The following is a 144,179-nucleotide window of genomic DNA, read 5'->3' on the forward strand; positions in this document are numbered from 1 at the left end:
TCTGTATTTAAAAATGTATTTAGTTTACCATAATACCGAAAGCGTTAACAACTATACACCAAAATTTTTTACCGTGTATTGTATTTATGTAGGTGTATAATACCCTACCTATTTCATGAAAGAAAGTGCTGTAATGTTGTGAAAACAGTATTGTTAATAGTCAAAATGCTTATTAGGAATGCAGAATAAAATTGGATGTCTTATACACCAAACAGCGTGAGGAACTTAAGTAAATAAAACGTTTATCGTTAAAGCTACTAGTTTTTCGCTAGCTTTATAACCCTTGGACGCAGAATTTTTATTAAGACAAATTTCATGTTTTTTTAAATATGTTAAATTAATTTAGGTAAGTAAGTGAACAATATTATATTAAGCATTTTTATAATTTATTGTAATGAAATACAGCATGAAACACCAGCGTCTTTTTCTGCGTTAAAAGCAATATCTTCCTGACACAACACACACTTTAAAACAATAATTTTTCAAATTCGTACTTATTTGCAATTATTTATGTCTAAAAGAAACAGTTATAGTATACAGCTATAACAGTTATTGAAATTTCTTAAATTCACAAAATCAATTATTGATAAATTTTTGATTATGAATGAAAAAAAAAAAATTCGAAGTACTTTTTCGGATTTTATATTTATGTGCTTATAAATTCCAAGACTCTAACATACTTTTTTTAGTAACTATCAGACAGATTTTTATAAGTTAAAAATACCAAAATGTTTTTCTGCTTGTAATTAGATCATTACAAAAAAATATATAAAAAGGGCATCGGCGTCCCATCTGCGTCAAAGGGATAAGAATTCAATCAAAATTATTTAGTTTCCTAGACTAATTCCTTTAAAATGTTGCTCTATTAAGTAACAGTCATAACAAATTTTACAATAGACATGTCATAATTTATAAGGTTTTCTTCTGTAAATTTAAACTACCATACTGTTTATAAAAAAGTTATATCTAAAATACAAACAATAGGAATTTTAATTAGTCACGTGGCAATTTTTATCTTAACTAACCAAAATTGTATTAACTAAAATTAGTTTTAAAGATAAAAAAAACACTGTATAAAAAACATTTAAATAATATAGAAAAGGTATATGTGCTCAGTTGTTTTTTTAAAATGACATATTCTCACAAAACAAACTTTATTTTTCTTTTTATCAATTTCCAGATGACGCAGAATTTTGAAAACTACACGTATGCATTTATTTATGAGATCACAGAATAGTTAAAAGTCATAGATTTTAGCGAGACGTGATGTTTTTTGGAAGGGGACAAATTTGTCTCACTTCATAGTTTTAATATTAACTCTTTGACGTAGATGTGACACCGGTGTCTCCTTTATATATATATGTATATTTTCTGATACTCCAATTACAAGCAAAGTCTATATTTTGGTATTTTTTAATCATAAAAAAACAGAGAAGTAGTTACTAAAAGAAATCTGTTATATTATCGAAATCATACTCATAATAAAATTACAAAATCTAAAAAAGTAAATTTTTTCCATCCATATTCAAACATTTATCAATAATTAATTTCGTAAATAAAGGAAATTTAAATTGTGAATATATGTTTCCCTTTGATCTAAATAACTGTAAATAAATTCCAATTTGAAGTGAGCCGTGTTTGAAAGATTTTACATTTAACGCAAGAAAAGATGCCGATGTTTCAAGCTGTATTTCATAAACATAAATTATCGAAATGTTGAATATTATATATTCTTATTATTATATATTATATATTATATTAATTATATTAATATTATGTATTAATTAATTATATTAATATTATATATTAATTAATTATATTAATATTATATATTATATATTTTTCACGTATTTTAAACTCTATTAATGCAAAAAGTATGAAATATATGCGTAACAAAACTTCTGCATGACAAAGCAAAAAAAAAAGTAAAATATTTGTAACAAAATAGAAGAACAGAAGAACATGCTGCGCATGTTCTGCTGAATGTGCCTGAAAATCGTATTATTGGCTAATTGCTGCACTGTAAAAAATGTAGCGTAATATTTCTCAAACCTTGATGTTGAATAATCCAAACAATTGCATGAATGAACACTTATTTTCAAATTAACACGAGATTAAGCTTTCATATGCAATTAAAAAGGTATATGAAAACTCTAACATGCACCTTCACACCATATGTTAAACATTTTTACTTCCGAACACTATAGTGTTGGTGAGCTTTTGAAACGTCTGCAACTATTTACAATTGTTTGGGTTCGATTACGAATTGGCGTGAAGATCTGTCTCGTCTTCGTGTCGGAGGAGATATGTGTCGAGTCTTTGTCAAGAAGACCTCGTATTGTCGGTCTTTTCTGGCGTGTTTTCAATTCTGCTTTTCATCTATAGAAACTTAAATGTGTAGGCAATTTTTCAGTTGTGTAATTTGGATATTTATATTTTATGCCTCTGTAAACTGCATTATGAGTTATGATTTATAATTTCTTTAATTCACAATATCAATTATAGATAAATTTTTGAATATGAGGGAAAAAATACATATTTGCAAGCAACTTTTTGGGGATTTTTTAGTGCAAATGTAATTCCGATAATCTAATAGATTTTCAGTAACTATGAGACTGTTTCTTTAATAATTAAAAAATACCAAAATATATTTTTGCTCGTAAATAAAGCGTCAGAAAAAAAATTAAGAGGGTCACCGATGTTCCACTTGCGTCAAAGGGTTAAAGATATTTAAATACATTGAGAATTCATCTCCTCTATCCCAAATTCAAGAATTTCTTCATTGGAAGGTCAACCCAAGGCGTTAAAAATATGCAGAGATATTAAAACATCTATTGACATAGATTGCTGTCTTTTTTGCGATGCACATCGTTTCATATTTCCTTAATCTCCATATTTAAGTTCTTAATAATTACTTTCCATCTTTAGTATTTTTATAACTGTCGTTGAACAGTCGACCCAATTTGCTTACGGCTACCAATAACTAGCTTAACCCCGCCCCCGCAAAGGGGCATCCGGGGACACACCGATAACTCGAAGTGCACGCAAAAGTTCAATCACATAAGCAAACATATTCAAAAAGTTTCGATTTAAAGTTTTAACAAATAGGGAGAACATTAAATATGAAATCCAGAAAACAACGTTACTTTGAAATGAACTAAATACAAACAAACATTACAATGAATCTAAACAATATCAATTAGAAGAGATATTGATGTCGCATCTTCAGTAAGGGTACAAAGTTAAATAAAAAGAAACAATCACACATGGTTGAATATAAGATGCTTGTAACTCAGAATACAATCACAGCTGACAGAACAGTATTTAAGGTATCAAGTTCTAGGAAAATATTTTTTTTTCAACACAGTAAATGTATGATCAAAAAGAACGTAAAAATGTACAAGTGATGTACAATGTACAATGCAAAAATGTACTATGTACAGTGAGTATGTACATTAAAAGTCAGGTGAATGATTTATGACGCATGGTGCAAAAGGCCAACAGTCTCTCCTTAACAGTCTTACGGCTACCAATGCTCAACTCCGTAGCCTTGTAATTTTAAACTGGATCCAGAAGACAAGGGGACTCCTTGATCACGTATTGGGGAAAATTCGCTTTTGTGGGGGTCTTTTTGATGGAACTAAACAGCATTTGCGTTACGTGGAGGAAAATATCCTCTAACCCATGATCAGTCTGCCACTGAAGATATTTTACGTCAGCACCGTGGTCGGTGCGAGCCGAATGCAGAATTCGAATCGACCAGGGAATCGAACCCGGGTACCTCATTCAGAGACGAGCGCTCTATCACCTGAGTCACCACGGCTCATTTTTGCCGACTGAATTGTCGGTTCGATTTTTTCGACTGACATTTTTGTTGATATTTGTCGACTGAAAACTCACATTTATAGGAAAAATATGGTAGTTTGGTTTAAAGCACAGCATTTTTTTATGACAAAACATTCTCGGTTACCCTAAATAATCGGTTGCCAATGGCGCATTGGAGGGAGAAAACTTAGCCCCCTGCCAAAGCTTATTTTTCAAAATTCACGAATTTTTCAGTTTAAAATGAAAAAAAAATCCATTAAATATTTTTCATAACTGCGTAATAAATAAATTTAAAGTAGTTAAAAATTTTAATCACATAAATTAACTATATTTTCCAGAATATTTCTTTAGTTTTATTTGACATATTCAATGTTTTATATTCAAAATATTTTAAGACGTTCATTAAAAAAATTTACATTCATGAAAAAAAATTCATCCTTTTGAATATGCAATAATTAAATTTTTTATTCACCATACATTTTATAGCACTGAAATCCATGGAAATTAATGATGTTTCTGAACGCTATAAGTAGTACATTTTTACTCTTTTTATATATCTCAAACTTTTATCTAATTATGATACTAGGGAAAAGAAGTTAATTAATTAGTATTTTTTATCAATCGTTTTATTATTTATTCCATATTTAAAACTTTAACACAGCCGCATTTTCTTCATAGGTAGTTAAAATAATTGTAAAATTTTTCTGCGAAATTGCATTGTGTCACAATTTAGAGCAATAAATATTTCATTTTAAATGAAAACTTTAAATTCATCCCTCCCTTAAAACAATGCTTAAACGAAGTCAATAAATTTTTACGACTTAAATAAGTTTAATTGTAAGTAGAAAGTATTTTCAATAACTATAAAAGTTTTCAAACTAGTTTTTTATTTATAGTGTTTTTAAACTATTAAGTGTTTTAAACTAGTATTTTTATATTTTACACTTTTTTTATATTTAACACTTTTTTAAAGTAAGGACGTGACGTTTTTTTTCTCTAACAATAAGCTTTAATTTTTTTAAACAAAACAAAATTAGTTAAAAAATACAGCTTAACAGTTTTGACTTAAAAACATTAATGTTTTTGTTTTAAAAAATTTTTTGATAAAAAAAAAATAAACACAGGGAAAATGTTAAGTAAGATTATTTCTTGGAATTATAAAAAAAAGCACCTTAAAAGATTTACTTTCAAAGGCTAATGTTTCAAGTTCATAGTTAAAGATTAAGATTAAAGTTTAGGGTTAAAGGTTAAGGATAATGTTTAAGGTTAAATATTAAGGTTAATGACAACTCATTGACTACTAACTGCTCTAAGTTAAAGCGCTTCGCTGTAATAAAGTGTGATCGGTAGAGAGAGAGTATTTTTTTCTATCAATATTGATCTCGTCATGGTTAATGGTTATTATTAAATGTTAATGGTTAAGTTTAAAGATTAAGGTTAAAGGTTAATGGTTGAGGCTAAAAGTTAAGGTTAAAGGTTAAGATTAAATGTTAAGGTTAAAGGTAATGGTTAAAGGTTAAGGTTAAAGGTTTAGGCAAAGGTTAAGGTTGAAAACTAAGGTTAAGGTTAAAGAATGAGGGTAGGATGAAAAGTTGAGGTTAAGGTTAAAGATTGAGGGTAGGGTTAAAAATTGAGGTTAAGGTTAAAGATTGAGGGTAGGGTTAAAAGTTGAGGTTAAGGTTAAAGATCGAAGTTAAACAATAATATTGAAGGTTGAGATTTGCCCTTTGACTTCTAATTGCTCTAAGTTGTATCCCGAATAACAAACATAAGTTCCGTATACAGTCTGTCATGACTTTTAAGGATTCTGATTTCTGACTCCCAAAATATAGGGAGTAGGCGCAATCTGGGAAGAATGATCCCCATAATTTGATCAGAAGAGCCATTCAAAGTTTGGACCCCTTAATGTTAATTTTACTTTTCACGTATTTCGCTATGCCTCAAAAACATTTTAAACGAATTGAAAAAAAATTTCACACAATTATAAAATTCGTTTGTTCAAAGATGATTTTATTATGTAAAATTATGTTCTTTAAAAAAAATTATATTAATGTAAAATTATGTTCTTTAAAAAGATACAAAAAATTGTACCTTACAATTCAAAATTTTTAGACCATTATCAAATAAAATAATAAAAAGTAATAAATATTTAATAAAGGCTATTTTTGCATGGAATTATATTTGGACAAATAATTTTTATAATTATGTGCAAAAAATTTTCAATTCGCTTAAAAAAAATTTGAGACATAGTTAAATACGCAAAACGTAAAATTAACATTAAGGGGTCAAAATTTTGAACCGCTCTCCTGATCAAACTATTGGAACCATATTTCCCAGATTGCAGCTGCTTTCTATATTTTGTGGGTCAGAAATCTGGATCCATCTAAAAAAGGTATGTTTAGTCATAGAAAATACGTTTGATATCGTCTGCATTTAATGATTAACATATTTTAGTTCACCCTTTCGAGCCATTAAGATTAAGTCCTGGAATGTGAAGATCCGATCATTAGACCAAAAATTATCCAACGTGGTTCGTTTTTTTTTATTATTATTATTTTTTCTCCTTTTTGCGCACTGTACTTAAAAATGCGCTTAATAAATTAATACAATTTATAATCGGCTATTTTACTACAGTACAGAAACCATTTTCCGGAAATCAGAAAACCGGAAAACCAAAAAACCGGAACGAAATTCGATAAATTTTCCCGCAATTTTTAAAAAAAAAATTTTTTTCCTCATAAGATTTTAGGATTTTTCTTTCTTTTTTGAAAGATGTTTACCTTACCATCATTTCAGAAATAATCATTAGTGTATTACCTCATCGTTTTTTCTTATTTTTAAGATCATTTCCAAATTTTTTTTTTTTTTAGTTGGGTTTAGCACTAAAAAAACGGCTTTTTGTAGCGATTCAGAAAACCGGAAAAATCAGTTATCCGGAATAGCGATAGTCCCGATCGTTCCGGATAATCGGTTCTCTACTGTAACTTAATTTTTTTTCTTAATCGGCTATTATATTTTTCAAATGCAATAAATCACATTTTTAATTAATTTTTTGGTAAGTCGATGGTATTGGAACCAGACCGCCCTGCCTGTTCACTCACACAGTCAGAGCTGTCGGCGTCCATAGTCTCCACCGATAGCTTGCATCGGACGCACATTTGCGGTCATAGGCCATACCGTTCCTTTTCGCTGAACGAGGCCAAAGAAATTAATGACTTGAAGGTATACCTTAAAAGATTAAAGATTTATGGTCATTATTACTTTCAATTATTTTTTTTTCTGTAGGCTCATGTAGATTTATATACATGATGTTTTATAATCACCACTCTTAATCTATATTATTAAAACCCCTGTTAATATATATATATATATATATATATATACATATATATATATATATATATATATATATATATATATATATATATATATATATATATATATATATATATATATATATATATATATATATATATATATATATATATATATATATACATATATATGATGTGCAAACAAAAATATGTATAAAAAACATATTAAAAGCCGTAATATAATATTCAAGCATGGAAACAAAAACGTTATCAGAATCTAACGAACCACTTTAGAGGAAAACCAGAGGTAAAAACATCAAGGCATGTTTAGATGTCACATGAAACCTGACAGCGTATCTAATAATCGCTTTTCACGGCGTATCTTTTTTCTATGGTACTCAATCATGTTTTAATACATTTAATAACGGTTGTAACGCTTTTAATCCTTTCTTCTTTTAGAGCAATTCGTCATATTTTGATTTTTTTTAGAGCTTAAATAATATTTTGCAACCCTTGCTTAACATACTTTTTGTTCTTTCGAAAAAATTTAGATTTTTATCTCTAAAAGTATTCATTAACGGCGATTATCACGAAAAATCCTATACAGGTTCTAAGAAGTCAAGAAGTAGTGAAGTATGTCGAGAAATATACATCGAATCAAAAAAAGCGAAAAAAGACGGGTTCATTATTTATTTTTTAAATAATTGAATGATACCAAACCCACTCCACCTTCACCAGCTGGATGGAAATGGGAAATTTTTAAATCTTAAAAATGAATCCCTATTTTTTTATTGCAGATTTGGATTTTCCAGAAATAAAAATAAAATGCTTCGATGCTGTTGTTGTTTTCTTCGAAAGAAGAAATTAAAAAAATTCGATTAAAGCCGTAATATAATATTTAAGCATGGAAAAAAAAACGTTATCAGAATCTAACGAACCACTTTAGAGGAAAACCAGAGGTAAAAACATCAAGGCATGTTTAGATGTCGCATGAAACCTGACAGCGTATCTAATAATCGCTTTTCACGGCGTATCTTTTTTCTATGGTACTCAATCATGTTTTAATACATTTAATAACGGTTGTAACGCTTTTAATCCTTTCTTCTTTTAGAGCAATTCGTCATATTTTGATTTTTTTTAGAGCTTAAATAATATTTTGCAACCCTTGCTTAACATACTTTTTGTTCTTTCGAAAAAATTTAGATTTTTATCTCTAAAAGTATTCATTAACGGCGATTATCACGAAAAATCCTATACAGGTTCTAAGAAGTCAAGAAGTAGTGAAGTATGTCGAGAAATATACATCGAATCAAAAAAAGCGAAAAAAGACGGGTTCATTATTTATTTTTTAAATAATTGAATGATACCAAACCCACTCCACCTTCACCAGCTGGATGGAAATAGGAAACTTTTAAATCTTAAAAATGAACCCCTATTTTTTTATTGCAGATTTGGATTTTCCAGAAATAAAAATAAAATGCTTCGATGCTGTTGTTGTTTTCTTCGAAAGAAGAAATTAAAAAAATTCGATTAAAGCCGTAATATAATATTTAAGCATGGAAAAAAAACGTTATCAGAATCTAACGAACCACTTTAGAGGAAAACCAGAGGTAAAAACATCAAGGCATGTTTAGATGTCGCATGAAACCTGACAGCGTATCTAATAATCGCTTTTCACGGAGTATCTTTTTTCTATGGTACTCAATCATGTTTTAATACATTTAATAACGGTTGTAACGCGTTTAATCCTTTCTTCTTTTAGAGCAATTCGTCATATTTTGATTTTTTTTTAGAGCTTAAATAATATTTTGCAACCCTTGCTTAACATACTTTTTGTTCTTTCGAAAAAATTTAGATTTTTATCTCTAAAAGTATTCATTAACGGCGATTATCACGAAAAATCCTATACAGGTTCTAAAAAGTCAAGAAGTAGTGAAGTATGTCGAGAAATATACATCGAATCAAAAAAAGCGAAAAAAGACGGGTTCATTATTTATTTTTTAAATAATTGAATGATACCAAACTCACTCCACCCTCACCAGCTGGATGGAAAGGGGAAACTTTTAAATCTTAAAAATGAACTCCTATTTTTTTATTGCAGATTTGGATTTTCCAGAAATAAAAATAAAATGCTTCGATGCTGTTGTTGTTTTTTTTCGAAAGAAGAAATTAAAAAAATTCGATTAAAAAAATTGAAACATATCTTTTTTTATGATCGTAATTTAGTGGGTCGCAAGATTGCCTTTTTAAGCCATTTGAACCCTATCTAAATTTTCTTGGTTACAGCGCCATCTGTGAAATGAAATACATAAACTTATAAGTCAAATAGTAGTAATTTTTTCTTAAGAATCCAAATCTGCAATTACAAATAGAGGTTCACTTTTTAAAATTTCAATATTGCTCCCACTTCACCTCCAAGGGGTAGGGGTGAAGATCGAATCGAATATCTTGGTTAATTATAAACTCGGTGGTTTATAATTAACCATGCGTTAATGCGTTTATTTTCACTTTTTCAAGCCGATGTATATTTCCTGGCATACTTGACGGTTTCCAAACTTTTCGTACACCCTGTATACACTTGAATTATTTATGGAAACAGAATTTGTGTTTGGTCAGCATAATAACAGAATTATATTCAAAACCAAAGTAAAATCAAAATCAATAATTGCTTTCTATCAAATTAAGTTGTTAAAATATTTATGAAAATTTAGTGTACACTTATTGTCGAGTGCCTTGTTTGAAAATTACTTTTAAAATAATGATACTTTTAAAGGAATCCTTCCGATCTTATATCATTTTCGGATCAAATGAAGAACTTTAATATATTCGAGCCTTTTCCTCATTAATATAACAATACTTAAATACATTTATGAAATATTTTCATATTTATTATTACATTTACATTTTATATTTATATATTATATTTTAATATATATTTTTCAATTAGTTTTTCCAACCAGACTGCTTAGTGGACAGGGAGCTGCGGCATCAGAAAGGTCCTGGGTTCGAATCCTGCACAAGGTATAGATGTTCTTTCACTCTTTGTACTATCTGTCCTTACTGTAAGAGCAACGTTGGCCTACCTGATATGGTGCCCCTTTAAAGTGGCCAACAAATCTGCCCAACTAATACCTGAATGATAAGTGTCAATTAGGCGAGCATTTGAAAAAATTTATATTTTAATAATTATTTATATTTCTGCACACTTTGCTTCATTGCGAAAGCTATCCAAGAATAGTATACTTATTTGCACTAACAATTTCTTCTTTTCTTTAAACCCAAATTTTTCTTTAACAAAAACTTCTGAGAAAAATGGCTTAACAAAAAATTCTGAGAAGTATTTCCTCTTTTAAATGAGGAAATATAGAACTCCCTACTAGACATTCTATACAAGAGATCAATAACTTATCCAAAATGATCCAACATTTATTACTTTGTTGCAAGATACATTTAAGTTTTCACGGAAATTTATTTATTAAAGTCTTCTACGTCGTAAAGACGTAGACTTGCTACTCAAATATTGGCTTTGCGTGCTGTTTTGTACAAATACAGCGGTCTTCTGAACGATTTTTATTGCAGCAGATAGGGCCTAATATTTAGCTTCAGATAAAGTTTCATTTTATCACCTATCTTAGTATAAAAATATTCCGAGATATATTTTGTGCTTCTATTTTCTGATCGCTTATAAAGGCATTAAATTGGAGATGTACCGTTTACTCGGCCTACCTAGTTAGATAATCATAACTTGGAACTGGCAAAAAAAATTACTACACAGTGCCGGTTTTTTAGTCCCAAAACCTTGTACTTCTCTACTACTTGTACCAAAACCTTGTATCCAGACCCGGCCAATTTCAACGAGTATTCAGTGATGGATAACACTTATGTATGTTTGGCATAACCACATTTAAAACCTTAGCCTTACAATTATTCATAAACTAACTGAGACGCCGCAGTGAGCGTCCGCCTCCCATTGAGGTGACCCAAGTTCGAATCCCAGCGTTGGCTGGCTGATATGAATGATGCTCCTGGCTCTCCCCAACCGCAGTGCTGACGTTAAATATACCAAGTGATTTACAGATTATGGTTAAAATCCAGTTGCGTTGACCTATCCAATGAAAGTTTTCTTTGTTTTCCAATCCATGTAACGTAAATGTGAGTTAGTTCCATCAAAAAAGTCCTCCACGAAGACTAGTTTGTCCCAATGCTTGATCTCTGAGTTCCCTTGTCTGCTGGGCTGTGTTCAAAAATACAAAGCTACGGATCAGAACAGTGACATTCGTAAACTAAGAATTGGGTCGGCTGTAAAATAAAATGAAATATACTCGCTGAATTCTCGTTTTTCGTACGGGGAGGGGGAAAAAAAAGCCGACGCAATGAATAAAGGTTAAGTAATTTAAATTTTTGTCTTAATTTTTTTTTCCTTATTGTTCCTTCCTGTGGCTTAAGTAATTAGATTAAACAATGCACTTTTTTGATACGTAAAATAAAAATAAAATAAAAATTAAAATAAAAATAAAAATAAAAATTAAAATTAAAAATTAAATAAAAATTAAAAAATTAAAATAAAAATTAAAATTAAAAATTAAATAAAAATTAAAAAATTAAAATAAAAATAAAAATTAACTGTATTCAGTACAATTTATGATTACGCTGTTACTCGACCCTATTTCATGATAGTCAAAATTATCAAATTCGAGCAATTTTCTTTTGTACTTCACCCTTTCGAGGGCTGTAAAAAATCTATCTAGTACTTATACTCAAAATGCCCAGTATTGGTACAGTTTTAATAGGTATCAATTATTATTATTAAATACCATTAATTAAGGTACCAATTAACTAATATAATATTTCGTACCAACATTAGTACATTTTGTACTAATTAAAACTGGGCCAATTATATTAATACCCGTTAAGGGCATTAACAAAATTAATAAAGCGTTATTGGCCTCAATAGTTGTAAGAAATTTTTACGTTTCTCCAAAATGAAATAGAACAATTTATCTATTAAATATGCCACTTACTACACAGCTTATTTTTATTCTAATGAGCTTATATATTCTTGTTTATTCTGTACTAAACTAAATTCTTTCATGAACAAAAAAAAAATAAAAAAAGGCTACTTTTATAACGCTTTTCGGAAAATTGTTCTTTAGTTTAAAAGTTGTAATGATGTATGCTATTCATATAACTATGTATTTTATTTAAAGGAAGAGAGAAATTTAGTTGCTAGAAATAAAAATAATTAAAATAAATCATAATATATTTATCTTCATTAACACGTGATATCCTTAAAGAATGGAATACAAGCGACATAGTATGGGTATTTCGATCCTGATTGGTTGTAGAAACGTGTCATTTGCTTACGTTAGCAACTGTTCTTTCCATTCCATTTCGAGTAAGCCAAGCATATCAAGCATCAATTCTTAAATGACTCATTCTATATTCTTTCGCAAAGATTCTTTCACAAAGATTTCAATTCTTTCACGATGTATTTCTTACTTAACACAAAAACAGGCACGAAGCCATGTCGAACATAAACAAACTAATTATTTATAGAAGTTGCCAGGTACAGAGAACAAAAATATGTTATGGTTACTATAAAATACATAAACAAATAATAAATCTAAGTTATGTAAACGTTGTAGACGAGAAAGAATTACATTTCAACTAATTTGGTGTTCGACGCGGAGCTGCATTTAATCAACTTCTCGTTAATTAACATTCTAACTAACGTGGAGAAACTTAGCACAAATTTACGTTATTATGCTTACAAACAATCAGTTAAGGTTTACGTCATAAGTCACATGTGTAGGTATCTGTGATTCTCTTCCTCTTGAAGTGCAAGTACCCAATTAACTTATATGCATAAATAGCATATATGCTTGTTTTATATATAAAAATAAAACAAGTAACCAAACAATTACAAAGAACTTTATAAATTTAAATTAAAATAGTTTAAGAAAACAATTAACCCATCAATTTAAATAATAGTTAACTTATTTCAGTGACGTGGCGCTGAAAACGTCATTTCCGGAGTGTTGCCATTTTGTTGCGCATTGATAAAAGTCGTCTTTTGATCTGTTCTATAATTAAAGTGAAAATTCTTCATACATTTCTGTATAAATTTTACTGAAGTAAAAAAAAAATTTCACCAATTTGCACACTTATAAGTGCTTTTTTTGAACTATTGTACTTCTAAAAAATAAGAATCCCGAGACTCACTTCATTTTTCGAAATGTCTGAAATAAGTGTAAATTACTCTTATAACCATAACTGTAACTATATTAAGCCCAAAGCAATTAAAATTACACCACCTCCTGAATGACATGATGTCATTAATCTAAATTTCAATGTACAAGAATAGATATCGAGCGATCTTCCAATTAAAATTAACCTCGGAGAGAGGAATTAAAAGTGTGCTTAACTTCAATCGAGAATTAAATCCAATTGACCTTCGCTAAGATTCAGAATCAATCTAAATGTCTGAAATCCGGATTTTCTTAATATAAGACGGAATTTTGATTAAAAGTTTAACACTGACTGCGGGAAATAATCAAATTCAAATTACGCCCCACCAGATTTTAAGTCCAAATTACTAGGACATAGTTAAATTAGTTTCCCAGAATAAGTATATCTTATCTCCGACTCGTTGGAGCTCTTAAAATATTACAACTTGGATGTCGAATCAGATTAATGAGTTTCAGTACCATAAAATCTACATATCCAAGGATTAATGAAATTATAATTTTAAAACAATTAGTACCGGCACTCTTCTTAATTTGTCAACATAATGCTGTGAAAATTAAAACATTTTATCCTCTAAACTCCATGCAAATAACTTATAATGTCTTTATACTAATCTTCCAGTTCATAGGATAACATTCAGTACAACTTTACTCCTTAAAAATAATATTTTGAAAGTTTTTTTTTGTCTGCACTGTTCGAATTTCCATTCTAAAAATATCTTAAGAGAACCGGCAGCAGTCTGTCCATCCAATTAACCTTAAGATTGAGAAAAACATGAAAACAAAATTATTCGGTTTTTTAACCATTTACAACATATGGTTTCAAAACCAAAAAAAACTAACGGTGAGATTGCTTCAGCAAAACGATTGTCTACATAAAAATATAATTGGACATGTCCTCGCTATTTCAGGATTTTAATTACAATGTAAAAATTTTAAGAAAGAAAGGATTCGATTTAAGTAAACTTTTGAACAGTTTTACGTCATATATCATTTTATTTGAGTCTGGTTAAAAAATTTTCATCACCCAAATGCACTAAAAAATATTTTAAAAAATTCAAACAAATGCTAAAAAATAAAATTCTTATTTTTAAGCAATTAAAAATATTTTAAAAAATGTAAACAAATGCTAAAAAAATAAAATTCTTATTTTTAAGCAATTAAAAATATTTTAAAAGCTGACATTTGTGAGTCGACATATTTTTAAGTAAAAATGGCAATTTTCTGTCTGGTGTCATGAGGTTATGTTTATAATAATGCAAGAAACTTGAAATTTCATAAATAAAGATAATTTAAGTATTATTTTCAAAAGGAATTTTAAGACCACAAGAAAAGGTTTGCTAGTCTAAATTGATCAGTAAGTTATTAAAAATTGCTGATACTTGAGGAGTCCTTTATTAAATTTAAAATTTTTATTATATTTTCGAAAGATAATATTTGAATTAAATTTTTTGCTGAATTTGAATCCTGAACAGTTTGGCGTAAAAAGTGCTGCATTTCGGAAAAAGTATAGCATATTAAAGATAATATTTTTATTACTCTAACTAGTCGATATATTTTACTATTTTTAGAAACACGGCGAATATAAAATAATGGATAACTGCTAAAAAATATCAGCTTTTAACCACTTAACATCCGCATAAAGTTTAACGATAATAAAAGAATTTTTTTTTTCTCTGAAAACTTATTTGCTCTAGAAATGGTCGCCACGTTCGCAGCTAACGATTAAAATTACATTAACGGTTCTACGTATAAAACAATTTTTTCGCCATTAGTTTCTACTTAAAGTGTGTTTCCTTGCAATTTAGAGCCACGAAGAAATACCTTCATTTTAACATCATAAAACTATTACACAAGCCTGAAACAATATCTGCACCTAAGCAAAAATAGGTAGATTAAAAAAAACACATGCGATTACGTCGAACAAGTAAAAACTCCATAAATAATATATAAAATTCGAGCATTTAAGTACAGCTGTCACCTTTAGTAAGATTTAATTATTAACATTTTGTTTTTAACTTCAAATGTTTTTTTAGTTAAAGTGACTTCAAATAAGTACTTTACCTACGAAACATAAAATTCTCTGTTTAAATTTCTGAAACTTTTTACCTTTTAACGCAGAATTTTTATTAAACACATTTTTCATACTATTTTTTTACTATTTAGTATCAATTTAGGTAGAAATATGTGAAAAATTTGAAACATCAGTGTTTTTCTCTGCGTTAAAGGTGAAAATCTTCCAAACAAAGCTCTCCTCAAAACAATAACTTTTCAAATTTGCACTTATTTGTAGTTATTTAGATCTAAGAGTAAACACTTTTCTTTGTTGAAATTTCTTTAATTTACGAAATCAATTATTGATAAATTTTTGAATACAAATGAAAAGAAATAATCACAAACCTTTTTTTTTTTGGATTTTATATTTAAGTAAAAATGTAATTCCGATTATCTAACAGATTTTTTAGTAACTATTAGACTGTTTTTTTATAATTTAGAAATACCTATATATATTTTTACTTGTAATTAGAGCGTCAAAAAAAATACATTTGTATATGGGACACCAGGGTCTTATTTGCGTCAAAGGGTTAAGGGCATCTGAAATATAAGCTAAAATAATTAATTTTTCAATAAGTTATGATTTTAATATAATTTTATTATGATTTACGATTTTTATATAATCTTATTGGTTTTCACTCTCTAATGAATTTTGTTTTTTCTTTAATAAAAGGGTGGGAGTACACTTTTTGTATGCATTATAACATTTGAAACAAATTTTCGATTTTGATGAAACCTTTTATAAACGTAAGTGCAACGCAGCAATATAGTAAAAAACTTATTCATTTTGATGACACTTAAATTTTACACATTTCAGATTTGCTATAGTCATCCCTGCTTATAATCTACTAAAACGCACGTAAAATACCACAAAAATAAAAAATAAACGAAACAGTTGTAAAATCATTGCAATGGATTAAATTCGTAATACAAATTATTGGATTTTAAAAAATCGTTGTGTCACCTCTTTGGATTATATATTCTAAATCCGTTGGATAGAGTGCGAATAAAATTAATAGCTTCTCGTTTCTTTACAGTCGCCCTAAAAAGGTGTAAATCTTGGAAGTATTTATGCTCTGAGAAAAAAAAATATGGAGAAACTTCGAGAAAATGGTTAAAACTACCGTGTTTCTACCTCTATGGAAACACCAAAAAGCTGGGTAATTTTAGCAGAAGCACTTTTTGATTTTGGTAAAATTAACAATAAAATAAGATCGTATAATTTGTGATAAAAATTAGTAAATGTGGTAAAAATTAGTAATTTTATCATGATACCTTAGAGCATGGAATAAAAACCATTCATTCGGTTAAATTTACTTTTAAGTTACATTATTATTATATTATTATATAATAATTAATATGTTTACATAAAAAAGGGAAATTTATTTCTGGATTTAATTAGTTTAGGGAGGGAGATAATCCCCAGCTCCCTCTACGGTTAAGCCATTGATAAAATGGGGGAAATTTTCTCCTTTCTACACTTCAATTTTTAAATACTTGAAATCCCCGGTTTTCTGTGACTGTAAGTAATAAATAAATTATTTATTAAGTTAAAAAAATTATATTTCGGAGTATTGTAGCATAATCACTGCAATAAAGAAAAGAAATTTAATTATCGGTGAGAAGGAATTAGTAATTAGGCTGAAATTTCATGCACCGTTACACAGCCCCTGCTGAAATTTGAGATCTCTAACCAATCAGAAAGTAATTGAAGCTGATCGATTCAATTATCACAAACATGAAATAAAAACGTAAAAAAATTTATTTATGAAGACATAGCATAATTATTAAGAACTAGAAAAATGATTAACATTTTACAAGACTGTCTCTCAATGTATTTATTAAACATTTCCTACATAACTAAAATATTACCGTATTTATTGACTTCATATTCGCGCATTAAAATACATATAATTCAGTCAGTAGAAAATTCAGAGTCTTCCTAAATGACTATTTCCTACATTCTAAGTTAAGATATCAATAATATGCCCTTTCTGACGTTTCATTAAGGCAGAAATAGCTTGTCCCGATAAAGCTGAAATATCTCTGTGAATTATTAAAGATAAAACTACTTCTGTCGCGTTAAGGTCACAAGATTCCCGTAATCTTAGAATATTAGGGAATTAGTAACGCCAATCATGTAAATACATAGGATTATTGTTGCAGATTATAATTATTATAGATCAATAAAGTGTGTTTAAGTAAATGATGATACTTAAAACTACAAGTTTTTTTCAAGTTTACACTAATAAATGCAGAATTTTTTTGTTGACAAAACCTGCTTTATTGTAATTATATCATAGAAGTTTATTGTTACAATTTGTTTTTTAAAACGTAATAAATCAGTTTTTAGAAATGGTAATAAATGTTGCGTATTTCTTGAGATTAATTTCTTGCATTTATATTTGATTACAATCTTTTCTCAGTGAATATATTTAAGCGAACTTTTTGATCACTAAATAAACGAAAATTGTGCCGGATTAGTCTGGTTGGTAGGACGTCGGACTCGTGTTCGTGAGAACGGGAATTCAAACCCTTCCAACCGTATAAACCCCGTGTGTTAAGTGGTAACTGGTGCAGGTTATATCCGTTGGAGTATCAAAGTCCTCCAAGTTTCTATAAATCAATACCTCTAGGGGTGCTGAATTGCAGATTGGTCGCTCTCTGGTTCAGGTCAAAATTACGATCCGTAGATGAATTAATGTGGTAGCGCTTCGTGCTGCCGTGCCACAGATCCTTGGTTCGATCCTTGGGCCGGGCAAGGCCGACTCAGCCTTTCATCCCTTCAGTGGGTCGATAAAATGAGTACCAAGCATGCTTGGGAACTAACACTGGGGGTTCCGCGTTCGGCTGACCACCCGACCGGAACATATGCTCCTGCACCCCAGAGCCCAAGGTCAAGAAAACTGAGATGGGCACAGTCGGCCTTGGCCCTCTTAATGGGCTGTCGCGCCACTGAGTTAGTTTAGTTAGATGAATTAATAGTTGTATGAATGATTCCGCCATGTAAAACGGGCTGCAACGGGTGTGTGTGGTTCAAATTATATTCTTAGATGGAGCCACTGAATAACAAGAAAAGCACCCTATGCCTTAAATTCGCTTTGTTTCCCAAGCAAGCTTGCTGGCATGGCAAGTAGGCAATCGAAACAACAAAAACGAAAATCGTTTAGTATGAAGACCACATTATTAAGCTATTTAATGAGAAGCTTTAAATTTTTACTGTCAAAAGGTCTCACACAAAAAAAGTTTTATAACTGAACTTGAAGAAGATAATAACAAAGTACCGCCACTTTTTCGTGCTTCCACTAACATATTTAACATATTTATTAATTAAAAAATGTAATCAATCGACGGTCAACGTTCGGAGTGAGTTTTAACTAATTAACGAAGTATAAAGAAATAAATAGCATTTTTTTTTTAAAAAATGCCCTTTTTATATTTTTTTTTTAAATTTTAGTTTAAAGTAAAACGTGCTTTTGTGCTCCTTTAGACCATTAACTTATTTAAATGGAAATTAAACACAACTCACATGTTGGACTATAGTAACCCTTTGCACAAAAATCTGCCAATGCAAAAACACTGAACCGTGATGACTCAGGGGATAGAGCGTTCGCCTTCCAATGAGGTGAACCGGGGTTCGATTCCGACGATGGTTAAGATACGAATTCCGCATCCGGCTTGCACCAACCACAGTGCTGACGTGAATTGTCCCCAGTGGCAGATGGATCATGGGTTAAAGTCCCCTTGCCGTCAGGCTAACCGTGGGAGGGTCTCGTGGTGTTCCTCTCCATTTAACGCAAATGCGGGTTAGTTCCATCAAACAGTCCTCCACGAAGGCAAATTTCTCCCAATACTTGATCCAAGAGTTCCCTTGTCTTCTGGATTGGGTTCAAAATTACAAGGCAATGGAGTTGAACATTGGTAGTCGTTAAGTCAAAATTGCGTCTGCTGTTCATCGACGGCTATGAAATGAAATGAGATTAAATAACTCTGCAAATTAGATTAAAAATAGTATTTTACATATTTAAACATAATAAGCAAATGTTTAGATTTGAAAAACGTAAGAAAAACTTAATTTCTGTTTGTATGACTTTTGAATGCTAAAAAGTTTTTATTCTAATTCGTGATATATCATCTCAGAAACGTACAAGTATCATTTCATCAGTTTGGGTTGGTTAATTTTTATTCAAGGATTAATTTTTCATTTTTATTCATTATATATAAAAATGAAAATATAAGTTATTGAATATGGTCCATTTTTTTGCGCAATTAACAATTAACTTTGACTTTTTATTTGAATATTTTAACTTTTTACTACCCCACCACCAACTAACATATGAATTGAAATTTACTACTGCAAAAAAACTTAAGCCAACATAAATTTTTTTTCTTTGACATTTCGTATGTTTTAACAGAACTATAACTGTAGACCCGAAATTTAGGACAATTAATAAATATCTCAAACGAATTCTCCTCAATTTGAAGCTGATAAAAACAACCCCAAATAAAGGTATGCATTTTGCTAGAAAACTTAATTTTTTTAAAAATAACATTATACTGATTAAACAATCGTAGTGATATTTCTCTTGTTACTATGTTTCTATTGACTGAATTTTTGTGTCTATGAAGGTGGAATATTGCATTCATCTTGACCACTCTGATCTCTTGACCACTAAAAAGAAAAACGCAGAATAGAAAAAAAGTATTCATAATAAACTTATATGACAACTGAAAACTACACCTGCGTTTTTCAAAATCAATGTACCTACGTTTTTCATTTTATATCTAACAAAAATTAAACGTTTTCCTTAAGTTTATTAACTTAAAAATGCAATTTTTTAATAAAAAATATTTCAAATAAATGCATTTTTTCCAAAAAAATCTATCAGAAAACATAAATATTTTTTAAAAAAAACGAAAAAAATTTTTTATTAAATGTTATTCTAATTTTCAGTACTTTTTCACACCAGTGCATAAATAGAAATAATTCATCAAGAATTAAAAAAAAATATTAATAGGACGAGTTAATCAAAATCTAATTTCAGAGTTTCGAACATAAAATTGCGAAATTTCCCCTAAACTCATAACCCTTTGTTTAGTCACAGCAAAGTAAATGTGGTGCTTTTAGTAAGAAAGAAAAGTTTGTTTATGGTAATGTCTAATAAATTATACAGTATTTCGCTTAAAATGACATTCTTTTTGTCATGCATAGATAAAAGAAATAAATTGTTATTTCAAGAGAGAAGGCCTATAAATCAAAATGCATTGTTGCATACACGAAATTTAAGTTGCTTTTCCGAAATTTAAAGAGAGATTAAACGAAATGATGATACGGCCGTCCATCAAATTTATGAGATGAATAATATTTATTGATCTTATTTATTTACCTACTCTAAGTGTACTGAAACCAAAATTTATAGATATCTGCACTTAAAGGGGATTTTGAAAGCAAATACTATTTTCAAATATTATTTCTGAAACATTATACATTTTTCGAGCTTTTCTTCTGTATTTAAAATTTATAACATGCATAAAGCACTTTTATTTAATAAAATTCAGATATTAAATGGAAAATAAATTTAAATAAGAATGCTCAAAGGCATTAAAATTTGCTATATATTCAAAATTAATTTCATATTTTTGAAAGACGAGATTTTTTTTGAAAGCTTCTTTACGCCTAAAATAAACACTCCTCTATTCTATGATAAGGTTTTTATTTTTCCCCCATATATTTCATTTTCAAAATGCGAGAAAACTCTTAATGATATTTTTTTTATTGATGTATTCTTTACACGAAGAATACTTCGGTTTTCGATATATATACTAAAACATTAAAATATAGAATTTAATATAAATGAAAGTATTTTAGTGAAAAATTAGAGCAACAATTAAATTATTCCACCAGTTTAATAAATATGAAACATTAAAAATGAGTTAATTGGAATTTTAAAGAGCTTTAAAATTAACAAAATCTTTACGAATTATGAAAAAGATTTAGAAAGATTTTTATAAAGCGGTGATTATAAGATGTTCTGCGCTCATGCTATATTTTTCACTACATTAATCTACAGAAAGAGACATTAGGATTGTTTATAATTTACAGTATTTAAAAAAAAATTCTATGAACTAGATAATTGTTCGAAATGGAGCACCATGCAAATCTTTTTAAAGATAGGTTGTTATTATTTTTTAGTAATTCATTTTTCACACAATTTTACAGTTTCCGCATTTCAAAAAATTGCTCTAGCGTTATAAAAGTGTAATCGTGGTTTATCATACTAATTTGTTTAATCTTTGCCTTTTCTTAGTTAAGTTTTATATCTAATAAATAGATGACAGCACAATATTTTCAAACATAGGGGATTTTTTTTTTTTTTTTCGTTTTAGTGATTCATTTTTTACGTTATTTCACAGCTTTCACGTTTTAAAAAATTGATTTAAGGATATAACATGCAAAAGGGGTTTATCATACTAATTTGTTTTATCTTTGCTCTCTAATAGTTAAGTTTCATATCCAATAAATAGATGGCAGCACAATATTTTTAAAGATCAGTTGATATTTCTTTTCTTTTTAGTTATTCATTTTTTATATAATTGCACAGCTTCCAAATTTCCAAAAATTGCCCTTAGGATATAAAAATGTAATTGTTGTTTATCATACTAATTTGTTTAATCTTTGCTTTTTAATAGTTAAGTTTTATATTAAATAAATAGATGGCAGTACAATCTTTCTAAATATGGGCTGTTATTACTTTTTAGTCATTCATTTTTTACATTATTTTATAGTTTCCACATTTAAAAAAATTACCCTATAAAAATGTAATCTAGGGCTATAAGAATGTAATCGTGATTTATCATACTATTGTGTTTAATGTTTGCTTTCTAGTAGTTAAGCTTTATATCTAATGAATAGATGGTCGATTAGAATAGAATTTTAACATCGATTGTTATTTTTCTTCTTTTTGGTTATTCATTTCTTACATAATTTTACAGCTTCCATACTTTAAAAAATTGCCACAGGATAAAAAAAAATGCAATCATGGTTTTATCTTGCAAATTCATTCAACCTTTGATCTCTAATAGTTAAGTTTATATCTAAATATAAATGGCAGCACACTCTTTTCTGCTGCATATCAGATAAAAATATTTATAACGCCATAGTGTTCTTTCAGAAACGTAAATTTAATTTTCTCCGTTGTTGTTGCAGAAAAGTTTCTGGAAACCAAACTTGGAAGAATTATGAAATAAATATAAATATTAATGAAAATTGTTTAAGCCTTTTTTGCATTACAATTGTTGTATAATGTTTTACGTACCTGAGAACATCTGTAATGTGCGGGTAAATATATAAGAAACAATAATTTAAAGGAAACCAATTTGGAGAAAACATTTTATACTATGATTCTATTTATAATAAGAAAATATTTCGAAGCTATATTTTCTAAATAGTTTGGAAACATATAGCAAGTAAAAAAGTGTTTCATTCAATAAAATTTGAGTCGTAAAAAGCAAATATGAAAGTATAAGTTCATATTATTTACTTATTGCCTTCTATCCCGTTTCACTTCCAATAAAACTGCGAATTTTGAGTAGCATAGGTATTTTTATGTATTACAAACAAATATTTTCTTAAGATTTGAGTACCTTCCTCACGAGTAAATATTATTATATATTTTTCAACGATGAATTTATGATAAATAAGAAAGGCATAAAATTTCCCTGCAACAGTTTCTGTTAAATTTGTTTCTTATACTACAGTTGTGATAGGGTTTTAGAAAACGCCAAATTTAATTTTAGTTTAGATATTTGGCATTCAATTTAATGCGTGTTTCGAAGCGATAGAAGAAATATTTCGGAAGTTTTATTTCTAAGGCAAAATTACAGCGAGGGAAAACTTTTATCCTTTACTAAAGTAATTCACGAGTATATCATGAATTTTAAATTTATACTTTTGTTAGCAGAGGCTTACATAGACTTAGGTGCGCCCAATTGCAAGAATTATAAATGCGCCCTATTTCAAACTTAACACAATATTTTTGAAATTGCAATGTGAGACAAGAGCACTATAGAGAGACATTCGGATTTGTCGAGATGTCAAAATTGTTGAAATTTTTAAAACTATGGAAATTCATAGTGATAACTACCGAAAGAAGGCGATCAAAAGATTACATTGATTTAGATTTGGAGCGTTGACAAACTTTTTTTGAATCTTATTTATTTGCACAAAAAAAACTATAAAAGTATTTTTTTCTTTTGTTTTAGTTTTAGGTGCTATCGCGGTGCACCTGAAACAGGTGCACCCCTACATGCAGTGTATTGTTTCTGGCTCGTGCTCCCTCAAACCTCATGCGCACCCCCCAAGGGTCGTGGGGATTGCTGAACTGTTAACTGCGCCACTGTTTTTTAGAGATAAAACATTACGACATTAAAACCAACATAATGATATGGCAGCGAGAGAGTAAAATAAAATAAAAAATTTAAAAAATTCAAAACAAGACGAATAATTACTTCCATATTATCACTATATTAACTGGAGAAAAAGATATAATTTTGAAATATATAAGATCTTTAATAGTGATGCTATCATTAAATCTATCAAACTAAGTAGAATGAGATGGGCCGGGCATGTAATGAGAATAAACCCAGAACGAACAGCATTAAGAGTCTTTAATGCAACCCCCTCCAATAAAAGGTCAAGAGGAAGGCCCAAAAAGAGATGGAAAGACTGTGTGGATGAGGATTTTGCCATCCTAAAAGTAAAGAACTGGAAATCAATTGCTGGGAGAAGGGCAGAATGGGAAAAGCTTCTGAGGAAGGCCCAGGCTCACAAAGGGCTGTCGTGCCAATGCTGATAATCACTATACTCATGCGTTGAATTTATTCTTGAATACTAAAAGATTTCTACTTTCGCTATCTTGTATTTTACATTTAACTTTTTAATTTGTATTTTCTCGGGTATTTTTTGTACTTAACTTTTGAGGATATAGTATTATTAGGCAACCCAATACCTTTCAATAAAGGTAAAGATTAAATGGATCGCCTTATTAAACTAGGAAAAAAGATCTTGATAATTTTTGAAACTTCTATAGGACTTTCCTCAACACTTTAGAGCAATAAAGGATGCGATTTGTGGTTTTGAGTAATTAGTTTAAATATACACGTTTATCAGTTTTCAGGTTTTCAAAAATCTAATTTTTTCACAGTTTAAACCGATGAAAGTCGATTTGGATGACACTTAAAAATGTTAATTGCATAAAAAATATACTTATTAAAACTCTAAGAACAAGAAATGTTATACTATATTGTGCCGCAGTTGACTGAGCGCACAAACATAGTTCCCATTAGAACACCGAAGTCAAGCATTACTGACTGCGGTCAGTAAGCGGGTGGGCAGCAGCTTTGATCAGCCAGTGAAGGGACTGAGCGTGTGCTGTATACGGTCTTCGTTTAACTGTTTTGCCGCAAAGTGCTCGACTTCCCCCCTCTGATAGTCGGGCGACGAAAGCAGAGGAGCCACCCCCTCTGCAGAGAATCAAAATTGCGATGGCATATCTTCGGATCATCCTCAGGGATGTTTCCCCGATCGTCACCAATAGCCCATTGTACAGCTCTAGTTCGACGTACATGAAGTACTTACCTACCATAAACTATTTAACTACCTATCAAAAACTAATAATTGCAGAATTGCATTGGCAAAATTTCGTCAGAAAAAGTTTATAGAAAATTTAAAATACCACGTGCTTTATTTCTCAAATTCTGACTAGGTGACGGCCTTATATTTTACAAGTATCAAAAGATACTGTTAGATAGAGTAAATATCAATCATTAATTTATGTGTGAAAATTTAATAAAGGGGATTAAAAGCATATTTATAATTTTCCCACCCCGTCTCTACCCCTTCGACAGTTGAATTCAAATGGAAGGGCCTTTTAAATGTTAAACATTAGATTCAATAAAGTGAAAACAGCCGGCGGAAGACTCCCCGTGTGGTAAAAGGTGACTGGTGAAGTGCTTCCAACTGGGACTATGACTGGCCAACGCTACATAAATGATATTCTGCTGTCTCCTGATCGCTTGTTCCGTGGTGCTGTTAAATTTACTTTTATGGATGACAACGCAACCTGTATTTAAACAATCGCTGTCGAGTAGTTTGTACAGAGCAAAGGATATTCAATGCCTTGAGTGGCCAGCACGTTCTCCATATATGAATCCCATTTAAAATGGGTGGGATGCTTTAGGGAAGATTGCTGGTTGAGAATGCCCTACAAGGGAATCTTGATCCGTGCATTGACATAGGAATGGGACAAATAACCCCATCACTTGCTGATTACTGTTGTGCGAAGTTTGCCCATACGTCTGAAAATATGCTTCGCCCTCCTTGGTGGCATACCCCTATTGACATCTAATTCCAGGGTGCCTACAAATGGTATTTGCATTTTTTTTTCATTTTTACGTTTGCAGTACAAATCTTTTATACCACTTATGCAGTAAAAATCTTTTATACCACTTGGCATTTAACTACGCTTAAATTTTTTTGCGCTATGCAGTCATTTGTGGTCTATCCTTAGCAATTGTCCAGCAATGTTTTTTTATTTATTTTAACCTAAATTAATACAAAATAATAAAAAATAGGAAACATGTATTTAATAAAAATTCTGCCCCAAAGGGTTAAAAAGGGTTAATAAAGACAAGGAAAGAACGTCTGGTTCTCTTAAATAAATCCTTAAATAATCTCTTAAATAAGTTAGTAAAAAATTATTGAATGGCTGGGGAAAATTAAAGTATTAATAAATCCATTTCGCTGAAAGCATTTCGTGATTGTGTAATCTTAATTTAATAGAACACCGCTGAAATACAACACATCATTATTTTCTTAAAAAAGTTTTTTTATGAAAACATAAAGGACACTTTCCAATCTCATATTAATGGTAATCAAAGGAAGGAATTTAAATTTTCTTCGCATAAAATATTTTATGTTTATTTCACAATAATAAAAATAAAGCTTTTATCTATTTCAGCCAAAATGCGAAGGAAAAAAATGATAATCCGTGCAAAATTATTTTTATTCGCTGATCTTTCCTCTCTGAAATAAAATCTTTTATTATAAATCACGAAATACATTAGCTATCATAAACAAAAGTTTTTGTCTTTTAATTAAACTATGATACTCGCCTTATTTTCTGTTAATGAAGTTTTATTCTTTAAATAATAAAATTTGATTTTTTTTCCTGTGAAATAAATTTGTTTTAATAGCAAATCGTTGTTTCTCTTTAAATTCAATAGTAAAAATTTCCTTAATAAAAATCTATTAAACCGTATTCCATTACCATAAAATTTAATATCTTTTGTCTTTTATGTTATCATATTAATTAACTTTTTCGAATAAAGGTCGTTCTTTTTAGATATATTCCCCCTAAAGCTATCATTTAATGTTGAAGTATAGAAAAAATTTTCAATCAAACAATTCAGCAAGATTTGAATTTATAGCCATTTGGCTGCCAACGAATAGAAAAAGGCATGTGACTGTTAAGGTGTATTAGCGTTTTTCGTATCTCTTTCGCAAAGAAAATTGAAAAAGGTGCGATTTAAGTACCCTGAACTGGAGTTTAAATTTTATAAACCATAAAGAATTTTCTAGGCTTTAGATAAGACAATTAACTTAAATATTTTCAAAGTTATTCAAAAAAAAAATTAAATCGCCAATTTGGCTGAATTTTTTTACACCTGGATGAAACTATGAAAATCATTAAATAATCTTGGAGTTTTGCGATTTCCTTGTGAACTCAGATATTGCTGCATAAAGGTTACTTTTTAAGTTTAAAAAATTAGATCATAGATCCTTTTCATTTTCACGTAACTGTGGTTTTTCTTTGTTTAACGCTTTTTCAGCATTAGAGTAGATAACACTTGCTAAAAATATGTTGACCTTGACTTAACAATCTTAAATAACTGCTGCAAACTCACAGCTATTAATAAAATTAGCAAATTATTCACAAAAAAGCGTTATTTTATGCATCATCAGAACCTTCAAAAAACAGCTTTAAAATGGAGTGTTAGGTGAAAAAAAACGCTTTTTCACTGTTGAGCTATATATTTAGCAATGTTGAATCATTCTGTAGTCTGTTGAATCATTCCCTAGTCTGTTAAATCATTCCCTAGTCCATTGAATCATTCTCCAGTCTTGGTGATCGAAATACATACGATTTTACAGAGTATGTAAAATTCAGCCCCATTAATACAAGTGAAGTAGTATTCAGCCACATTAATTCAAGTGGACTAAGATTCAGTCAAATTAATGCAAGTAGAGTAGAATTTAGCTACATTAGTGCAAGTGAAGTAGTATTCAGCCCCATTAATGCAAGTAGAGTGGGAATCAACCACATTAATGAAAGTGGAGTAGGATTCTGCGAAATTAATGCAACTGGAGTTGAAATCACAGTCACATTAGCGCAAGAAAAGTAGGATTTAGCCACATTAATGCAAGTGGAGTAGGATTCAGTCATATTATTACAAGAAGTTTAGGATTCAGTTACGTTTGTGCAAATGAAGTAGGATTCGTCCCCACTGTAAGTGAGGTAGTATTCAGCCAAATTAATGTAAGTACAGTAGAATTCCCACAGCCACATTAATGCAAATCGAGTAGGATTCAGTCAAATTAATGCAAGTAGAGAAGGATTCAACCACATTAAGGCAAAATGCTCGTTGCAAATTTTGACAAAAAACTGAATAGGATCTAGCTAATCATTTATCCATAGGTAATCATTTAGGCATATTTTCTAGTATTATTTTTCATGCTGCATTTAATGAGAGTAATCGCGAACAGATCGAACAAACAATTCAGAAGCTATTAGTATTTCATTATAGGCATTTTATGTAAAAAAAAGTACAAATTTGAACTTGTACCTATTTATGCATTTGACATTGATACCTATCCAGTGAAACATTTTTTCTTTGTATTTTTCCCATTGAATCAAATGATCATCAGGACACAGTTGGAAGCGGGATTCGTCGCTAAATACTATACGTCCCCAGTCGGCATTATTCCAGCCTGATCGAGGCATGCCCCACTGTAATCTGGCTCGGCAGTGAGCAGGAGTGAGTGCTTCTTGGTGCGTCGATTTTTTTGTTATAGAGTGTACATTAGGTATAATTTTTCCAAAGAACAAGTTTTACTGAACTACTTTTGCATGAAATAATTTCAATAAAAAATAAAATTAATTTCGATTAATTTAATTTCGGTGAAATAATTTCAATAGGGGGACCGGTAAGTAATATCGTTTCGGTGCATTTGATAATTGTTATCAAGATTTTATTTTTAATCAATAATGTATTCACCCTCATAAGCAACAGCCTTTCAATGCCGATCGAAAATGAATCGAAATGGATCGAAAAAAAATAATTCGCTTTTAAGACTAACGAATGCTTAATGAGCCGAAACGACATGAATATATATATATGTATATATATATACATATATATATATATATATATATATATATATATATATATATATATATATATATATATATATATATATATATATATATATATATATATATATATATATATATATGTATGTATATATATATATATATATATATATATATATATATATATATATATATATATATATATATATATATATATATATATATATAATTACAAGAAAACACGAGGAAAGTTAAGAAAAACAATAAGTTTCATTTATTGCGCTTAAGCTGCAAGTAAACAAAACTCATTAGATAAGTTCAAAATGAAGATAAAACAAAGAAAAATTATAGACATATGAAAAAAGGGGGGGAAATAATAAGTAAAAAAATAACAAACAACAGTTTAAAAAAAAAAAAAAAAGAAGAAGAAAAAAAAAAAAAAAAAAAAAAAGATGAAATTTTATTTAAAAAAAACCGGAAAAAAAGATATAATCTTTTCATGTGTGGGCTGATGATTGACCAATTGATCATTCATTTCATTTTAGTTTTTGCAACTTTACGACAGTTTCTAATTTTTAACTTTTATACGGCCCCCGAAGACAAAAATACAAAAAATTTTGCCCGTAAAAAAATAATAAAAAGGGTAAAAAAATTAACCGAGATTTAGATATTTAAAGTTTGTATCTAATATAAGGGGGCCGTATAATTAGTGAAGAAGATAAAAACTTCTGTGAAAATCATTTGATAAAAATATGATTGTAATTGGACTTACTCATAAAATTTTCCATAGAGATGAGTAATGAAATAAAGATATACATTTTCTCAAAAGTAGCATTATTATTATTAGTTCATTAATGATAATACTATTATTAAGTGAATTTATTTTATTTTTGAAAACAAAAATTTTTTTTTAGTCGTTCAGAAACAAATGAGGTTAGGACATTTTTTTTCGTTTGATATTTTATTATTTTTGCAAATTTGCAGGAAATATTAGTTTTTAAGAGTTATAGCTGTTGTTTTTTTTCGTTTTATTTAGTATTTGTAACAATGATATAGAAATATCGAGTTTTAAAAAAAAAGGATTAATTAAGTAATAATAACAAGCATCATTAAGAATACTCCGCAATTTATTAATAGAAGAAATAAGTAAATGCATAGCCTTTAGCTAGTTTCTTCTTAATAAGGAATCACATGGAATTATTAAAGAGGATTCACTGTATTACTAGTCAATGCAAAAAAACCACTCTTTTTTTGTCGTTGCTCGGTAAAATTGTCAATAAAGTAAATTTTAAAAAAAAACGATAAATTATAGCGAATTCCAACAAATCCAATAAAGAAAACCTTACACTTAGAGCATCAAATAATAGATAAATTCATTGTCCAACTAATAATTAATCTTTCTGCCGCAAGGCCGAGAATTATATGGGGGCAATTAGGTTGCCATTTTAGTGCGCAGCAACAAAAAACCCAGTTGATTTTATTCAACGAGTTTATTTCAACAAATTGGCTTCGTTGAATTTTTGATTCTAATGTCTTTCACATGAAGCATAAATTTAAAATAAGTTTTTGGCAAACTAGAAAACTATTCGCAAACGCAACGACCGATAAGGGGGGCTGTTATTTGAGACGAATTCCTGCTAGCAAAACAACAGGATCATCAGTTGTACTGGAGATTTCTTCAGTGTAGCATGGTAATGTTTCTTCTTTATTGTGGCTTATTAATTTTTTTTTAAAAAATGCATGATATTCTTTCCTATGTAAGTGAAAACAAAATGGAATATCTTATTTTTCGAGCAGGAACATCCAAAACACATAGGAAAATATTTGTTAAAAATCTTGTGATTAGATTTAAAACCTAGTACCAGACAAGTCGTTCTACTAAATATAATGATCCAGTGTGAAAGTTCTATTTAAATTTTACATTCCATACTTTTTTCTGTATCGTAGTACTTCAAACATTAAAATCATGCAAAAAGTTTATAGAAGCACATAACGTTATACCATTTAATTTTGAAAAAGAAAAAGTTTCTTGACACCAACTTTTAGCAAAAAATTTAAAGTCTCAATAAAAAAATTCTTTATTTATAAACTAAAAAACTCAAAATAAAGAATGCTTACGATAAAAAAAATGATTCTAAAAATTCCTCATATTGAAATAATAAAAAAATTCATATTGTTTCTTTTTCCTAGTCTTAAAGTTCTTAATCAGACGTAGAAAACCATTCTGTAGAGAACTATCATCTAATTAGAAAAAAAAATTTCACGAGTAAATTTTTTACTATGAAAATCATAGCACTTATTTAAAAAATAATTACATCACTTTCATATCAATATGCGTCATTATAGCATTAAAAAAAACTCTGATCAAACACGCCATCATTATGCCATCTGTAGCAGTCATGGAATGACAGGCAAGATATACAAATAGGCCAAGCTGGTTGAAACACTTTGAACGGGGTTTAATGGAAAGATTAAGAAGTACTGGAACTTATCACAGACAGTAAAAAAAAACGAGAAATCGAAGAGATGATGAAGAAATTGATATTTTACTTCTTTCATTTTTTTTTTTTTTTCTTTCGATCGCCAAGAAAGCAGAAGAAGTTCCTGATAGCAATTAAATATCTCAAAGAATACTTAGAAAGTATGAATGGCAACCGGTTAATATTCATGGACAACAGGCACTTCAACCAAATGACTACCAGAGAAGACAGGATTACTGTAACTGGTGTCTAATTCAACTTGAAGAAAATCGAAAGTTCAGAAAGAAAGAAAATCCAATCAGTTGTCTGAACTGACGAATGTAAGTTTTCTCTAGACGGTCCAATATCGCATCACATTGAACACTACTGGAGTGATTTGTTGTTGCTGTTGCCGTAGGCCATTACGGCACTGGGGGTGCGATTGTTCTTGTTCACCAGTGGCATCATCTATGGCCTGGAATTCGACTTCTGTCACACCCATGCGTCACCATATAGGGTGGACCCATTCCTACATCCCTTCATTCATACATTCATTCATACATCCATTCATTCATTCATCCATTCATTCATCCACAGATTGCAATTTTGATCTGTACCAGAAAACGATCAATTTCCAATCCAGTACCCCCAGAGGTTTTATTTGTTATGGGAACATGGAAGGCTTCGTGACCCGACAGATTTAACGTGCACCAGCCTCAATTTACTACACGGAGAGTCTTATGCCAGCTGTATTCAAACTCCAGCTCTCACAAAAGTGAGTCCAGCTCCGTACCAACCAGGCTATCCCGGCCCACTGGAGTGATTTAAACCATTTTTATGTAAAGGATGTTCGCAATTAACAAAAGTTTTCCATAAATGTGTGATGTGGAATTTATGGGAACCAGATTTTGGGCCCAATATGGAAACACATAACAGACACATTAACAAGTATGTGTTACTTAAATTAAATTCGTACTTCTAGAGATGAATTTATGGAACACATTCCACTATATAAATTCAAGACCGTATGGTTCCAGTTAGATGGTGCTCCTCCCCATAAATCCTTATGAATGAAGGAATCCATAAATGCAATTTTTGGTAATAGGTGAACTGGGCCTAGACTGCCTTTTTCGTGGCCATCGAGATCTCCAGATATCAGTCCTTTAGATTTCTGTTTATGGGAACATTTGAAATCCGTTTTCTATGTAAAAACACCTAACGATGTGAGAAAAGTCCCCTACCTAAGAATGAATGTGACGATGTGAGAAAAGTCCTATAGATGCATGCAATAGCATATATTCTGAGATATATGCATGATATATCCATGCACTGCAATGATGTATGGATGCAACAGCATATATCCTGAGAAAATAGCACGTGTTAACCACTCAACTTCACTTTTGGAGTAGCCAGTAGGTACATTGAACAAATTTTGTGAAAGGTTTGGTTTATTTTTTAATGAATATCGAAAGTATGGAAAGAACAATTAATGTAACAAAGGAATTATATGTACATTTTCTAGATTAAAATTTCTTTTAATTATATGATGTATAGAAATAATTTTTAATCTCTGTAACATTAATTGTAAAAATAGCTAAATAATAATTTTACTTTATACTGATGTATTTTTGTCTCAGTTTTACTTACTGAGTTATATTTCGAATATGAGATGAAATATGTCGTTAAAAGGGGAATTTCTTGATGAAAATAGTAGAAAATTTTATTCAAACATTCCAAAGAAAAAATTGAATTGTGAATCAAAATTGTTGTTATTCCTTTTACATTTGTGAGAAATAGCAAACTGTTAACCTTTAACTTCTATATGAACTTTGTTAATATGATTAAATATTAATTTTAACTACTTCATATCTATCAATATATTGCACTTGTTCATTTCAAAATTTAAATTGATTTAGATAATTTTAAGCAAAAAGGAATGAATTATACAATGCAATCCATTTATAAGTAGTTCTCATTTTAAAAAAATATTGTTCTTTAATTCAGTTTCATTTTTTACATTTGTTTGCAAATTTAGCTCTAAATATTTTATTTATCTAATGATAGGATTGAAATATTCATCCGAACATATCAAGGTATCTTTAATTTCTGCAAATTCATTCAAAATAAGTTTGCAGCCACCGTCATGTAAGTGAGAAAAGTCCTTGTTGCGTTTTCTAAAACGTAACAAAATACTGATAAGGTTCCTGAAACAGACAATTTCCTTCTTCTATTTCTTTCCTCAAAAGTAGCATTTTCATGGAAATGAAAAAAGGATTTTTTTTCACTTTTTTTTACTAGTTTAAGAGCACGTAAAAATCAATTTTTTAATTTAAGGTTTGTGCATTAAAACAAATTGTAAGAAATTAACTTTACTAAAAACACGTCATGTGATCAAAACTATGATAAGATGAGAACTAACTTTAATTTGAAACATTTCTTCAATTTAAACAATGCTTCTATAACCCTTAGATCGAGAGATATTTTTACGTACATATATATATATATATATATATATATATATATATATATATATATATATATATATATATATATATATATATATATATATATATATATATATATATATATATATATATATATATATATATATATATATATATATATATATATGTATATATATATATATATATATATATATATATATATATATATATATATATATATATATATATATATATATATATATATATATATATATACAAAGAGAGAGAGGGGGGAATTACAGAGAAACAAAGAGGGAAAAATAAATAATAATAAGAATCCGGGGGAAAAAATTCCGAAAAAATGAGAAGAAAAAATATAAAAATCTGGAAAATAAAAGATATAATCTTTATATCAGCTCACACGATTATATCCTTTTTCCGGATATAATCGTGTGAGCTGAGGAAATCTTTTATTTTCCAGATTTTATTAGCTTTTTTTTTTTTTTTTTTCATTTTTTCGGAATTTTTTTTTCCGGATTTTTATTATTATTTTTCGCTTTTTTTTTATTGTTCTGTAATTTTTCCTTGTTTTCTCTATATTTTGAACTTTATTTATGAGTTCTGTTTACTTGCAGCTTATGCGCAGTCAATAAAACTTAATGTTTTTCTTAATTTTCTTCATTTTTTTTCCTTTTCTTTTTGTCCTTTTTGTATTCATCTATTATGCTATAGATAGATAGATAGATATGTATGTAGGTAGATAGATAGATGCTTATTTATTACCATATACTTAATCGAAAAAATAAAATATTTTCTGTAAGAAGGTGTGTACAGGTCGTCCTAAAAAAACATCCTATACGTATTTTCTGAAAAAAAAATATGCTGATGTCAGACTTCAAATTTTATTCATCAGACTATTAATGTGTGACATGCAGAAAATATTTCTCCGTGCTTTATTTCATCCGGGAAAAAAATAATTCTCCACCATTTATTAAATCTTTTTCCCTCAAAATATAATGTTGATTTCTTTAGATTAGACTTATTATTCTCTATTTCCTGTAAAATTTCCATACATTATTCATATTATTCCGTTTCCACTCTGTTGCTTTCGGTTTCTGATTCTTTCCTATTCGCCAGTTCTGTCTGTAGCGTTCAGTCTTAGCTCTCACCAGTGATCAATTCGGTTAATTTTCTTATATTTCTCCCTATTCTGATGCCTGCCAATGTTGATTCGTTTGTAGCATTAAAACAGCTGTGCGTCTTTAAACTAATTGAATTAGGGTCATACATGTTACTTTTTCTATTACAGTGGTAAGTTTCTTTCCCATGTACAGTGCGCAAAATAAAAAAAACTGGCCACCCTGAATAAATTTAATCTTATGATTGGATCTTTTCGTTCCAGGACTCAATATTAATTTTTCGAGGGTGTGACTTAAAATATCCTAATTAATTAGTGCAAACGATATGATAAATTTTATTCTTCAAGTTAATTATTTTCAAAATAAAGTTGTGTTTTATTCGATAATATGTTGACAATTGTCTTTATATATTTTGCATATAAAGTCGAGGTTCCGGATTAATGTCAAAAAATTTATGATAAAATATTGAAGAAATTTTTTTCTTCTATTTAATTATTTTCAAAATAAATTTCAGTTTTATTCGATAATAGGTTTACAATTGTCTTATTATTATTATTAAGTATTTTAGTATTAATTATTTAGTATTATTATTAAGTATTTTAGTATTAATTATTTAGTATTATTATTAAGTATTTTACTATTAAATATTTTAGTTATTAAGTTGAGGTTCTGGATTAAAGTTGGGAGATTAATGATAAAGCAGTTGAAAAATTTTATTCTTCTAATTAATTGCTTTCAAAATAAATTTCTGTTTTATTCGATAATAGGTTGACAATTGTCTTTATATATTTTATTTATTAAGTTGGGGTTCTGGATTAAAGTCGGGAGATTAATGATAAAGCAGTTGAAAAATTTTATTCTTCTAATTATTTTCAAAATAGATTTCTGTTTTATTTGATAATAGGTTGACGATTGTCTTTATATATTTTATTTATTAAATTAATGTTCTGGATTAAAGTCGGGAGATTAATGATAAAGCAGTTGAAAAATTTTATTATTCTAATTAATTGCTTTCAAAATAAATTTCTGTTTTATTCGATAATAGGTTGACAATTGTCTTTATATATTTTATTTATTAAGTTGGGGTTCTGGATTAAAGTCGGGAGATTAATGATAAAGCAGTTGAAAAATTTTATTCTTCTAATTATTTTCAAAATAGATTTCTGTTTTATTTGATAATAGGTTGACAATTGTCTTTATATATTTTATTTATTAAGTTAAGGTTCTGGATTAAAGTCGGGAGATTAATGATAAAGCAGTTGAAAAATTTTATTATTCTAATTAATTGCTTTCAAAATAAATTTCTGTTTTATTCGATAATAGGTTGACAATTGTCTTTATATATTTTATTTATTAAGTTGGGGTTCTGGATTAAAGTCGGGAGATTAATGATAAAGCAGTTGAAAAATTTTATTCTTCTAATTATTTTCAAAATAGATTTCTGTTTTATTTGATAATTGGTTGACAATTGTCTTTATATATTTTATTTATTAAGTTAGGGTTCTGGATTAAAGTCGGGAGATTAATGATAAAGCAGTTGAAAAATTTTATTATTCTAATTAATTGCTTTCAAAATAAATTTCTGTTTTATTCGATAATAGGTTGACAATTGTCTTGATATATTTTATTTATTAAGTTGGGGTTCTGGATTAAAGTCGGGAGATTAATGATAAAGCAGTTGAAAAATTTTATTCTTCTAATTATTTTCAAAATAGATTTCTGTTTTATTTGATAATAGGTTGACAATTGTCTTTATATATTTTATTTATTAAGTTAAGGTTCTGGATTAAAGTCGGGAGATTAATGATAAAGCAGTTGAAAAATTTTATTATTCTAATTAATTGCTTTCAAAATAAATTTCTGTTTTATTCGATAATAGGTTGACAATTGTCTTTATATATTTTATTTATTAAATTAAGGTTCTGGGTTAAAGTCGGGAGATTAATGATAAAGCAGTTGAAAAATTTTATTATTCTAATTAATTGCTTTCAAAATAAATTTCTGTTTTATTCAATAATAGGTTGACAATTGTCTTTATATATTTTATTTATTAAGTTGGGGTTCTGGATTAAAGTCGGGAGATTAATGATAAAGCAGTTGAAAAAATTTATTCTTCTAATTATTTTCAAAATAGATTTCTGTTTTATTTGATAATAGGTTGACAATTGTCTTTATATATTTTATTTATTAAGTTAAGGTTCTGGATTAAAGTCGGGAGATTAATGATAAAGCAGTTGAAAAATTTTATTATTCTAATTAATTGCTTTCAAAATAAATTTCTGTTTTATTCGATAATAGATTGATAATTGTCTTAATATATTTTATTTATTAAGTTGGGGTTCTGGATTAAAAGCGGGAGATTATTGATAAAACAGTTGAAAAAAAATTTTCTTCCAAATAATTATTTTCAAAATAAAGTTATGTTCATTTGATAATACTTTGACAATTGTCTGTATATATTTTGTTTATAAAGTCGAGTTTCCAGATGAATCTCGGGAGATTAATAATAAAACGCTGAAGAAATTTTATTTTTCTAGTATATCATTTTCAAAATAAAGTACATTTTTATCTGTTCATAATAAAACAAGCTCAACGGGAAAAAGTATGAAAGTTTAAAACATTAAAACATGAAAGAAAATATTTTTTCCTTCTACTAAAATAAGATTTTTAATTCAAAAAGAATTATGACGTAATTTAAAACGGTTATTTAAAGAAATATTCTTGGAATATATTAAAATTAGAATACTTAAGAGGAACAAAAAGCGGAAGAAAAATGTTAAGTGCTTTCATTATGATAAAATATCTCTTCTTTAGGAAATTAATCTAGAAAGTATTATGGTAAAAGCACCTTCTTTTGTTCTACTGTCTCTGTTTAACACTTTTTTCTCAGCTGAAAATAAATTTCTCGAATTCACTTTTTTAAATATTACGCTGAGTGTAACTTATTCATATGAAGTTTTTTAACGAGGTAGTGTATTAGTGCTTCCTCGTTAGAACTAACAGTTTATGACATTGCATTTAAGTTCTTTTTTTAAGCAAATAAAGATATTTACAATAAGAGTTATTTTTTGAAGTAAAAGGAAGGAAAAAGAGTCAAGTAATACTTCCTGGACTACTTATTTTTAAAAAAATGTAATAAATTAAAAGAGGGTAATTAAAAGAGAAAAATGAATATAACCAGATAAGAGAAAATTTTTAACTCCGTCAGAATTAAATTATGAACCTAATAAATTGAAATATAAAAAATGAAATGTATTAAAACTCCTTGAAAAAAAAGTTAATTTCCTCTTACGGTATCTCTATTAAAATCAAAATTTTATTTTATTTCTATTATCCAGAAAACTGATTAAAGTATTTTAAAGGACAATTTTAAAAAAAACGTGGACTCAATAGCGAAAATCTTATAATTATTTATCATGTATGAGAAGGGGGTAAAAAGTCTCGATGTTTTTTTACATACTTCCTGTAAACTAAAATTGGACGATTAAAACCTTACACTTTTAAATACAATTACAACCTTTCAGTTACGATTCTGAACGGTCTTTAAAACATTTCAATTAAGGTTCAATACCTGCAAATGAATGTGCTGCCATCTGTTTATTGGATCTGAAACTAATCTAACGTAATCAATTATGTACCGTACTAAGCTAACTACAATCTACAGAACACTTAACCTATTCTTAAAAATATCAAACTAATAAGTCATTATTTAACGAATTTCTTTAACCCTTTCAATACGGCGAAAAATCAGTCCAAGTGCGCCCCATTGCCGGGATCAGTTATTTCTCCTCCAAGCGATTATTAGATAAAATAACTTTTATGCCTAAAACGTTGAAGGTCTTGGAGACGCATAAACGACCCCATAACTGCGAACCTTCAATAACAATGATTTCACAAGCTTCATTGATGGGACAGCATATGTCCCTCCGTAACCCCAAAGCATCTAAACCCCGGGACAGGGTATGTCCCGGCCGGAATTCTAGAATCAATAACTCATTTTTATTGACATGGAACCTAATATTTTGATGATTATTTTAGGCAACGTTTTTTAATTAACCTTTTCATGTACATTTGCGTTAACATTTTTATTAACTTATTTATTTATAAGCACTTTTCGAAATTAACAGTTATAAAATAAGAAAGGTAAAAAATTGAAAGTAGTGGAGGAACAACAGTATCTGAAGTCTGGGTTTCTTGGGGGCGTGGAAGGGCGGTAAACAGTTCTTGCACAGTGCTACGTTGCAAGAGGTGCACACTATTTTCGAGTGTGCCTCTTTATTCATATTTGCGCACCATGCACATCTTCTGCGTGTTTTTCCTTCAAGGGAAATGGTTTCCAACATTGAAAAGTCTCGCTGTTGATGATGATGATGATATAGTTTTGGAGGATGAGGGCCTTTGCTTATTGACTTCTTTGCTCGCATTTCCAAATGTTCTTTCTTTCCATTTCAATACTTTCGTTCGTACGTTGGGCAATGTAAATGAATAAGCTTTTGGGAATGATCTTGAAGAAAGAATCCACTTCGGTGGCTACGCTGCCAATAGAGAAATTTGTTTGACCCTTGATGTAAGTAACTAGTGGCATTCGTGGTGTAAAGTTAGTTGGGTGGGACCTTGAAAATGATGGTAGATTCTGGTTCTGGAGCTCAACTCCATCATCAAACAAATCATTGCGATTGGGTGAAACGACTTCATTTTCAGTCTCCTCTTCGATGTTTTCAGTTTCAGAAGACTCACTAATATAAGCGAGCTGTCTCAACTTGTTATCAGGGTAAATGCTCTTTCGACTCATTTCGATCCTTCATCATGCTCATACTCATATGTGGTGGTTATCTTAGCATCAGCACCGCCAGGAGCTAACCCTCCATCTGAGGAAGGAGCCTTCGAATAAGCCTTCGAATTATTTAGCAATAGTGATGGCTGAAAACCTAATAAATTGAATATTTATTAAAACAAAAATAACAATTAATAAACTACCACTCGAAAACATTTATTCGCTGTCCGGAGCAAGTTGTCGCTTGCTTGATTAGACCTGGAACGATTGACGTGAGAAATTTATGGACTCAGAACGATGAGACGGCCTTAAAATCGATTTGGAGAACAAAGTGGGCGTTATTTTCTATCCTAGATATTTTTCAGTAACTGGGACATATGTTGTCCCAGACGTAATATCAAAAATTTACCTGACTGGTACAGCATGTATCCCATCCGGTGCGAAAGGGTTAAATATTGCCTCGTGCGTAATAAAAAGACACTTTTAAAAAGAGGAGAACAACAGTATTAACTACATCTATTATTCAATTCTATTATTTGTCATTGAATATACGTTACTTGATTTGAATATTGTCATTAAATATTCGCAACTGCATTTTCCTTTGATAGTGATGTTCATAATAACTTTGCTTCGATTGTTACATTTGAAGATGCGTCAAATGCTAAAAAAATCTTTTTCAATAACTCTTTCACTCTTTCAAATAATGGGTGTTCCGTAAAGACCACACTTTATGCATATTTTTAGAATTCGAATTAAAAATCAAAACTAAAAAGTATGCTCATTGGGGGTTATTTTGTAGGCGAGTAAAAAGTAGAAACACTATCGAAATATGATGAATCACAGTCGTAAAAAACAAAACAGGTTTAATTGCGATATGAAACAGATAGTTGTTAAAAGACGATTATTAGAAACACTTAAGTTTTAACTTCGAATTGAACTTGTTTTGATCTTTATTGTTTGCTATAGATGAAGCGGGCTAACTCCGAGCCCCAGGTTCGTTTACTGAAAAACGTTTTCGGACTTCGCGCTAGGACTAATGATACAAAATTTCAAAACATTTTGCAGTACTTTCAATGAAATGTTTGGTCTAGGTAAGGTGTAAAAAGGTGCGTAAAAAATTACATTAAGGTGTAAAAATTTTATGTGCTACTTCGATTGAGTGTTTTTGCTTTGTGAGGCTAGATCGAAGCTCGGGCTTCGGCAGTCACGATGTCTACGTAATACTATTGTATTTCTGGCTCGGATGGGCTCTAGGGCAGTGGTCGGCAAACTTATTAGCCAAAGAGCCAAATATGAACATTACAACAATTTTTGAAAAAAATTGGGAGCCAAATCTGCTTGTTTAGTAAACTTTTATTACTCTAAATAAGTAGTACACTAAATAAAACTAAATTTCATACTTAATAAATATTTATTAATGCAAACAATGTGCTTGCATCTCCTTGGAAAGTTTGAGTAAGTCAGGTTTGTATGTTGTTGTTTTTAATTTTAAGCGTGATTGCAAGTTCTCATCAATAAAACGACTTCTCAGATTACTCTTGATAATTTTCATGCTTGAAAAAATTGTTCGCATATATATGTAGAACCGAAAAGGGAAAGAACAGCAAACGCGAGCTTTTTCAGCTGATCGTAAGAGTCAGAAATACTATTCCAAGCGTTGAAAATGATCATGTCTTCCTTCTCCAGGTCATTCAAAGCAGACCACTTGTGCTGTGAACTAAGATCAAATTTTTTCTTCTCCTATACTTCCAATTCAACACAAAGACGTTCGAATTTAGAGCGCGATCTCCTTGTTTTTTAAATCCAGCAATTGTATTTCAAAGCTACCAATGTCAATTTCAAAAGAAGAAAATTTCAACTCGGTTATCGTAGAATTAAGAGGATTTTTGACAAATGCTAAAGTTGCTCTGCTGTTTTTAAATTCCTGAAACCTGCTGAGAAATGCATCCCTCATATTTAAAATTATTGTTTTAAAATGGTGTTTATCAATAGAGGAATTATTTTCTTGGCGATGCTTCAGCAGGCTCGGAAAGTGAAACAATGTTTCCCTTTCAAAATCCTGAGCAAAAATGGATAATTTGTTTTCAAATGTTATTACTTCTTCTAGCATCGAAAAAATTAAGTTTCCTTTCCCTTGTAGTTTACGATTAAGCTGATTTAGACGAGACGTAACGTCTACCATGAAATAAAAGTTTTGAATCCACTGATCGTCTGTTAGTTCTGGATACTGAACGCCCTTCTCAAGGAGAAATGCTTTAATTTCCGGAAAAAGGGACGCGAAACGTTTTAAAACGTTCCCTCTGGATAACCAACGTACCTTGCTATGAAGCAAAAGATCAGTGCACTCACTCTCCATTTCGAATAAAAAATTCTTTGAATTGGCGATGATTAGGAGCTTTAGCTAAACTGGAGTTGATAATGGTAATCACTAATTCCATAACTTTACAAATTTCATCCGGAAATGTTTGCTTACAGAGCGCTTCTTGGTGAATGATACAATGGTAAACAAGTATCTCTTGATTAATTTTTTCTTTCAAAATAGCAACAAACCCTTTTCTTACACCGGTCATACTTTGGCCCCATCTGTTGAAATCGACACAATTTTATCGAGGGGAATATGATGTATGTGTATTGAGTTACCCACTAAAAACTAAAACCATTAAATAAAAAATAATTTCAAATATATATAATTAAATTCTTTTAAAACATTATCATTGCCAGTTTATTACGCAAAAAGTCATGCTGTTTTGAATTCTATATTATTAATTTTACGTTTTGACTGACCGGAACACGTGACTAGAGTAATATTAACCTGACTCAATTTTACAAATCTGTAAAAAGAATGATGCTACTGCCTAATAGCAGAGCAGCTGCGTACTGGTTAAACCTGATACCTTCACGCGACAGATCGCTTGCTGGCCGAAACCACTCGGCCAGGGAGACCCCATACTATAGTAAGACTGTTTTTTGTCACCATAGAATGACTACTTATTAGGCTTTATTTTTGTTACTAGAGTAAGTCTGTTAATTTGTGATACTTTTTGCGTCGTATAACTTTATTAAGAGAAAGCGCATACTTAACCCTTACTTCAGACATGTTTAAAACGCATCTAACAATTTGTCAGCAATTATTAGTTTTTAATCATTAATTAATATTAATTATTCAATTTTTATTTAATTTATAAAACAATTTAGCATTTATTTATTTATTTATCAAATTATTTCTGGATAACTTTTATCTACACCAGGGTTTTTCGGTTACGAAACCCTTAATAATCAACCACATTTCAGCTGAACTCCTACTTTATGAAGTTCATCAAGGTGATTGTGAATCTATAAAAGATTATTTCTAAATATTTAATTAGGAGTATAAAGACTTCTAACTGTTTTATTATTAATAATCTTAAATTATGTTTCTGTCTGACAGTTGAATTTGCAATGCTTGTGCTATATCCAGTCTAGTTAGGAATTTGTTTTCAGTGTATATACATAAGCTGAAAATGAATGAAATGAAACTTAGAAGAACTGCAATAAAAGTTGAAAATAGTTATTAGGGAAACATATTTCTTCATTAATAATATTGATTTTATTTTGATTTAAAAAATGCAATGAGAAGTACTAATGCAATATTTTATAAATTGTTGTTCTTTTTATAATTTGTACAATTTATTGTTGTTAAAAATAGCATATTTTCTTTGAAAAATGCCATTGCTATTTCTATGGCATTTTACTTGAAATAATTTCATAAAGGCAGACCGAAGAATTAACTAAATTATGAATTATAGCTTGGATTTAAATATAATCTAAGCTTTCAAAACTCATCACTGGTTATAAAAACTAATTATTAGCAGAACCCCTTACACTCTTCCACAGAGCCCTAGGCTTCCGCGGAACGCCACTCGGGAACCGCTAATCTACACACATAAACCTCATACAGTGTTGCATAAAAGTAAGTTACTGAAGGAAGTGGTAAAATGTTAGAAGAAAGGACTTACATGATTTTATTTTATAATACAGCCAAAGATTATGACATAACAAAATCAAAATGAAATTAATAGTTAAATACATTAAACAGTAATTTATGCGTCATAACAAGATTTCGAAACAAAGTAAGTTGGAAAAAAGTACTAATTCTGCACTGTTATTACATCAAGTATACTAAGTATGGACTGCCGTATTGTCTTGTTGGAAGGTCCAGTCTCCGGATGTTATAAGAGAAGCAACAGGCAATAAATTAACTCCCAACATATCCTGAATTGAATTCATTTTAGTTTGTAAAAAAATAGTTAGAGTTGTACAGCCTGCTCCAAAAGTATCCCAAATCATAACGAACCCATCACCAAATTTACGTTTAAAAAACAAGTGTGGCTCAGTCTGTAAATCATACCAAAAATATCGACATTCATCTGGTACATCCAAATTAAATTTCTTTTCAACCGAACAGACCACATCGCTCCAATTCGTACCTTTCTTAAGATGTTGCTTTGCAAATTCTAAACGAGCATCTTTGTGCAATTTAGTGAGCTGAGGTTTTGCCTTAATATTTTTAAATTGAATGTTTGAAGTATTGTTTCAATAATTTCTAACCAAGCCGCTGCTGCATGGTAACTGCATATCATTTTTATTTTGTGCAGATGACATCTCACGTCTTTCAGATTCGTCTTTCTTGATTCTAGATGAAATTTTTTTGCCTTCCGATACGCTGTTTACTGTTACAGCTTGCAAGATTCCGGACGTAACTATTTACTCTAGCTTTGGACCTTCCTATTTTTTGCAATTTGGGAACCACTCAAGCCCATTTCTTTAAAAGCTAAAGTTCTTCCTCGTTCGACTTCCGATTAAAGGAGCTCCCTTTGGCATTCTAAATTACCAAAATTGTAAATTGTAAATTACGAGAGCAAATTACCAAAATCTGTTTATATACATCTCGGATTTGCTTCTTGTACTAAAGAAAACCGTTTTCTTGGATGTTTTAGGTCTGAAAATTACGTAATCAGTATCGACTTTATACTTTTTTCTGAACTTTTTTCAATGAGTTTTTCGAATATACAAGCACCGTAGTTCACCGACATCCACGCAAGTCCTTGTGTATACGAGCACTGTACTTTGCCGACATCCACCCAAGCCCTTGTGTATGCGAGCACTGTAGTGTGCCGACATCCATGCAAGCCCTTGTGTATACACGAGCACAGTATTTAGCCTGCATTCACGTAATGCCCAGAGTATACGAGCACCGTACTTTGCCGACATCCACGCCAGACTCTGTGTGTATACGAGCTCCGTATTCAGCTGGCGTGGGGACAACGAAACCTTTACATAAGCGGCCCTATTTATGTTCATAAAACTTATTTGGTTTTTAAAATAGGTATATTTACTTTCGCAGAAAACTCAATTCAATGTTAAACCGTAATATCGCTACCATTTAAGTAGGTTGCTGTAATTTTAATAAGTGCTGAACTGAACCATGCGTTTTATTCCTCAAAAGTTGCTGCAGATTTGAACTAAATTATGCTTCAATGCAATCCCCGATTTCTAACGGTAGTGTAATCACGAAAAATCTTTTTCGTCATTTTCATTATTTTTCATTTCAATCTTATTTTTTTCCTTTTTCAGACATTCCAAATTAGTGGATTTAAATATGGAAAAAATAGGAAAAGCACCGTTGTATAGCATCATGAACGGAATCATTTATCCTTCTATGTTCTCTCCAACATGTTTTAGAGAAGCGCTGTACTACAAGGCTCAACCTAATGACACCTTTATTGTTACTTATCCTAAATGTGGCACAACTTGGATGCAGCATATACTCATGTATATTTTCCGCAAGGGCGAAGAACTGAATATCGGAAAAACAGGTAACTTGGACGTGTCGGAATTCATCAAATATTGCCCATTCATCGACATGTATGGATTTGAAGGCATTCAGAAAATGAAGAAACCCGGATGTATTAAAACGCATCTACCCTACAACCATCTCTCATTGTCCCCTGAAGCAAAGTACATATTTGTTGCGCGGAATCCAAAAGATTGCTGTGTATCTTTTTATCATCACGCACAAAATCATCCAGGCTTTGGATACTGGGATGGCAAATTTAATCATTTTTTTGAACTTTTTATGGATGGGGAATTGGAGTACAATGATTATTTTGATCATTTACTCTCTTGGTATCCCCATCGTAATGATTCGAACGTCTTTTATACAACATATGAAGAGATGAAAAAAGACATTAGGGGCGTTGTTGTGTCTGTTTCGAATTTTTTGGGTCAAGAATACACTGAAGCAATCGAGAAAGACAACTCTGTTCTCAACAATATCATTCTGTTTAGTAGTTATGAATACATGCAGAAACATTATTGCTGGCCAAGCCTTTCCGGCATGAAAGAGTCGAATTCTGAAACTTATTCTGGAGTTAAATACGTAGCTGAGTTCGTCACCAGTTTGGATTTACCTTCTAGGGTTTTAGCAAAAAGCAATGTTAGAAAAGGTGTTGTTGGAGACTGGAAAAACACATTGAGTTGTGAGCAAAGTCAAAGATTGACAGAAAAATTTTTTGAAAAAACAAAAGACACTGACATCAAAAATTGGTTTTCTGAAGCAATTTTGTAAGAAAGAAGTAGTTTTAAAAAAATTAAATAATACTATTCGATAGTTAAAAATAGGAAAAGACAAATCAATGTCATAGTGAATTTTTGAAAATTGTTTCCTAGGCCAGTGATTACCATAAAGTGATCCTCGGAATAGACCACGTCCAAAAGTAATACCTTTTAATTATGCGGGATGTAATAATGTCGTATTTAAAATATCGAAATCAAGAAATACAAGTGGAAGTGACCGAAACAAAATATTCATAAAACATAAAATTATTTTGTAACCAGTAAGTCAAAAAGGGATTTCGAAAAACTTGTTGACAAATAATCGTTACTCAAATCCGAAATTTGAGTGTCTTTATAACATTGTGTGTGTCGTGGTGTGTAATTAAACTTATCGAAAAATGAGAAACCATTCAAAAATATATAAAAAAGTTGTCTGAACATTATAAGAACTTGCTATGGAGTCATTGTGAATTCAACAGGTTAAAGAGTGATAAATTGAAATTCAAAATTCGTATATTAAATTACATCGGATTAAAAGACATCGTAATTTGGGAAACCACGTGGAAATGATTAAATAACGCGAAACAGGGAGTTGCACGCTGCAATCTCCCTTCTAAAATTAACTCTACATTGATGATTTTATGTATTATTGATGATGGTATGTTTTTATTGGTGGTGGCAAATAAGTTTCACTTAAAGTGGGAATTTCAGTTAGTTTGAAATATTATTAGTATAGTTCTTATATCTAATAACTTTAAAGGCATATTTATCTGAATATGCCTTTAAATAAACCTGCGTGAATAAACAAGTAAATCTTTTAAGTTATACATTTATTTCTTTTTTGCATTTCTATTACATCTTTTTTATGTGTGTATTTTTGTATGTTTAAGTTCTAAGCTTTCTAAAAACTAATAATAAAATAAAGAGTTAATCTCTGTGTTTGTCTATCTCTTATAACGGCAGAATAATTCGCACTGAGTCATCCTGAAATTCGGATATCGTCTGCAAGGGACTTTAGCCAGCAATCCTAAAATCCATTCGAAATTTTCAAATATTCGCGAACGCAAAGACCTATAGAGGGCGTTGTTATTTGAGGCGAATTATTGCTGGCAGAACAACACGATTATCAGTTGGTTTGGTTACTGTAACATTTCGTCTTTATTGTGGCTTATTAAATTTAAAAAAGAAAACATTTTGATATTCTTGCTTATGCAAGAGAAAACAAAATGGAATCTCTTTTTTTAGAGAAGGAACATCTTAACACATCGGAAAAATATTTGCAAATAAAGTTTAAAAAAACTGTATCTTCTTATTAGAATTAAAACCTAATACCTGCGAATTAACTCTACAAAATTTAATGATCTAATATCAAACTCCTATTTAAAACTTTCCATTCCATGCCTTTCTGAATCATATTACTTCGCACATTAAAATAAATATCACACATTAAAATATGCATACAGAAACCCAAAATGTTATATCATTTAATTTTGCAAGAAAAAGGTTTTTTGACAACAATTTATATCCAAAAAAAAATTTAAAGTTTCAATGAAAAATTGTTATTTATAAACTAAAAAACGTAAAATAAAGAATGCTTTCGATAAAAAAAACCATTCAAAAAATTCCTCATATTGAAATAGAAAAACTTCCACATTGGTTTTTTTTTATTTATTCTTAATCAGACATAGAAAACCATTCTGTAGAGAACTATCATGAAACTAGAAAAGCAAATTATTTGCAATTAAATTTTTTATTATAAAAATCATAGCACTTACCTGCTTTATAAATGTGGAGAATTACAATATGAAATCTTCGTTTGAGAATTTTATTTTCAAAAAATATATATACATAGATTATCAATTCATTACTTTAAGATAACATAACACACAATAAAATTTTAAAATTTTAAGATCTCGATATCAATATCAATATGTAACTTAAAAACAGACCACCTGAATTTTAGTTGAAATTAATCATTCAAAATTAAAAAATACTTATTAAGAAAACGATAAAAAATTATTATTAATCAGCGCAAATAATACTATTACAAGTAATTCGGATGATTCTTTATTTTTTTCCGAATTATATAGATACAGAAATATGTACCATTTTATGAAGAAGAAGAATATACTATAATTATTACTGTTCTACACGTTCTGAAATCACATTTATTCATTGGAATGTAATAAGCAATGTTAATTTCATTTTAATTTATAATGAATTGAAGACAGATGGATTGAAGAAAAAGGTATTGATGAATTGAAAAAAACGAATCGAAGTTTTCGGAATCGGAAGTTTTCGGTTGAAAAATTGTTGATAAAAGAAAAGAGAAAATTCTAGAGAAATTGTTCTTCAAGTGTTGGGCGCGTTCTGTTTTAGAAAGATTTACCTATGTTCTAGATCGTTTTTTTTTTTTTCCCCAAGTTCCTCTGCATTTTCTTAAGGGAAATTTTGCTTCCTATTTTCTGCTAAAAAAGAAAGGCGTTCTACTCCGCCAATGATTCTGATAAAACTAAATGAAAACTTAATATATAATAGCCTGAAAATATCCTCTCTGCTAGAGGGCGTTTTCAAGTGTTGCGATCAAGAATAGCATTCGGTAAAAGTCGTTTGAGAAATGCAATTGGGTATAATATGAAAAAAACACAACTACTTCAACTTCGAAAATTTTACTAGGAATAACATTTACCTTTTAGTTTTATTAATAAGCTGAGTTTTAAATATGTTTACTAAAATCATAAACTTCGATAAAACAACAAAATAAATTATTTCAAGAGGAACTAGACTAATACAATTCCAACCTGCCGAGTAGCGACTTATAACAAGACACTTCGTTTGATGCTTTTACTTGTTGCTAGAAATCAGGTTCGCAGAAAATGCTGTTTACTAGTTAAATTTAGTAGGAATAACACGACCTGTGACGTAGGCTATAGTATACCCAACTATCTCATTAGTTAAGTTTCAGCCATCGTTTTAAAGTCAATTCGCGATCACAACGCTTGAGTACGCCCTCTAGCGGGAGCCTGAAAATATCAGCATGAGTTCTATCATAACCATTGGCAAAGACCGACGCCATTTTCTTAGCAGCAAATAAGAAGCAAAATTTCCCTTAGAAAAAGACAGAAGAACTTGAGAAAACGAATCAGAACATGCCAAACATTGAAGCAGAACACGCCAAGCATTTGAAGAACAATTTCTCAATAATTTTTACCTTTCTATTATCAACAAACTTGCAACTTTGGGATCGCATACTGTTACAGATGTGTGTATTACGGTAAAATACATTTTTTTTTTTGGATCATCAATTCATTACAAATCAAAGAGAAGTCAACATTGCTTTCTTCATTCCAATGGATAAATGTGAATTCAAAACGTACAGAACTGTAATAGTTATAGAATATTCTCCTTCTTTATAGAATAGTATATATTTCTGTATCTATATAATTCGGAAAACAACAATAAATAATCATCCGAATTAGATGAAATAGTATCATTTGTGCTGATTATTAATAAATTTTTATCGTTTTCGTGGTAAGTATTTTTCAGTTTTGAAAGAATAATTTAAACTAGAATTCAGCTATTCTGTTTTTAAACTACACATTAAAATTCATATCGAGATCTTACAATTATAAAATTTTGCTGTGTGATATGCTATTTAAAAGTAATGAAGGAATAATCTATGTAAATATTATTTGAAAGTAAAATTTTCAAACGAAGAACATGTCATTTTGGAATTCTTCGAATTTATAAAACAGGTGAGTATTATGATTTTTATTACAAAAAATTTACTTTTAAGACATTTTTTTTCTTATTTGATGATAATTTTCTATAGAATGGTTTTCTACGTCCGATTATGAATAAAAACAAAAAAAAACCTTGAAAGTTTTTTATTTAATGTGAGGAATTTTTAAAATATTTTTTTTTTTCGTAATCATTCTTTATTTTACGTCTTTTAGTTTCTAAATAATGATTTTATTGAAACTTAAAATTTTCTGATAAAAATTGTTGTCAAAAAAGCTTTTTAGAAAATTAAATTATATACAATTATGAGGCTTATGTATACTTTTTGCTTATTTCAATGTTTGAAGTAATATGATTCTTAAAACTATGGAATGTAAAGATTAAGTAGGCCTTTCATGTTATATCAATAAATTTAGTAAAACCATTTCTCAGGCATTAGGTTTTAACTCTAATAAGAAAATACATATTTTTTTCTGTTTATTTACAAATATTTTTCCGATGTGTTTTGGATGTTACTTCTCTTAAAAAAAGAGATACCATTTTGTTTTCGTTTGCACAAAAAAGAATATCATGCATTTTTCTTTTTTGAATTTAATAAGCCACAATGAAGAAGGAACGTCACAATGCTACACGCTGCATTAAAGACGTCTCCAGAGTAACTGTTCATATAAAAATCGCAAGTATTCGTCTCATACAACAACGCCCCCAATAGTTCGTTGCGATTGCTAACATGCAACTCGAGAAGAAGTAAAGTTATTATTGTCAACCATTTGCTTTAAACGTTTAATTGGATAGCAGCAAGCGACGTCAAGCGTATGTTTCGAACCTGATTGACTTCTGAATCGATAAATGCTGCGATTACATCACTTGCAGGTATCCAATAACCGATGATTTTTTTTTTTTCAAATCTTGAAAAGATGACCTCAGTGATGTTTGCTAGATTATAGCTCTATTTGGTGTTAGAAGAGATTTGTTTCTGCTTCTTTAATATTTAATTATTTTTTAATCATTACGTCAGATAACAAAAAGATCAGTTTCAATGTGGAAGCATAGGTGAACTACGTCACAATAATGTAATAAGCACTGAAACTACGTGTTTATTTTGTAATTAAGCTATGCATGAAAAACAAAACTAATAGAAAAATCGCAATAATTCGTTAAGAAAAAAGTTAAAAGTTGCCCCCACCCCCAAACAAATTTCCTTTTTGCTTTGAAAAAAAACATTTAAACTTTTTATATGTTCTTCTCTGTTATCAGGGCACCATTATGTCTGGGTGTAAGATACTTTTGGGTGAGAGAAGTGTACTTTTCTGTTTTATCTTCTGCACAACCTTAAGGGTGAGCCATTTAAAAAATTAAAACGAACCAGTATACACACCAAAAACAAATTCATAACTTCGCTAGATAAAGCTCCAAAACTATCTGCGAATTTAAAATAAAAACCTAATTTAAGACTATTAATGATAAAGCGATGAAGAAATTTTATATTCCTCTAGTTTTTCAAAATAAATCTTTATTTTATTCGATAATACGTAGACAATTGTTTTTATTTATTTTATTTATAAAGTTCATGTTAGGGATTAATGTCGGAAGATTAATGTTAAAACGGTGGAGATATTTTTTATTCTTCAAGTTAAATATTTTCAAAAAAAAGTTGTGTTTTATTCGATAATATGTTGACAATTGTCTTTATATATTTTGCGTATAAAGTCGAGGTTCCGGCTTAATGTTGGGAGATTAATAATAAAACGCTAAAGAAATTATTTTTATCAAGTTTATTATTTTCAAAATAAAGTATATTTTAATTTGTTCGTAACAAAACAAACTCAACGGGTAAAAGTATGAAAGTTGAAAACATTAAAACATGAAAGAAAATATTTTTTCCTTCGAACTAAAATAAGATTTTTAATTCAAAAAGAATTATGACGTAATTTAAAACGGTTATTTAAAGAAATATTCTTGGAATATATTAAAATTAGAATACTTAAGAGGAACAAAAAGCGGAAGAAAAATGTTAAGTGCTTTCATTATGATAAAATATCTCTTCTTTAAGAAATTAATCTAGAAAGTATTATGGTAAAAGCACCTTCTTTTGTTCTACTGTCTCTGTTTAACACTTTTTTCTCCGCTGAAAATAAATTTCTCGATTTTCACTTTTTTAAATATTACGCTGAGTGTAACTTATTCATATGAAATTTTTTAACGAGGTAGTGTATTAGTGCTTCCTCGTTAGAACTAACAGTTTATGACATTGCATTTAGGTTTTTTTTAAGCAAATAAAGATTTTTACAATAAGAGTTATTTTGTGAAGTAAAAGGAACTAAAAAGAGTCAAGTAATACTTCCTGAAATACTTATTTTAAAAAAAGTTAATAAATTAAAAGAGGGTAATAAAAAGAGAAAAATGAATATAACCAGACAAGAGAAATTTTTTAAATCCGTCAAAATTAAATTATGGACCTAATAAATTAAAATATAAAAAATGGAATGAAATAAAACTGCTTGAAAAAAAATTTAATTTCTTCTTACGGTATCTCTATAAAAATTAAAATTTCATTTTCTTTCTATTATCCAGAAAACTGATTAAAGTATTTTAAGGGATAGTTTTAAAAAACGTTATCATGTATGAGAAAGGTTTTAAAAGTCTCTACATACTTCCTGTGAACTAAAAATGGACGCTTACAACCTTGTACTTTTAAATACAATTACAACCTTTCACTTACGATTCTGAAGGGTCTTAAGAACATTTCAATTAAGTTTCAATACGTGCAAATGAATGTGCTGCCATCTATATATTTGATCTGAAAGTAATCTAATGGAATCAATTATGTACCAGACTACGATCTACAGGACAGTTAACCTATTCTTAAAAATATCTAACTAATAAGTCACTATTTAACGAATTGCTTTAAATATTACTTCGTACGTAATAAAAAGACACTTTTAAAAAGAGGTGAACAACACTATTAACTACATCTATTATTCAATTCTATCACTTGTCATTGAATATACGTTACTTGTTTTGAATATTTTCATGAAATATTCGCAACTGCCTTTTCTTTTGATAGTGCTGTTAGGATAATATAATAACTTTGTTCCGATTGTTACATTTGAAGATGCATCAAACGCTAAAGGAACTTTTTCAATAACTCTTTCAAATAATGGGTGTTCCGTACAGACCACCCTTAATACGTATTGCAATATGATCTCCTTTGTACATCATTTTAAGGAATAATTTAAAATGGCTAAGTGCAAAAATTAAAGAAAATTGATCGAACAGTTTCTGAGAAATCGAGTTTTAAAGAAATCGTTAATTTTTTTTTTTTTGGTTTCTCAAGAACTATTCGAACCAAACTTTCGTTTAAATTTGGTATTTTAACAAATCAAAATTCCCTTCCTTAAAATGATGCAAAAAGTTGCATACCTGGCAATTCAAAACATTTCGACTATTATTAAATGAAATAATAAATCTTAATAAATAATCATTAAAGTTTTTTTTGCGTCGAATTATCTTTGGATAAACCAATTTTATAAGTGTGTGCAAAAATGTTTTCGATCCACCTGAAAATTTCTCGAGATTGTTGAAACATGCAAAAAGTAAAATTAGCATTAACTACTGGGACCACATTTCCCAGATTGCGGCTACCCGTATATTCTGAGGGTTATCCGTCGAAAAAAGTTATTCAGAAAAAAAACGTTTCTGTGCGGGATTCCGTAACTTAAAACATCTTCTGCACTAACTAATTAGCACCCTCTCAATCTATAAGAATTGAGACCTATTACGTATTCAAAAGTTTTTCAAGATAATTATTTTTTTAAAAATCCCATTTTTCCTCTAAATCTGTAAAATCGGCACCATTCCTAATCGTGTATGAGCGTCGAACATGCTTTTATCAGCATTATTTTAATAAATCAATTTATGTATGCCCCCTTTACTTAAAAATATTTCAGTAATTTGTTCGTTGGAATAAAATTATTTGCATTACGTAAAGGAGACAGATTTTGAAAAATCGGAGGTCACGTGTTCAGAAATTTGTTTCTTACTTATTGGTTCACGCCTCATAGAAATGCAGCTGTTTGAATAGATGAAAACCATTTGATTAAAAATGTGAATATCATTTACTCTTTGATTTAACATTTATTTGTATAATCATTGATGGTGCTAAATAGTTACCTTTGCTGGCAGTAGGAGGATATTGAATTTATAATTGAAGGTTTGAGCTTCTCTTATACCTTTTTATTTTATCATTTCATTTATAATTATTGGTAGAGACAAATAGTTAGTGATATACTATAGTGTATACTAACTATACAACTATAGTTTTGAAGTCGATAATAGTTTTCGAGGGGAATGACTATGTTTGGTTAAGACTAAAATAAGTACAAAAATTAGTTATTTGGTTGCTGAAATAATTTTTCCGCGTTGAAAATATGCTTAAAAAAATTCTTTAGAAAATTTAGATTGCGTTCAGACTGATTTTCTATCTAAATAGATGTAAAATAGATCTAAATAGATTTTATAGATGTAAAAATATATAGAATTATTTCATCTGTATAATGTACTTTTTTTTCTTTTTTTGTAATGTCGTAACACAAGAATTTCAGAATTGTATCACCTTTAAATAAATAAAATTCACAGCCAAACTAATGATTTAAAAACGTATTTATTGATTTTAAAAAATTATTTGACATATATTTTAAACAAAAATTCCCCAGATAAATTTTATGATTTATATTTGAAAACCTATAACATGCTTTGAGTTCATGAAAACTGTAGGTTAAATTCAGTGTTGCTAAAAAAAGTTCTCCTTGACCCAAACAGCAAACAACAGGGGGTGTTATTAAACAATAAAACTATGTTACAAAAATATTATTCAACTTCATGTTATTAAACGTTGATTTTTATGTAAGTTTAATTAATAATAATTTTACGTTTTAATTTTTCAAAGAATGAAGAATGTGAATTTTACGTATACACTTTACATTTATATACGTCTATACTTAGTTAAAAAAAAGTAAGTGTATTGAGTTTCCCACTAAAAACTAAAACCATTAAATAAAAAAATAATTTCAAATACACTCATGGACAAAAAAAATTAGCTCATCAAGAAGGAGTCGTCGAAATGTAACGAAATTTTACATAAGTAATGACTACTTTGATATAAGTAAATAATTAGAAAATCAGAGAAAAAGGATAATTTATTTCAGAGAAAAGGACAAAAGAACGGAGGAATTAATGCCCCGTTGGACCCCCTCTAGCGCGAATGCACGATGCGATACGATCGGGCATTGAGGCATACAAGTTCTGTATGATATCTTGAGACATTTCGTTCCATATTTTCTGTAACCTTGCCTCTAGTTCGTTCAAACTCGTGGGAAGCCCAACTCGCCGTCCCAAATGATCCCAGATATGCTCTATTGAAGACAAATCTGGGGATCAGGCTGGCCAAGGAAGGGTAGTAACCGTACGGAGACAGTCTTGTGACACCCTTGCCGTATGAGGCTGAGAATTGCTTGTTGAAAAATGGCTCCTGGGAGCCGTTGCATGAGTGGCAACACATGTGGTTGCAGGATTTCATGGACATACCGCTGGACTGTCATGGTGCCACGGAACAATACTAGGGTTGACTGTGTATTGTTGGCAATTGCACTTCATACCATCACACCAACTATGGGAGCGGTGTGTCGCTCTACAGCAAAGGCAGGATTGAGGCGTTCACCACGCGGTCTCCACACACGAACCCGATTGTCATCACTGCTGAGATTGAATCTGGATTCGTCGATAAAGACGACCTGGTTCCATTCCTCTGCAGTTCAGTTTCCTCGTGTGCGGCAAAACTCCAAACGGAGGTGTCGATGGGTGGGCGCAATTATTTCGTGGTGCGCTAATTTTTTTGTCCATGAGTGTATATAAAATAAAATTCTTTTCAAACATTATCATATCCAATTTATTACACAAAAAGTCATGTTGTTTTAAATTCTATATTATTAATTTTACGTTTTGACTAACCAGAAAACGTGACTAGAGTAATATAAGCCTGACTCAAATTGCAAATCTTAAAAAAGAATAACGACACATAAACAGGCGTACTAGTATGTCTATTTAGTTTTCAGAAACAGATGTACTATATTTTTTTCTGTTTATATAGCTTTATTTTTTATATTTTATTTTTTATCGCACACGTACATTAACAGTCGCGTGTGTGCTTTAACTTCATAAGTATACTTATAAACCTCTGACTAATAGTAGAACAGCTGTGTAATGGTTAAACACCGATGCCTTCCTGCAACAGCGTGGTTTGGTGACCGAAACCACTCAGCCAGGAAGACCCCATACTATAGTAAGACTGTTTTTTGTCACCATAGAATGACTGCTTATGCGGATTTATTTTTGTTACTGGAGTAGGTCTGTTAATTTGTGCAATTTTTTTAGTTGTTTAACTTTATTAAGATATAGCGCATAGTTAACCCCTTCTTCGGGCATGTTTAAAACACATATGATAATTTGCCATAGTCAAATTATTAGTTTTTAATTATTAATTAATTTTAATTATTTAATTTTTATTTAGTTTATAAGACAATTTAGTATTTTTTTTCAAATTATTTCTGGATTAGTTAAACTTTTATCTACACCAGGGGTTCCCAATTTTTTTCGACTACGAAACCCTTAATAAACAACCTCATTTCAGCGGAACCCCTACTTTGTGAAGTTTATCAAGGTAATTGTGAATCTATAAAAGATTATTTTTAAATATTTAATTAGGTATATAAAGATTTTTAACTGTTTTAATATTAATAATCTTACATTATGTTTCTGTCTGACAATTGAATTTGCAATCCTGGTGATATATCTAGTCCAGTAATAAACTGAAAATTAATAAAATAATACAAATTATATGGTTTACTTCAAAACTTAGAAGAACTGCTATAAAAGTTAAAAAATAGTTATTGGGGAAACATATTTCTTTATTAATAATATTGATTTTATTTTGCTTTGAAATGTGTAATGAGAAATACTGATGTAATATTTTATAAATCGTTGTTCTTTTTACAATTTGTTCGATATATTGTTGTTAGAAATATATTTTCTTTTAAAAAAATGTCATTTCTAGTTTTTTGGCGTTTTACTTGAAATAATTTCATAAAGGCAAACCGAAGGATTATATAAATTATGAATTATAGCTTGGATTTAAATATAATCTAAGGTTTCAAAACTCATCACTGGTTATAAAAGCTAATTATTAGCGGAACCCATTAAACTATTCCACGGAGCCCTAGGCTTCAGCGGAACACCATTTGGGAACCGCTAATCTACACACATAAATCTCTTACAAAATTGGAAAAAATTAAGTCTCTGAAAAAAGTGATAAAATGTAAGAAGAAAGGACTTATATGGTTTTATCTTATAATGTAGCCAGAGATTATGACATAATAAAATCAAAAGCAAAATGAAATTAATAGTAAAATACACTAAACATTAATTTATGTGTCATAATAAGATTTCAACACAAAGTAAGTTAGAAAAAAAGTATAAAATCGGTGCTATTATTACATCACTAATCAACGTGGGATCCTTTGTTTTCGATTGCATTTATCAATCTCACATTCATAGACCCAGATAAAGTTCGTAAAATGCTGATATCAATTTTATTCTAAGAGATCTTTTGCGTCAATCAAATCCAACTTGCTCTTGAGTCGGCGGCTAGATCTGTAAACGTCTCTTACTAATATGCCCCAAATGTTTTTTACCGGATTCGGATCTGGGTTACGAGATGGCCTCTCAAGAAATTTAACCTCATTTGCTCATCAAGAAATTTAACCTCATTTATTTCATAATTCAGGAGTCAGTTAAATATTAAGTATGGACTACCGTATTGTCTTGTTGGAAGGTCCAGTCTCCGGATGTTATAAGAAAAGCAACAGGCAATAAATTAGCTCCCAACATGTCCTGAATTGTATTCATTTCAGTTTGTAAAAATATAATTAGAGTTGTACCGCCTGCTGCAAAAGTGTCCCAAATAATAACGAACCCACCGCCAAATTTACGTTTAAAAAATAAATGTTCCTCAGTCCGTAAGTCGTCCGGAAAGCATCGATATTCATCTGGTACATCCTTTTTTTCATCATAAAAGACCACATCACTCCAATTAGTACCTTTCATAAGATGTTGCTTCGCAAATGCTAAACGAGCATCTTTGTGCATTTTAGTAAGCTGAGAAATTCCTTTAATTTTAATTGAATGTTTGAATTATTTTTTAAATAATTTCTAACCGTGCGGCTGCTGCATGGCAACTGCATTTCATTTTTAATTTGTTCAGATGACATCTCAGCTCTTTCTTGATTCTTGATGAAATTTTTTTGCCTTCCAATACGCTGTTTTCAGCTATAGCTTTCAATATTCCGGAAGTAACTATTTACTATAGCTTTGGAACTTTTCCTATTTTTTGCAATTTGTGAACCACTCAAGACCATTTTTTTAAAAGATAAAATTCTACCTCGTTCTGACTTCCGGTTAAGTGAATTCCCTTTGGCATTGTAAATTACCAAAATTGTAAATTGTAAATTACGCATGCAAATTACCAAAATCTGCTTATATGCATCTCGGATTTGATACTTGTACTAGAGAAAACCATTTTCTCGCATGTTTTAGGTCTGACAATGACGTAATCAGTATCGACTTTATACTTTTTTCCAATTTTTTTTCAATGAATGTTTTTAATTAGTTTTTCGTGTATATGAGCACGTATTTAGCTAACATCGTGTATACAAGCTTCGTGTTTAGCCGGCATATATACAATGTCCTGTGTATACGAGCACAGTATTCAGCCTGCATTCACGCAATGCCCTGCGAATACGAGCATCATACTTTGCCGACATCCACGTCAAACCATGTGTGTATATGAGCACGTATTTAGCTAACATCGTGTATACAAGCTTCGTGTTTAGCCGGCATATATACAATGTCCTGTGTATACGAGCACAGTATTCAGCCTGCATTCACGCAATGCCCTGCGAATACGAGCATCATACTTTGCCGACATCCACGTCAAACCATGTGTGTATACGGGCGCCGTATTTAGCTAACATCGTGTATAGGACTGAGCTATAAATCGATGCATCGAGACATATCGATTTAACGCATATATCGGCAAGACGATACAGCGACTTTCATTCAAGGCGATGCATCAGAAATCTGATTTAAGTCGTCGAGTAAAGACAACGAGCGCAAAACGATATAGCGATATAAGACACGCAAGGATATAAGAACGATATAGCGATATAAGACTCTTCTCTTACGTTCCGATGTCAACTCGCGCTGTGGAAAACGATGTTCGTTTCGTTATGTTGAAATGGCCTTGATTGGTGAGCTGTAGAATCAGAATCAGAGTTTTGAGAACACATATCATTATATCGCATGTTCCTTTTCGCATCTCTTAGCTTTTTTTTTCGCTGTCGCGACTTTACTTGTAGATTATTTTCAGTGGGACTAACTTCGTGATCGCCGATGTTACCTTGTTCTGAAGGCAATCTATTATTGAAAAGAATATATAAAGAAGAGAGATATGTTTTTTTTTAAAAAAAAACTTTTTATTTTTAAATGGGAAAATTATCGGCAATCTAATTTAGGCTCCCATAAAGAATTGTATTTGTTAGGTTATTTTTTTACTTTCTTTTAATTTATTAAAACTTTTTGGATGAAACTTCTAATAATTTAATGAGTTTTTATTACTGATTTTAAATTTATAAATCTTGTTGTTTTTATTTTTAGAAATAAAGTTAAAACAATATTTATTTTTGTCATTTGGATTTGGACATAAGTCAATTAACTTTGTTTATACAAAAAAATTTGAAAGGTTTGAGTATTTTATTCATTTTTTTAAATCATTTAGCACTTCGTTTTATTAGAGAGTATAATAATTTTTTTTTAAATATTCTTTTCATATTATTTGTTAATTAGCTAAATATATTATCGAATATCAAATTTTTTTTATTTTTAAGAAATTAAATCTTACTTTGTTTTTCGTTCATAATTCGGTCATTATTTAATTTAATTATTTATCTGAAATGATAAGGTCCCGCAGTAGACTGATCGTTAAGACACGGTTCCCGGCAGATCACCGAAGTCAAGCGTCACTGGCTGCGGTCAGTGTGCATGTGAGTGACCACTTGGATCAGTCTGCGTAATAGGGACCGAGGGTGTGCGGTATTGGTCCTCGTGAAACTGTCCTACCGTAAAGTGCTCGACTTCGCGTGCAGGTCGTCGAGCTACCGAAGCGGGGGTACCATCCCATCTGCAGAGGATCAAAATTGTGATGGCATGTCTTCGGATCATCCTCAGGGATGTTTCCCAGACCGTCGCCAATAGCCCATTGGGCAGCTCTAGTGTGACGTAAATGAACTATAATAACTGAAATGATAATAATAAAAAGTAGTTTTTAAAAGCGTTTTTTTTTCTTAAATTTATTTAGCACTCTGTTTTAAACATACAAATAATTTTTAAAGTTTCATTTAGAAATTGAACATTACGATCGAACTTTATAATTATGTAATTATTTATGCATAATAGTACAAGAAAATATTAATTTGTAAAAAACGCTTTAAAAAAAGTTTTTAACACTTTGTTTTACGCGTATTATGAATTTCTAAACAAACATTTCAATGAATATTTTATGTAAGATTTGTACATTGTAGTCAATTTATTTAATATCTTTCTTAAGCAAAACATATATATCTTCAAATTTATAAATTGATTTAAATCAATCTGAGTATGAAGTTTTGATAGAAATCTGACTTTCTGTGCCTTACAAGTAAATGAAATTCAAAAATACTATATCGCGATACATCGCTATATCGTGATGCAAAACTGACGATGCATCACGATATATAATTTCTAATATCGCCCAGTCCTAATCGTGTATACAAGCTTCGTGTTTAGCCGGCATATATACAATGTCCTGCGTATACGAGCACAGTATTCAGCCTGCATTCACGCAATGCCCTGCGAATACGAGCATCATACTTTGCCGACATCCACGTCAAACCATGTGTGTATACGGCCGCCGTATTCAGCTGGCGTGGTGTCAACGAAACCGTTACAAAACCGGTCTAATTTATTTTGATAAAACATATTTAGTTTTCAAAATACATGTATTTGCCCTCGCATTAAACTCGATTCAATATTAAACCGTAATATCGCTACCATTTTAATAGGTTGATTTAAACTAAATTATGCTTCAATGCAATTCACGATTTCTGACGGTAGTGTAATCACGAAAAATGTTTTCGTCATTTTCATTATTTTTCATTTCAATCTTATTTTTTTTCCTTTTACAGACATTCCAAATGTGTGGATATAAATATGGAAAAAGCAACAAAAGCACCGTTGTATAGTCGTATGAACGGAATCATTTATCCTTCAATGTTCTCTCCAACATGTTTCAGAGAAGCGCTGAACTACAAGGCTCAACCTAATGACACCTTTATTGTTACTTATCCTAAATCTGGCACAACTTGGATGCAGCATATACTCTTGTATATTTTCCGCAAAGGAAGAGAACTGAAAATTGGAAAAACGGGTGACTTAGACGTGTCAGAATTCATCAAATATTGCCCATGCATCGACATGTATGGATTTGAAGGCATTCAGAAAATGAAGAAGCCCGGATGTATTAAAACGTATCTACCTTACAACCGTCTCTCATTGTCCCCTGAAGCAAAGTATATATTTGTTGCGCGGAATCCAAAAGATTGCTGTGTGTCTTTTTATCATCACGCGCGAAATCATCCAGGCTTTGGATACTGGGATGGCAATTTTAATGACTTTTTCGAGCTTTTTATGAGTGGGGAATTAGAGTTTAATGATTATTTTGATCATTTACTTTCTTGGTATCCCCATCGTAATGATTCGAACGTCTTTTATACAACATATGAAGAGATGAAAAAAGATATTAGGGGCGTTGTTGTGTCTGTTTCGAAATTTTTGGGGCAAGAATACACTGAAGCAATCGAGAAAGACAACTCTGTTCTCAACAATATCATTCTGTTCAGTAGTTACGAATATATGAAAAAACATTATTGCAGACCAAGCCTTTCCGGCATGAAAGAGTCGAATTCTGAAACTTATTCTGGAATTAAATACATAACTGAGTTCATCACCAATTTGGATTTACCTTCTAGGGTTTTAGCAAAAAGCAATGTTAGGAAAGGAGTTGTTGGAGACTGGAAAAACGTGTTGAGTTATGAACAAAGTCAAAGATTGACAGAAAAATATGTTGAAAAAACAAAAAACACTGACATCAAAAATTGGTTCTCTGAAGCAATTTTATAAAAAAAATAAATAGTTTACAAAAGTTAGATTATACTCCCCGAAAAATACAATTCGACGGGAAGGACATGTATGGATACTAGGAAAAATACAATTCGACGTCATAGCTGATTTTCCTAGACCTGCGGTTCCCAAAGGCTGTTCCTCGGAAACCTAGAATTCTGCGAAAGGAACATTTATGTTCCGAGAATCAGAACTTGATTGAGATAAGCAATACACGGTTAAGCAAAAATTTATAATGGAAACACGACAGGAGAATTATTTCTGTTAAAATAGAAGATTGGTTCATCTGGAAAACCAGACAGGACTGCAGAAAATCTAATTAAATAATGCATGTCAGAAATAGTACTGGAAAATTTGCGGCGAAGTAAGTTTTTTCTAAATTATTAAACCAACAAATTTCAGACTATATGATTTACAGAAATGGCTTTTGTGGCTAATCTATTCAATAAACTAAAATCGGGGTTCCACACAAGGAGGTTGATCGTTGAAGGTTCCATAGCCGAAACAAAATTCAGAACCGCTGAACCTGACAACCAAAACGTTATCCGTCGATAGCCTAATATCTTTTTGTTTATCTCTACTGGACAATACTTTTTATACATTAGACATCATCATATGGTCTAAAGAAACTGTAATTTTATTTCTGGGATAATAGGTGTTATAACAATATCTTTTTGATAACACAACAATGATAACAGTTAAACAAAGATTTCTAATGGAAACACAGCAGGAACATTATTTCTGATAAATTAGAAGATTGGTTGATCTGGAAAACCAAACAGGATTACAGAAATAGTTAACAGACAACAGTTAACAGTTAAGTGCAATTAACAGAAATAGTTGGCTGTGTGCTGGTGAAAAAAATGCTGTGAAGAAAGCTTTTTCTAGATTGTGAAATTAACGATTTCACATCATATAACATGACGATGGCTTGTAAAAATGGCTTTTTTTGGCTAATATATTCAATTAACTGAAATTGAGGTTCCACCACAAGGAGGTTGGAGATTCCATGACCGAAGAAAATTGGAAACCGCTCTCTTATAGTCAACCAAAACATTATTCGTAGATAACCCAATATCTTTTTGCTTATCTCTACCAGACAATATTGTTTATACAGATGACGTAATATGGTCTAAAGAAGCTGAAATTTTATTCCTGGTATAATAGAAAACTGTATTTTTGCTAACACAGCAATGATAACCTTTAAAATTTTAAAGGACTTTTCATGTGAAATCCACTGATATTAAAAGCTTTACCTACTAATACCTCATTCAATCTTTAGTCCTAACAATCCTGTAAGTCCCGAGTACTTCTTTCAATCCTATGTCTCTACTCTATGTCATAGTTTAGCACCCTCTTAAACAATAAAAATTGAGACCTATTACGTATTCAAAACTTTTTCAAGAAAATTATTTTTTAAAAAATCCCATTTTTCCTCTAAATCTGTAAAATCGGCACCATTCCTAATCGTGTATGAGCGTTGAACATGCTTTTATCAACATTATTTTGATAAATCAATTTATGTATGCCCCCTTTACTTAAAAACATTTCAGTGATTTGTTTGCTGGAATAAAATTATTTGCATTACGTAAAGGAGAGAGCTTTTGAAAAAACTGGGGTCACGTGTACGTCAATTTGTTCCTTACTCATTGGTTCACGTCTGATAGAAATATTACTATTTGAATAGATGAAAATCATTTGATTGAAAACATGAATATCATTTTTAACTCTTTATTTTAACATTTATTTGTATCATCATTGATGATGTTAAATAGTTACCTTTGCTGGAAGTAGGAGGATATTGAACTTATAATTGAAGATTTGAGCTTCTCTTATACCTTTTTATTTTACTATATTATTTATAATTATTGGTAGAGACAAATAGTAAGTAATATACTATAGAATATATTAACTATACAACAATAGTTTTGAAGTCGATAATAGTTTTCAAGTAGAATGACTATGCTTTGTTAACACTAAATTAAGTATGAAATAAGTTTTTTGGTTGCTGAAATAATTTTTCCGCATTGAGTATTTAGATTACGTTCAGACTAGGATATTTAGATTAAGTTCAGACAGATTTTTTACCTAAAAAGATGTAAAATAGATCTATTTCATCTGTATAATGCAATTGTTTTTTGTAAAGTAATAACACAAAAATTAATGAATTGTAAATCCTTTAAAACTGTACAGCCAAAATAATGACTTAGAAACGTATTTACTGATTTAAATCAAATTATTTGACTTATATTTTAAACAAAAATCTTCCCAAATAAATTTTGGAGAGAAAAAATTTTATAGTTAATATTTGAAAACCTACAACATGCTTTGAGTTTATTATAACTATAGGTTAAGTTCATTGTTTCTGCAAAAAGTTCTTAACACAAGTAGCGAACATCATGTTCTTAAACGTAGATTTTTATGTAAGCTTAATTAATAATAATTTTTCACATTTTAATTTTTTAAAGAAAAGTTTTAAATAACAGAAACAAACATTTAAGTTGCGAATTTCACGTTCATACGCTACGTTTTTATGCGTTTATATGTTAGTTAAAAAAAGTAAGTGTATTGAGTTACCCACTAAAAGCTGAAACAATTAAATAAAAAAATTATTTCATTTATATATATATATTAAAATTCTTTTCAAGCATTACTATTGCCAGTTTATTACACAAAAAGTCACGTTGTTTTTAAAATCTATATTATTAATTTGACGTTTTGAATAACCGGAAAACGTGACGATATAAGCCTGACTCAAATTTCAAATCTTTAAAAATAACGACACATAAGCAGGCGTACTAGTATGTCTATTTAGTTTTCAGAAACAGATATACTATATTTTTTCTGTTTATATAACTTTATTTTTATACTATAGTTTCATTTTTTTTATCGGCACAAATACATTTACAGTCTTGTGTGCTTAACTACATAAGTATACTTATAAGCCTCTGTCTAGTAGTAGAGCAGCTGTGTACTAGTTAAACCCAATGCCTTCACGCGGCAGACCATTTGGTGACCGAGACCACTCGGCCAGGAAGCCCCATTCTATAGTAAGACTGTTTTTTGTCACCATAGAATGACTGCTTATGTGGTTTTGTTTTTGTTACTAGAGTAGGTCTGTTAATTTGTGCTATTTTTTGCGTTGTTTAACTTCATTAAGATAAAGCGCGTAGTTAACCCTTACTTCAGACATGTTTAAAACACATCTGACAATTTGCCAGCTTTAAATTATTAGTTTTTAATCGTTAATTAATAATAATTATTCAATTTTTATTTAATTTATAAAGCAATTTATCATTTAGTTTTTTTTCAAATTATTTCTGAATAAGTTAAACTTTTATTTACACCAGTAGTTCCCAATTTTTTTCGGCTACGAAACCCTTAATAATCAACCTCATTTTTAGCGGAACCCCTCCTTTATGAAGTTTATCAAGCAAATTGTGAATATATAAAAGATTGAATTAAATATTTAGTTAGAATTTTAAATATTTAATTAGGGGAATAAAGATTATTAAATACTTTATTATTAATAATCTTAAATTATGTTTATGTCTGACAGTTGAATTTGCAATCCTTGTGATATACCTGTATCTAGTCCAGTAAATGAATTTGTTTTTGGTGTATATACATAAGCTGAAAATGAATAAAGTAAGACAAATTATGGTTTACTTTGAAACTTAGAAGAACTGCAATGACTTAGGAGAACTGCTATAAAAGTTGAAAATAGTTATTGGGGAAACATATTTCCTTATTAATAATGTTAATTTTATTTCGATTTAAAAAGTGCAATGAGACATACTGATGCAATATTTTATAAATGATTGTTCTTTTTATAATTTGTTAAATATATTGCTGTTAGAAATATATTTTCTTTTAAAAAATACCATTTCTAGTTCTTTGGCATTTTACTTGAAATAATTTCATAAAAGCAAACCGAAGGATTATATAAATTATGAATTATAACTTGAACTTAAATATAATCTAAGGCTTCAAAACTCATCACTGGTTATAAAAATTAATTGTTAGCGGAACTCCTTAAACTCTTCCACGGAGCCCTAGGCTTTCGCGGAACTCCCTAAAATCTTCCACAGAACCCTAGGCTTCCACGGAACTCCTTAGACTCTTCCACGGAGCCCTGGGCTTTCGCGGAACTCTTTAAATTCTTCCACTGAACCTAGACTTCCGCGGAACCCCTTAAACTCTTCCACGGAGCCCTAGGCTTTTGCGGAACTCCTTAAACTCTTCCACGGAGTCCTAGGCTTTCGCGGAACTCCTTAAACTCTTCCGCGGAGCCCTAGTCTTCCGCAAAACACCATTTGGAAACCACTGATCTACACATATACATCTTATACAGTGTTGGAAAAAAGTAAGTCACTGCAGAAAGTGATAAAATGTAAAGAGAAAGGACTAGATGGTTTTATTTATACTATAGCCAGAGATTATGACATAATAAAATAAAAAGCAAAAGAAAATTAATAGTAAAGTGCATTAAAAATTAATTTATGTGTCATAATAAGATATCTTTGTTCTAAGGTATCTTAATTGCATCAATCAAATCCAACTTACTCTTGAATCGTCGGCCAGGTCTGTAAACGTCTCTTACTAATATACTCCAAATGATGAAATTCAGATCTGGAATAATTTCTAACCGTGAAGCTGCTGCATGGAAACTGCATTTCAGTTTTATTTTGTGCGGATGACAACTCACCTTCTTCCAGATTCGTCTTCCTTGCCTTGATGAAATATCTCTTTTTGCTTTCCAATTTACTACCATAGCTTTCAAGATTCCGGAAGTAACTATTTACTGTAGCTTTGGAATTTGAGAACCACTCAAGTCAATTTCTTTAAAAGCTAAAATTTTACCTCATTCGACTTCCGTTAAGTGAGTTAACTTTGACATTGTAATGCGCGTGCAAATTTCCAAAATCTGCTTATATATATCTCGGATTTGCTTCTTGTGCTGGAGCAAACAGTTTTCTTGCATGTTTTAGGCCTAACAATGACGTAATTTTTATCGAATTTAAATTTTTTTCAGCGTTGTTTATATCAATATGCGCAATGTTTATATCAATATTGCCATGATTTAAATAACATGAGGAAAATAAAATCGTCTTGCAAAACAATTAATCTCCACATTTTCAAGTAGAAAATAAATTTGCATTTTCAGCCATAACAGTGGTGTTTCTTATTTCGCAACTTTTTGCTCGACTTTGTAATTATTTCCAGTACTTATACCCGTGTTGAATTCATTACTTTGTAGTTTTAAAGCTGAATTCAATGACTTAAGGGTATTGCACAAGATATACTCTTTTACAAATATCACGTTTTAAAAACAAATTGCTTCTTAGTATTGTTTCCCGATAGGTATTTTAAAAATTTCTGAAACTTCCTCTAGGTTATAGCGCAGTACTTGCTTGCTTGAAAACTATGATGTATTTCACCAAGAACTTTCCTGTGAACAATTTGGGCTCGCGACTTATTATTATACAGGGTGTTTATAAAGTCCCGGACCCATTTTGATGTTTAATAACTCATAAAATAATAAAGATAGATTAAAATTAATAACATAAATGGTTAGATAGACTCAAAAAGTTTCCTGACCCTTGTTAATGAACTTCCACGTGTGCCCCCTTCGTCGCACGGAGAATATCAAGTCGATAGTCAATTTCACGCCAGGTAGCGGCAAGCATGTCGGCATCCACAGAGGCTATTGCGGTTGTAATTCTGGCTTTTAGGTCATCAATGTTCGACACGATTCTCCTGTAAACATTGTTCTTTATAAATCCCCAAGGAAAAAAGTCCAGCGGCGTTATATCAGGTGATCTGGGTAGCCAAGGAATTGATCCTCCTCGCCCAATCCATCTTCCTGGAAAATGGTCATTCAAAGAACTACGAACGATGATACCCCAATGAGGTGGTGCACCATCTTGTTGCAAAAAGACATGTGGCTGAAGCTCTTCTAGTTGTGGAAGTACGAAGTTTTCCAACATGTCTAAGTATACGACTGATGAGACCGTCTTTTCTGTAAAAAAAAGAAAGGCCCATGACTCGGTCGTGCGTTAGTCCACACCACACATTAACCTTTGGGTAATACCTTTGCGTCTCACAGTATTCATGGGGGTTTTCAGATCCCCATATGCGCACATTATGGCGATTAACAATGCCAGAAACATGAAAGGATACTTCGTCGGAGAACATTATGCGCTTCAGAGAACCGCAATTGCCTCTGTGGATGCCGACATGCTTGCTGCTACCTGGCGTGAAATTGACTATCGACTTAATATTCTCCGTGCGACGAAGGGCGCACACGTGGAAGTTCGTTGACAAGTGTCATGAAACTTTTTGAGTCTATCTAACCATTTATGTTATTAATTTTAATCTATCTTTATTATTTTATGAGTTACTAACCATCAAAATGGGCCCGGAACATTATAAACATCCTGTATTTCTCTAAATTACTCTTCACAAACATCTTTTTATTGTAATATCAATCTTTCTCTTCTGTAACTGGAAGTGATTTGACTTGTGTGTAAATTAGTTTTTGCGCATTTTGTTACAATCTAGGAAAATATTTAAGCAAGCTAGATAATTTTTACATATGGTTATGAAAGTTGTTAAACCAGAAAATCCAATAGTAAGTAAACAATGCATTTTTTTTTTGTTATCATTATTTGTCTTTTTTTTTAGTGATAGTTAAAGTTTCGAAGTGAACTGTACACAATTCGTTTGCCATATTAAACTAGCAAATTTTAAATTAGAAAAACCACACTTTTCATGAAATCTGCATACCTTGTGTATACAACCACCGTAGTTTGCCGACATCCACGTTATGTCCTGCTTATACAAGCACCGTAGTTTGTCAACATCCACACAATGCCCTGTGTATACGAGCACCCTAGTTTGCCGACATCCATACGAGGTCCTGTGTATACGAGTACCGTGTATACGAGTCCCGTATTTAACCAGCTCAGCGTTAACGAAACTTTTACATAACCGGCCCAATTTATTTTGATAAAACATAATTAATTTTTATAATATGTATGTTTACTCTCACAGAAAACTCGATACAATGTTAAACCATAATATCGCTACCATTTTAATAGGTTGCTGTAATTTTAATAAGTGTTGAGTTGATCCATGCTTTTTATTCCGTAAAGATTGCAGCAGATTTTGACTAAATTATGCTTCAATGCAATTCACGATTTCTAACTGTAGTTTAATCACGAGAATTTTTTTTCGTTATTTTCATTACTTTTCACTTCATTCTTCTTTTTTTTATTCCTTTTTTCAGACATTCCAAATTTGTGGATTTAAATATGGAAAAAATAACAAAAGCACCGTTGTATAGTCGTATGAACGGAATCATTTATCCTTCCATGTTTTCCCCAGCATGCTTCAGAGAAGCGCTGAACTACAAGGCTCAACCTAATGACATCTTTATTGTTACTTATCCTAAATCTGGCACAACTTGGATGCAGCATATACTCTTGTATATTTTACGCAAAGGAAAAGAACTAAAAATCGATAAAACGGGTGACTTGGACTTGTCGGAATTCATCAAATATTGCCCGTTCATCGACATGTATGGATTTGAAGGCATTCAGAAGATGAAGAAGCCCGGATGTATTAAAACGCATCTACCTTACAACCATCTCTCATTGTCCCCTGAAGCAAAGTATATATTTGTTGCGCGGAATCCAAAAGATTGCTGCGTATCTTTTTATCATCACGCACGAAATCCTCCAGGCTTCAGATACTGGGATGGCAATTTTAATGATTTTTTTGAGCTTTTTATGGATGGGGAATTGGAGTATAATGATTATTTTGATCATTTGCTCTCTTGGTATCCCCATCGTAATGATTCGAACGTCTTTTATACAACGTTTGAAGAGATGAAAAAAGATATTAGGAGCGTTGTAGTGTCTGTTTCGCAATTTTTGGGTCAAGAATACACTGAAGCAATTGAGAAAGACAATTCTGTTCTCAACAATATTATTCTGTTCAGTAGTTATGAATACATGCAGAAACATTATAGCAGACCAAGCCTTTCCGGCATGAAAGAGTCGAATTCTGAAACTTATTCTGGAATTAAATACGTAGCTGAGTTCATCACCAGTTTGAATTTACCTTCTAGGGTTTTAGCAAAGAGCAATGTTAGAAAAGGAGTTGTTGGAGACTGGAAAAACACATTGAATTGTGGGCAAAGTCAAAGATTGACAGAAAAATTTTTTGAAAAAACAAGAAACACTGACATCAAAAATTGGTTTTCTGAAGGAATTTTGTAAAAAATAAGTAATTTAAAAAATTAGATTATACTATTCGATAGTTAAAAATAGAAAAAGGACAAATCGACGTCGTAGTGAATTTTTGAAAATTGTTTCCTGGACCATAAAGTGATCCTCGGAATAGAACACATCCAAAAGTAATACTTATAATTACGCGGGGTTTAATAATATCGTATTTAAAGTATCGAAACTGGAAAATACAAGTGGAAGTGACGGAAACAAAATATTCATAAAACATAAAATTATTTTGTAACTATTAAGTCAAAAGGAGATTTTCGAAAAACTTGTTGACAAATAATCGTTACTCAAATCTGAAATTTGCGTGTCCTTAAAGCATTGTGTGTCGTGGTGTGTAATTAAAAATATCGATAAATGAGAAACCAAGTAAAAATATATAAAAGAAAAAAAATTGTCAGAATATTACAAAGATTTGCTATGGAATAGTCGTGAATTCAGTGGGTTAAAGAGTGTTAACTGAAATTCAAAATTTTCAAATAAAATTTCATCAGATTAAAAAGTATCGTAATTTGATAAACCACGGGGAAATGATCAAAAAATTCCAAGCAGGGAGTTGAACCCTGCAATTTACTTCTAGAATTAACTCTACATTGATGATTTTATGTATTATTGATGATGTTATGTTTTTATTGGCGGTGGTAAATAAACTTCACGTGAAGTGGGAATTTCTTTTAGTTTGAAATATTACTTGCATAGTTCTTATATCTAATAACTTTAAAGGCATATTTTTCTAAATATGCCTTTAGCATTTCTTTTTTATGTGTGTATTTTTGTATGTTTAAGTTCTGAGCTTTTTTAAAACTAATAATAAAATAAACAGTTAATCTCTGCGTTTGTCTATCTCTTATAACGGCAAAATAATTTGCACTGAGTCATCCTGAATGTCGGACATCGTCTGCAAGGGACAAATTTAGCCCGCAATCCTAAAATTCAGTCGAAATTTTCAAATGTCCGCGAACGCAAGGACCTATAGGGGGCGTTGTTATTTGAGGCTAATTACTGCTGACAGAACAACACAATTATCAGTTGGACTTCCGTCCGTGTGGCATTGTAACATTCCTTCTTTATTGTAGCTTATTAAATTTAAAAAAGAAAAATGTTTTATATTCTTTCTTATGCCAGTGATAACAAAATGGAATCTCTTTTTTTCTAGAGAAGGAACATCCAAAACGCATCGGAAAAATATTTGTAAATAAACTTAAAAAAAATTGTATCTTCTTATTAGAGTTAAAACCTAATGCATGCGAAATCACTCTACAAAATTTAATGATCTTATATGAAAGGTCTATTTAAACTTTCCATTCCATACTTTTCTGAACCATATTATTTCACACATTGAAATATGCTAAAAAGCTAAAGAAGTATACGGTAAACCATAATGTTAATTAGTTTAATTTTGCAAAAAAAAGTTCTTTGACAACAATTTTTATCAAAAAATTTAAAGTTTTAATGAAAGATCATTGTTTATAAACTAAAAAACTAAAAAATACTTAATATAAAAAGAAAACGATTCTAAAAATTCCTATTGAAATAAAAAAACTTCCATATTGTTTTTTTATTCTTAATCAGACGTTGAAAATCATTCTGTTGAGAACTATTATCAAGTTATAATTGAAAAAATTAAATCTTCTTCGTTTGAAAATTTTATTTTCAAATAATATAATATACAGAGATTATCAATTCATTATTTTAAGATAGCATACCACACAAAAAATTTAAAAATTGTAAGATCTTGATGTGAATTTCAATTTGTAACATAAAAACAGAACAGCTGAATTCTAGTTGAAATTAATCAGTCAAAATTAAAAATACTTACCAAGAAAACGATAAAAACTTATTAATAATCAAGACAAATGATACTATTACAAGTAATTTGGATGATTCTTTATTGTTTTCCGAATTATATAGATACAAAAATATGTATCAGTCTATGAAGAAGAATATTCTGTAACTATTACTGTTCTGCGCGTTCTGAAATCACATTTATTCCTTGGAATGAAGTAAGCAATGGTAATTTCACTTCAATTTATAATGAATTGAAGACTGATGAATTGAAAAAAAAATGTATTGATGAATTGAAAAAAAATTTATTGATGAAATGAAGAAAAATGTATTTTACTGTCATAGTCACATCTGTAACAGAATGCGATCATGAAATCGGTTGAAAATTATCGTTGAAAATTCGGTTGAAAGCTTGTTGATAATAGAAAGGAAAAAAATATTGAGGAATTCTTCTTCAAATGTTGGGTGTGTTCTGTTTTAGAATGATTTACCAATATTCTAGGTCGTTTTTTGCAAATTCCTATGCCTTTTCCTTAGAGAAATTTTGCTTATTTGTTGCTAAAAACGGCGTTCTACTCTACCAATGATTCTGATAGAACTAAATAAAAGCTTAATAAATAGTAGCCTGAAAATACCCTCCCCTCTAGAGGGCGTATTCAAGTGTTGCGATCACGAATTGAGTTCGGTAAAGCCGTTTGAGAAAAGCAATTTTCTCATTGGTTAAGCTTTAAATAGCATTTTAAATTTTATTGGGTACTTGCAACTCAAGAAGAATTGAAGTGATTATGCTCAAACATGTGATTTAAACGTTTAAATGGAAATGGATACCAGCAAGTAACGTCCCGCGAACGTTTCGAACCTGAATAGATACGATTATGTCACTTGCAGGTATCCGACTATAGAGAATTCTTTTTTCTTTTTTTTCAAATATTAAAAAGATAACCTCATGCATGCTTGTTCATAGCTCTATTTGCTGTTAAAAGAAGTTTGCAAAATAAAGAGAGTAAAATTTAGGTATAAGGGTACTACATAGACATACAATAGTAAAATAATAAAATAAAATAAAAATAATAAGTAGAAGCAATACAAGAGGTAACGAAAATGTGCATTACAATATAAATGTGCTTCTCATTTTATGTCAATAAAATAGGCGGAAAGTGTAATAAATAATTAAATTTCTGAAACGTAAGGAATAATATTTATCAAGTAAGAATAATATATTGCAGAGATAGTATGGGAAAAATAAAATAAATTTTTGTCTACAGGTGGCACCACTGAGGTAACTGATTTAAGAGTTTAGGATAAACATTATAGCAGCAACGGTGGGTTAGCCAATTTTGCTGCATAATTGAATCTTCCAGACCTTCTAATTCTAAGCTTCTGAACGACTCAGTCTCCAATTTCATCTCTCTTAATCCATGAGAGCTACAAGCGCGTTTATAAAGCATAACGCTCCAAAACGAATCGTCAGATTACTATAAATATACTATTTCTAAGACTTGGTGCTGTCTCTCCTATTGTGCTATCTGTCCTCTTCTATATGACTAAGGTTTATAAGCCTATTTTGAGCACACAAGCCTGAAAATTTATGTAATTGCAATAACCAATACCATTTCTAATTGCATCGTTTTTTGAAAGAAATTTAAACTAGTCACTCGCATAAGTTTCTATTCCAGTCGATGCAAGTCTGCAAATTCTTTTTGAATTTTGCGAGGACATAGCTTTTGGTCTACTCCCGGTATACTTTTTACAATTGTCTTTCAATTTTAGAAAATTGTTGACTACAGTCTTTGATATCTTTTTCGGTATAGGCAGGATATGCTGCGATATCCTATGCGATGGGTACTGCTGCGATATAGATAGGATACGTTGCGATATACTATCTATATCGCAACAATATTCATTCCTGGAGTTACTTCCATCTAACCTCGTTAGATGTTAGAAAAAATAATAAAATAAAAAAGTTATTTATATTAATATTAAAATATTTATTTAAGTAACAAGAACTATGTTTAAAAAAATAATTTTAAAAAATTAACAACTTAATTTTTGTAAAGTTATCGATAATTTTCTCTTTTAATTTAAATTCTATTCCTTCTAATTTCGTTTTTAGCATGCCTTTGACTTAAATATCTCATGAAACTTAAAAAAGACATTAAAATACCAATGAAAACCACTGTAAAAGCTAAAAGTTATTAACCTAGAGAAAGAGATTGTGGAGAAGAGAGCGTCGCCAAGTATGGTAACCATTCCATTATCTTGCTCTTTCGCAACTCAGCTGTTGCGCTGTAACTTTTCAACAAAGAGTTAGATATCAGGAACTCTGCTCATTCCTAAAACTGCAATCCCTTTCGTGATCAAACTTCTTACCTACCGCCATCTTTACAACGAGCACTAAAGCTTCGAAGAAATGTATGGTGTATTTGAAAATAAAAGTGTTTTTAATGCACTAATAATATTAGGGGGAGCGGAAAGTAATGAAGTTTCGATGGATTTGATATTGTTGTCAAGATTTTATTTATAATCAATAATGTATTCACCCTCGTTAGCAACAACCTTTCAATGCCTGATTGGAAATGGATCGGAAAAAATAAAGTGGTTTTTACGACTAACGTTGATATAATGCGCCAAAACGACATTATTTTCCGGTCCCCCTTATAGTAATCTTTCGACATAGTTGCCGTAATATTTAAGATAGTATATGTATATTTATTTTTTAAAACTATTGGTGATTTTTAAGTTTTTACTCTAATTGAAATGCTAATGACAGTACAATCTATATATTAGAACCCTAATTATTCGACACGTGTCGTTATCCGACTGTCATTCAGTCACATCTAAAGACATTTCTTTTGATTATATTAAATGAAAACTTACCCTAAATCGTGACTGCGAATGATTAGCAACAAATGTTAGTCTTGTGTAAATCTCACATGGCATCAGTACGAATCGTGAAATGGGATTCGCTAATAGATAGAATATAAATCACTTCGTGCAATAAATCTCGCTAATACGATGTACTTCTGAAATCACCTGGTAATTGTGATGTGTGATTCGGATAGTACATGTAATGGAAACGTGATAAACTATTTTTGAATTGCATAGGAACCATAAATGAAAAATAAGAACTTCTCAAACATATCAGAGCCCCCTAGGAATTCTAAAATGAAACATTTAGTTGATGTAGAGTTAACACTATAAAATTTATAATTTAGTGTTCATGCCATATTTTCATTTTCTCTGACTTATTTTCTTTTAATTTATGATTTATTTTACTATGAGCAGAGAATATAAACTTTGTAGGTAGTTTATCGAAAAGTAAATTTGTGGTAATTGGAGCAATAAAGAAAAAAATGAAAACAATGGAAATAAAAATATAGCCACCGAAGCCGACGTCTTCAGGGGTACCAGCTCCGGAAGCCATAGAACAAAACCTTTTATATTGAGAGACAAATGTCAAAATTTGCTCCCTCAGTACCCCGAAGGTTTTGAAAAAGTTCAGGAAGAAATACAAGAAATACATAAAATCAAATCAAAGAGAAATTTCAAACGAAATCTTGAGAATATATAATACAAAAATGAAAATACAAAAACTCACAGTAAACTGGTCAAACAGCAATTTCAGGAAACTAACTCATTGTAAAAGAAACTTTGAAATAAAAGAAAACAACGTTAAAATGCGCAGTAGGAAGAAAAAGAGAAGAATAGGAAAGGTAAAGTTTACGTAACAGATTAATATAATGCTTAACTGGGGCTGCTCAGCAAGACTTCAATTTCGCACTGTTAAGGGAAATAATAAACTAATATTCCTCAATCCTTTTCCTAATCAAAAATTTAACATTCAATAATTATAAGGAAAATCATTATTTCTCAAATATCTCAAAAAAGTATTCGCAGCCTCCTGAAAACCTTGAACGTTATTGCAATTATTTTTAACTTCAAACAATTGAGAAAAAACTAAATTTTTGAAAATTTATTGCACAAATTAGTATTAAAGTTACAGAAAAAAATAAGTTTAAATGTAAAAGCCTTTCGTTTATCAAAAACACCAGTTTTAATTATTTTATCAACAATATCAATTTTAAAATCTAAATATTCAACATTTAAGCAATTTTCATTAGTTTTTTTCAAAACCAAATCTTTAAGATAAATACTAAAAATAGAATCATAACTATCACAATTAAACAAAATCGAATCATCAATATATCTAAAAGCATTAAAATCATTTAACTCAAGAAATTTAGCTACAAAAAAAAATATAAAGAAATATTAGCAAAAGCACCAGAAAAGGAATTAATTCAATTAATTGTAGTAATTAATTGTTGATAAAATAATTAAAATATTATTAATTATTTTATCAACAATATCAATTTTAAAATCTAAATATTCAACATTTAAGCAATTTTCATTAGTTTTTTTCAAAACCAAATCTTTAAGATAAATACTAAAAATAGAATCATAACTATCACAATTAAACAAAATCGAATCATCAATATATCTAAAAGCATTAAAATCATTTAACTCAAGAAATTTAGCTACAAAAAAAATATAAAGAAATATTAGCAAAAGCACCAGAAAAGGAATTACCTTGTGGAATTCCAATAATTTGTTTATAGAAATCCAGACCATTAAAAAGTACATTCTCAAAAAGATTAAACCTACATAAATCCAACCAATAAGATTTATCAATTTTCTCATTAAATAAATATTTATCTAAAATGCCGCAACGAATTTCAGTAATCTGTGCTTGTGGAATACTGGTGTACAAATTTTCAAAATCAAAAGTATTAATACTAGAAATTACATTATTATTGATATAATCCAACAAAAAATCAACGTTACTTTCTATAACAATATTTTTCTCTCTTTTAATTTTAAGTAAAATAATTTTAAGAAAATTAAAAAACTTTTTACTAATACCAGAATTGTAACAATTAGTACCAGTAGTAGTGAAATATAATTTTTATTAAAAATTTATTATCGTATCTGAAACTTTTCATGAGTGAGCTAAAATACCTGATATTAATGCAGTGAACTTAAACTTTTTCAACAACAAAAAAACCGCAATGTCTCAAGATAACAGCTTTACTTTAAAGAAAAAAGACATAATACTACCTTTTTTGTAACACTTTAGCATCCAAATAGAGTCTGGGTGCTGCCATCTAGTGTGGCAGAAACTAGACGTCCAAATTAACATGGCCAACGGTATCTCACCCATTGTGGTGGTCCTGAAAGAGTGGATACCACTTCTGGAGAACGCACTAGGTCTGCTCATCGGGAAGACTGATTGTGCAGCTCATAGGAAATTAAAAAAAAATACTTTTTTGTAAAGTCAAAAATATTTTTTTTTTCTTTAGAGATTGAAAAACGTATTGAAAAAATTCACAAAAGAGCAAAAATATTTGGCATTAATGCAGTTGACTTAAATTTAAAAAAAAAAAAAAACATCCTTTCTGAAGTCATTAACTTTTCCATATATGAAAAACGTTAAACCATTTTAATTTAAAGTCTGGAATGTAATATTTTATTGAAAACTAACTAAGGTATGTGTTTTGAAAAATTTTCGTGATTGCACTAAAATATTTGGCATTTTATTTAAAACACAGAATCAATAAAGTCAGCAGTTTCACTCTATATGGAAAAAACACTTGACTACTTTAAATTACACTTAATAACGCTTGAAATTTAATTTTTTACGAAAAGTAAGTTTACGAACATGTTTTGAGAAAAAATCCATTGAAAAAAATCATTACAAATTTAAAAAATATAAAAACAGACCAACTCTTCTCACAAATCTCTAATTGGTTGCACTTGTAAAACTCGTATCCACAGCTTATCGGGCAAATTTTTTATTTCCACGTGAAACAAAAAATATTTTAGACAAGCCAATATTCATCAAATCGTGAGAAAAAAAAAATTCATATTGATACCAATTGTACAATCTAGAGGAGTATCAAAATTATGTCGAGATATTTCTGCGCTTGCGCTGATGTCATCTATTTATCTCGCAATGTCCTTAAGCAAATTGTTACACAATTAAGATGTTTTTAACATTTTTGTTTTCTCAGGGCCCAAGTTGAACAAAAAGAAACGTGAATTCAGGATAATTTTCCTGAGGAAGGGAAAGTGTTTTTTACCTGAATCATGAGTAGAGCATTCGCTTTTGTTAAAAGTAGGATAAATGGAAGATCAAACTTTCGGACCTACGGAACCGTTACCTAATATGAATAATAAATGCCAATCGTTATCAGAATATTATTTAGCGTATAAATGATTGCTCGTGTGCGTAAAATATGTCTGTTTTTGCTCGTGTCCCATTGTCGGGTTAAGTAGTTGAAATTAATAATGTATCGCGTTTAAAGACGAATTTCATTTTTATGTTATTTATTAATTTTTTTCTTTTAAAATAACTATTTCTTATTTTTAATCCTTTCAAAAAGTCATTGCAATTACTTTTAGTAATGTTAAGTTAAGAATAATCACGAAAATAAAAGATGTTAAAAGTTAGTTTTTTTGAAAGTAGGATAAATAGAATATCAAACTTTCGGACCTAAATACCGTTACCTAATGTGAATAATATATGCTGATAGTTATCAGAATATTATTTAACGAAAAATGATTGCTCATCTAAGTAAAATATGTCTGTTTTTGTTCTTGTCCCATTGCCATGGTAAGTAGCTAAAATGAATAATATAATGTGTTCAAAGATGAATTTCAATTTTATGTTTAAATTTTTTATCATTTGAATTAGCTATTTCCTATTTTTAATCCTTTCAAATAGTTATTGTAATTATTTTTGGAAATGTTAAAGTATAGTGTTAAGAATAATCAAGAATAGAAACTTGTGCTTGTTCAACAGAATGTGCACAAGAAAATCTTGAATAGCTTTCGATCTAATGATGGTATTCTTCTCGGATAAAACAAAACATTTTTGATATGAAGATCATATCTTAAGTCAATCATTGTGGAAGTTCATTAAAGTTACGCAATTGATTGCAGAAACATAATTTTGCCTAATAAACATTCATTTTTGGACAGATTTTTAGTCTTTAAAATATGAAAAGAGATCAGTCTAGGAAAAAACAATGCCTTTATGTTTTACCAAAAAAGTGTTCGAAATTTCTTTATTACTCAAAGTCAATTTTTTCTTCCTCGACCATATTTTTAAAGCTTTATTCCTATTAATGAAATTTCTTCATTAACTAAACTGTATATTTGGCTGAATAAGTTTTATAATTGTGTGGAAAAAGTACGTGATTCATTCGAAATATTCTAAAGATATTTCGAAATACCAAAAGATTTAAACTAGCATCAAATAGTTATAATTTTCTACCGCTACCCTGACAAAACTATTTTATCATATTTTCCGAATTGCTGCTCCCTTTCCCTATATTATTAAAATATTCAAATCTGTCGGAAGAAATTTTTATTCAGAAGAAGTATGTTTTTGTGTCTTATTTTATAACTTTAAATTTTGCTTGAGCAAATTACTTAGCATATTTGTGGTTACACCCTCAAACTATTATGATTCTACTGCTATAACTATAAATTATTACATATAGAGCTAACCGGAGTTAGGTTTTTGACATGACAAGTCAAAAACCTTTTGAAAAGTGTCAAAAAACATACGGCAAGTTTTTTTTCTGTCATTGTTGATATTTTATTCGAAGTCAAACTACATAATTATTTAAATCATGCACAATACTTTCTTAATAATTACGATAATTTTGAATCATATTTATACATCATGTGTAAAAAATATTCCTAAAATTGTGGAACTGTTAGCTGCTTTTCAAAAAACGTATTACTACATATTCAAGATCAATGTAATTTTATTGGTTATAATGCAACTACTCAGTTTATATTAAAGACATAGCTGAATACATAGCTAAAATAATTCAATGTTTTTCAATTATTTATTATTGTTTCTTGACCTTCCCGTTGGCTTTACACTATTAGATTAAGCAAAATACGTACTTAGTAGCGCTTTAACTGTATTCAGTATCATCTGGCATAACCCTGTTGCTCAAGGCATCTCATGATATTTAAAGTAGCTTTCTCTTGTACTTGTATCCTCCAGGGGCCACAAAACTTTTTGCCACAATATCAGTCATAAAAATGCACAGTATTGGTGCAGCTTTAATAGATATCAAATTTACTAATAAAATATGTTGTGTAGTCAGCAAAAAAAAAAGATATCACCCTGAATAACTTTCGTTCTAATAATCAGATTTTCACGAACTAAGTGTCTATCTCAATGGTTCCTGGAGGTGACCTCAATATGCTAATTAATTAGTGCTAACTATTAATTAAGTTATGAAGTCAGACACAAAAACGTACTTTCGCTGAATAAACATATATTTTTGTTTTACATATTTGGAATCCTTATGCTTGAAATAGGGACGGGATAGACAAAAGTTCGAAAATTTGGGTCGTAAATTGGGTTACAATGAAGATTTACATATTTGGCGATAATCCCTGAAAACGGACAAGTTAAGTCACAGCCACAAATGAATATTTTAAGACAACCCATAGACTAATTCAAGAGAGAAATGCGTAGATAATTTTACTCGGTTGCTAAGCAACTAATTTTGGAGTATAAAACAATTGAAATAATGTTCTGTGATTGCTCGGCGAGCTTTAATTAATAATAGTTAATAGAAAGTAACTCGAAGCTTCTAGACAATTGACAATTTTTAAACTGATTTTTGTCTAATAAGCAAAGATTTTTTTTTTATCTCCTTTGAAAAGAAAATTTGAATCGATATATAAATTAATGACTTTCTATGCTTTTAGAATTTGAATACATGAACTTTATATCTGATACTATTTGGGCCTTTTATGTTGTTTTTGCTTCATTAATACCAGGATTTCATACTAAAGTCAAATTTACATAAATTATTATTACTGTATGCAAAATTTTAGGGATAATAATTTTTACAGTTTTAATCGAGTCTTCTGGTCAAGAAGGTTTGAAGAAACAAAAAAAAGGTGCCTGAAAAATGAAATGTAGATTGTATAGTAATTCTAATGCATATTCACAAGATTCTATATAATTTACGATATTTCTTTTTTCTATGGCTGAAGGAATTGCTGAATGTTAAGTGTCATTTTAAAAACATTGAAATTTACTATGGTTAAGAAGAACATATTGAAATAATATGTTGCACATTGTATGATTCATTGTTTAAAAAATCACTTCATTCTGCCAGATGTTTAGGTTACATGGTTTTCTTTGAATGAAGATGATTTGCAAATAGCATCCTGATGCTTCGATACATTCTGAAACTTATTTTCGCATCATGTTCTTCAATTACGATAAGCTACATTCATCACCAAATACCGTTACAATAATTTCTTTTTCTTACATACGTCTAATACGATACTCTTTTTAAACAGAATTCGTAAGGTTCTTAAAATACTGAAATGGGGGCACAAAAACTTAAAAGATAAAATATTTAATTTTTTCAACTCAAAATTTTAAAGTTGAAGATAACTTTTATAGTCACAATATTGATGCTGCGGCCCTCATACGTTTTTAAAAACCGCAGGAATCCTGATAAAATATCAAAATGCATATGTTTACTTTTACCTTACTACCATAAAATCGTTATCAAAATAATGATCAAGAGCCAAATGTAAAACAGTATAATTGATGATAAAAACTTCACTAGCTTCAAAAAATATGAAGAGGGAAATAAAAGTTGACATGTTTCAAGCGTCCAAATATAAGCACCAATCCTCAAGACTCGTCTGGTGTGAATGATGGTAACTTTAATTATCGGACGCTCAAAACATGTCTATTTTAATTAACATCAATTATTTTTTAAATCAATGAAGTTTTTATCTTTTCGATTCAGTTTCTTGGGATTATTCATTTAGTTACACAACATATTAAATTACTTCACTCGATATTAAAATTAGTTTTATGTAAGATGTTGGCATAGGCTCTTAGATTAAAAAATTAGTAATTAGTCACTACTAGATGAAAACAGTTGAAACTTTACATTTTTCAATAGAAAAATATGCAGATTATTATGGTGTAAAAAAAATCATAGGTCATAATTCAATATTTTTCATCCTCAATTAAATTAAATGATAATGAATAATTATTAAAAATTATTTTTTCATGAAATTTTCTTTGGGTAAATGGATTTTATAAGTGGGTGCAATTTTTTGGAATTGCTTAATTAGTTTTAAAAATACGACTAAAAACGCGAAAAGTGAAATTAACATTAAGGGGTCCGAACTTTGGATCGCTCTCCTGACCAAACTATTGGGACCATATTCCCCAAATTTCGGCTTTGAAGATTAAAAATCCAAATATGTAAAAAAAAAATGCATTTTTATTCAGAGAAGGTCCATTTTTGTGTCTGATTTCGTAACTTAATTAGTAATTAGCACTACATAATTTGCATATTTAAGGTCACCCCCAAGAATCATTAAGATTAACTCTTAGTACGTGAAAATCCGATCATTAAACGAAAGTTATTCTGGGTGATACCTTTTTCTTGCGGAGACTGTACCTATAAGAGAGCCCCTTTGGTACCGATTAAAACCGTCCCAGTTACCTTAATGCAGTTTAAAAAAACTAAGCATGCTTGGTATTAATAATAGTATGGCGTAAGGCGACATTTTTACCGTTCCCTATAACGAATGAGTACATTTTCCCCATAAATTATGCTTTTTGGTACATAGTCTTTTTTAATTTTAATTAGTACCTAATTTCAAAATTAATTAAACATCATTGATGTCAATACTATTTCTTGAGCGAATTAGTATTGGTTTTTATTTATAATTTTGCTTTTAAGTTTATAGATATTAGTAATTATTATCAAAACTAAGTATCATTGGCGTCGATAGTAATTAGCGTTTTTTTACGTTTTTGCGTGAACTAGCATCATTTCTCCTTTAATTGTGCTTTTCAGGGCAAAACTTACTTTTTTTTTACCAATTACCGTTGATTTTAAATTATTTAGTTTAATAGTAACACGTTTTAAAAGCATAACTATAAACAACGAAATAAGTATAACAATGAACACGAGGTTTCCGATAACTTTAGGAGTACTAATTTGGTGACTATGCTACCACAATCAAGTTTATCATTCAGATAATCTGGCTTAACATATCTATACAAGAAGGCCGAATCTTTATATATATATATATATATATATACATACAACCGATTCACGCGCTACATCCTTACATCCCAAAGAAAGAGTTTCTCACAGAATTTAATAGATATTTTATAATAGTGATTTACTAGCTTGTAGCTCTAATCGATCAAAAATTAGTTTTATCGTTTATTTATGCGTACTATTTATCATTAGTTTCCAATCTTAAGTTATTGCGAATATAGCCAAAGTTAATAATTCCGTAAAGTGAATCAAAGACTTCCTTTTTTAAAAAAGTATATGAAACTAAATATTTCTTATAGCGATATTTAAGCTTTTGAAGAGAATATATATTTAAATAACGAAGCATCAACAGGAACTTACCGACTCAACAAAAACATCCGAAAGGAATTGAATTATCATGTAAGGGCAGTTACGAAAAGTTGCCCTTGCATGATAATTAATAATGCAATTCTATTATTAAAAGTCCTAGTAACTCATGCAACATAAAATTGTGAGCTTGCTCTTCAACGATCAGCAGATTATCCCCTATTTACAATGACAATATTTATGTTCACTCATATACAGTGGAATTATGGTCTTGTACTCCGATCTGAGTTAGAAATCCATCATGAAATTCGAATTAATTTGTTAAAAATTAATTTACTAAAAATTAAATAACAAAAGCTATGTCACTTAGTTATTAAGGTAGAACTAACTGACACTCATATAAGTGAAAACTGATATATCATTACTACAACCCCAATAGAGATTCTCCATATACGGCACTATTTTACTGATATACCATGGGCTCTTATCTTGTGCTAAATGATAATTAACTTCTTCATAAGGTATCTAAATAGTCATTATTTAATCTCTTAATATATTTATTTGTAGCTTACGATATTTTCACTGGTCTTTGGAAACAAGTAGGCGATTGTTTTGAAAATGTTCATCACGAAAAGTGTGACATTTCTATAGCTGATGCCTTTAAGCCGAAAACTGCACAAGTAGGGCACAATCCACCAGAAACAAAATTTGTTCTTTTCACGCCAACAAACCCAGATAAAGCTGAGCCATTGCACAAATGTGGCGGTGAATTGCCTAAAGACACTGATTTTGATCCAGACATAGAGACAGTTCTTCTTGCGCATGGTTATATGGATGGAATGTGTAGAACAGCTTGGCAGAGAGTAAGCTTCAAATTCTTTTGTAATTTTTAGATGCTTAATAATGAAGACCACATTGAGGAACAATGAAAAGAGAAAAGAAAAAAAAAATAGTGCGTGGAGTCCCCCGGCGCGGAAGAAGTGAAACTTCGTAATGTGGAAATGAAAATAGGAAGGGGTAGAAATTGATTTTTAGTGAAATCATATTGTTTCTTTAAGACAAACTTTATAAGCAATGCTTACAACTCACAATTGATCGCATCTTTTAATTATCATTTTCGAGTGGAGAAATATCCAAATCTATAACATTTACAATAGGATTATGATAACTAAAGTAAGATACGAAATGTTTGAGTTCTATTTTTTCAATATTTCTTGCAAAAACTGCATCAATGGTAGTTTTCCCTTTGGTTGTTGGATCATTCCTACCATTTATCATTTCCAATCCAAATTTGTCTTCAAGGAAGGCTAATAATGTTTCAGCTTCAGGTAGCGAGAAATTCACATTGAAATCTCCTGCAAGTATCACAGGCAGTAACGTAACAGTAACAGCAGTAACTGTGACACAGGCACTATAATCAATTTCATCACCAGTAACGTCTGCCAGAGCTTGTGAACCTGCAGTGGATAGTGGCAATAAAGATTTTTCAATAAATAATTTAATGTCCCTCATGGCTGCATTTGGTGAAATATAAATGGCAATTCGCGATCGCAACGAACTATAGGGGGCGTTGTTGTATGAGACGCATACCTGCGATTTCTATATGAACCGTCATTCAGTTACTCTGGAGACGTCTTTAATGTAGCGTGTATCATTGCAACGTTCCTTCTTTATCATAGCTTATTAAATTTAAAAAAGAAAAATGTTTGATATCCTTTCTTATGCAACCGAAAACAAGATGGCATCGCTTTTTTTAAAGAAGGAACATCCAAAACACATCTGAAAAATATTTGTAAATAAACAGAAAAAAATATGTATCTTCTTATTAGAGTTAAACCTAATGTCTGAGAAATAGTTTTACTAAATTTAATGATATAACCTGAGAGGCCTATTTAAACTTTACATTCCATAGTTTTAAGAATCATATTACTTCAAACATTAAAATAAGCAAAAAGTATATATAAGCTTCATAATTTTATTCAATTTAATTTTGTAAAAAAAGTTCTTTGACAACAATTTTTATCAAAAAATTTTAAGTTTTAATGAAAATCATTATTTAGAAACTAAAAAAACGTAAAACAAGGAATGCTTACGATACAAAGCAAAAAAGAAAAAACCAATTCTAAAAATTCCTTACATTAAAATAAACAACTTGCATGCTTTTTCTTTTTTGATTCATAATCGGACGCAGAAAACCATTCTATAGAAAACTATCATCAAATAAGAAAAAAATTACTTAAAAGTAAAATTTTTTATTTTATAAAAATTAACACTTACCTGCTTTATAAATCAGAAGAATTCCAAAATGATTTGTTCTTCGATTTTTGGTACCATTTTTTAGTGCTACGAAAATGCGTCTTTGGGATTTGCCAAAAATAGAACAAGATGCAGTTTTATTTTTTCAGAAGCGAAATATTTTGCCCTTTGTCCACCGAAATCCGATAAACTACTTTGATTTTAAATAAAGTGTTTCATTTTATGATTTGTCGCAAAAATTTTGGTGTAGATTGGTGGCACTTAAAAACCGCCAAATCTGTAGTTGCGGTGGCGTTATTACGTAAGTACCGAATTTTTATTCCATACTTTTTTGAATCATATTACTTCAAACATTAGAATATGCAAGAAGTATACATTAACACATAATGTTATACCATTTAATTTTTCAAAACGATTATTTTAACAATTTTTATCAAAAAATTACAAACTAAAAAACGTAAAATAAAGAATTCTTAGGATAAAAAAACGATTTCAAAAATTCCTCATATTGAAATAAAAAACTTCCATATTGTTTCTTTTCTTATTCTTATAGTTTGTAATCAGACATAAAAAAGCATTCTGTAGAGAACTATCATCAAATGATAAAAAAATATTTACAAGCAAATTTCTTATTGTAAAAATCATTGCACTTACCTAATTTATAATTCCAGGAGAATTCCAAAATGATATGTTTCTTGTTTGAAAACTTTATTCTCAAATAATAGATACATAGTTTATCCCTTTATTACTCTTAGATAACATACTGCACAGCAAAATTTTATAATTGATATGAATTTGATTATCTAGCTAAAAACAGAATAGCTGAATTCTATTTGAACTTATTCTTTCAAAACTAAAAAATACTTACCAAGAAAACGACTAAAATTAATTAAGAATCAGCACAAATGGCACTATTTCAAGTAACTTGGATAATTTTTTATTGTTGTATTCCGAATTATATGGATACAGAAATATATACTATTTCATAACGAAGAAGAATATGCTATAACTATTACAATTCTGTATGTTCTGAATTCATATTTATTCACTGGAATGACGAAAGCAATGTTGACTTCACTTTAATTCGTAATGAATTGAAGACAGAAGAAATGCATTTTATCTTAATACACACATCTGTAACAGTATCCGAAATCGGAAGTCATCAGTTGCAAGTTTGTTGATAATAGAAATTAAAAATTATTGAGGAATTTTTCTTCAAATGTTTGGCGTGTTCTGTTCCTGAAAGATTTACTAATATTCTGGAGATTTTTTTCAAGTTCTTCGGCCTTTTCCTTAGGGAAATTTTGTTTCTTATTTGCTGCTAAAAAATGGCGTCTGATTCTGTCAATGACTTTGATGGAAGTAAATGAAAACGTGATAAATTAATGTCTGATATTTACAGGCTCCCTCTAGACGGCGTACTCGAGCGTTGCGATCGCGAATTAGAAAAGAGAAAACCTAACAATCACTTGATAATCATGAGAGACGTACCTTGACATAACCTTAAATCCGTCGCATTGTCCGTGGGATTTTTTTCAATCATTTTTTACAATTGTTATCCGCTAAATTTGAAAATAAAAAATACTACCCTATTAAGTTATACGTGTATCAAATCAAACAAAAATATTAATAGGAAAACAATACTTTTATGACTTTTATTATTTTTATGCTAGTGAGAACCAAAACAATATGGAAATGAATGAGGGAAACTGGATCCTACGACGTGATTTTTCGGCCAATAAAAATGTATCGTTAAACGTTTAAAGCAACCTTGTTGGAAATCGCATAAGAAGTATCACTTCAAAAAAAGGAAAATAAGCTTCGAGGATTGGTAACAAAATAGTAAAATCTGGTGCATACTTTTACAAACCAATTTTCTGATCAGCCTATAAGGGATATGAATCAAAAATGTCTTCAGAATAACGCCACAAACGTTAAATGCTCGAAAACTTCTAGACTCGCAAAGTCATTCTCACGCCATCTTATTTCCTGCTCAGAATTAAACTGTTAGTGTCTTATACTTCAGTATTTCTGTCGAAGTTGGGACATATATGTTTCACCAAAACGCATCTCTAAAAAAAGAATGTCTACATTTTCCATATAATTAATATTTTAACACTATACACATTAGTTATTTCAATATTGCTATTAAACCAATTTTTGAAGCTGAATATAAAAAATTTATATTTATCATTAATTCGGATAACAAACTCTCAAATGTCACATAAAATTTCCAAGCACTGTATTTCAAATAAAATATTCATGTTGGATAATATTAGTTCAAAAAACCTAGTGCACAAAAAAATTATCATAATGTTATATCAGCATATTTTTCGTCTAATTTTGAATACTTTACTCGCGATAGGAATAAACATAGCTATTATTGTTGCTATTCCAGCAATACTGCTTTCAAAGTAATTTTTTGCACATGCATAAATACTTATTCATACACTTATTTAATTCATTAGAATTAAATAATACAAATCTAAGAGTTTCAAAAGGAGCGTCCCTCCTGTTCTGAAGCAACTGAGAGAGAGGCGATTATAGAGAGATTACAGAGAGAGGCGATTATAGAGAGATTATAGAGAGAGGCTATTATAAAGAGATTATAGAGAGAGGCGATTAAAGAGAAATTATAGAGAGTGGGTCCAATATAGGGCCTATTTCTCTCTTTCAAGACATAGGGAGTTGTTAGGTTTTTGGCATAAACCTTTAACTTTAAGAAAATAAAAGTACAAAGATTACTGTATCGTTAATCGTGAACAATCTGAACAACCAAAATGAAACACTCCAAACTAGATTCCTACCCCTGCGATTAGGCTTAGCTATTACGTTTAGCAATGTCTATGGGCACAAAACTGTAATTAGTTATTTTTATGTCACCAAATCGTTTCAATAATAAATGCATCTGGTTTAAAGGTAACATTTAATCAGAATTTCGATCATTAGCACTATTAATAGATATTACAGTTAACCCTTATTTATGTAAGAAATAAATTTTACTTACTTTTTTGGCTAAGTTTAAAAGTAGCAACGGATAAGTCACTGAAGTAAATAGCTAGTCACAAGCAATACCGGGCACTAATTAATTCCAAATAAGAGAAGTGAACTGTAGAATATTGAATAAAAGAGAAAAGTCAGCCAATACTAAAAAAGAAAAAACGAGGATGGAAGAAATAATCAATCAAAACAAAAAGGGCAACTTACAGGCTGTCCCAAATTTCACATAACATAGGTTTTTAGTTTAAAAAATGAAGATTTGTTTTATTGATTTTTTAAAGTATAACGTACAAGGTTATGCATTGAATAACATAGCTGGTAAATTACTTCTGTGGGTATTGCTGGCACACAGTCTTCGTCAGAATTATCTGTGTCCTTTTTTAAGAATTGTAGCTACCTTTCTTTAATATAGGGCTTATTTCTTTCTTTTAAGACATACGTAATTGTTAGGTTAAGCTTTAATTTTAATTAACTTGCACTTACATGCGGTCTTTTCTGTTTCTTTTCTTCGGCAAAATTTTATTATACAACTAACTCATAATTCTAAATACTTGTGATTTGGGATAATTTTTCTAAAGAGGAGAATTAAAGAAAAGCGCAGGAAACGGGAGGACAGAGAAAAATATAAATTACCTACACACGTTCTTCTATGCAATTAATAATAATTTAGAAACCAATTATGTTAATGAGCGTGTTCTGCTGCACTATATTACACTATCTACCAATAAGTATTGGACACGTGTGATTGAAAAGAAAAGCAAACTTTATTCACAATCAATAGTTGGTAGAGCCTTCATGAGAGGCAATTACAGCGTGAACCCTACGGGCATACTTTCCACAAGTCCTTGTGTGACGGCTAAGGGTATTTTTTTCCACTTGGCTTGGAGAAGACATGTAAGTTCCTTTACCGATTTTGGACGGGTAGTACACCCCTTGATTCGGCAATCCAACTGGTCCCAGGGGTTCTCGATAAGATTTAGGTCTGGGCAGACCAGTCCATTCGATTAACCCTATTGGCACCATACCAAGCCTTGGTGACCCTCGCAACATGTCATTCTGGAAATAACAGGGGTCCACCCCGTAAAACTGCCACAACGTAGGAAGCACATTGTCATCCAAAATAGTGCAGTAGGCATCTTGCATGGGACTAATGCCGAAGTTGTTCCCTACACGATATATACCGGAAGGGGGTGTGGCGTATCTCAGGACTGCAGATATAGTCATTTGCATAGATGTCCAAATACTTATTGGTAGATAGTGTATATAGTAGACAGATTAAATGATCTGACTATTTATTGCCTCCTTCATTTTACAATAACCAAGCTAGTTAGAAAAGTCAGTGGCATTTTCAAATTAACCTGGCAGTTCTAACCTATTTCAGTGAGAACATATACCTCTAAGAGGTAATCTAGGTAAGAAATATATCAATTTATGACACAATTAGCCTGTATTATTTTTGGCATTTTTCAGTAAGCCCAAAGTACACTGTTAAAAATTTATCGGAAAAAATTGTTAAATCACAATTTATTTAATTGTTTTTTTACCATATTCAAACGAAGCCATACAATCTGAATTACCATAAATTAGACGGTAATGAAGATCTTAACTGTAAAAAAAAAAACAGTTTAATAACTGGCTTCACCTAATACGGTTAGACAACTAGACTTTTATCGCCCAACTAAGCCAACCTAATGAAGCGACTTAGTTCCTTGCAACGGAGTATATATTATAGCCGCGAGGGCTAATGTGTCAGTTTCTTGAGTAACAGGATTGGGGTTCGAGTGGCAACGTTGACACCACAATAATTCCTGCTTTCCCTTCAACACATGAAAAATTTCCGGTTTCCTGCACTTTATAATGGTTGTTACCTAGCGAAAAGCCTAACTCTTATGTCCAGTTAAATTTCTTTCTATGGTTTTGAAACCATGCTAGTTGTAAATGGTTAAAAACCATATAGTTTTGTAATCATGGCCTCACAGCCAAACTAGTAGTAAACGGTTGCAAAACTGCAAAAGTAAAAAATGTTATTTACCGTAAACTTGATGGTTGAACAGACTGTTGCCGGTTATTTTCCTATAATTTTAAAATGAAAATTTCAATAGTGCAGTGACCAATAGTCTTTTAATCCAATAGTCTTTTAAAGATCTTTTGCATTATGTCTAAGCAAATTCAGCCTAATGAATAATTCTTCGTAAATTTCCTACATAGATACAAGCATATAGGGTGACTATAATTATCCTAAAATAATATTGGGCAAAATAGGAAAAGCTGAATACATTTCAATTTAGTTTGCAGCATTTAAAAATGACGGCGATTTCAAAATGACATAAAAGGTCTGGTTTCTTAGGAAAAGACGCCGTCAGCTGGAAATCAGCGCTAACCTCTGATTGGTCCATTTGTGAGTTTGATAGTATACGTCATCGAACGCTCATCTTGAACTACAATTGCCGTCCAACTCAACTGCAGTTGGATTACAACGTGACGTTAACCATAGAAGCAATGGCGGACAACATCCAACAGCACATTGAAATCAGTCAAGATTTTGATTTTGACATTAAACATGGCTTCTTCATTAAACATAGCACTCTTCATTTAGCTCAGCTATAATGTGTTTTTTCTTGGACGAAGTCATTATTTGTTCTCTCAATTTTGGTCGACAATAACAAAATCAATACAAATTCGAAATAAATGTTTGTTTACGTTATTAACGTATGCGCAATGAGAGATAATGTATGCGTTGGACGGACTGCTTACGCTGAGCTAACAAAAAAGTATTTTTTTGGCGTCAGCTCTACGTCAACTTTCCGCTGACGCCCAGATAAGGCACTTGTCCTAAGAAACCAAACCTTTACAACTTATAAAACAAACATACAGAATCTCAATTAAAACATGCGAGGCTTATTAGTTTGGAGCAAACAATATTTCCCATCACGTGATTTAGTAATGTTATGTGTCTTTACTTGTATTTCATTTTAAGATCAATTCTCAATGTGAAATATATCGATACGAATCTTTTTTTCCATATTTTTTTCCCAACTTTAGCTTTTCTTTTGTGCATTTGATGGAAACGTAGCATTATATTAATAACTGTAAGTCTCTGTATTTGCATTCACAGCCATTGCTCAATGCTTTCAGAAAGTTTGTTTTTTTTTATCTTTCATGTTTATTTATCTAGTGAAATTAAAATAGAATTTCTTTCTCAGGAAGTAAAAACGCAACTTTTTATAAGAGGCGACTACAACGTTATTCTCGTCGACTGGACATGGGGCAACACACCAGATCCAGGAGGAGCTGCTCAGAACTCTCTCGTCGTTGGAGAACAAGCAGCTTTTGTTATTCAAAATATCATGGTGCGTTACTATTAAAGAAAAATTCAAGTAAAACAGTTATGTTATGAAAATAAATCAAATCAGTAGGCTCCGTCAGCTGTTCGCTGACTCTCCCTAATCCCTGAAAATTGCTGTGCAATCTTATAAGGTTTGCTTTGCACCGCTCGGTTGGAAAATTTTTGAAATGTGTTCTAACGTAACCCTCTTGAAACAGGTTATATCTTAAAATTTTTGGAAATTAAATCAATTATTAAATGTCTTAAAACTAATTTCTGGGTGAATCCTAGAATAGCCTACCCCGTGATGATTTTTTTTATTCTCACCAAGCAAGTTTTTAAAATCTTGCCAAACTAGGTTTCCGGAAGATATTTCGGGGAGATTATTTTGAACGTCCGATCAAGGCCATTAAAATTCTTAAGCCTGATTGGTTGTTTGATATGTATACCTACGAGAAGGTTCGATTTCGTTAGAAAAGAAGTAAAAGGGTTTATTTTTTCGTCTTCTAGGATGTGTGCTCTACCTGATATATACATATTATTTTCCCATTGAAGAAGATAATATAATATCTAATATTATATTATTAGATATTATATTGTCTTCTTCAATGGGAAAATATATTATAATTATAAATATTATATAATCTTCTCATTGAAGAAGATAATATCTAATAACATTCTACGCTGACGACACTGCTCTAGAGACCAGGTCCATGAATCCCAATCATGTTGCTAACAAATTAAATGAATACATACCCGCCATAGAGGACTGGTGCACCAAAAATAAAATCTCCATCAACGCCGACAAGTCTCAACTGTTAGTAATCAGACGGAAGAAAAGAAACAAGCCTATCACAAATAATGTTACCTTGTTTAACAACGATATCCTCATTGTTACTAAAGTCGATTACCTAGGCCTCACCCTGAATGATAAATTAAACTAAAACAACCATATAGGTAAAATAAGCACACAAAAAAGCTTGACTGCCTTCTCCAGTTTAAGACCTGTCCTAAGCTATAACTGAAGACTACCACTAAAACTTAAACGCCTATTATATATTACCTGCATAAGGCCGATAATCACTTACGCAAGCCCTGCTTGGTACTGTCTCAGTAATACTCAAAAAAGATCGATGCTATTCAAAACGAAATAGTCAAAAGAATGACTGTAGCTCCTCTCTATAATAGCAATAGCTCTATATTAGCAATAAGAATGACAATAGTTTAGGGCTTCTAAGAGAACTAAAATTAGATACTGTTCACGAATTTATTAGTCAACTTAGAGCAAGATTCATCGGCAGCGCCATGAATTCCAATACTGCTGATTTTAATAACATCATCGATAAGGAACTAATTCCAGATGCAAGAAACCATAACCCAATCATTAACTTCCTTCTCTCTGATGCTATTCTATCAAATAAATTTAATAAGAGAAATAGATAGCCTCCCCCTTTTTATTCTTGTACATGGATGCTCCCGAGGCGAGGAAAGGAACAAAGGTGATTCTTGCCTTGGGAGTGTACCACTCCTAGACTTATACCTAATTGTGCCCCACAAGATAGATCAACTTCATAGTTAATTTTATATTATCAGTTATCTTGATATTTTCATATATTTTTAAACAGCCTTCATATCTTAATTACTACATATCATTATATTTTTATCTTAACCTTCTGTTCTGACTGTACCCACAGAGACTACCCAGCCAACCCTATATCTGTTTCACTCATTTTTTCAACATTTATGCTTCTGATCTCTTGTTTTTAAAATCATCGTTATTATAACGATGATTGATTAACCCTTTTAAGCGATATTTCATTTATTACAGTTATAATTTTATTTTTTGCGCAGTACCAGTTAAAATGTCGAGCAAATGGAGTAATGATTTTTTAAGTACCGTCATTCGGGGCTACTTTGTGCAGCGGGGGCTACTTTGTGCAAATTCGAATTTGACATTTTTCAAGTGCTGCTATTCAGTATTATGTTTATTTCACGTTGAAAATGTGTGGAATTTGAAGATAGAAGTCTCTTCTATTACTACAAACATTTTTTCGAATTTTAAAACAATCTCAGAGTGTGTTTCGTTCATCCAATGCCAACAACTTTCCGAGGACGTCGGATGTCGAAAAGTGTGCGTGGAAACTTTAGCTGTGAAATGCAAAGACGTTGATAAAAAATTGTCGTAAGTGCAAAATTTTTTATTTATATATTAATAAACAATTATATCATGTTAGTGTTAAAAAAATTTGAAAATTAATAACAAATAAAGGGAAAAGGAAAAAAAATGCATTTTGGGGCTACTTTGTGCAAAGTTTCATTCATTTTTTTTTCGACAGAAAAGTGGTCAGACGTTATAAAAAAATACCTGGAACGAGAAACTACCGTGATTACACTTTAGAAAAGCTGCAACAATGTTTGCAAGCAGTTGTTGGTGGTATGTCGATTGCAGAAGCTTCTCGGAAGTACAAAATCCACAGAAATACTATCTCTAATAAAATTCACAAGAAACACGTGAAACTTCCTGGTAAACTATTATTTTTCTTCTACAAAGATTTTTCTAATGACTTAATCAAACGATTTAACACATAAAAATATATTTTATAGGACATCGGGTAATTCTGACAGAAACTGAAGAGCAAGATCTGTCATGTTCATTTAAGGATGTTATGTTCAAATTTAACAATATTATAAATGTTAATGAATATGTAATAATTATTATTTTTAAAATTTCATCCATTTCAATGTTTAAAAATGTATATGGTTTTCTTTTGTTTAAACTCAAATGTTTTGAAATAAACATTCTTTTTAAGAAAAAAATTCTTCAAAAAAATGGTTTTTTAACGCTGAAAATTATTTTCAAACTAATATCTTTATATATCTTGATGTTTTTGTCTTTAATAATGTCAACAATTAACTTTTTTAACAATTTTATATCAATATTTTACTAAAAACATGATTATTAAACTGAATTCCTATCGCTGCACAAAGTAGTCCCATTTGGGGGCTACTTTGTGCAAGGTATGTTTTGACTTATTACTCGTAAATATTACATACAAATAATGCCAATATTTATCATATTCACTCGTCTGAGTCCAGTTATGAATATAATATCGATAAATTTTACTAAAGTTTGAATTAACATAGTTTTTTTACATGTCAAAGTTCAAAAACTGCGAAATCCTGCACAAAGTAGCCCCGAATGACGGTAATCAAAAAGCAACGTTGATCCTAGTGATAATCACCAACCTGGAGAGATTTCAAAAAGTCGCTAAGAGATGGGCTATTTTAAGATTTTACCCTTATTTCTCTTTAAAAATGTTAAAATTTTTAGTCAGTGATAAGTCATTGAAAGAAAAGAAATTGGGGATATTTCTGTACCGTGATCTGTCACGCCAGCTACAGTCGCAAAGGTGCCAAATACATTTTAAACAGGCATTTATTTTTTAAGTTTTCGTTTAGTTCCATCAGAATAATTGGCAGAGTCAGACACCATTTTCTAAGCAGCAAATGAGAAGCAAAATTTCCCTAAGAAAAAGGCCGGAGAACTAGAAAAAACTCTCCAGAACTTTCAGAAACAGAACATGTCAAACATTTGAATAAAAATTCATCAATAATTTTTAACTTCGATTATCAACCAACTTGAAACTGATAACTTCCGATTTTGGGATCGCATACTGTTACTGTGTATTACGGTAAAATACATTTTTTCTGTCCTCAATTCATTACAAATTAAAGTGAAGTCAACATTGCTTTCTTCATTCCAATGACTAAATGTGAATTCAGAACGTACAGAACTGTAATAGTTATAGAATATTCTTCTTTATAGAATAGTATGTATTTCTGTATCTATATAATTCGGTAAACAACAATAAAGAATCATCGAATTACTTGAAATAGTATCATTTGTGCCGATTATTAATAATTTTTATCGTTTTCTTGGTGAGTATTTTTTTAATTTTGACTGATAAATTTCAACTAGAATTCTGCTATTCTGTTTATAAGTTACATATTAAAGATCATATCGAGATCTTACAATTATAAAATTTTGCTCTGTGGTATGTTATCTAAAAGTAATTAAGGGATAATCTATTTATATATTATTTAAAAATAAAATTTTCAAAAGAAGAACATTTCCTTTGGAATTCTCTGGATTTATAAAGCTGGTGAGTGATAGTTCTCTACAGAATGGTCTTTACGTCTGATTAAGAACTATAAGAGCAAAAAAAAAGAATCAATATGAAAGTTTTTTATTTCAATATAAGGAATTTTTAAAATCGTTTTTTTTTTATTCTAAGAATTTTTTATTTTACGTTTTTTAGTTTATAATTTTTTGATAAAAAATGTTGTCAAAATACTTTTTTTGAAAAATTAAAAGGTATAACATTATGTGTTAATGTATACTTCTTGCATATTTTAATGTTTGAAGTAATATGATTCAGAAAAGTATGGAATAAAAATTCGGTACTCTTGTATCAACTCCACCGCAGCTGCAGATTTGGCGGTTTTTAAGTACCGCCAATCTACACATAAAAATTTTGCGACAAATCATAAAATAAAACACTTTATTTAAAATCAAAGTAGTCAATCGGATTTCGGTGGAAAATTGGCTGATATAGAGTTTAACACAGATTCAAAACAATCTCTATTTTCTTTCACCATTTGAACTCAAATAAATAAGATTCCAAATGAAATAACATTTCCAAAACGTACGTTTACCAAGATAAAGTTTCATGTCATGGAAATTGGTACATTTTCATTTTTTTTGGTAAAATATTTCGCTCCTGAAAAAAATAAAATTACATCGTTTTCTGCTTTTGGCAAATCCCAAAGACGCATTTTCGTAGCACTAAAAAATGGCACCAAAAATTAGCAAACAACAAGGCAACAAGGAATCCAAAATATAACTGTGTGCGAACAACAGGATTCCTCTTTATTAGCTTCTGCTGCGGTGGCGTTAGTGCGTAAGTACCAAAAATTCAACAAGAATTCAGCTATTCTGTTTTTAAGTTACATATTGAAATTTATATCGAGATCTTGCAATTAAGAAATTTTATTGTGTGGTATGTCATCTTAAAGTAATGAAGGGATAATCTATTATATATAATTCTCTTACGTGGCTCCCAAATTTTGGCTGTATTTCTTTTCCGCCGGTGGCATCGTTTGCTTTGTTTTGAAAACACCAAAGCATTCTGCCTTTTAATGATGTGTTTCTGATCTAATATATATAATTCTCCTACGTGGCTCCCAAATTTTGGCCGAAGTACTTTGTACAACTAAATAAGATTCTTTTCACAACACTTAAATATTTACTTTATTTTCTTCATATATCAGTCGGCAAAGAATTCTGTTAGGCTAAAAAACATTTCGCTAAAAAAATGACGAATTCTGAAAGAAATAAAAATAAACAACTTAAAAAATAAAAATGTTGTTGCCAGCCATAGAATTTTTTGAAAGTTAACTTAGCAACATAAATCAAAATGACATAGAAGCGCAACTAGATCAAAATTATGATACCTGAGCGGTTGACGTAACAAATCCTTCAATTCTAAAAGTGTTGTATCGCCAAATGCCCAAATTAACAATTGTGTTCTTAAAGAAATTCTATAAAACGTTTTAAATAAACAACCTACTTCTACAACTACTTCTTGAAGAACTTGGCTCATTGATTAAAAATATTGTTTTAATTTTACAGTCTTCTTTACTTCTACTTTCATTATTGCTATGACCCTCTTTCATTACATTTTACAACTTCATGCTAAATTTGAGGACTTTAAGTTGTTTTGTGGTTGAATACTGACATTTAGAAATGTGTACATAAAAAAATAATATTTAAAGGTTAAGAGTTGCCTCAGAAAAATTTGAATTGTTGACATTGAACTTAGCAATGGAAACACTCGTTTTTGTGAAAAATTGAATTGCATTGTTGACATCAAAACTAAAAATATTGTGTTTCAACTTAACAATACTACCTTAATTTATACTTTAAAATTGCCTCGGAGAAATTTGAATTGTTAGCAATGACTTAAACAAAAAGTTTTATTTTAACTGACAAATACTATAGTATAATTTTAACTTTTTCTATGACTATACTCATTTTCTTACTCTTTTCTTTCTTTTTTATACATTTTATTTTTTTGTGATAAAATAAAAAACTTATAGTTGTTCTGCTTCTGAACACTGATGAAAACACAGAATGATGGGCTTCATCAACAATCAAAAATATATACATTTATTTTGCAAATTCCATATTATTAAGGTGGCACCCTTCAGAGAATTAAAAATACAAAATTATCTTCATCAAAGCCGATGCTTTACATCCGGCGTTCAGTGGCAGACTACTATTTCATATTGTTTTACAACACATGGTACAACACAACAATAGTTTGATTAAGAAAAATATGTGAACTGTTTGCAATTTCAAATTAATATTGAAATGTACAGGTTTAAAATTTTCTACAGTGAAAAGTTTTCGGAACTTCAGTATTCAAAAAAGTATACAAAAACTAGACGCTAAGAACGTATCCAATGAGCGAGCAAAGCGAGCATTGGATTGCGAAGCAATCCGAAATGAACTGTGAAAGCAGTTCCGGGGGTTGGTGAGCGCCAGCGAGCAGGGGACGAAGCCTCCTAGTCTGTGTATATATTATTTGAGAATAAAGTTTTCAAATGAGGAACATATCATTTTGGAATTCTCCGGATTTATAAAGCAGGTAAGTGTTATAATTTATAAAATAAAAAATTTTACTTGCAAATAATTTTTTCTCGTATTTGATGATAATTTTCTACAGAATGGTTTTCTCAGTCCGATTATGAATTTTTAAAAAAGCATGAAAGTTTTTTATTTTAATGTGAGGAATTTTCAGAATTATTTTTTTTGCTTCTTAAGCATTCTTTATTTTACTTTTTATAGTTTCTAAATAATGATTTTTATTGAAACTTAAAATTTTTTGATAAAAAATTTTGTCAAAAAACTTTTTTTGCAAAATTAAAATATATAAAATTATGAGGCATGTGTATACATTTTGTTTATTTTAATGTTTGAAGTAATATGATTATTAAAACTATGGAATGTAAAGTTTAAAAGAGCCTTTCATGTTACATCATTAAATTTAGTAGAACTATATATTAGGTTTTAACTCTAATAAGAAGATACATATTTTTTCTGTTTATTTACAAATATTTTTCCGACGTGTTTTGGATGTTCCTTCTCTAAAAAAAGAGATACCATCTTGTTTTCGTTTGCATAGGAAAGAATATCAAACATTTTTCTTTTTTAAATTTAATAAGCCACAATAAAGAAGGAACGTTATAATGCCACACGCTACATTAAAGACGTCGCCAGAGTAACTGAATGACTGTTCATATAGAAATCGCAGGTATTCGTCTCATACAACTACGCCCCCTATAGTTCGTTGCGATCGCGAATTATGTAAAAAAATTTATTAGACAACCTGAAAATATTGAGATGGCTTATAAGGCAACAAGCTTGCTCTCGATAAAGGTAGTGGAAGTTTAAATTGGGTATAATATAGCCTACGTCACAGGTTGTGTTGGCACAGATTCAGTGTGCGCCTTTTAACCACGTTTCAGTTTTGCTCGGGAAACAATCAGGTAATAATTTGGTATAAGAGGCGAATCCTGAAAGTAAGTTTCCCTAATTTATGAAAAAAAGCAGAACTCACACTTTCAGGAACATATTTATTGGCAACAAGTACGCCAATGTTTAAGCTATTTTTCAACATAGCCACCACCAGAATTGAGACACTTGTCGTATCGTGGGATCAACTTTTGTATCCCTCTGTCATAAAACTCTACCGCCTGTGAATGGAACCAGCGTGTGACAGACGTCTACCGTTACCGTGACCGTTACTGCGAAACACTGCGGAAATTGTGACTTGCCATTCAAAACAAGAGTCGTGGAATATTTACTGCAGGTGTTGCGCTCCTCCATGACAATGCTTGTCCACATGCGACATGACGCACAGCAGCTTTTTTGACGGAATTTCGCTGGGAATTGTTTGATCATCCACCCTACAGCCCTGATATTGCTCCCAGTGATTTTCCCGTTTTCTTGCACCTCAAGAAATTCCTGTCCTCCTGTGAGCGCTTTGGCAACGACGAAGAACTGAAGACGTCTGTCACATGTTGGTTCCATTCACAGGCGGCAGAGTTCTACGACAGAGGGATACAAAAGTTGATTCCACGATACGACAAGTGTCTTAATTCTGGTGGTGGCAATATTGAAAAATAGCTGAAATATTGTTGTGCTTGTTGCCAATAAATATGTTCCTGAAAGTGCGAGTTCGTTTTTTTTTATAAATTAGGGAAACTTACTTTCTGGATGCGCCTCGTATTTCAAAAATTTCTTACTTTGAGCTCGACATGGAAGTAATGGGTAAATAAATCAACCAACCAAACTATTATGGTAAGCGGGATGTAGTTCAAAATATTTAAAAGAAAATGAACTTAATGAAATGAAATAGATCAAATGTATCACAAAAAAATAATTATTGTAAGGAAATTGTGTACTTTTAGATCCGTCCTTAAGAACAGACCATTGTTATACTGTTGTATGTTATTATATTATTATTGCTGTTATATCTATCTATGATTTAATAGTAAAGCGACGTTACCATATCGTAAAAATATTGAACAAAAAAAACTTCGCCTCAACCAAAAATATTGTTGAGTAAAATTCATCAAAATTGCGTAAGTCGAAAGCAATAAGAAGTTAAAATAACGAGCAAAGTTGCGCGATGTTGCGATTCAAAACCCATCAAAAATAGTCATGTTTAATCCAATTCTTTTCTTTTTCTTAAAATTGCATGTTGAAAAAAAACCTTTCTTTATCTAGAATCGTACTGGTATAAAGGGAGACAAGTTTCATCTCATTGGTCACAGCTACGGCGCTTATTTAGTGGGCATGGCAGCAAAATTTATCAAGGATCAAAATGAAGAAAATATAATTCGAAGGTTGACTTGTAAGTTAATATTGATAAATCTATATGAAGAAAATATAGTTCGAATGTTGACTTGTAAATATTTATAGATCAGCATGAAGAAAATATAATTCGAAGGTTAACTTGCTGTTGTTGTTGTAGTTAAGTAACGTCGCATTAGAGCTGCACAATGGGCTATTGGTGACGGTCTGGGAAACATCCCTGAGGATGATCCGAAGACATGCCATCACAATTTTGATCTTCTGCAGAGGAGATGGCACCCACGCTTCGGTAGCCCGACGACCTGCATGCGAAGTCGAGCACTTTACAGTAGAACAGTTTAACGAGGACCAATACAGCACACCCTCGATCCCTACGCAGACTAATCCAAGTGATCACCCACCCACGCACTGACCGCAACCAGTGATGCTTGACTTCGGTGATCTGCTGAGAACTGTGTCTTAACGATCAGTCCACTGCGGGACGGTTAACTTGCAAGTAAATATTTAAAAAACAAACACGTCGTGTCAAGTAAACATGATAGTGAAGTAGAAATTACCGAAAATAATATTACACCATAGAACCATACATCTTTCTCACATTTAAGATTTCAAAAAAATTCTCACTAAATATAAATTAATTTCGAATTTAAGGTATTTATATTTTAATGTTTGGTAAATTATGGTAAGCTATTTATAGTAGCTATAGCTTATTTTATATTTCATTTAAATTAAAATAATACACGGTGACAGGAAATAATTCGACCTCACGTGCAATTATTTTATAGCAAACTAAAATGTAAAGGTAAAACTTTCAAATAAACATGAAAACATCATTTCTTATAATATCAAGTCCCGCAGTGGACTGATCGTTAAGACACGGTTCCCAGAAGATCACCGAAGTCAAGCATCAGTGTGCGAGTGGGTGACCACTTGGATTAGTCTGCGTAGGTACCGAGGGTGTGTGGTATTGGTCCTCGTTTAACTGTTCTACAGTAAAGAGGTGCTTCGCGTGCAGGTCGTCCGGCTACAGAAGCGGGGGCGACATCCCCTCTGCAGAGGATCAAAATTGTGATGGTATGTCTTCGGATCATCCTCAGGAATGTTTCCCTGACTATCTCAAATAGTCCATTGTGCAGCTCTAGTGCAACGTAAATGAACTACTACTACTACTTATAATGTTGCACGCTTTCAAAGAATTACTCATTTTCAAAGAAACCACACACCTTTATACGGAACTGTAAATGCCTTGTAGAGTTTTTCTTCCATTAACCGCAATCCTCTTACTGATATTTTGATCCATTCTATACACAAAGATTTTTAGAAGGCCCGAATCTCATGAGGTTTAGTACAAACCTTTATCACCAAGGTTAACCGAACTGATATATACATTGAATTAAAGTCTTTAATAAGATGGCTGTTCGTGTTCAGTAAAAAAAATCAGGAAAATTGTGCCTTGCATCGTTCTTGAAGGCTTATAGCTCTTTGTGCTGGAGTAGATTCCTGCTGAAAAATAAATGTTTGGTTTCTAAAGAAGCTTTGTGACTAAAAAAACCTAACATCATCAAAAATAAGATGTTGATAAAATATTAAAACTTAGTTCTAGTTCTTTCTTGTCGCCCTGCATTACGCATCCAGTGATTGGTCAAAAAATCATCTCGATTTCTCTCATAAAAGCAATCTGTAAGCTTTAGGAATAATGAAATAATGTCCTAACATAAATAATTTAAGGATTAAAAATATTTAACTAAGCTTTTCATTTTTTTCTTGTTAGTTAAATAAAAAAAATTTCTTGTGCTTGAAATTATAAAATCTTAAAAAACAAAAATAATTTTTTTATTTATTTCACTATTCATTTATTATTAATTTCATTTGTTTTAAGGTGTCTTCAAATACTTTTTCACCACAAGAAATAACGCTCAGCTAATAATATGTTGCTTTTAAAACTATAAGAAATTCCTCCCAGTTATTCATAACTATTAGGTTAAATTTTGTTCATCTTTCTGCTGTTTAGGGAAATGACGCAAAATCTTCAATGTAAAGAAAAACCTTCGTTTCTTTTAAAAAAAAAAATAACGTTTAAGGTTTATTTTTCATACGCCCATGTCCAAAAAATAAGAGAAAAACGCATTCTTGCAGGTAATTCAAAAATATAGTAAACCAAATAAATTGAAGTTTTACAAGATAATACATCAGAGTGTAGCAAAAAGAGTCTCAGTCCTATGCCTTAGAAAAGTCAAAAAGTCTTCCCTTACTAATAAGTTTTTCCTGGAAAGATCCAAACAGTTCAGGATTGATATTTTGATTAGACTGCGAAGATCATATTGCCTACCTTACAGATCATTCGTTACAAGTTAGAATATTTAAACATAGTCGTCCGTGCATTCGGCGTGGTTACCATTGTACATAATAACTTTGAAAGGAGACGAAGCTGGTCACCAAAGTCAGTAAGTAGATAATAAAATACATCGATGTAATAAGCATTTAAAAAATCTTATATTGTTATGGTGTTCTTGTATTCTTTAATGCACTATTTAATGGGTAAATTAGAGAACTTTATCAACTCTTTTGATTTACAATAGAACGGACAAAAGTTTTATTAACATAATACAGTTGGATTATTTTATGTAATTTTATCTAAACACCACGAAGTATTCATTTATAATGATCTGGATATTCTATTGCCTTGGTTATTATCTCCTTTTGTTCAATGTTGTTTTTCTTAGTCGATGCTTGCTAAGTTTTTTTGGGGTTTTTTTTTTTTTTTTACTTTTTTTCTCTTTTGGCTTCAGTTCTAGATCCAGCAGTAGCTCCTGTCTCCAATGAAGACATTATTAATGGAAAACTATCACATGAAAATGCCAAATTTGTGGACGTCATTCACAGCAATGGAGGAGAATGTTTCCGTAAGTACTAACACTTTCTGGCAGGTTCTTCCCGGCTACTTAACTGAAAGTTATCCAATTTTACACATTTAAAAACAAAATATTTCCAAGTTTGCTACATATATATATATATATATATATATATATATATATATATATATATATATATATATATATATACATATATATATAGCGTCTTTTCCGAGTGGAAGGATTAAAACAGGTCTTAGGCCGGGAAGGAGGGTACAAAATTTATTTATTAATTATTATTCAAAGCAGTCATAAGAGTGTGTAAAAGTGAACACGAAAAGTTGTCCTCCTAGGTTATATGTTAGGGAAAATCTTGCGAAGTAAAATCAGTAAAATGTCTTAATTTAGGGAAAGAGGGAAATCTTAGTAGTTGCTATTGGTTTATGAAATAGATCTAGGGTTTCCCACAGAGAACAAAGGGGAAAATGTCCTGCCTTTAATTAAATGCATACTTGAGCCAAAAATAGATTTAAAAACAGGATGCGGCTTAAAGTGTGAGAAAGTATTTCGATTAGAATAATTAATTAGAATAACCTAAAAAGATTAACACAAGCTTTCTCTGTTACACACACACACACACACACAAGGAATGAAGTTTTAATGCTTTTATTAATACAAAAGTATTTAATTTTTGTATTATATATATATATATATATATATATATATATATATATATATATATATATATATATATATATATATATATATATATATATATATATATATATGTATGTATGTAATACAAAAATTAAATACTTTTGTATTAATAAAAGCATTAAAACTTCATTCCTTTTCATAAAATATCTTTAGTAAAGGATAAGAGTAGAAATTCTATTTTGGGACTTCAAGGCTAAAAGCATACCAATGAATAATAATTAGATTTATACTTCAAAAGAGAAGTTATTTTAAGATCTTTCACTTCCATATAAGGAAAGATTAAACGATTTGCTATGAGTAATAAATAAATTGATGAGGCGTAAGAATACAGAAAAAGGCAATAATGACTGGCAGTTTTACTCTTTTTAATCATCCTATATAACGCAGGACCGAATGTTTTTGCGTGGCTTTTTGTTTTTATCTTGCTTAAATAAAATCCGTCAGCTTAGACGGGATATGTGTTCCCCCTCTCCCGCTTTGGAGAGGGGTAAACTGCTATTTCACCATCGTTTAGTAAAATAAAATATTATGCCGAAACTGGACTCCTTAATGATGCTGCTTTGACTGGGAATAACTGAAAAATAACGGTGTGGTTACACCGTTATTATATATATATATATATATATATATATATATATATATATATATATATATATATATATATATATATATATATATATATATATATATATATATATATATATATATATATATATATATATATATTAATTTCTGTTTCAGCCTCTAATTTTGGATTAATAACCCCTCTTGGACATGTAGACTTCTATCCCAATGGTGGAAATATTCAACCAGCGTGTTTCGAATATGCTATCGCCACAGTTCCAAGATTAGATTTGTTTTACGGTAAGTACAATAGAATTAAAATTATTTTTAGTATAAAATAGAAATAAGACATATGTAAAATCCTTACAATTAAAATAAAAATGAAAATATAAATGTGTGTTTGCAAAACAGTACTTTTATTAACTGTAACTATTACTTTACTTACATTTATTTATATTGTGGTTTGAAGGAGGCGTTTCATTTGTTGGTTTAAATTTTGTACTTTTTAGTTGCGATTCCTTTTCAATTTTATAGTGCTTTTCAATTGTGGTGAGGGTTATCTATTTTTGTCTTCTCATTATGGGATCTCGGGGCACTGTTAGTTTTGGTTAAATCTACTAACAACAGAAAGGCTCCGGTATGTTTGCAGGCAGTGTGTGTTCCCTGATGAAGTACTGTTTTGCAAACACCCATTTATATTTTCATTTTTCTTTTAATTGTAGAGATTTTATATATGCCTTACTTCTATTTTATATAATACAAATTTGTTTTCAGCTGCCTTGTGCGCTTTTCCAATTTGGTTTAATGATTTAAAGTTTCAATATGTTTATTTACCTCTAATGTATCAAATTGACTTCGTAAATTGAATTGATTTTAAGATTAAATTATTTTCAGTATTAATTTGAATTTGCATTCAAACATTGAAAAACATTCACATTTTGTGAAGATTAAAAAAAAAAGGCTCATTCCAGTAAGAAATTTAGAACTATAAATGAGTCAACCACCCCCTACTCACTATAACTCACCAGTCCCTTGTACAGCGCTTCCTTTCGAATCGTTTCGCAAACCAAACTCGCTTGGCTTGTTCTCCAAATAGTCGAAATAAAAGTCCAGCCTTCTTGTTTAACCCCATATGAACCGTGATTATATACTTGATAGCGTGATTCTCCCTTTACTGCCCATTGCTTCATATGTGAAGCGAGTTTTATTGGTTCCAGTGATCGCACAGTCCTTATCGTAATGCTTTCTCTAGTATTACATCTCGTATTAGTACGTATGCGTACTCTTTACGTATAAACTCGGAGTGTCCAGGACTGGAGAGCCTCTTTCTCCTTCTCTCTCTTTCTCCTTCCCTCTCTTTCTTCTTCAGTCTTTTTCTCCTTACCTCTCTTCAGCCTTCTTCTCCTTCCGCTTCTTTCTCTTTCCCTCTCTTTCTTCTTACCTCTCTTTCTTCTTCGGCTTTTTCTTCTTCCTCTTCTTTCTACTCCCCTCTCTTTCCCCTTCCATCTCTTTCTTCTTCCGCCTCTTTCTCTATCTTTCTTTCGACTCTTCACACCCCTTCATTTTAGTATAATTAATGATGCTTTAAAAATGACAGTAACAGAAATATCAAAAACCGGTCATTTTGACCGGTATTGGCCGTTTTAGGTATATTGTAAATTTACAAGAAAACTAATCAAAATAAATGAGTGAAATTTTTTGTAGATGATGTTTATTAATATTTAGGAAAAGTAAGAAAAAATCAAAGAAATCGGTGAAAACCAAAGAAAAATTGAACGCGTTTCAAATCGTTTTGCGGTCAAAATGACCGGTCCGGCCGTTCTGGTGTTAAGCAATATTCTGCTACATGGGTCAAAACTGTATGGCATTCGTCTATTCGTAATTTATTCTTCCTAATTTATTGAAAGAAATAACGCATACGATAGATATAAACTTTAAATTAATATAGATATTTCGCTTTTTTTTTAAAAAAAATTACTAAATATATCAAAAAGCAAGAACGTAAAAGTTCTCCTTTTAAAAAAAAGGACATGCTTATTCTTTTATTGATTAAAAAATAATAATAATTGTAAAGGCAAGAATTTTCCTTTATTATTGTCGATCTATTTTTTAAAAAAAAAGGTAAAGAAAAAATAGTCAAATCCAATATATTAATTTATGCAGAAATAGTGAATGATATATTAAATGTATACTTTTCGTAAAAAGTACACATTCTGTATTTAATGCTAATCATATGAATAAAAGAAAATACACGCAATTAAGATGAAAACATTTACTCAAACATTGATCCTTCTATTTGTTGCCAGTGAAAAGAAGCCCGAAAAATTGGATTATTTTGTCCACTCAATACGCCCGATTCTTAAACTTCGCGAGTTATGTTTTTATTTTGTAACTACATACAGCTTACATCTTAAAAATTATTTAAATTTTGTTTTTTAATGCAATTGGGTATTCTTGTTTCTAACAGAATAAAATTATTTTAGAATATTATGTATATATATTTCCATAGAAATCGTAATATTAAACAAACGTAAATACTCCTTTGACCGTGAAGTACTCTTTCAAAGTATTCTAAAAGTCGTGAGTGTTTTTTTCCCCCTAAAAGAATTACTAGTTGTTGCCACTATATAACGAAAATATTACATTTTAATTACTAGTATAATTTGTCTTCTTAAAATGTTGTAAATGTATGTGTTTGATAATAGCAAAACGAAAACATTGTAAAATGAAATGCGAACAAATCTTTCAATATATTCTTGAATCTCTTACCAAACTGTCAATTACGTGACTTTCTTTCAATCAGTAATTTCAACAAATTATGATTTTCCATAGGCTTAATGTCATTATTCCCTACGTGCTGCTATCATTGGCAAGCGATTCAGTACTTCAAAGTGTCTATTAATTCCCCAAGCAGCAAATTCATCGGCGCTAGATGTGACAGTTATGAAGATTTTAAGTCAGGAGCATGTCAACGGTGTTGCCGGGACAACTCAACAGATTGCGCTGTTGCAGGAATGGATGCTGAATATTATTATCCCATGGATCAACCCAGAGAAAAAAGAAAATATTATTTCGACACGGAAATCATTTGTCCTTATAACGGTAATGTGCTTATTTTTTTCCATTTATTTGAACCTATTATAAGCATTGAGCCTATCAGGAGCATTATTAGAAATATGCCTATGTTATGAATATATGCTATGTATATATATATATATAAGGATAAGTGCCGATTTTTTGGCATCAGTTACAGATTGTTACTGATACACATAATCATCAGTTACTTATATCTGATACTTTTTGCATCAAATACCGATCGATTTTAAATTTAGATACTAACTAGTAGAAGGGATTTATAATTATAAATTACTTAAAGTTAAACTTGTAATTGGAATTGTAAATTATTGTACCTATCATGAGTATTATTAAATATGGATGGGTGAGGGCCAACTTTTTTGGTTTAAAAAAATTTTACTGATACAATTGATTGTCAGATGCAAATGCCTAATACGTTTTGCATCAGATAGCGATCGATCTTGATTTTAGAATCAAACTAGTAGAAGAGATTTAAAATTATAAGTTACTTATTGTTAAACTTGTAATTAAAATTATAAGCATTGAACCTATCAGGAGCATTATTAGAAATGGATGGATAAGTGCCGAATTTTTTATATCAATTACAGTTTGTTACTGATACACGTGATCATCAGTTACTTATATATGATACTTTTTGCATCAGATACAGATCGATTTTAAATTTAGATACTACCTAGTAGTAGGGATTTATAATTATAAGTTACTTAAAGTTAAACTTGTAATTGAAATTGCAAATTATTGTACCTATCATGAGTATGTTATTAGAGATGGATGGTTGAGTGACAATTTTGTTGGTATCAGTTATAATTTTTTACTGATGTTATGACGATATAAATGGACTGTAAATTTAACGATTGGTTTTAATAAAGTGCGTTCACCATAGAACAAACGAAATAATTTGAAATAACGATATATTTTTAATATCGAAATTATTTATTGAGGAGGATGCTCACTATAGCGCATCCTCTACGAAACGAACGAAGCAATTAAAAAAAACACAAACATTAAGAAGCGCTCGCCAAATTGGCGAACTATCATGGCGACATAACACATTTTGATACATGACATTTAACATTTTCCCCCGCATTGAATAATTATGTTATTCAATTGATCATCAAGTAACAAAATCCAAAAAGAAATTAGAATTTCAATCAATTTGATATTTTTCAAAAATAAAACATTATTATTATTATTCAATGCGAGTTCACAATATACAAGTATAAGCAACAATATAACAAATAATTACAAATTTCTTTTTTTTTTCTTAAGTATATAAATCAAACAATTAACACAATCAAAATTATTCAATTGGCAGCAAACACAATTTAGATATCGCACGTTTATATGTACCTGTTGAAGTGCGAATTATAGCTACACGTACATTATTATCTCTACCTTTAATAACTTTTATTATCCGACATAAAGGCCAATTACACACAGGTGTATTGTCTTCTTTTAAAATAGCCATGCTACCTGGGACAATATTAGTTTTCTTAAAGTTCCATTTGTATCTCTGTTGAAGGTGATTTAAATAATCACGCTTCCAGTTCTTCCAAATTGCTTGAACAAACTTAGTTAATAATTTCCACCTACTTAATCGATTTAAAGGTACATTTATTTCAGGCTCTGCTATGGCAGTCATCGATCGACCGATTAAAAAATGTGCCGGAGTTAGAACATTAAGATCACTAGGGTCAGCTGATAAAGGAGTGAGTGGTCGCGAGTTCAATATTGATTCAATTTGATTACTAACAGTTAAAAATTCCTCATACGTTAATTTGGTTGTTCCTACTACTCTTTTAAAATAAAATTTAAAAGATTTAACACCTGCTTCCCAGATACCTCCAAAATTAGGTGCTCTAGGCGGAATAAACTTCCAAATTATTTCTTCCGTTGAACAATAGTCATTTAACTTATCTTTCGATTTTTCCACTAAGTTATACAACCTTTTTAGTTCTAAATTAGCACCCACCATATTTGTAGCGTTGTCACTAATCAAAACACTACACTTTCCACGACGCGAGAAAAATCTTTTTAAACAAGCTATTAGCGCATCTGAAGTTAAATCATCTACCATTTCTAAGTGGACAGCCTTAGTGGCCAAGCAAACAAATATCGCGATGTAAATTTTGTGATAGATTCCTTTGCGTTGATTTTTATATTTAATTAAAAATGGTCCCGTGAAATCGATCCCTGTTTTATTAAATACTTCACCAGGGTTAACTCGTTCTGGGGGCAGATTTCCCATTATTTGATTAGCAACTATAGGTTTTTGTTTAAAACAAACAACACAACTATGAAAAATCTTTCTAGCTAAATTTCTACCTTGTAAAGGCCAAAACTTTTCTCTAACAAAATTCAATAAGGCTTGTGGCCCTGCATGCAAAAATTTCAAATGATAATGTTGCATAATCAAACTAGTCAATTTATGCTTTGCTGGTAATACTACAGGAAATTTTGTATCATAATTCAAATTCGATTGTTCCAATCGACCACCTACGCGAATAATATCTTTATCAAGAAAGGGATTTAAAAACTTTAACTTACTTTTTGGAGATACGGAAAGTCCCTTACCTAGCGATTTAATTTCTTCTCGAAACTCACCTTTTTGAACAAAACCTATGATTTGATTTTCTGCTCCTTTTATTTCTGCTGACGACAATGACCCGATCAATTTGTCCCTTGGATTTCTGCAATTAAATAAGAACCTGCGAACGAAACTGAAAATTCTAATTAATTTAAGATACTTAGAGCAATTTTCAATTAGGTTAGAAATACAATTATCATTATCAGTTATCACTAATGCAGTGTCCGGCTGTGGTTTTAGTTCAGATAAATATTCACTTGAGTTATTAGAAATTGTCTCTTTGCCTATGGTCAATTTTAAATCTTGTTGCAAAAAGGATGGACCATTCCACCAGAGAACTTCCGATTGAAGTTTTTGAGGTTCCAGACCACGTGACACCAAATCAGCAGGATTATCTTCAGAAGACACATGGTGCCATTGAAAGTCACTTGTCAGTTCTTGAATTTTGCTCACTCGATTTGCAACAAACATCTTGAGTAGGTGTGGTGACTGTTGTATCCAAGCCAATACGATGCTAGAATCTGACCACAAGTGAATAGCTGATATGTCAAGTTTTAAACATTTAACAACCTTTGTTACGAGTTTAGACAACAGCACAGCAGCATTTAGTTCCAATTTAGGAATTGTAATTGTCTTCAAGGGAGAAACTCTGGATTTACTACAAAGGAGATTAGATGCAATTTCTCCATTCGATGCGAAGCACCTTACATAGATAGCTGCTCCGTATGCTTTTTCACTTGCATCGGCAAATCCATGAAGCTCTACAACTTTCACTTTTTCCATTAGTACAAATCTGTTGATGTTTAAGTAATTCACTTTACGCAGTGAGTCTAGAAACTGGTTCCATTCTCGAACTTCCTTTATTGGAAGTGAATCATTCCAATCAATCTTTAGAAGCCAAAGAGCTTGCATGAAGATCTTTGCCCTTGTAATCAAAGGTCCAAGGAGTCCAACGGGATCGAAAATTTTGGCAATAACTGATAAAACAGTTCTCTTCGTATATTTAGCAGGATTGTTGACAGTCATTTTGAAGGCAAAGCAATCAACCTCAGGTTTCCATACAAGTCCCAGAGCTTTTACTTCTTTTGAAGGATCGAACAAATAGTCACTATTCACAGAGTTATAACCTAAAAGTTGGGGATCATTGGAGCACCATTTGTGCAACTCCATACCACAACGAGCAAGCATTTGAGGAAGTTGGGCTTGTAATTCTCTCGTAGTATCCAAAGTTTCTGATCCAGACAAACAATCATCCATGTAGAAGTTGGACATGACGACAGGTGCTGCTATTGGGAATTTTTCACCTTCGTCAATGACCAGTTGCGTCAAAGTTCGTGTTGCCAGGAACGGAGCACAACTTGTCCCATATGTGACTGTTTTCAGTTTGTAAACTTTAACAGGATCATCTGCACTATTTTTCCATAAAATTCTCAAAAGATCTTGCTGTGATTTATCCACTAAAATTTGTCGATACATTTTCTTAATATCTGCTATAAATGCGAATCGATAAGTTCGAAAACGACATAAAATGGAAAATAATTCTTCTTGGACAATTCCGCCGTTCAAAAGTTGAGAGTTCAAAGAATATCCAGTTGAAGTAGCCGACGAGGCATCAAACACAACTCGGAGAGGAGTTGAGCTTTTCTCAGGTCGGTACACTCCTTGATGGGGAATGTAGTAGGTCATTTTTGGCTCTTCAGATTCGATCACTTCTTCCATGTGACCTAAGCTTTGATATTCGTTCATAAAATTTTTATAGAGTTCTAACATAGTTGGTTCCTTCACTAAACGTTTATACAACCAGTTTAATCTCCTCAGAGCGTTATTTTTCGAATTGCCTAGTTGAGAATTACTTTTTTCCCTCATTGGCATTTTAACCTTATAACGGCCTGTATCCGTTCTCGTATGATTTTTGACAAAATGTTCCTCACATATTTTTTCTTCGTCTCCTTGGATAGCAATTCCCTCATCAACTGTTTCAATTTTCCAAAATTTTTCTAATGTTTTATTAAGATTTTCGGTTTCTTTTAAAAGCCCACAATAAATTCGATTCTCAGTTTTTGGCATTTCAATTGCCCCACTAATTATGTATCCGAATTCCGAGTCCTGCAATATTATTTTTTGTTCGGAAAGATGTATTCTATTAGGTTTCAAAATCTCGAAAAATACTTCCGCACCCAACAATAGGTCAATTTTTCCAGGTCCATTAAATGATTGATCTGCTAAATTTATGTTTTGAGGCCAATTAATATGGGTAACATCGATATAATTGGACGGGGTGACATCAGTAATTTTTGGAACAATAAGAAGATCCAAAGATCTCAAAAAAGTAAAACTATGATTTGAAATAGTACTTTTTATCTTAGATTTAACGGTCATTTCTAATCCATTAATTCCAGAAACCGCAAGATTTATTTTTTCTTTCTTTAATCCTAATACATTTGCACAATAAGTAGAGCAATAGCTTGATTGACTTCCAAGGTCAAGAATCGCTCTCAAATATAATCTTTCCCCACTTATAGATTCAACATAAACATTTGCAGTTGCTAATAAAATTGTTTTGCCTTTCATTAAAAAACAATTTGAATTCGAAGCCAATAATTCTTTTTCTTTATTGTAGTTTTCACTCTCACATTCGTTTGGCAATGTGCCATGAACAGTTGAATCGAAAATCTTACTAATGAGAGGCTCCTGCAATGATTGACTAGACATAACATTCTGTTTAGCCAAGGCGCCAGATGTGTTTATTTCCTTTGAAATATGCAACAAACTATTATGCTTTTTACCACACTGATTGCATAAATATTTCGATGAGCATTTGCTTATATGATGACCTGACATTAAGCAATTAATACACAAATTATGCTTTTTAGCTACATCAAACCTTTCTTTAGGAGGGAGTTTTTTAAACAAATCACAAAAATATATTGGATGCGATAAATTACACAAAATACACTTTTTATTTTTCGTATTTAACCCAAAGCTTTTGTTTCGAACTTGAATAGGGGGTTGTTTTGTTTTCATTAAACTATTTCTGTGAATGTTTTCCAAGACCTGACTTCTTTTTTCAACAAAAGTTAATAAATTGTCTAATTCTGGTACTTCGGTATTTTCTAAGAAAAGCTCAAATTGTCTCTGACTTTCACGATCTAGTTTTTTCAAAACAATATTTAAAATAATAATATCAGACAAATTGTTTCTTTCAAACTTTAGATTTTTTAAAGCTCTCAAATTTCTATTTACGTTATCAACAATTTTTCTTAAATCTTTAGGCGATTCATTATACAGTTTTTCGATTTCAAGAATTGATTGAATATGGTTATCAACAATAATTCGTTTATTTTCATATCTCTCTTCCAATGCTTGGAATAAAGATAGAAATGTATCATCTTCTGTTTCCAAAAGTTTTGCTTCTCCTTTTAGCGAAGCACGAAGATAATGTAATTTTTCACTATCTGATAAATTATTGTTGTTTCCAATTACACAATTAAATTGATTTTTGAATGTTGCGAATTCTAAATAATTTCCTGAAAATGTTGGAATAGGCACTTCAGGAATACGATAATTACTGCAATTTGACATAGAGGATTGTTTATCATCTTTAGTATTATTGATAGCAATAGTTGTTTTAAAAATTTTAATGAGGTTTTTAATTCTTACCTCTAATGTTTCTATTCTGGAATCGATATCCAACAAATCTTCTTCGACTTTATCCATTGCAGCTTCATTTTCTACAGTGTCACAGTAGTTGTCACGTAATATGCAAACGGATGATTTAATTTTTTCAATATTATTTAGTTTTGTGTCCAAGTCAATTTCATTATATTCAACATCTGGTTTATTCAACAAAGTTTCGAGACGAGTTAGTTGAGCTTTGATGCTCCCCTTTTTATTATTAAGTTTTTCCATAATTACGAAATCAAAATTTTGTTCTTACTCAGTCAAGTAGTTTAAAAATAATCCAAGATACGACATCGAAATTATTCAAAGTCTCCGGCTCGACGGACCAGAAATGTTATGACGATATAAATGGACTGTAAATTTAACGATTGGTTTTAATAAAGTGCGTTCACCATAGAACAAACGAAACAATTTGAAATAACGATATATTTTTAATATCGAAATTATTTATTGAGGAGGATGCTCACTATAGCGCATCCTCTACGAAACGAACGAAGCAATTAAAAAAAAACACAAACATTAAGAAGCGCTCGCCAAATTGGCGAACTATCATGGCGACATAACACATTTTGATACATGACATTTAACAACTGATACACCTGATTGTCAGATACAAATGCCTAATACGTGTTGCATCAGGTAGCAATCGATCTTGAATTTATGATCAAACTGATAGAAGAGATTTAAAATTATAAGTTACTTATTGTTAAACTTGTAATTAAAATTATAAGCATTGAACCTATCAGGAGCATTATTAGAAATGGATGGATAAGTGCCGAATTTTTGATATCAATTACAGTTTGTTACTGATACACGTGATCATCAGTTACTTATATATGATACTTTTTGCATCAGATACAGATCGATTTTAAATTTAGATACTACCTAGTAGTAGGGATTTATAATTATCAGTTACTTAAAGTTAAACTTGTAATTAAAATTGCAAATTATTGTACCTATCATGAGTATATTATTAGAGATGGATGGTTGAGTGACAATTTTGTTGGTATCAGTTACAATTTTTTACTGATACACCTGATTGTCAGATACAAATGACTAATACGTTTTGCATCAGGTAGCAATCGATCTTGAATTTATGATCAAACTAATAGAAGAGATTTAAAATTGTAAGTTACTTATTGTTAAACTTGTAATTAAAATTATAAATTATTGAACCTACCATGAGTATTATTAGAGATGAATGAGTGAGTGTCAATTTTTTGGTATCAGTTATAATTCTTACTGATACACCTGATTGTCTGATACAAATATCTGATACTTTTTGCATCACATACCGTTTCATCTTAAATTTAGAACCTAGCAAGTAGAAGGGGTTTAAAATTATAAGTTACTTTTATCAGTAACAATTACTTACATCAGTAACAATTTTTTACTGATAAACCTGATTATCAGATATAAGTATCTAATACTTTTTGCATCAGATGCCGATCGATCTTAAATTTAGAACCTAACTAGTAGTAAAGATTTTAAACTATAAATAATTTTTATACCATGTTTTTAATTAAATTTAGTTTTAATACTTTTTTATTAATTTAAAATTCCAATTTTATTCTTAAAGTATTACAACATTTGAATATCAAGCATAACAGATAATTTGATAAAAATTATGACATATTTAAAATATGTTCACCTTGATTGCTCTCAATCCAACCAAAAATCGAATAAATTGACGCATGCAAAAAGCGTATAACTATCACAAGTTTTAATATTGATGACAAATAAAATTAACTTAATCAATTACTACACAACATATTTTAGATTCTTTATTTCCTGACAATTTTAATTTCTAGTAAAAGAAACATAAATAATTCAGTTGATGATAAAATGTCTTGATAATCAGTTTAAAATTATTCCTTTAAATTGCTTTTAAGTAATATTATAACAATATTATATAATATTTAATAACAATATTTAAATTACAAAAATTTAATCAAAGATATTTAATATTTAATTTTATTAATATTTAATTTCATTAGTATTTAAATTTAATTAATAAATAAGATTTTTTTATTAATTTAATGGATGAAACTATTAAATCTTTCGCAATTCTTATCAAAATATTTTTTAGAGATTTCGCCTAAAAATTATATTGAAAGCAAACCATTAAAAATATTAATATAACTTATTTTTTTTATTACTTTGGAGGTTTAACAGAAAAATCATTACATTGATAATAAAGCAAAAGGATAGGGCAAAAAGCCTTAATGAAATGATTCAGACCTGTTGTTGGTTCTAAACGATAATCAAAACATTAATAACTCATTTAAATTAATACTACTCGACTCCAGTTTATTAGCTTAATTCTCAAAAAAAGGACTTGTGCGCGTTGTTTACAAGTCTACTAAAGTTACGATTGAAGTACAATGCAACAATTCAAATTTATTCTACTATGTGCAAAGTCTCAAAAGAGCTACACACCTGGCCTCAAGTACTATTAACAAATATTTATTGAGATGCTGCCTTAAGATTGTAACAGTCGTTACAAAGCACTATTTATTTTGATGTTACCATTCAATAAACATGAATGAAAAAATATTGAAATATGAAAAATTATGATGAATGAAAAAGTATTGATAACGGACCACCTACTTTTATTCTGGGTTGTGCAAGTTGTAATCTATGGACAAAAAGATAGTGAAATATCGATTATTTGTCATTATTAAGAATTAGAAGTGTATTGTGAAAATAGAAGATCACTGCTAGCTTCCATAACCTATGTAAATTTCTTTTCAAAGGATTCAATTAATTCATCAATCATGTTGTTTTTTCCTGTTTGATAACAATGTTTACCCGTTTTAAGAATATTTAATTTGGAAGGACCCGTGGTGTTTTCATTCTTTTTGGTTTTACTTTTGCTGAGACATAACGATTCTCCTGACGTATGTTAATTAACGAAAATGGCGTAACGTCATATTCTTAGAACAGCAATTTGAAGGCAATAAAGAATAGATAATAAATAGAACAATCTATAAATAAAATAATAGAATAGATTACAGAAATGGAAGTGAATAGAATCTTAATAATAAAAGAAAATGTTGAAATCATCGTCCAATATGTAGTAAAGTTTTTTTTTTATTTCTAATGGCAGGACATAAACAAGAAATAACACAGAAAACAAATGCAAAGACAAAACAGGTGAATAAATAAACTAAACAGAATGATCGAAGTCATTGCCCTAAAAGTTCTCTGGCTTGCCAATAAAGCGACGATTCAGAGCCGGAATGCAATGCAGCACAGCGGAGGAGGTGGGTCCTATTCATGGGCTCTGCCAAGTTGCAGAGCAGACAGTCAGGTGAATTTAGAATACCGATGCGGTGCAAGTGTTCAGCCAGACAGTCGTGGCCCGTTAAGAGTCGAAACTGTGCCACAACTTCACGGCGTGGACCATTAGGGATGTATATATGTAGTAAAGTTCTCTAACGTAGATGGACACTGTATACGCTAGTCTAGAAAGTGTTGCCATTTTCCTGAGCTTTTAAAAAAAAACGCATGCTTTTTTTTGCAAGATATCTCCATTTTCAAAGCTTCTTTGATAAAGGTAGGTAAATATGACAATGAATCCTTTTAATCGAAAGATTCCAATTATCTTGATATCTTAGTTTCTGTTGCTGCAATTTTTTTGAAAAGTGTAATTAAACAATATCAGTTGGCTACCAAACATTTCTGATCTAATGTATTTGTTGTTTTTCTTCCCTTTCTTCAGAAAAATATGACTTCAGCATTTTTAAAGACTGTGAAGACAACGAAGACAGAGAAGACAACGAAGACTGTGAAGACAACGAATACACTGAAGACAACGAATACATTGAAGACAATGAAGACAGTGGAAGACGACGATAACAGGGAAGACAACGACGAGGGTTCAATTGAAAAAATTGGAGGATTGTTTGGATAATGTATTGTGTTACAGTTTAACATTTTACGGAATGTTACTTTAAGGTCGTCTCAAGTTGGCATAAAGAAGCAAGAGACAGTATTGCAATTAAACTACCCAAGTAGTACCAGAGACATTTCATTAAAAAAACAATTATTTAAATTTATAAATTTTACCCTTAAATTTACATTTGCATTATTGCATAATGCTACGTTTAATACCACCTTTAATGCACATTTCAAAAAATAAAATAAAAAATTATTTCAAAAGCTTCTCATTTAAAAGTTTCAAGTTAATTTCTAAGTAGGAAAAAATATGAAATCATTTTCAAACTCTAACTAATCATTATAAGCACTGAACACATAGTTTATAACAATGTTAATTATTTATAATCAAGATTTCACACAGTTATCAGTAATTCTCGAAGATAATTACTATCGTGATCATTTTTATATTTTTTTGACAAATAAATACAGCGGTACTACAAAATTTTTAGCCTTACTCTAAATTATTCATAAATAAACAAGCACTTGACTCTTTTTTTGTTTTCGTTACATTATTAGATTTATCAAAAAAATGGTAGTAAAACACCAAGAGTGAAATTAACTTAACATAAAATATTTTTCAACCCTTCATATTTAACAAGTACCACAATCACAATTTTCTCAACGAATTTGCACTTAGTACAATATTACTTAATTAACTCATGACGGTTCTACTAATCTTACTCAAGCGAACTCCACAACTCTCGAGAAAGAGGGACCAAAACCTAGGACGCTGAACTGTCTCAATCGTAATGCACAAATTATTGAAAATAACTGGTAATATATGACCTACTGGCAACAATTTTCAAAGAAACCAACACTTTTCCTATGAAATGAACATAATTAAAGCAAATTACTCGCATTACAAAAAGCAAATAGAAAAAAACAAGTTGATAAAATTACTAATGTTAGAAGAAAACGGGAATGTCCTTTAAATGTTAATAATAATCTCCATAATTTTGAATACAACTGTAATCATGATTACACTGATCGATTACAGTAATCAATTACTTTATTTAATTATAATTTTATATATATTTTAATAATTTTATTAGTTTATTCTTAAGACTCGTATAGGGGATAAACTATTTGCCTGTAATTCCTTACCAGGTGAAAAACAGTTCTTGATTATTAACTCCCCAAAAGTATGACTCATAAACCATACAAAATGTGGGCAAAAACCAACTAATTTGATGAGTGGAGGCAGTGGGTTCAATCCCCCTTTGTATATTTCATTCTCTTTTGTGATTTAATGATTTTTAATATTCAAATTAAAAAAATTCTTTGGAATCATTCCAGCACACAATTTTATATGTTTATTTATGAAGTATTTATGAAGGAATCCAACTTGATACCTAGTTTGTTTCGTAACCATTGGCAATCCACCGTAGCTAAGAGTTTCCTACATCGGCTTTGACAGGGTTTGTGCTGCACAGAAATAAGCACTTGAAAACAACTTGGGAACAATCAATAAATCAATCTGGTCTAGCGGTTCCGTTCTTTCGCCAAACACTCAGTAGCGGATTCGAATCCCACTGTACCCTTGTGAAGTCCTTGAATTATGCTATCAGTTAAAGGCTTATAAACTGTACTTTGCGATGAGCACACACAAATAAATAAATCAAATATAGAAACTGAAGACATTATATGTGTCAGAGATCTGATTCGTGTATTACCAACCTATTTCACTATAGCGCATTAACAAAATCGAGCTATTGAGAACTATGGTAAATAATATTAAGGGGGCCCTCCTTTAACATTACACAGCGACATTGCACATCCCTTTTACATTGGAGGGCGGTATTGCCCTCCTCCAAACGCTGCGTGAAACGTGGAGATAGCGGGCTCGAATCCCGCTGTTACCCTGGATGTATCTTCATGCAGTTCTTCTCTGTATTGTGCTACATGTCTTTCGATTTGATAATGGTCTATAATTGTATTTCAACTCACACGCCTAAACATGTATGTTGTTTCTATAAGTCAATAAAATAAATCAACAATAATACATATTTTCTTCTATTGGATACATAAGAAGGGACGTTTTCGTTATCTTCATCTCCATGTAACGCAAATGCGGTTTAGATCTATCAAAAAGTCCTCCGCGGAAGGCAATTTCTTCCAATACTTGATCCAGGAGTTCCCTTGAATTCTGGATTAGGGTTCAAAATTGCAAGACTACGTAGTTGAACATTAGTAGTCATAAACCAGAAAACTGGGTCGGCTGTTCAACGACGGTTATAAAATATAAAATAAAAACCTTCTCAAGAATTGATTTGAGACTTATCAAGAAATTGAAAAATAAAGTAAGAAATAGAGGGAGAATTGTACATCAACCATTTTGAACTTAATCCAGCAAAGAAAGGAGCTCCTGGATCAAGTATTGAGAGAAATTTGCCTTCATGGAGGACTTTTGGATGGAACTAACCCACAGCGTTACATGGAGAGGAAAACCACCCACGGTTAGCCTGGCGGCAAGAAGACTTTATCCCAAGATCCGTCTACCACTGAGGATATTTTACGTCAGCACTGTAGTCAGTGCGTGAGGGAATTTGTATCGACTAGCCATCGCTGGGATTCGAACCCTGTTGACCCTAAGCCACCACAGCTCTAAGAAGCATGTATCAATTTAATTTAATACCTTAAAAAATGTAAGTTGCAAGAAAAAATTGGAATTAATTTCTGTTTCAGTACCTATCCCAAAATAATGGCCAAGCCTTGGCCCCCAAGAAACTTAGAAAAACATTGCTCCTCTGAAATCGATCAGAAGGGTAGTTACCCAAAGCCACCAACAGGCAAAGTACTACATGCTTGTTTTTAAAATTTAGTGGTTTAAAAAAATAGTAGGCACTGTTACGAAAATATCCCCAATAAACTGAACGATAACTGGGGCAAATAATCAATATTATCAGGGTGCATAGAATTATTAAAATTGTATCTCAAATAAAATCATTAGATCTCGAGTTATTCAGGGTAGTCATTTTTTATGTGCATTAATACATTAAGTAAAATTTTCCTTTTACCCGTCCATAATACATTAAACTTATCTCGAAAAATATATAAATGTTGAAAATAGAGAAACATGAAAGAAAGTATTTTTTCCTCCGACTTAAATAAGATTTTTAATTCACTAAGAATTATGACGCAATTTGAAACAGTTATTTAGAAAAATATTCGTGGAATATATTAAAATTAGAATATTTTAGAGAAGAAAAAAAAGGAAGAAAAATGTTAAGTGCTTTCATTATGATGAAATATCTCTTCTTTAAGAAATTAATCTAGAGAGTATTATGGTAAAATCACCTTCTTTTGTTCTACTGTCTCAGTTGAACACTTTTTTCTCACCTGAAAATAAATTTCTCAAATTTCGCTTTTTTAAATATTGCGTTGAGTGTAACGTATTCATATGAGGTTTTTTAACGAGTTAGTTTATTAGTGCTTCCTCGTTAGAATTAACAGTTTATGACATCGTATCTAAGATGGGTGTTTTTTTGAGCAAATAAAGATTGTTGCAATGAGAGTTACTTTTTGAAGTAAAAGGAATGAAAAAGAATCAAGTAATACTTCCTGAAATAACTATTTTTAAAAAAAGTTAATAAATTAAATAGAAGGTAATTTAAGAAGAAAAAAATTAAAATCTTTAGATAAGAGACTTTTTAATTCGGCCGTGATTAAATTATGTACTTAATAAATTGAGATAAGTAAAAGTAATTTTAAGAGAGCTTGGAAAAATTCAATTCCTTAATATGGTATCCCTATAAAATTCACAATTTCATTTCGTTGCTATTATGTACTGTGAAAACTGATATCATTATTTAAAGGATCATGATTTGAACATAGACCCAAGCAATCAAAATAGTTGCGGAAGTAGAACTAATCTACATTTTTGTAGCATTTATAATGTACCAGAAGGGTTTTCTGAATGTCTCTGATGCTTTTTTATTTACTCCACTAAAAATCAAAGCTTTTATGCAATATACAATTACAACCTTTCACCTACGTATCTCAAAAGTCATAAAAACAGTTTTATTCCTGTAAAAAGGTGTGCTGCCATCTATTTGTTAGATTGTAAACTAAGATATTGGAATTTATAAGGTTCAGGATTAAACTGATTTATTGAAATCTATAATCTACAATCTACAGGACTCTTAACTAACTATTCTTAAGAATATAAATAATTAAGAATTAACAGTATAATTAAGAATAAGTCTGTAATAAATGGATTTCTTCAGATGATACTTCTTACAAGACATTATGGCACTTCTCAAAACGTGAAAACAACAATACAGCTAGTTTTCAATACAATACAGCTAGTTCTACTAATACTTACCTTATATACATTAACTGTTCACTGTCTATGCAACAATACCGTTTTATTGAAAAAATTAACAATATAATCATTCTTTCATTGAATTTTAGTACCAGACTATCTTAAACACTGAATATATGGGAAAAACTAAGAGCTTTTTTTAATCGCTACGTGATTTGAACTATTCAGTATTTCATGTGTCATTTTGTTGAAAACATTTTACAAAAATACAAGAAAATACTTTAATGTATTTTTAAGTTATTTTAAAGATAGATAAATACTTTTTAAATATTTACTTAATGCATTTTCCGTTGAAAGAAATTTTACAATTTTCTTTAAATAAAATAATATCGTTGGTCCCATTGATACATTTTAACACGTATCAAAACACTAAACATTTTTTAGTAACTCTTTCACACAGTAAAATAAAGGATGCTCCGTAAATACCACTCTTAATGCGTATTTTAAAAATTTCATTCAATTGTAAAAACAAATAAGTATACACATTTTGATTCTCCAATTAATAGTTAAGAGAAGAAGAAACAAAAACTCGAATTAAATCTTACAAATCACTGTAGAAAGGGAAAGTAAAATACAATGAAACAGGTTTAATTGTGAGAGGAAACAAAGAGTAGTTAAAAAATTATTAATAGAAACACCTTCAAGTTTCAACCTCTAACTAAACCTGTCTTGATGAATATTACCTGCACGTTCCAGTACTGTGATTTGTCCGATTTCCATAGCGTTTTTCTTCCTTGTTTGATGTTAATTTGAGTTCCCAATTGGAAAACATTTTTGTTTTAATACTTGATAAAGTTTTAAAAATAAATATAAGAGGGTGGCCTATACGATACTCATTGTTCCATTGAATATTTTGTACTTCTATTTTTGAATTTTATTTTGAATTTCTTGTATTTTGTACATCTGGAATCTGATTTGAAAAACTTAGTTTTTATCATAGTTAACACCATGAATACTCAAACGTTGCCCTTTTGATAGAAACAAAAAATTTTGCATAATATTCATAAGAAACTAATTCTTGTGATTAAAAAGATTTATAAATTTACTCTCAAAATTTCAATGTGAACTAATTTGAAACTTAATTGCAATTAGGACTTAAAGTTTAAACCTGCATTAAGCTCCAAACTTTTAAGAACTGCCAAATTAAATGAACTCTTATTATATATACAAGGGGTGGACAAAAAATTGAATAAATTTTCTGTAGGAATAAATTTTTTGAATCTTTCTCCAAAAATACGTAACGAATTATTTTATAATTTCAGAAGTGCTTAGATCAGGATTTCTCATACATATCAGAGCTTTGTTTAAAGCTTTTAAGAGTTCGAAGCACCGACAAAATGGAAATTATTTTCCAACACCCTATGCCAGAGGTCGCCAAAGTGGTCTATATAGACCCCCAGGGGTCTATTTAACAAAAGCGGGGGTCGATCTGAGACAGGGGGGCGAATGGGGGTCGATCCGAATCGGAAGGGTCGATTGTGGGTCGAAAAAAAAACCGGTTCTCAATACGCAAATCACACATACCTAATTAAGTATGTAAAATTTGTGATTTTTTTTATAATTTACTCAATATCAGTTTCTTTATAAAACATAAATTAATAAACGTATATTTATTGGGGTGAAACAAGTATTTACGTACCATCGCTCAGTGGCACGAACTCAGCGCAGTTTATAAGTCATATGCATATGTGCGCTTGTCCAAATGTCACGTGTGACGAGCATTGACGTTACAAATGCAAATATCATACGCAGTTTCAGCTATCTTTGCAAACTGTGTTGAATTTTTTGCAGTGTCATTATTAAAACTTTTACAGTTTTGGATAATTAGTTATTGTTTCGATAAGACCATTCGTTTGGTTTAGATATCAATTTTTATTATCAATGCACAAAAAAAGGTAAGCATTAATAATATGGTACAGCCCGCGACAAAACTATAGCACACTTTGTATTTTTCTACGAAAATTACAAAATTGACCAATTTTGACGAAAATTAAAATTGACCAATTTTGAACCCAATATAGCGAACCTTGCAAAAAAAACACCAGGCACACCCATCTCATTGATCAAGAAGCAGTAAATCTTTAGTTACATCTACTTATGCATAATTACTTATTATTTAATAATAAGGTATTTAAATTTCAATATTAATATATTTTTCATAAAACTATTGTTACACAATGTACTATTACTTTAATAAATGTTTAAGATCATAAAATAAATGTACAAACACAGTATCTAATATAGTTTTATTTTAATTAATAGAAAATTACTTTTGCGGGGGTCGATGGAGATTTCGAAAAATTATATAGGGGTCGATGATCAAAAAAGTTTGGCGACCCCTGCCCTATGCCAAAAAATGTAGAAATAGATTTTTAGCTTGTAACAGTTCTTTTGGTCATTATATGCAATAATTTCACATAATTTCGTAATCCTAGCTTAAATATTTATTGAGATATGGATATTGGATATGGAGAAAAAATTAAATATGGATAAAAAAAAGAACTTTTTTTTTTGCTATAACTCTAAAAATATTCTATAAAATTAAACAAAATTTTTAGAGCAATATACAATCATAAAATTTTTTTTTACATTTGAGAAAAATTCTTTTCTAACTGCGCAAGATATGAATGATTAAAGTATTTTTTTTATATACTGCGCACGCGCATGAAAAATTTTAAAACAAATTTCTTATTTTTGTAATTAATTGTGTTTGGCAACTAATAAAAAAAATTCTATTACCTTAAAAATTTAAAAGGTTTCAAGCAACTTTCTAAATAGTCTTCGTACTGTCTAAAAAGAATGCTCAAAATGATAAGGGATTTTCTACATATTAAATTTTGTACTATCAAACAAGATTTATTAAAAATAACACCGGCATTGTTGTGAATCATTCCCATAAAAACAACTCTCTTTTTCGCATGTTTTCTTTCCTCATTAAATCTCATTTTGAAGTATAAACGTTTATTGAAGTATTATCATTGGTTATTAAATTCTGTCTTGTGATACAAAATAATATTTGTAGAAAAACCCTTATCATTTTGATTTTTCTTTTAAGAAGTACAAAAACTATTTTGAATACTGCTTGAAACTTTTGAAATTTTTAATATATATTCAAATCGGACTTTTTTCATTAGTTTCCAAATACGATTCACTACAAAATTAAGGAAAAAAACTTTTCCAGCGCATGCGCAGTATTAAAGAACAACTTTAATTATTCATATCTTAATCCAATTTTTCCCATTCCGATCCGATTAATCCGATTTTTCCCGTTCATACGGGGAAATCATATCGCCCGTGATTGTGTGTGAACTTTCAACATACTCATATCAGCATTCTTTAGTTAATCAATTTATGAATGTCCCCCTTCATTTAAAATAATTATTCGTTGGAATTCGTTTGCATTACGCAACGTGGCGGCTCCGGAAAAATAAAACTGAGGTCACGTGAAGGTTTGTGCACTGAAATTTGTTTCTCCTATCTCCTTAACTGTATGTGAACGTCTGATTAAACAATTGCCGAATTATTCGTTTTGATTGTATTTCGTTGTAATAGCTGCATAATGCCTGATTGAAAGTTCGTATTTTATTTTTAACTCTATTTAATTTATAATATAATCATTGTTTGTGATATATAGCTTCATGCACTACAAGTAGGGGGAGATTGAATTCTTGATTGAAGGTTTAAGTTTCATTTCTAATTATTTATTTTTTCATTTTATCAATAGTTAGTGGATTTATTCGCGCACATCTGTTTTTCTGGCTTTATTATTGTTACTATAGTATTTCTGTTTATATGACTTTATTTTTGCTACTATGCTTAATTTATGTGCCTTTATTTTTGTTATTATAGTATGAGTGTTTGTTTGGTTTTATTTTTTTACTATAATGTGTCTCTTTATGTGACTTTATTTTTGTTACTGTAGTATGACTGTTTATATGGTTTTATTTTTTTTACTGTACGACTGTTTGTGTGACTTTTTTCCACTATAGTATGACTGTTTAAGTGGCTTTATTTTTGTTACTATGGTATTACTTGTGTGGCTTTATTTTTATTACTATAATGCTGTTTCCAAAGTTGTTCCGAGAGTTCTCAGTAAGGATGACTTGGGTTCTAAGACTTAGAATCTAATCAGTAATAATAATATTTAAATCAAATCAAGAATTCATAATTTATTCAGTATTTCGGTAGTTTATATGATATTTCTGTAAAACGTCAATGTAAAAAAATAAGTAGAAAAATTTTTAAAAAATTGAGATCGCCGAAAAGCGATCACAGGTTACCCATTCGTAAAATGGGTAACCCTCTTTTATTTGTGATATTCACCTGAATTAGTGGTGAAAACGATCCAGTTTGAACTGTATTCTAGAATTTCTGATTCTTAATTAAAACAAATATATCGTTCAAATAATGAAATTCTCTTTTATTTACAACTAAAGAAGTATTTATGGGATCTCTCTGGTCCCATATCTCAAAAATAAACTCACCAACTTAATGCATAACAAAATTAAAAGGAAACAAAATTATCAAACAGCAGCGGTCGCTATAGCAACGCATGCGCACTGTTTACTATTACTCTTGAACACAGTTGAAAAGTGTGACGACGTCTAAATAAGGTGCGCACGCCATCAAACCCAAAACAACACCCATTTTACTTATGGGTAAAAAGTAAAAAAATTCAATACCAATGTTGTGAATAAATTATGTTAAGGATATTTAATTATAAAAATTTCCATAAGTATTTTTCATCAAGCTTTCAGGTGTAAAGTAAAATAACAAAATTCAAGAATTTAGAATTATATTTCACTGATTACTATTCTCTGCGTTTATAACAGAGTTGTCTTTTTTTTCTTCTTTTTTTCCTTTTTTTGAAAATCATAATTAATTATTTTTAGATCATGCATTCATCAAAAACAAATTCATAATTTAAAATATTTCTCTGTTTTCGCATTAAATATTTTCAAAACAACTGATAGCCCCTTTTTTTGTTCAGCATATTTACGCCTACTCATAAACTTTTTTCTATATATAAATTTACATATATATTGTATACAGCTTTATATATTTTCTACCTATAGAGCAATAAGATACTTGATCATGTAAAGTCCAAGTAGTGTTCCGCGGAATTCTGGGGTTCAACGGAAGAGTGAAAGGGGTTCCCTGAGTTAGTACTTTTTATAACCAGTTAATAGTTTTGAAAGCTCCAATTATATTTAGATCCAACCTATAATTCATAATTTTTTCAATCTTTTGGTTTCCTTTGTGAAATTATTTCACTAAAATGCCAATGAAATAGAAAAGACATTTTTTAAAAGAAAATATAATGTTTCTAATTACAATATAATAAACAATTAAGAAAAGATAAGACATTTATAAAATATTGTATTAGTATTTCCTATCGCACTCTTAAAATCAAAATAAAATAACTAAATTCTAAGAAATATGTCTCCCTAATAACCCTTTTCAACATTTATAACAGTTCTTTTAACTTTTCATTTCGAAGTAAATCATAATCCGACATATTTATTCATTTTCAGGTTATACACCAAAAACAAACTCATAACTAGACTAGATATACTACAAGGACTACAAGTTTAACTTTTGAGCATAAACCTAAATTATGATTATTAATGACAAAACAATTAAAAAATCTTCATTCCTCTTTTTAAATTAGTCTTATATAGGTCATAGTTTTCACAATTACCTTAATGAATTTTATTCATAAAGTCCGCCGAGAGAAGGTTTATTAGTTATTGTTCCAGAGCCAAAAAAAAATTGAGAACCCCTGATTTTGGGTACAAAAGCCGAAAAAAATCGGGAGCCGCTGATTTAGGGTACTATAGCCGACAAAAAATTGGGAACCGCTGCTATAGTATATCCGTTAATGTGGTTTTATTTTCATTCTGTTTACTGTAGCAATAGAAAGCTTTTACATTACGTTACAATTTCCCGCTAACGCAAACGGTAATTGAGCTTCATAGCACATGCGCGAAAATTATAAAAAAAATAACGTCAATACAGCATTTGCAATACGTTAAGCAAAACCTTAATCTTAACGCAATTTCTCAAAAGCCGCTCATTTTAATGTGTACCGTTAGTTTGCGTTTCAGAAAACTTTTTTTTCTACTTTCATGTTGTTGTTTTTTATTTTCATTAAACTTTTCAAAATATGAATAATTTGTTGGAATCGGTAATATACAGTGGTATAAAAGAGGGCTAAATGAAGAAAGCACCCTTTGCTGAAAATGTCTGAGTTTCGACTAGAAAAAAAATTTCAGATCGACAAAATAGGTCAGTGTGGATTTTCTTTGATGTGGAAGCATATTTTTAAAAAATATACAATTTTACTTTGTCCACATTTAATTTTTTATCATATTCTTATATTTTACGTTTTTTTACGTGATTTGTGAATAATATTAGAATTAAAAGTAAGAAATGTACGTTTGCTTTTTAAAAAAATGTTTATCAACATGTATTGCGTTATGTTGTAATAGACTTAGTGTTAAGCAATAATATTAATTACTTAGATATCCTTTTACTCAGTAGCTCATTCAGTATCTATATAATCTAAAGTAAATATATTCTAAAACTGATCAGTCTTAGAATAGAACACGGTAATAGAATTTAATTTTTAAAAAAATGTTGCATGCTAAAAAGCAGAACTAATGAAGAGATGGTATACTATTTCGATTAAGAGAAACGTAAAAAATCGCCCTACTATTATTGTAGCCAATAATACTTAATTAATCTTAGTAATAGGTTCTAATTGAAACAAACTACTAGAAAGCAAATTTAATGGATAAACCGTACAAATTTGCTAAGGAAAAACGTAAAAAAGAAATCGATATATTATTATTGAACTACTTCTAAGGCATTGTAGAAGGAATCTAAAACAGTAAGGATTTAACTCATTATATTTTAATTTTATTGTAAAGGTAAGTATAAATGTTAAATAAACCTTATTTTAATTGCAATATATGTTGTATTCCTATGTTACTTTTGATAGATTGCACAGTGCAATGATTTTAAAAGAAGAAAGCTACAGTGTGAAAATATTAATTTCGTAATAAAGATATTATTTCTATACTGGTTCAACGATAACTAAAATCGAAAATAAATAAAGCCACCTAACGCAAAGGCTTTCAAATATTTGTGTTTTTTTTCACGTTTAACTTTGTTCATGTGTATACAATTTAAAGTGAACCTTTATCTTCACTTGGACTTAATTAATACGTATCAAAAATTTGAAAAAAAATTCTGTGAATGACTTGTACGGTCTACTGGGGAAAAAAATGATGGATTTTTAAAATGTTCCTGTATTTCCTTAACTAATGAAATATGCGGTCACCAATATTCTGTGCATTCTTCGAATAACTATGCACCCCTTAAAAATATTTATAACTGTAACGTTAGCAATGTGAAAACTTTGAAACGTTGAACTTTGCAATACATTTTAAAAGAGTAAATAATTATTAATAAAATATGTGCAGCTGGGTTATCTTTTTTATAACATAAAAATTTATAATTTTTGATTTATGTAAGGTTTACAAAAAAAGATTTTTTTTTAAAAAGACTTGTTTGTAAATAATATCTTTATCATGATCGATAATACTTCAGGACAATCCACTTATCACGATGCTTATCTCTCAGCCCAAGGAACCTCTGCTCCTTCTAACAACAATTTAAAAAAACGGTTAATTGATACAGTAGAGATAAATATAATGAAAGAATAATAATTCTCAGTGATTTACACTTTTAAAGTTGAATTTTTATACTTCATTTTATTAAAAATTATAAAATTAAGGTAGAATTGCGTGTACATATGTTAGTGATTTAAACTTTTTTTCCCATTTTTATAGAAACAAAATTCTCTAATCAATTCCGTATTTTCATATTATAGTTCTCTTATTCATAAAAACCGTTTTTGATATGTTTTTATTTAAATCTAACTTGTATTAATTCTGTCATATGATACAGAGAAGAAATCTGCATTTTCAATTTTTCGTATTTATTCTTCTATTACATGAAAAGGATCAACTATGCAGGTCATGCATTTTATACAACATGTTTCGAACTGCGACGTCATGTAATAAAGTTCAAGAAGTTTGATAATATAGTTTATCTTAACACCATATTAAGGTTAAATAAATTTGAACTATGCTCCAATGTGCTCCATAATTTCTAACTGCATTGCTGAAATATACTGACAATTTTTGTCAGTTTCATCATTTTTCATTTCAATCCTTTTCTTCTTTTTCAGTCATTCCGGATTAGAGGACATAAAGATGGCGAAAATGACAAAAGCACCGTTGTATAGTCGAATGGATGGAATTATTTATCCTTCCATGTTTTCCCCAGCATGTTTCAGAGAAGCGCTGAACTACAAGGCTCAACCTAATGACACCTTTATTGTTACTTATCCTAAATGCGGCACAACTTGGATGCAGCATATACTCATGTATATTTTCCGCAAGGGAGAAGAATTGGAATATATGGCGGAATTCATCAAATATTGCCCATTCATCGACGTGTGTGGACTTGAAGGCATTCAGAAAATGAAGAAGCCCGGATGTATTAAAACGCATCTACCTTACAACCATCTCTCATTGTCCCCTGAAGAAAAGTATATATTTGTTGCTCGGAATCCAAAAGATTGCTGTGTGTCCTTTTATCATCACGCGCGGAATCATCCAGGCTTCGGATACTGGGATGGCAATTTTAATGATTTTTTTGAGCTTTTTATGGATGGGGAATTGGAGTATAATGATTATTTTGATCATTTACTCTCTTGGTATCCCCATCGTAATGATTCGAACGTCTTTTATACAACGTATGAAGAGATGAAAAAAGATATTAGGGGCGTTGTAGCGTCTGTTTCGAAATTTTTGGGGCAAGAATACACTGAAGCAATTGAGAAAGACAACTCTGTTCTCAACAATATCATTCTGTTCAGTAGCTTTGAGTACATGCAAAAACACTACAGCAGGCCGAGCCTTACCGAAATGAAAGAGTTGAATACTGAAACTTACTCTGGAATTAAATACATAACTGAGTTCGTAGCCAGTCTGGATGTACCATCTAAAATTGTTAAAAGAAACAACATTAGAAAGGGAATAGTCGGAGATTGGAAAAACGTCTTAAATACTGAACAAAACCAAAGACTAACAGAGAAGTTTTTTGATAAAACAAAAGACACAGACATTAGTAATTGGTTCTCGCAAGCAATAATATAGAAAACAATCAGTAGTTAACATAAATTAGATTCGACACATTTATGTGAATTAAAATAATTGTAAATAGGTTGTATTACTGTTTCTGTGACAACCAAAGCCTTATCCGTAAATAATCAAACATCTCTTTGTTTATCTCTATTAGACGATCCTGTTTATCTGAAATACTTTTTTATTTGATTTGAAGATACTCTGATTTTATTCCTGAAATACAAAATATTCTTGATAAACACCAAAGTGATAATTTTGTACATTTTTAGTACCTTCACAAAATCACTTGACACTGAATGCTGAACTCATAGTAATATCTCACTAAATGTTTAGTCCAAACACAACCGGGACCATCCCTGTCATTTTCTAATTCAAAGGAAAAAAAAAATTAAAAATGGGACAGTCGTGTTGAAAATGGGACAATCATGTTCTTCATGAGATCTAATATAAATGACTCAAAAGTGTCACGTGCTAATTTCTGCGACAATCTGTCCTAAAGACAAACAAGGGATGATGCATGCAGAAAATCACCTCTTGTAAAACTCAATAAACAAGTTTTTCTTAAATGATATGTTATTAGTATTTGACTGAATATTTCAATGTTTTTTTACGCAAAAAAATATGCATATCTTGCCTGTAAAATATTTGGAAAAGTGAACATTTTTTTTAAGTAACTAAGACATAGGAAGATTTAGTGTAAAACTGAAATTACTTAAAATTTTTACATACTGCTGCAAATTTTATATATTGCAAACATTATTTTAAAAAAAATAAGTAATGTATTTACGGAATATAATTCACAGTTATAAATTGAAATTGTAAATATTAAAAATTTTATTTAATTTCTAATGTTAAATTTAGCCAGTACTTATAAAATTTACTGGCTGAAAGTGTATCATTGAAACTTTTCTGAGCTTTATTGAGCATCATTATAGTTCAACATTATCCAAAATTTATTAGGGCCTAGATAGCCTGACTGGTAGTGTGTTGGGTCCATGTCCCGAATTCTATCCCCGTGGGCTGAACGCTTCCCATGTACAAAATGGTGACTAGTGCAAGGTAAATCTGTCGGAGTGACTAAGTCCTGCAAGTTCCCATAACAAATCAATACCTCTGATCGTGCTCTGGTTTAGGTCAAAATTACGATTTGCTGGTGGATGGTGTATAAATGTGTCCTCCTATAAAACAGGATGTGACGTATGAATGTTGTCTCCGGATTATCCTCAAGGATGTTTCCCAGACAACCGCCAATAGCCCATTGTGCAGCTCCAGTTATACATCAATAAAAAAAGTACGAAGAACCCAAAATTTATTTAAGGGCATGATATTCGTAATTGTTCATAGGAGCAGAGGTTCTTCATTAGTTCAGAGCATAACTCGTGACCTCTATCGTGATTCTGCAATATATTCGCTTCTAAAACACCAGTTGGTTTTATCAAAGTTAATAAAGAGCCTCAATGCGTGATTGAAGTATGGCAAACTTCATGTTACTGTAATTGGGATAGAACTGCTGTCTTTCGTCTGGTCAACTGAAAGGGTAAATTGTATCCATACGATGAAAATAGTAACATGTATATATGCTTTTATTTATTTATTTTTTATTAATTTTATGCAATAAATCTTCGGGCTTCTATGGTGCATAAAAGATTTGCTTGTAATTCATCTCCAGGGGAAAAACAATATTTGACAGTTAACTCCCCGATTTCCTGTGATTTTCGCTATTCAAATGAAGAGGTTTTGAAACCCATTTCAACACACAATTCTACACGTTTATCTATAAATGAAACGTGGTTGTTGTTTCTGATGCCGCATGCTAATATCAACAAGTCTGCTTTTATAACCAAGCGAATTTAATGCAGAAGATGCATTTCTTGTTTCTCAGTGGCGCCATCTATTACCAAGAATGCAAGTTCAGCCACACATGCGTCACAACCCATTTTACAGGGTTCATTCATTCATCCACAGATCGTTATTTTGGCCTGAACCAGAGAATGATCAATCTACTATTCAATTCAGTACAGAGGTATTTATTTGTTATGGGAACTTGGAGGACTTTGTGACACGACAGATTTAAAGTACACTAGTCAACTTTTACTACACTGTGAAACTTTCGCCGGTCGGGATCAAACTCACGACCTCTTGGATATGAGCCCTATCAATCAGGCTATTCCAGCCTAATAAATGAAAGGTTTAGGTGGGGAGCAAATTCGCTGCCTCGTGTGCCTCCCCTGTAGCAACGGAATTTCTTAAATAGGTTTCGATAGAGCCTGTGATGTACATAAATATGCATCAGAAAATATATTGCAGCAGTCAATAAAACAAATCTACTAATTAACTTTTCAAAGCGCTCGATATAATGAAATTTCGGAAACCCTAGTTTCAAACTGTTTTCCATCTCTTCTCTTCATGCTACCAACCGATTTTAAGCAAGCTTTTTGGCAATATGTCTTTTAAAAACGGAGACACTGTGCCACGCGATTAAACCCTATATTCAGTTCCTTTAAAAACAGAACTACTGATCTAAACTTTTATGATAGATCTCGTTGCCTTCAGCCGAATCAAATCTAGAAAAGGTATCGCCGTTCCATCAGCGTGGAGGAAACTAGTTCGAATCCCCCCTCCCGTCACACTGGATGCATTCTTGTGATATATAGTGCAGCTTTGAGGAGAACTCGTTCAGAGTAAAAGTCTGGGACTGTCTGCTGCTATGGTAACAAGCGAGAGCACATGTCTAATGGAGTTGCAATGGAAGAATGAAGGTGTCGATTGATTTACTCACGCCGACCTATGCCAAAATTAAGACAAAACTGTTCTCCCCTGTTCGAAGTGACTTTTCCGTGTAACCATAGTGTCCGTCACGGCGCGAGACTGATGCCTAGAGGAGTTCTCTTGAAAGCCGCAGCATACGTACATCTCTAAATTAAGCTATACTTTATTGATACACATAGCTATGCTGGCTTGTGTGCTCAATAACAAAGTACTGCTTATAAATCTTTGTCAAATCGAAGATAGCTCGCAGAAATATCCAGAGTTACAGTGAGATTCGAACCCGCTACTGAGCGTTTGGCTAGCGATAAAGCTCGGCCAGAGAGACCCCGCTGTACTTTATAATGAGCTTACATACTTGCTTGTATACTTGTTACAATAAATTAACAAATAGTAATACTTTATTTACGTCACACTAGAGCAGCACATTTGGCGTCGGTCTGAGAAACATCCGTGTGGATGATCCAAATCCATGCCATCAAAATTTTGATCATCTGAAGGCTCCTACCCTTTAGTAGCCCGACTACTCGAACTGGAAGTCAAGCACTTTACGGTAGAACAGTTTAACGAAGACTGGTAATGCATATGCTCGGTCCCTTTGAAGGCTGATCAAAGTGGTCACCCACCCGCTTAATGGTGTTGTTGTTGCACGTCCCCATTGGCCACCAGTGCTAGACCAGGTCCATGACGTTATACACCCTCAAAAAATCCAACAACGTCAATGGATCATCTGCTAACTCCTGTTTGGTGAGCCCCATGCACGCGAGGATGTGGTGAGGCGAAGCCTGGCCTGAAGAACAGTTGGTACAAATTTCTAAGTTCTTGGATCCTTCCGAAAATTTCATTGATTTAAGGTGACCACTTCGAAAGTGGGCAAGAATAGTTTGTAGTGTTCCTGTCTTTTAAAACCTTGGGCCAGGGAGCCTCCAGGTCGAGAACACTGATACCATGGGTACTTAGTTCACTGCCCGTGGTGCTTGACATAGGCAATCTCCTGAGAATCGCGTCTTGCAATCAGTCCATTCTTAAACTAAATCAAATAAAGAAACCGAAAATATAAAGAAATCGAGTAGCAAATCTTATTAACCGCATAATCCTCAATATCCAAGGATACTAAAAATGTAAAAATCATGGATTTAATTTTTAAATTTCGATCGATCATAATCTATTACATGAAATATTTATATATTTTCGTAAGGAGGCACTTTATCCGAAGGAAGTTAATTTTTAATGCTCTGTTTTAAAAAATGGTTATTTTTAAAGCGGGCTATGATATACTTAACAATAAAAAACTTCATTAGCTTCAAAAAATATTAAGGGGGAAATATCGATATGTTTCTTTGCACCCAGTCTTAAAATCCTTCAGACTTGAATAAAAATAAAGAAATCAGATTTGAAAGGAAAAAAACACTAAATAGCCAATGAAAAATGAAAAAGGTGCACAAAAAGACAAACCGCGGTAATAGAAGAAAGCGACTTTGGCTGAAGGAGGCAAATCAAAGCAGGATGCATTCCCAAACGGTATGAAGTAATTTATTTCTGTTGACAGGACGCCATACCGCGGAAGAAACGTTTCCTCGCAAATTCTCTTTCTCCTTCATTACAAATTTAAAGTGTAGAAAAAGTGAGTTTAGACAAACCTAGAGTAAGCCGTGAAGTTTCAAATACTGAAAAGAAAAGTTTAAATTATACAAATGAAAATAAATGAGATGATAACTTAGGATTGCGCAACGGAGAAGTTCTCTTCTAATAATTTGTCTGCATTTTAATAATTTGAAGTATTTTTTTCAGCAATTGAAACTTCGTGACTTTCTCTAGGTTTGCCTGAACCAACTTTTTCTTTCTTTTAAATTAGTTATGAAGGAGGAAGAGAATTTAAGACGAAAATTTTCTTCCACGGTGTGGCATCCTTTTAAGTTTGTCACGAGTTGAATCAGTTATAGAAGGGTTAAATTCACGGTTAACAGCAAGTGAGCGGAGGAAGTTAAATTCTGATCCCTGGAAGATGTTGTTGACGTTTGAGTTCGAGATTAGTTAGATAGTTTGAGTTTCCTGTGCTGGCAACATCTTATTGTTTTTATATTCTTTTTATGTAAATAAAGTTAAGTTTTCAGTTTGTTCTACGTGACTTTCAGTCTGATTTGCTCTCAACAAAATCCAACATTTGGTGCCGAAATAACTCGGTAAGTCATACTGAACTTGTTATAATTACTTTCGTCAAAAATCTGAATTGGAATGGCTACCGGTAGTGAAAAACTTGTAATATTTAAACGCAAACGAACAACGCTACGTACCGCCATTACGAAACTAACGACGAAATTGAACGATGCTGCTAGTACACAAACTGAAAAGGAATACAACATTGAGCGTTTACAAGATAAAATAAAAGAATTAACTTTGGCAGACGATGAAATACATAATTGGTGGGGAGGCTGGTGGGAACGCCTAATCGGAGTTGTCAAGCGATGTTTACGAAAGGTACTCGGACGAGCACTTCTTGACGAGGAAGGTCTGTCCACGGCCCTCATTGGAATAGAAGCCGCTCTGAACAGCCGACCATTGATATACGAAGATGACAGTTCCACAGCCTTAACACCAAGCCATTTCTTGACAGGGCGAAAACTAACGGCCATTCCATCCAGCCCAAATAACAACACAAAGTTAAGAAAAATCTACAAGCAACAGCAGGACTTACTCGACTGCTTTTGGAAAAAATGGTCTAAGGAATATTTGCTTCAATTGCGGTCATTTCATCAAGTTCGTAATCAGGACAATATCATTAACATCCGAATTGGCGATATTGTACTTCTACAAGAAGATGTCCGACCACGTCACATGTGGAAGAAAGCTAGAGTGGGGAACTTGCATGAAGGACGAGACGGAAAAATAAGATCCTGTGAGCTGAGAGTTAATGGTCACAATATAACCCGTCCGGTAGCTCTGGTCATCCCCCTCGAGGTCGACCAGGGTGGGGAGGATGTTGAGGTTTGAGTTCGAGATTAGTTAGATAGTTTGAGTTTCCTGTGCTGGCAACATCTTATTGTTTTTATATTCTTTTTATGTAAATAAAGTTAAGTTTTCAGTTTGTTCTACGTGACTTTCAGTCTGATTTGCTCTCAACAAAATCCAACAAATGTGATATCTTTAACTTTGGCATAATGAGAGATTACTATTGTGTTTTTTTTTTTTATTGAAAATTACTTAATGTTGATGAATGTATGAAAGTATAAAAATTTCTTACAGAAAAAAAATTATTACAGAATTAAAATTTGAAACAATTTCTATGAAAATAATTATTGATAAAACTTAGACCAAAAAAAATGTTTAAGAACTTTTTATTAAATATTTCATAACTACTGTTGCAAATAACCATTAAAAAATCAGTGATAAAAATGATTTCAAAAAAATCTATAGTTTTCTTAGAATTATATAATTGCGAATTACCATTTTAAAATCATTACCATAGCTTAGAAAAAGTAACTAATATTTATTACCCTTAAATAACCAATATCATAATTTAGGCGATAATGTATTTTAGAGAATTATAATTACTAAAAAGTCGATGCCCTAAGTTGGACCGAGTTGTCATGACTTATGAAACTCTATAATTACCATTTGAAAAAACCTGTGTTATAACATGTACAACTACTACAACTTCAACTAAATCTTCTTTTTAATTGTCTAAAGCATTTTAAGTAAATTTTCGTTTCCTTAAGATTCATTTGCATTTATTTCTTTTTATCCGTTATAAGCCATTAAAATATTCTCGCTAACAAAGTTTATCTTACTGTTAAAGTAAAGTAGGTACTTTCTTTTTAAAAATGGTAATTTTAATAAAGGCGATTATCTTTATAAAAAAAAAGTTATCAGGACATCTAAGTATCCTATTAATTGCGTAGAAAAAATATTTAGGAAGAAAATACAGATTGAAAAATATCACAAACTGCATTAAATATAATGAAAACCTTTTTCTTCTTAAGCAAGATGATAGTTTAAAAGAAAACATAAAACATTACCCATAAAAATGCGAGGTAATCTTAAGAAAAAAATTTTTAAAAATATCATTTAAGTAAAAGCGTTAAATATCTAGCTCTTGAATTAAATTTCTTTTTAAGAACACAGATTTCGTTATTTTTATAAAATTTAAGTCTTATGTTTAATGAAAAGAAATGATAATTTTCATCACATGTAAGTTTTACATAAGCGTTCTTAAACTTTTTGCATGACAAATAAATTAAACGAATCTACGTGTATCCGTTTTTTTATTTTTAAAAAAATAAAATAGTTTTTTTTTTCAAAAAAGGCATTTTAATTATAAATAATGAACAAAATTTATCAATTTTATATTGAATTGATGTTCCAAATTTTAGTGAATGAATTTATTTAGAAAATTTTTTTGAAAGCGGTGAAATAATTCTGCAATTATTAAATAATTTTAATTTATACTATAAAAACATGCCTATTTTTTTCAGTTATAAGTTCGATTTTTAGTGCAACTTCCTTAACACGCTTTCGTATGAGTAAGCATTGAATATTACAATCAAAATTATGATTTAGTATGATTTTTTTGCGATAATGTCAAAATAAATTCTGCTTATAAGGATAAGACAATTTAAACTAATATTGTCATTCAGCACAGAGTTCCTGTTAAAAATTGAGAGATCTGGCTAGTCGGAAAACGCACTGTAAAATATTCCGGATCAAATTACAGTAAAATGTGTAGCAGTTTAGGCTAAATGTATAACCCATTAACCGTATAACCCATTTTTAACGTAAAATTTTACGAATCAAAAACTCTTATATACCTCAATTTTTGTTTTAATATTTACTGTTACATCACTGTAATTAAATCATTAATCATGTAATGTAATTAATCATTATAATTAAATAAATTTTATTATAAAATCGTTGTAATTAAATAAATTTTACTGTAAAATCATAGTAATTAAATAAATTTTACTGTAAAATCACAGTAATTAAATAAATTTTGCTGTAAAATTACTGTAATTAGATGAACTTCATTGCATAAAATTGTACGTTAAAATGGATTTTACGGATGCTGAACTCATGGTGCCAGTACTATATACCGTAATTTGATCCGAAATTTTTTACAGTGTGATCTAAATTTTTATTGCAAGATTCCATTGTGACAGACACGAAATCGAGCTGATAAAAACATAGTAAAACTAACTATAACTTTCTTCTTGAATTTATCACTGCTTTTTTCCCCCTTTTGTCTTGAAACTCCTAAATTAAAACATTACATAAGTCTTATAAAATAATTCACTACCAAAGCGAGGGAAATATATATGAAATATGTATTTTTATACACTTAAATCACCAGACCGAAATTATTATTGTCTTCAAAATTGTTTGGTAAAAAAATGAAAACAGACAAGATTATGGAGCAATGATAAATAAACCTGCTACTTAAACGTACCGAAAAGTATTTAAGCGGTTAAATTTAAACTATAAATGTTTTACAAAATCAATGCATATAGTTAAAATATTTTTTCATGTAGTTAAATTTAAAGTTTTTTATTATAACGATAAAGGTTTTTTATGATAAATTGTATTTACATTCTTTTAATATAAGTAGCTTCTCCTGTTTAAATAATTTTAAGACCGGGTCTTAAAAAGACAAGAGATTTAATACCACAATAAATTGTCTATACTCCCCAACAGAAAAAAGTATTAGGATTTTTTTTGTAGTACTTATTCTTGCATTTATATTACAACTTAATTTTTTTACGTGCTTGAAAAGTAACTTATAAGGGGTTTTTTTATTAATGTCAAATACAAAAGCCTTATGATCATTTTACTTTATTAGTATAAAAGATATCTAATACTTATTTTTTTAACTTTTTCAAATTACTCTCTTTAAAATAATGTTTGATTTTTTTTTTTCTCAGAAGAATAAAACCGTGTTTTTACAGAGCTAAATGTATAAGATTAAATTAATTTTATACTTTGGACAAGGAAACATATTTCAAGCAAATAAACATATTAAGGTGATACTTTCGTTAAAGAATTTTTTTTTTCCATCCATAAAATATAAATTCAGAGACAAATTATTAGACAATAGTTTTATGCCTTTCGCAAAAAAATATTTTTTTACAAAAGCTTTTAAAAATATATATGGGTAAAAGTTAGACACTCTTCAGAGTTTCTTTTTATTTTATAATATGGTAATGGGAAATAAACAAACTAACAATTATAAGAAAAAAATGGATCTTTCACAGAAAGCTGATTTTACTTCATTCTTAATTACCCACAGTTTCTTTTTTAACAATAATTCTCTTAGATAATGAAAATACATTTTCCATTTGATTAATCGGTACATAATTAATGCGGAAAAGTTTTATTACTGACAAATAAACGAAAATACTTCTGTCGAAATAATTTCATTCTTTCTTGAGCACTAATTTTATTACACTTAATGATTCGAAACTAATTCTGTTATTGTAAAAACAATTCGGTTGATTATTAAACTATTCAAACAATATTTACACAATACTTTTGGAAACATTGTTTATGAGCCGCCTTTACTTTTATTATTTGGGGTAGACTTTTCTTTTCCGCCTTAAGCAAATTAAGTAACTAATTAAGCAAATGTGTATTTTTTTAACATTATCACTATAATAATAAAGACATATATTTACTTTATATTGATAAAACAGAAGAGTATTAAACGCTTGATATCAATATGAAAGAGTGTGATTCTTAATACGAGGGTTGCTATTTATATTTCTGGCCTTGGCAACAGTAAGTGTTGCTAGGCGACCGCAGACGATTTTAATCACGACGATATTTTTAAACATAAATTCAGCAGACGATTTACCATTATAGCTTCATTTGTGTTGTTGACAGTAAATTGAAAAGTTCTTCTCTTTCAAAAAATAGAATTGAATCGTGAACATTTTCGTGCCATTATTTTTCGTAACTTTCGACGTGGATTGTCAAGACAAGAGTGCTTCGATGAACTTAATTCTTTATTCAGCGATAAAGCGCTATCCTACAGCACTGTAAAAAATTGGTATAACGAATTTAATCGTGGTCGATGTTCGATACAGGACGAATCCCGTGCAGGTCGTACAAAATCCGTTGTTATGCCAGAAAAGATCGATTCTGTGCGTGAACTGATAAAGCAAGATCGTCATGTGACATACCGTGAGATAGAGGCGTCTTTGGACATTAGTATGACTAGCATCAATAAAATATTGCATGAACATTTGAGCGTTAAAAAAAATTTTCGCGTTGGATCCCGCATAATCTGACAAACGCTCAAAAAAAGGCTCGTGTCGATTGGTGCAAGGAAATGTTGGAAAAATACGCTCAAGGTACATCAAAGGCTGTGTATAACATGTACACAGGTGACGAATCATGGATCTATGCATATGAGCCGGAAACAAAACAGCAATCAACTGTATGGGTCTTCCAAGACGAGGCAAAACCAACAAAAGTTGTTCGAGGAAGAAGCACATCGAAACAAATGATTGCCTGTTTCTTCGGCATTAACGGTCATGTGGCAACAGTGGCGTTAGAGCAATGCAGGACGGTCAATTCTGAATGGTACACGACCATTTGTTTGCCAGAAGTCATCGGAGAAATTCGAAAAAAGCAGAAGAACAGGCGAATCATTCTTCATCATGACAATGCGAGCTCTCACACATCGACTCAAACAAAGGCATTTCTGACGGAGCGAAAGATCGAACTGATGGGTCATCCACCGTACAGCCCTGATTTGGCACCCAATGACTTCTTCTTATTCCCACACATCAAAAATAAATTACGTGGACAACGATTTTCGACCCCCAAAGAAGCGGTTGATGCATTCAAAACGCATGTTTTGGAGTTACCTCAATCGGACTGGAAAAAGTGCTTTGAAAATTGGTTCAAACGCATGCAAAAGTATATTGATCATCATGGAGAATATTTTAAAAAACAATAAAACCAATTTCGATCCTACATATTTGTTTTTTCATTATTAGGCCAGAAATATAAATAGCAACCCTCGTATTAAGGAGGAAAAAGTTGAATTCTTGATATCCATAAAGAAGAGAAAATTTTATTCTGGATATCAATAAGGAAGGAGAGTTGGATTCTTGGTATCAGTTAGGGGGAAAGAGTTGGATTCTTGATATCCATAAAGAAGAAAGAATTTTATTATTGATATCAATGAAGAATGAGAATTGATACCGGATTAGGAGAAAAAATTGGATTCTTGATAACCATAGAAAAGAAAGAATTCGATAATATCGATACAGGAAGAAAATTATTCAAGGTATCAATAAGAAAGAAAAACCTTCTTGATATCTATATCAATTTTATTTTACAGACATTAGAAATATACAGTATCATACTTTATCAAAAAGTTTTTTAATAAAGAATAAGAACAAATATTTTTGAGCGAAATCTATTTTAAAATGTTGCAATATCTGAATAATTTCTAATTTCAGATCAGATTTTTCATTAATATATGATGTAATCTAACTATTATTTGATAATATCTCATATTGTGAGCCAAGAAAATAACTACAATTCAGATTAACTATTCTCAAGATTGGATTTTCACGTATTGAGAGTATACAACTAGCACACATTGCAATTTAAACATTATTCAACCCTTTCTTAATAATAATAAATCATACTTAAAAATTATTTTTTACAAATTTTAGATTGCGTACATAATTGTATTCAAAAGGTTTAGATTCGCTTGGAAAATACCATGGCGAACCGTTAAAAAAATGAAATTAACATTGTGAACAATAATAAAAGTATTCAGAAAAAGTACGTTCTTGCGTATAATTATTAATATAATTATAATTATTAATCTTACTTTATTAGTAAATTAATATTTATTATTATTATCATAATTAGTTATTATAATTGTTATAATTAATTATGATAATTGTTATAACAATTATTATAATTGTTATAATTAATTATGATAATTATTATAATTGTTATAGTTAATTATGATGATTAATTATTATAATTGTTATAATTAATTATGATGGTTAATTATTATATT

The 144,179-nt window shown here is 30.4% G+C and overlaps 5 protein-coding genes across 10 annotated transcripts; all 5 read left to right on the forward strand.

Moving 5' to 3' along the window:
• Positions 1 to 10,090: 10,090 nt before the first annotated feature.
• LOC107449465 (sulfotransferase ssu-1) lies at positions 10,091 to 47,206 on the forward strand. Of its 2 annotated transcripts, none has more exons than XM_087149912.1 (2): positions 10,091 to 10,160; positions 45,299 to 47,206. In XM_087149912.1, the coding sequence occupies exon 2, from the start codon at positions 45,324 to 45,326 to the stop codon at positions 46,290 to 46,292; it is 969 nt and encodes a 322-aa protein (XP_087006038.1). In that variant the 5' UTR covers positions 10,091 to 10,160; positions 45,299 to 45,323; the 3' UTR covers positions 46,293 to 47,206. The 2 variants fall into 2 exon arrangements, with proteins under 2 accessions (XP_087006038.1, XP_015920476.2); XM_016064990.4 differs by lacking the exon at positions 10,091 to 10,160 and adding an exon at positions 34,902 to 35,083.
• Positions 47,207 to 54,094: 6,888 nt separating this feature from the next.
• LOC107449467 (sulfotransferase ssu-1) lies at positions 54,095 to 62,503 on the forward strand. The gene is made up of 2 exons (XM_043051645.3): positions 54,095 to 54,233; positions 61,354 to 62,503. The coding sequence occupies exon 2, from the start codon at positions 61,379 to 61,381 to the stop codon at positions 62,345 to 62,347; it is 969 nt and encodes a 322-aa protein (XP_042907579.2). The 5' UTR covers positions 54,095 to 54,233; positions 61,354 to 61,378; the 3' UTR covers positions 62,348 to 62,503.
• Positions 54,102 to 71,479, forward strand: LOC122268280 (sulfotransferase ssu-1-like). The gene is made up of 2 exons (XM_087149913.1): positions 54,102 to 54,233; positions 69,639 to 71,479. Exon 2 carries the CDS (start codon positions 69,664 to 69,666, stop codon positions 70,630 to 70,632), a length of 969 nt encoding a protein of 322 aa, XP_087006039.1. The 5' UTR covers positions 54,102 to 54,233; positions 69,639 to 69,663; the 3' UTR covers positions 70,633 to 71,479.
• A 6,967-nt stretch (positions 71,480 to 78,446) lies between these two features.
• On the forward strand, positions 78,447 to 119,059 carry LOC122271196 (pancreatic lipase-related protein 2). Of its 3 annotated transcripts, none has more exons than XM_043051642.3 (8): positions 78,447 to 78,580; positions 84,444 to 84,739; positions 92,336 to 92,482; positions 101,312 to 101,438; positions 104,188 to 104,301; positions 105,709 to 105,831; positions 108,364 to 108,633; positions 118,620 to 119,059. In XM_043051642.3, the coding sequence occupies exons 1-8, from the start codon at positions 78,577 to 78,579 to the stop codon at positions 118,754 to 118,756; spliced, it is 1,218 nt and encodes a 405-aa protein (XP_042907576.2). In that variant the 5' UTR covers positions 78,447 to 78,576; the 3' UTR covers positions 118,757 to 119,059. The 3 variants fall into 3 exon arrangements, with proteins under 3 accessions (XP_042907576.2, XP_042907575.2, XP_042907577.2); XM_043051641.3 differs by lacking the exon at positions 78,447 to 78,580 and adding an exon at positions 78,581 to 79,102; XM_043051643.3 differs by lacking the exons at positions 78,447 to 78,580; positions 92,336 to 92,482 and adding an exon at positions 78,907 to 79,102 and having other exon boundaries at positions 118,620 to 118,905.
• Positions 119,060 to 126,414: 7,355 nt separating this feature from the next.
• Positions 126,415 to 132,945, forward strand: LOC107451549 (sulfotransferase ssu-1). 3 transcript variants are annotated; one of them, XM_016067685.5, is made up of 2 exons: positions 126,415 to 126,734; positions 131,419 to 132,945. In XM_016067685.5, the coding sequence occupies exon 2, from the start codon at positions 131,444 to 131,446 to the stop codon at positions 132,389 to 132,391; it is 948 nt and encodes a 315-aa protein (XP_015923171.3). In that variant the 5' UTR covers positions 126,415 to 126,734; positions 131,419 to 131,443; the 3' UTR covers positions 132,392 to 132,945. The 3 variants fall into 3 exon arrangements, with proteins under 3 accessions (XP_015923171.3, XP_042907580.2, XP_015923173.3); XM_043051646.3 differs by having other exon boundaries at positions 126,469 to 126,610; XM_016067687.5 differs by having other exon boundaries at positions 126,688 to 126,839.
• The last annotated feature ends 11,234 nt before the right edge of the window (positions 132,946 to 144,179 follow it).

Source organism: Parasteatoda tepidariorum, chromosome 8 (genome assembly GCF_982258835.1).
Source record: "Parasteatoda tepidariorum strain Cologne lab strain chromosome 8, Ptep-v5.0, whole genome shotgun sequence".
Classification (NCBI taxonomy): Eukaryota; Metazoa; Arthropoda; class Arachnida; order Araneae; family Theridiidae; genus Parasteatoda; species Parasteatoda tepidariorum.

Bases quoted from the DNA above. Each gene is read 5' to 3' on its own strand.
- LOC107449465 (XM_087149912.1), top strand. From the start codon at position 45,324: ATGGAAAAAATAGGAAAAGCACCGTTGTATAGCATCATGAACGGAATC.
- LOC107449467 (XM_043051645.3), top strand. From the start codon at position 61,379: ATGGAAAAAGCAACAAAAGCACCGTTGTATAGTCGTATGAACGGAATC.
- LOC122268280 (XM_087149913.1), top strand. From the start codon at position 69,664: ATGGAAAAAATAACAAAAGCACCGTTGTATAGTCGTATGAACGGAATC.
- LOC122271196 (XM_043051641.3), top strand. From the start codon at position 79,048: ATGATTGCTCATCTAAGTAAAATATGTCTGTTTTTGTTCTTGTCCCAT. The intron at 79,103-84,443 runs GTAAGTAGCTAA...ATTTATTTGTAG, and splicing joins GTTCTTGTCCCATTGCCATG to CTTACGATATTTTCACTGGT. The intron at 92,483-101,311 runs GTGCGTTACTAT...TTCTTTATCTAG, and splicing joins TTGTTATTCAAAATATCATG to AATCGTACTGGTATAAAGGG.
- LOC107451549 (XM_016067685.5), top strand. From the start codon at position 131,444: ATGGCGAAAATGACAAAAGCACCGTTGTATAGTCGAATGGATGGAATT.